Source organism: Capricornis sumatraensis, chromosome 13 (genome assembly GCF_032405125.1).
Source record: "Capricornis sumatraensis isolate serow.1 chromosome 13, serow.2, whole genome shotgun sequence".
NCBI classification, from domain to species: domain Eukaryota; kingdom Metazoa; phylum Chordata; class Mammalia; order Artiodactyla; family Bovidae; genus Capricornis; species Capricornis sumatraensis.
In genome coordinates this window covers 55,862,058-55,972,610 of record NC_091081.1, presented here as the reverse complement: position 1 = coordinate 55,972,610, position 110,553 = coordinate 55,862,058, and the positions used below count along the sequence as shown (strand labels likewise).

Below are 110,553 nucleotides of genomic sequence, written 5' to 3'. Positions count from 1 at the left end.
CGCTGGCACAGGTTTCGATCATCAGTGACCCGTATTCCTCTTCCTCTGCTTCCCTCCCTTGAGATACAGTGATATGGCTGGTTCTTGTCTCCCCACAAGGTTTCTGGTTTTCCCTCGTTTTGACCTCCAGTGTTCTCATGTGCCTTGGTTGCCCCATGCGCTAGTTTGGACCTGTAATAAGAACCTGGTTTTTCACTCCCAGGGCCCCAGCTTACAGTTTCCAAGTTAGGCCCTTCCTAGATCAGCTCTCCAGTCTGTCTCAGGAGCCCTAGTCCTGAGCCTCATCCAGCCCAGAGTCCTACACTGTAATCGAACATTATGGTTTTAAGGTGCCCCTTGCTGTTATCATCACAATCTTGACATTACTTAGTTTTGAAAGAATTGGTTTAAAAGACTGAAGAATTTAAGTGTGCTAATAAGGCATCACAGTGCAATGGACATTTTCTGGGTTATTGCATCTAATTATTTTTTTTTTAATTTAAGAAGGTTCATATTATTGAAGAAATTTTTATAATACATCTCTAGAAATACTGCAAAATACTAGTATTTTTATCTCTGACTGTTCATTAAAATGCTTAAGTCAGTGGGAAAAAAGAAAATTTGAGATCAGCTGCCCACCTCTGCACTGATTATTCACTGCTTATATGAGAATGGACAGGCAAGAACAATTTGGTACATTTCTCCATAACTAGTCCCTATTTTACAGTTTCTATTTCTTCTCTTTCACTACAATGTGCTTTTAGTTCCTTATAAAGTTTCTTTTCCGGAGAAGGCAATGGCAACCCACTCCAGTACTCTTGCCTGGAAAAATCCCATGGACGGAGGAGCCTGGTAGGCTGCTGTCCACGGGGTCACTAAGAGTTGGACACGACTGAGTGACTTCACTTTCACTTTTCACTTTAATCCATTGGAGCAGGAAATGGCAACCCACTCCAGTGTTCTTGCCTGGAGAATTCCAGGGACGGCAGAGCCTGGTGGGCTGCCGTCTATGGGGTCGCACAGAGTCGGACACGACTGAAGCGACTTAGCAGCAGCAGCAGCAAAGTTTCTTTTATTTCTCCCAATTATCCCCTCCCAATAAATTTACGAAGTTCTAAAAGAGTCCTTTCCCTTGGAGATCCACAGTCTCTATGACTGGCCTTTTTTATTTTTTCTTCTTTTACTTTGGATTGGCGTATAGTTGATTAATAATGTATTAGTTTCAGGTGTACAGCCAAGTGATTCAGTTATACATACACATATATCTATTCATTTTCAAATTATTTTCCCACTTAGGTTATTATAGAATATTGAGCAGAGTTCCCTGCACTATACAGTAGGACTTTGTTGGTTAACTTAAAATTTTTTTAATTATTTATTTTAAAATATAAATTTATTTATTTTAATTGGAGGTTAATTACAATACTGTATTGGTTTTGCCATTCATCAACCTGAATCCACCACAGGTATACACGTGTTCCCCATCCAGAACCCCTCTCCCTCCTCCCTCCCCGTACCATCCCTCTGGGTCATCTCAGTGCACTGTGTACACATCAGTCCCGAACTCCCAATTTATCTCTCCCTTCACCTTTCTCCTTTGGTAACCATAAATTTTCTTTCTATGAGTCTTTGTTTTGTAAATATGTTTCATTTGTAGTACCTTTTTATAAATTACTTAATTGGAGGCTAATTACTTTACAATATTGTAGTGGTTTTTGCCATACATTCACATGAATCAGCCATGGGCGTACATGTGTTCCCCATCCTGAACGCCCTCCCACCTCCCTCCCCATCCCATCCCTCTGGGTCATCCCAGTGCACCAGCCCTGAGCACCCTGTCTCATGCATCGAACCTGGACTGGAAATCTGTTTCATATATGGTAATATACATGTTTCAATGCTGTACTCTCAAATCATCCCACTCTCACCTTCTCCCACAGAGTCCAAAAGTCTATTCTTTACATCTGTGTCTCTTTTGCTGTCTCGCATATAGCGTCATCATTACCATCTTTCTAAATTCCATATATATGCATTAATATACTGTATTGGTGTTTTTCTTTCTGATATTTACTTCACTCTGTATTATAGCCTCCAGTTTCATCCACCTCATTAGAACTGATTCAAATGTATTCTTTTTAATGGCTGAGTAATACTCCATTGTGTATATGTACCACAGCTTTCTTATCCATTCATCTGCTGATGGACATCTAGGTTGCTTCCATGTTCTAGCTATTATAAACAGTGCTGCGATGAACACTGGGGTACACGTGTCTGTTTCAATTCTGTGTAATACCTTTTTTTTAAGAGTTAGCCTTGAATGAAAGCCTCTCTTTGCTCCTTTGGGCTGAGGGTGGAGAGAGAGAGGTGGAGCTAGCTGCAGGTAAACTGCAGTGAAGTTTGGCTTTGAACATGACAGACATGAGCTGACCATGAGGGCAGAGTCCCATAAAATTCATGCTTTCAGTGGTGTATCTATTTCCAATGTCCAGCATGGCCATGCCACTTGGCAAATATTCAATATTGCTTGACCAACCTAACTCTATTTTCTTTGGAGGTTGAATCCACTGAACCCAAAAGTTGCAAAACGGCAGCCTGGGATAATACGTTAACCTCCAGGCAGGACTCCTTTGGTTCAGAGAGTATTTGTAAGTTTTTTAAAATGCCTTTTGATTGGAAGGTCCTGTCAAGTTCCACATTTCTCATCTCTCCCTTTAGTCTTACCTCAAACCTGCTTCTCTCACTTCAGGGACCTCCCTGTCACCATGGGCTCCCTATTTCCTCTGTTAAAACTCAGTCCATTCTTAGAGCATATCCCAGGGATAGAATGGTGAAAGCTTTCCACTTCTTTTGGTAGACTGTTCCACCCTAACAGGGATGAATAATATCTTGCCTCAAACACAAACAACATGCTTCTCAGAATGAGTGGACGTTTTCAGTAAGATTTAAAGTCTCTTTTTTTCTTTTCTTTTCTTTTTTTTTTTTTTACAACACATGCTTTAAAAAAGAAGTCTTTAATGTGTGTGAACCCTACTCGACCTAACAATAACATTTAAAAATTTTTTTCTTCCTTTTTGTCACTCTTCACATCATCTGGGACATAGCTTGACAAACTGCCCTGAACCCTACAGCTCCATCACACAGCTATCTAATGCCATATGTTTGATATTACTCCTGCTCTCATTCACCCCTTCTATTTTTAAGAATCATACATATATAAAAAAGGCATCTGCAATTAAGATTTTATTTTATTCATGTCAGGTATAACAAGTGCAACTTGAATGTACAAACTCTGAACAGAACATAAAGAAAATAAAAACTAACAACGAAAAACTTTTTTTAAGCAGACTCATGCAAAGAAATGAAGGGGCCATGGCAGATGTCATCGGCCCTGTTTTACCTTGAATTACAACAAAAGCAAAGGACCACTACAGACTTCCAACAGGGTGAGTGGGGCAGGGCAGATATCAAGGGAACCCTACATGAGAAAAAATGAGAGCAACTACAGAGAAAGGTGAAACTTTCCCCAGAATTCAGACAACATGCTACAAACTTACTTTCTACTTTTAAAACAGTCCTTGGATAAATATCCAATCCTGGAAATAGAAGTTACATACACAGGCTGATAAAATAATTTACCTTTTGCGTTGGAAATGCATTCTTGCAAAAGAAACACTACCAGCTCTCAGTTTATAGGGAATCAAGGGCTTTCAATTAAAGTGCATCTGTACGCTTCTCTACTGAGGCAAACACTTCTATGGAGAAAAGGGTCTCTCCAAAATGGAGCTTTAGGAAGTCACTTCCCTGATCTGTGAGCATTTAGAATGTTTGCCTCATTTGGGGTTGCTCCCTCAAATCTTGCCTTTTCAGTAAAATCTATATACTCTCTCTTTAGCCAACACTGAAGAAAACCTTTGGGTTTGGAGGACACTGCAAGGTCTAAGACAGAGCTCTTTTGGGATTAGTGTTTACATCGACAGAACGATCCCTTCACCTCTGCAAAGGACCACAGTTATTTCAATGACAATTAGAGAAAAGCTCAATATAATCTCATAAATAGTTCAAGATCATACAAACAGCACCCCCTTCAAATATAACTGTATATTCCTTTGATATCACTGGAATCCTGTAAACACACAGGGCACCACAATGTATGAGACTGATGCCATTCAAATACATCACCTTATTTATGTTTATATATTTTATTTTTTAATTCCATTATTTATATACACGTTTTTGGTAATTATAGTCAAGATGCTGGTGAAAGTAATTTGTTTAACATTTCATAATTGCGTGCAAAAGTAAAAACACTGATTTAAAGGAAGGTAATTTTTACAACTATTCAGCCTCAATGAATCAGGACAAGCAGTTAGGCAATATCATGACTTGCAAAGTTATACTTAGCATAATGTTGCAATTCAAAATATGGCACAGAATTAACAATACAGATAACAGTCCCACTGGCTAAACTTAGCCAGGTTTTGACTAATTTGGTTTAAGTTGAAGTTTGATTATATAAAAAAGGTTCCTGAAAGTATTGAAAAAGAAACAGTGTACATGAAAGAGAATTCAACAATGTTTACAAAATGCCAAAAGTTCTTACTCTGCCCCCCACTTTTTCCATAAATAATTAATGAAGTCCCCCTTCCCCCCACCCCCCCAGCCTCAAAAAGATTTACAAAGATAAATTTAGCTCAGTGAACAGAACCGAAAGATGACTGTTGTTAGACAGTACCTGGTTAAAAGCTCAAGCACTTTAGTAAGAATTCATATATATTGTCTCTTGAGGAATATAAATAATCTGATAGCATCGCTCTTTAGATTTTTGGAGACTTCTCACTTAGAAGTTACAACTGTCTTTGTGCTTTGAGTAAAATATGAGCTTTAAAGCAGAAAGCTGATGGTATTCAAAATTCACCACCTTCAAAGTTCATTGTGAGAGTTCTTCTCTGCGGCTTTGAACATCAAGATAGAATTGAAAATTTTGAGTGCTGGGCCCAACTTAATGCTCATAATTTTCACAATGTCTGTTTGGGTCATAAGCAGAAATGCCTCTCCATCAATTTGCTAAAAGAGGAGGAAAAAAGACAAAAGATTGTGAATTGATTGGACACAGGGTCGTGGGACATATTCAAGGTTAAATTATCAGCTGTTTTCTACATGCAACACTGGAACAGCACAGACAGGGAGTTCAGGTGTACAAACATTTCCTGATAAGTAGATCTTTCTTATATGTAATAACACCCCCAAATAGGGACTGTGAGCAAAGTCAAATTTATTCATCTGAAAAAATCAACCCACAGGAAAATGGGTTTCTCACAAGCTGCTTTGATGTGCAGCCATAAGGATAACCTCAGGTGGAAAGAAGTAAATTAAGAAACGACTTTCTAAAAACCGTAATGACTGCGATATATTGCTGGGTTTATTTTTTGTTTATGCTTTCATAATACATATAAACTGGTTTAACTCCAGAGATTAAGTATCTTGCTAAAGGCCCAAAACTCTGAAGGAAAACTTGGAACTTGGGATTCTTGCTTCCTGTTTTATTACTCTTTCCACTGTGCACTTACGGTTCTCTTCCAATGTTTTAACTCCACAAATTACAGCGACCTGCTCTTTGAATGTCTTTCTCAGGGTGTAAAGGGATGAATATATTCATTCAACAAAAATTTATTAAGTACCCATTATATTTTAAATGGGTTTCCCAGGTGGTGCTAGTGGTAAAGAACCTGCTTGCCAATTCAGCAGCCGCAAGAGACCTGGGTTTGACCCCTGGGTTGGGAAGATCCTGGAGGAGGAAATGGCAAACTACTCCAGGATTCTTGCCTCGAGAATCCCCATGGACAGAGGAGCCTGGCGGGCCACAGTCCCTGTGGTCACAAATAGTCGGACACAAGCGAGTACATATTCTAAGTATTATTCTTGGGCCTGGGCATATAGCAGAGACTAAAACAGACAGAAACAAAACTAAGCAAACAAAAACTCCCTGTACAGTTTACATTTTAGGAGTAGTAGGTAGACTATAAGAAAAACCATAACAAGCAAATTAGAATCACTAATTCTAAAAGGTGATTAGTGCCATGAGAAAACTGCTGGTTGAGGATGTAAGTGGGCAGTGGAGTTCGGGGTGGGAGGTGGCAGTCTGAAGGAGGACAGTTAGGATGGGACACTGAGAAGTGGAGTGAGCCGTGTGAACACCCAGAGGAAGAGCATGCCAGACAGACAGGAAAGCCGGAGTGTGTCTGGATAATGCTAGGAATGGCAAGGAGGTCTGTGTGTGGAACAGTGTCAGCAGCGGGCAGAGGCCAAAGAGGTCAGATGGTGAGAGAAGCGATGGAGTGTCAGACTGTAGCCGCGGTGAGGATCTTGGCTTTTACTCTGATTTAACTACCAGAAGGATCTGAACTGAGGAGAGATGTGATCTGACGATGCTCTAGCAGAATCAGCCCAGCTATGCTGGAAATAAATTATAGAAGGGCAGAAGTAGAAGCAAGGCTGCTGGCTAGACGTTACTGCTTTAATCCAACTGGCAGATGACAGTGACTCTGCCCATAGAGGTTATGGTGGAGCGAGAGCTGGAATCCTCACGCTTTTAAAATATACCCAATAGGGTTTTTCAACAGATTATATGTGGAGTGTATAAGAGAAACAGAAGTCAAGGATGGTTTCAGATAAGAGCCCACACCTGCACTTTTTTGCCATTCAGAGATGAATTACAAGATTTTAGATTTGCTTTCTGGTTTTCGTCTAGGACTCAAACCCCATGCCTGCTGACCTGGTGAGACATTTGAGAGCAAGGATCGTGTCCTATTGCTTCTGAATTAACCCTCTCACCAGAGCATCACAGGTAGTAACATACACATGGCAGGCATTTAACAAGAGTTCACAGGATGAATGAAGAGTGGAATGAACACATGACTGACACGTGAACAGAGAACATTCACTGCCTCATTCTTCAAAAGAAGGCTCTGCCTCTGAGGCTGTCGGGTTGGTGCCTGAGGAGTGTCTCCAAAGATAATATGAAGAAAGAAGTTATTCAAAGAAATAACATATCATGTGAATTTGAACCTTAATTTAACTAAATAACAGAGCAATCTATATGGACTGTCTAGACATCAACAGAACCAAAAGTAGTGTTTATAAAATATATGTACTAGAAATTTATTTTTAAAACTGTTGCGTCATTTTCAAAGGTTCTTTCAAAGAAAGAACAATGGCTCCTTGCAGGTATATAAGCCTGCTTAGGGACGGAAAATCGACTGAGAGTAACACAAAGACACTTAGGACTTGGGCCTTAAGAAGCTCAAAATCTGAGTAACTGCAAATTAAAGATCCACTAGAAAGAACATTTCTGAAATAAAAACATAAGTCAGAAAAAGGCTGAGGAAAATCAGATCCTTGTGCATTTTCACAGGCATCCACATACAGCATGCTGCTGCTACTGCTAAGTCGCTTTAGTCGTGTCCGACTCTGTGCGACCCCATAGACAGCAGCCCACCAGGCTTCCCCATCCCTGGGATTCTCCAGGCAAGAACACTGGAGTGGGTTGCCATTTCCTTCTCCAATGCATGAAAGTAAAAAGTGAAAGTGAAGTCGCTCAGTTGTGTCTGACCCTCAGCGACCCCATGGACTGCAGCCTTCCAGGCTCCTCCATCCATGGGATTTTTCAGGCAAGAGTACTGGAGTGGGGTGCCATTGCCTTCTCCGCCATATACAGCATAAATGATAGCTAATAGTACATTGACACTGGCGACTGGTGGCTGAATTCTTGGCAGTCCCGACACTCTTACTCTGTTGCAATGTTCTTAACAGAAACTGTGCCATTTTGAACAGTGGAGGCTAAACACAGGCACAAATAAGATAACTTATGACTGCAGACAGCAGATGTGGGACAAAGACTTCTGAGATGACCTAGTCCTCACTGTACCTTCTGGGAGCCAAGATCATGCAACAGTGGACTGTTCTGCTTGGAGGAGCTGACAGGCAAGTGGCTTATTTTTAGTTCTCTCGTGAAAAGAGTCTCTGGCTTCTAGTGTAGTTAGAGGTCGAAATTCTTCTTGTCCTAATGCTCACTAGAGGTGGTATCATTACTAATCATCCCTTACATTGAAGTTTTGGACAGACAAATGAAAAAAACTAATAAAATAATCTTCCAACGACTGCTGCTACTGCTAAGTCGCTTCAGTCGTGTCCGACTCTGTGCGACCCCATAGATGGAAGCCCACCAGGCTCCCCAGTCCCTGGGATTCTCCAGGCAAGAACACTGGAGTGGGTTGCCATTTCCTTCTCCAACGCATGGAAGTGTAAACTGAAAGTGAAGTCACTCAGTCGTGTCCGACTCAGCGACCCCATGGACGGCACCCTACCAGGCTCCTCCATCCATGGGATTTTCCAGGGAAGAATACTGGAGTGGGTTGCCATTTCCTTCTCCACTTCCAATGGCAGATATTAATAAGTGTAATGCATGTCAGTTAGTATAAACAACATGAGAAATGTGTAAGATCTAAGGGATTGTTTTAGCAATAATGGTAATATTAATTATAAGCATCAAATGACGTTAATCTTGGTGTTAAAATGACACTTGAAAATTAAATAATGAGAGCTAGTTTTACTTTATTAAAAATGAAATGTTGCTTATTTCTTGCTTTGGTTTCTTTCTGTGCTATATACTATATAAATGTATGCTAGTAAGTTTTGTGTTTGTTTTTTTAAATAATGAGTTTAGTGCTACTGCTGTGGGGCATCATAAAATGGTACAAACATTTCCTTTACTCCTCATCTTACGTGTTTTTATACAACTGATTAACACTGCTTGTTAAGACAACTCAGTATCACTTTGTCAATTTCAACATAACCCATCTCTTCCCTCCTCTGCCAATTTAGATTATTTCACTACTCACTGCATTTCAGTGCTGTGTCCCCCATTAAGAAACATACTGCAATACAGTTGAACACTTACTTCATCTTTAAATACCTTCCCATGTTCTTCGCATCCAGGTAAGCTCTGTATGAATTCTGACACCTGTTAAAAAATAAGATCAAAATTCCAGTTCTGAAACAGAAGCCAGAATCTAACTGGTACAGGTTCCAAATATCCAACCTATGTTTTCATTGTTTCTCTCAGAATAATTTCTTCTTAGAAAAAAAGACTAAGCCCCATACGCACTCATATTGCCCACTCCTTAAGCCAGTACTCCTACGTCAGATCCCTAGCAGACAAAGAAAGTAAAACCTACCTCATCTGTACTCCATTTGGAAACTTTACTGGCAGGAATGCCAGCCACCGTGGGGAGAAGCTTGCTCTGCTGCTCCCAGCGCAGGGGCAGACATGGAATTGGGGACTTAAAGGACAGAAAGACAGCTGACCGACGCTGCGCCTGCTGTACGCTGCTTTCTTCCCGGGCACCTGGTTGACAGAAACGATGTGAACTCACTCTCTGAAAAGTAGCCAAAAAAAAGAACAAAATCCCCAAAAGCTATATGTCACCCCCAAACCACAAGTGGCAGGGATACCAGGTAAAAGCATTGGTTCAACATTACATTCACTGAGTAATTACACTCTCTTCATGTTTACCGAAGGTCATCCTAAGAAACCACGTAAAACTCAACTGACACACTTGTCTTATCGTCATTACTGAAGACATGCGCCGTCACGTCATTCAGTGTTGCCTTTTTAATGCTTCAGGGAAGAAATCTGCACCGGAGCTTTAGTGACAAAGAAAATAACTCTCAACCTAGGAAATTTAAGCTGGTTCTCTTTTGCCTCTGGATGTCCTGGAAGTAAGAGGAAAGTATGCTCAAGTCCATCTACTGAGATTACCCTGTAGATACCATACCCGTTCTCTCCTTTTATCTCATCTCTGCTTTGTTCTTCCAATTTCTACTTACCAATTACACTGACTTCTTAAATAGCCACCTTATCTTTTTTGAAAATGGATATGAAATTATTGCAATAAAAATAAAAGAGTAGAAATGCAAATGCCTTTATCCAAACCTAGTTTTCTCCTATTCTAAAACAGCCTTTTTAATAAGTGATTATTTGTCCTTGGGACTCTTGACAGAGTTTAACCATTATCTCCTAAGATCCTTCAGAAAAGACATCTTTCCTGAAACCTACTTAACTCAAAGCCCTTCAGAAAAAAGGCACCTCCCTCACACTTAATTCTCCCCTTACCCACCAGCTCAGCTAGAAACAGAAGCGGCAGCACATAGAATCCCCTGCAATCATACCCCATGCCACAAAGAAACCACTGTCCTAGCTTCTAACACCACTGCTTTTTGCCCTGTTCTGAACGGCAGTTTGATGAAAATTCCATTTGGTAGCTGGCTTTTTTCTCTCAACAGTTTGTGCAATTCATCCACGTCGCTGTACGTAGTTGTAGCTGGCCTGCTCTTTGCTGTATGGGTTTTCATTGTTATGACTATTTCACAATTAATTTGGAACTGATGAACATTTGAGGTGTCTCTAAGTTTTGGCTATGACCAACAGTGCTGCTGTGAACACTCTTGTATGGATCTTTTTTTGAATATATGTATACCTTTCTGTTGCATATATACTGAAGAGTGGGGCTTTGTGGATATAGCATTTGTATACTTTAAGTCTCAGCAAATTCTGCCAGTTTTCCAAAACAGCTGTACAGTACACACCTGCTGATAGTGTAAAAGTGTTCCACATGCTCCGTACTCTCACCGGGATGTGGTACTGTCTTTCTTGTTGTATTCATTTTAGTGAGTGTGTTGTGGTACACTGTGGTTACAACTGTAATTGTCTGATAACAAAGTTGACAATCTTTTTTGAAGTTATTATAAATGAGTTTCTATATTAAAAGTTTTTTACCTATACATGTATCCATTCTCCCCCCAACTCCTCTCCCATCCAAGCTGCCCCATGACATTGAGCAGAGTTCCCTGAGCTACACAGTAGGTTCATTGGCTATCCAATTTAAATACAGCAGTGTGTACATGTTGATTCCAAACTCCGTAACTATCCTTTCCTTTCTTCCTTTCCCGCTGTTTAACATAAGGCTGTTCTCTAAGTCTGTGCATCTGTTTTATTTTTTAAGTAAGTTCATTTGTATCATTTCTTTTTAGATTATGCATACAAGGGATGTCCTATGGTATTTTTCTTTCCCTGGTTTCCTTCACACAGTATCTCTAGGTCCATCTATTTTGCTACAAATGGCATTACTGTGTATGGTAAAGATCATTCTTTCACATGGATTTCTAACTGCCCAACCATGACTGAATGAAAAGAAATCCTTTCCCTCTTGTACTACAGTTCCAACTTTAAAATAAATATAAACATGCTACTAAAGATTTCTGATTCTGATCTACTGGTGTCTTTTTAACAATCCACAGATTTTAATAACCCCCATTTTATAAGCGTACTGATGTCTGTGACCTAGATCTTCTTCAAGATTGCCTTGACTATCCTCACCCCTTTGCATTGCCAATTTTACGATGGGCTTGTTAAAAAAAAAATGGTAGGATTTAGACTAGAATTATCACTGAATATACATCAATTTGGTGAGAGACAACATCTTCACAATATAAGCCTTCCAACCCAAGAACAAAGTATCTCTCTTCATTTCTCTGGATCTTCTTTAATATCCTTCTTCAATGTTCTATCACTGTCATGTAGAGGTCTTGTATCTCTTTTGTTAAATTTATTCTCATGTATCTGAGGCTTTCTGTTGCTATTATAAGTGGTACAATATAAAATTTTATTTTAATTTGTCTATTTTTTTGTCTACGCTGGGTCTTCTTTGCTGCATGGGCTTGTTCTAGCTGTGGTGTACAGGGCTGCTCTGCAATTGCAGTGTGCTCATGGGATTCTCCAGGCAAGAATACTAGAGTGGGTTGCCATTCCCTTCTTCAGGGGATCTTCCCAACCCAGGCATCGAACCAAGGTCTCCTGCATTGCAGGCAGATTCTTTACCATCTGAGCCACTGAACCTGCCTAGAAATTTTATTTTTATTTATCTTTGTTTTTTTAGCTGCACTGGGTTTTCTTTGCTGCATGGGCTTCTAGTTGCAGTGAGCGGGGCTACTCTGTAGGTGCAGTGTGCAGACTTCATTCCAGTGGCTTCTCTTGTTTCAGATTATGGGCTCTACAGCATGCGAGCTTCAGTAGCTGTGGCTCAGGAGATCCAGAGCATAGGCTCAACAGTTGTGGCAAACAGGCTTAGCTGCTCCACAGCATGTGGGATCTTCCTGGATCAGGGATCAAACCCATGTCTCCTGAATTGGCAAGCGGATTCTTTACCACTGACCCACCAGGGAAGCCTAGTGGTACAGTTTTTTTTTTTCATCCTATTTCCTACTGTTCTACTGTTGATCTTGAATAACTTTTCTCTTAAACTAGCCTACTCTAAATTTGAATTGCTCTGAATGTTAGAAAAGTCATTATGCTGAATTTGAAAAAAAAAAAAAATCTGTCTTACTGGAGCTAACATCCACTAGCCCTGGTTCTTCCTGAGTGAGCTCATATAGAAAACTGTTTCCCTGTGAAACATTTCAATTCTTCAAATATTTTATAAAAAACCCTTCATGGTCCCTCTTTCCACATTTCATCCAGCAAATCTCACACAACTGGCTTTAAGGTTTTAGGTCCTCATCCTGTTCTACTGAAAATCTATTATGAGCTAAATCCCTTGAAATGCACAGAAACATGACTCCAGGTTTTCATTTTATATATTTCATTTTATATCATGTGATATACACTCAAATAAACGTGCATAGACTTTGGCTCAAGTAGCTGGCTCAGTGAGAACAGTAGGGAAGAGTAGGTCTGAATGTGTACAATGTGCTTCAGAGATCAAAGCCTTTAATTCTAGAAGACATTTCTGCCACCATCATTTTATAAGGGTCAGATTTCTTATCACTTTCCTCTCAAACTACTTACCTGCATGAAAAATATGACTTTTTAAGGAGTTTTCTGTATTTCTTGACATTTCCCGAGATGAAAATTTACTAAAGGTATATGGTCAAACTTTTTCTCCCCACGCTCTCACCCTAACCCTCCTTCCTTCTGGGGAAGAACACTAATTGAGTAACCAGTCCCCTAGAACACCTCTGACCAAGATAAGACTTTGGGAACAGACATTCTGCAAAGCAGAGCAACAAGATAGGTGGAACCTGATTTCTTGATCCTATTGAGCACCATTAAATCCTGGAGCACCTACCTTTGAACTTCCTCCATGTGAGAGAGAAATAAACTGCTGTGTAAGCCATTTGTATGTATTTTATATCACATACACACATACTCACACACACACCCCTAATCCTAATCACTACTAAGGTTTACTGCAATAGCATTTATAATAGTGAGAGACAGGGAATAACTAGCTTAGATATCCATTAGAGATTGGTTCATTAAATAATGTTGCATCAATCCACAGAGGGAATATTTGATATTGTTTTAAAATTAGTATAAATATTTATGTGAAAATGGTTATAATGTTACATAGTTAAAACACTTCAGGCTACAAAATAGCTAGTACAATATTTCATATATTAAAAAAATCCAAAATGCTGCCCAAAATTTAGAAAATGTTGTGTTAGAAGATAAAATCACAGGTAATTTTGATTTTTTGCTATTTGATTTCCTGTATTTTCTAATTATTCTACAATAAATGTTATCTTGACAATAATTATATAAAACCAGAGGCTGATATTGAATAAGCTATTTATTATTACTAAAAAATTCATACCAAAAAAAAAAAAATGAAAATCTTACTTTCATGACCTGGAAAGCAATTTAATGCATTTTTGGAAATACAGTATTAAAACATCCACTGCTGGGCTTCCTTAATATTAGGAGCAAGAAAATATTAGATGGGAATAGTGTCAGAGAAATAACTTTGTGGATCTTTGTATGGTTTTACCCCTACTTCATCTCTCTAGACAATCAAATGAGGACTATTTTCTTTTGTTGATACTTCATGAATGGATAGTAAAGGCCTGCCTCTATCATTTACAACTACTTACATGGAAATCATTCACAGAGCAATAATTTACTCAGCACTTACAATGCAATTTGGAAGGCTACATTAATACAGCATATCCTTGTAGACTTGCTTGAAATGAAGTTTAATAGATAAATAATGTGGTTATCCAAAGTAGAAATTTGCAAATACAAATGTCTATCAATTCTGGCTGCAAATATAGGTATTAAAATTCTTGATTTGACTTTAGGGTAGGAAAAAGTGAAGTAGAAGATTAACTCTTGTGAGAAGACAGATCTGATAAAGGTGATCCTGAAAGAAATATATCCTCCAATGTTTCACGTAGAATCAAGACCATAAATCTTCAGAATAGAGACCACCATCTAAACCAAACATGAAATCTCCTAGTAGAAAGAGATGTCCTCACTATCTCAGAACCTGAGAACCTGCATCCTACACGACTGTGCCCATTAGGGGCCCGGAGAACCCCAGCAGAACCACAGGCAGCCCAAGTCCCAAAGAGAAGGAAAAGTACTCTTCACGCTCCCTGCTGCTTTCAGACTCAGATTCCATTCTGCTTCCTATTTCCAAGCCTGAATACTGCTAAATCAGCAAGCCAACCATGACTTGCCACTTGTCTTGACTCATTCTCCTCCCTTTAAGCCAGTGACAGAAGTGAGACCAGAATCTTCAAATGCTTTGTTTCATTTTATTTTCAAAACAGCACTAGGAGGTAGCTATCCTGAAGACAAGAAAAACACACTGTCAGGGCAAAGCCCAAAGCCTCACTGTGAGCTAGTGGAAGCATCAGAAAGTGGCCCTGGATCTTCTGGGTCATGGTCAAGGGGGTGAGTTTAAGAGTCTGATAGAACTGGCTTCCCAGGTGGCACCAGTGGTAAAGAACTCACCTGTCAATGCAGGAGACATGAGATACAGGTTTGATCCCTGGGTGGGGAAGATCCCCTGGTGGAGGGCATGGCAACCCGCTCCAGTATTCTTACCTGGAGAATTCCACGGACAGAGGAGCCTAGCGGGTTACAGTCCATGGGGTCGCAAAGAGTTAGACATGACTGAAGCAACTTAGCACGCACCCAAACCAGGATTTAAATCCCTGTTCTATCACTAATCAGCTCTAAATTTGGGCTATCAATGTAACTGAATTGTTGCAAGGATTACATGATATTTTAAAAAATGCTTATTCCACTATCTGACATATAGCAAAGGCTCAGAAAAAGGGAGAAATTATTCCTATCTTGAAAGAAAGGCATATAACCGAGAGTATATTGAATATAAAAAGGCAAAAATGAAAAGGAGTCAATGGCCCTTCTAAGTTAATATTCCATGAGTCTATAACAAAATGCTCTTAATGTGAAAGGGAAAAAGCCAGAAGAAATGGGATACATCTGTCAACCAATCTTTTTAATGGAGTTACACACTGGTGACTAAATATAAGAAGGATGAACAATAACAGTGATTGGGTAGAATAAATGGATCACAACATCGAGGAATGTGGATAAACTTAGCTCCAAGATCCTACACTCAAGCATTAAAAATATTTGAGGATCATTTCAAGGTTAACAACCAAAATAAAAACCGACTGCTATGGAAGCAAAAAGCAAGCCTGATTTTTCAAGTAAGAATCTAGCACATTACAAAATATAATTCAACTCTCTCTGCCCATCAGCATCCATGAGAAAGAACGTTTGCAAAAGGGAAAGAAAATTACACCTTTCCAGGAATACAAGAGTTTAAATTTTAAGGTCAATTTATAGGATCCTTTATTAATGGGCCTTCCTACAGTGGAGAAAAAGAGTTATTTTATCTTTCAGGTAAAGGAAATAGAGGTCAGCAAATAGAGAAAGAAGAAAAAAGTAATGAATTGTATTTAGTAAAGGTCTCCAAAGGTCAAATTCAGTAACACAGTGGGACTCATCAAAAAGTTGAAAAGGTTCATAATCACACATATTGTATGGAATTAAATTGAAATAACAGAAGAAACAAGGTAGGAAGCTTTTTCTTAGGGGAAGTGTTTTTAAAAATCAATTTGCTCTAAGACTGCAAATGAAAGAGCTCTCATGGGCTTACTGAGTCTTAAATCCTACTGGCTATAAGGAATATAGGGTGGCTTGTTTTCAGTCTTGATGTTGTTTAGTCACTAAATTGTATCCAACTCTTTGCGATTCCATGGGCTGCAGCATGCCAGGCTTCCCTGTCCTTCCCTATCTCTGAGAGTTTGCTCAACTCATGTTATTGAGTCAGTAATACCATCCAACCATTTCATCCTTTGTCACCCCCTCCTTCTGCCTTCAATCTTTCCCAGCATCAGAGTCTTTTCCAATGAGTCGGCTCATCACATCAGGGGGACAAAATGTTGGAGCTTCATCTTCAGTATCAGTCCTTCCAAAGAATATTCAGAGTTGATTTCCTTTAGGATTGACTGGTTTGATCTCTTTGTTGTCTAAGGGACTCTCAAAAGTCTTCTCCAGCACCACAAGTCGAAAGCATCAATTCTTCAGCCCTCAGCCTTCTTTACGGTCCAACTCTCACATCCGTACATGACTACTGGAGAAACCATAGCTGTGACTAGACAGATCTTTTCAGTCTCCTCTATACTAAACAGTGAATAAACTGCAAGAGGATTTCTCTCTTGTCTCCTATGCTACCCCCTAACCAGGCTAGATCTGGGAAGGGCTGCTTCCACCCTGGGGAAGTGCATTGTGAATGAACACTAGGAAGCACATACTAAGCTCAGCATACCTACCTGACCCTCAAGCTCAGGTGTGAAAGAGGAATTCTACCATACCCAATGGGAGCACTGAGAGGTAAGTTTCTTCACAGAAAACGTGGGGGAACTACTCTGCACTCAAAAATGATTTTTAAAAAATCACTATGAGGCCTTTGATAAAAAGTTACACAAAACATCAGGAAAGGAGCATTAAATTATCAACCGAAGAGTTTCATGATTTTTAGTAAGGGACAAGGGAACATGACCCCATACAAGACAAAAACAGGCTATGAAAAGAAAAACAACAGCAACAAAAACAAGCTAGTGCAGGAAATTAAAGGAAAATAAAACCACTATTAAAATTCATGTTAAAGGCAGTAAATAGCAGACTTGACAGAGCAAGAGTAAGATATTCCAACTTGAGACATATGTTTAGAATATCAAAAAATGTGTAAGCTGTTGAAATATTATAATGCTTCCATGTGGACGGTAACAGGCCCCTCCACTCTCAGAAGTCAGGCACTAGAGGGACTTCCCTAAGATGCTGCAACTAAGTACACCACGGAGCCTCCAAACTGCTACAGCACTGAAGCTGGTGTTTGTTTTAACTGTCCTGTGCAATGTTGGCTGTCAAACCAACTGTTAAATATTTTGAATATCATCCTTTGGATCTAACCCAAGAATAATAGGTATTACCAGTCAAAAAGCAGAGCCATCACTTTGCCAAACAAGGTCCATTATAGTCAAAGCTATGCTTTCTCAGGTAGTCATGTACGGATATGAGAACTGGACCATAAAGAAGGCTAAGCACCACAGAATTAATGCTTTCAAACGCTGGAAAGACTTTTGAGAGTCCCTCGAACTGCAAGGCAATCAAACCAGTCAATCCTAAAGGAAATCATCCCTGAATATTCATTGGAAGGACTGATGCTAAAGCTGAAGCTCCAATACTTTTGCCACCTGACGCAAAGAGCCGACTCACTGGAAAACACCCTGATGCAGGGAAAGATTGAAGACAAAAGGAGAAGGGGTGGCAAAGCATGAGATGGTTTGAGAGCATCACTGACTCAATGAACATGAATATGAGCAAACTCTGAGAGATAGTGAAGGACAGGGGAGCCTGGCATGCTGCAGTTTGTGAGGTTGCGAAGAGTCTGACATGACTTAGCAACTGAACAGCAACAACGCCAAATAATAAATATGATAATGGAAGGAAGTTTTCTGGATTAAAAAAAAAAAAGCAAGCTCATGACATCTCAGGCAAAATAACGAAAGAAGATTGAATTTAGGAGTCAGATTCATTGTTTAAAACCAAAAGATTAGATTTAATTTCGCTGGCCTAACCCCACATATGTGAAAGGATACTCTGTTTTTCATTTCAGTTTGATTTTTCTTATAGGAAAGTCAGAGACCAAGGGTAGCAGACGTGTAGTATGAGCCAAGTGTAGCAGACGCCGCAGTGTGCCACCCAAATCACCCTTCAGAACCGAGACGTTTCATTTTCCTACCTTCTGACTGCTGATGCCTCACAGCTACCTCCCTCTCCAGAAACTGCCCTAAGCCAAAGGGAGGTTCCTTGCTCAAAGGGAGGTTCCTGCCCTTCTCAGCCAATATCCAAGGAGTAGTCAATGCAAAGATACAAAGGTCAGATTCTCCTGCCTAAATCTGGGATAATTCTGAAGATTCATCCAGAATTCCTTATGGGATCAGCTGAGGCTTCTGCTGTAACTGCATCACAACTCAACTTCTCATTCTGCCCACTGTTGCTTCTCTCCCTGTCCCACCGGTACTGCTCCTGAGTACCCACTAACAAAACTCCTGCACACACCACTCTCAATGTCTGCTAACAGAGTCCCATCTGAGACATTAGGTCATGGCTCTGTATCTGAGAGGCAGAAGGACAGAAAGAACTAAACACATCCACACACTGACTAGGATCTGAGACATCCCCAACATCACCAAGATACAGGAGCTCTCAAATACCGTAAGAGCTCATTTTGTACTGAAGGTTCATGGGGTCCAGGGAAAGACAACCAACAAACTCTTATATGGTAAGGTCAGAAGGTGAAATTCAAATCTTTTCCAAACAGAATGAATCTGGAAAAAATTTCAAAAAAATTATAATCCAAAGCTAAGAAAGCAGTTAAATAAAAGCTAACAATGATAACATGATTTTACTACAGAAAACATTAATTTTATGAAAGTTTTACATAAAATGTTTCAAAAATCTGGAAATGAAGGGAAGTTATCACACTCATTTTAGGAGGCTAAAACTGGATGAGATATTAATAGGCAAATCTTACTTAGGAACATATGTGCAAAAGTTCTCAAAGCAGCTTGTTTTTATGAGGCTCCCTTTCACTAATGAAAAATAAGACAGCATAATATGCATACTAAACTACAGGTTTTGTAGGTGAGAAAAACACTAAAGGGTTATATATGAATCCTAGCAATGTTTGGAAAGAATAATAAAACAGAAAAACTCAGATAATTCAAATCAAGAAAAACAGGATAAAAATACACAAAGTTTGAACAGACAAAACTACCACAAAAAAGAAAGAACACCATGCATAGCACATTAACAAACCTAAAATTCTCCGTTAGACAGACTATTTCAAGGGTAGTGTGGGGGGGAGGATCAAAATCAGCTCAGCAAATCACGTGAAAAGTGAATTACATCACCAAGTTAGGAAGAAACTGAAAAGGCTGAAAATCACTACTCCCTCAAAAAGTTCAGAGCCCAGAAGATTTTACTATGCCTCTGTCTAAACTTCCAGTGATCAGATAATTACACACAATAGACACTTACTTCACAATGCTACCACTCCTGCTATTGCCACTGCTGTTACAGCTAATCCTGCAGCCACTGATGCATTCATTTCTCGTAATAATCCAGTGATGTGAGCACTACTGAGAAGCTGAGACACAGAGATGTTAAATGCTTTCCCCGGAGCCAGCTGCACAGCTGGTACTGGTGGAACTGAGACAAGAATGAAGGCCATGCTCCTAACCACCATTCACTAAGAAAGGATGACACTTTGGATTAAGAACCCAGGTGGCGCTAGTGGTACAGAATTCACCTGCCAATGTAGGAGACATGAATTCGATCCCTAGGTCAGGAAGATCCCCTGGAGTAGGAAATGGCAACTCACTCCAGGCTTCTTGCCCAGAAAATGCCATGGACAGAGAAGCTTGGCAGGCTATAATCCATGGGGTCACAAAAAGTCAGACGCAACTGAGCACAGCAGCACAATACCTTGATGACAAAACCTTCGTAAATTAAGTGTTTTTCTTTTCCCTTCTAAGTGACTGGAAACATTTTAAATAATCAGATACTTGCATAGCACTTATTATGTACCAGGAGCTGTTCTAAGCAACTTACAAATGTTACTGTACTCAATCCCCATAACAACTGTGGGAGGGAGTACCTCCATCAGCCTTTTGGGCAGATAAGGAAACAAGCCCTGAAAAGTATTCAGTGAAATGTTTAAGATTACAGAGTGAACAGGTGGGAGATCACAGATGAAACCCTCGCCATCTGTAGGGGTTTGTATATGGTATAAGATTAGACACTATAAAATATGCTGAGGACAGCAGAGAATACAGCTTTTAAATTAACCATAAATTGCTGCTTTATGAAAATCAGATATGGAAATCAAAGCATCACTTACAGAATAGTTCATTACAGGCATACAGTCCTTAGGTGTCATTCTATAATCTTACAAATAATCTAAACCCAAGAAAGCACATGACAAGCAAAGTCCCCAGAGGCAATCATTAAAATCATAATCCAGCCAACATTTTCTTATAAAAATAAATAGTGATTATAAAGCCATGTGTAAATTATAAATACAGGTTATACTATGAACAACAGTCATTACAACTTCATTGCTCAGTTAAACTACTGTAACATCTATTCACCAAAGATAGAAGACAAGTTACTTTCTCCAGTACAACTTAAAACATTTGCTCAAGTGATTTTCTTTTCATTTTGTGATATTAGATTAAGACCATATTACTTCTATTTTGTATGTCAACATGTTCTGAGATGAGTCTGAAACATATGAAGCAAATGACATCAACAATGTTAAAAAATACACTACATGGAGCAAATGGAAGGCCTTATTCAAACTCTATACACAATATTCTACACATATGTGAAAGAGACTATAAATACAGGTCACAGATGGATCCATATCATTATGAATTGTATACCAAAATTATCCTGAACAATAAATTTTTATTGCTTGCAGTAACAGAACCAACCAAATGAAGTTTGTCTTTAATATAAAAGGGACTGCTACACTCCAATTTTGATTGTTGACTATTAATCATAATACCTATCAATAATATGAGAATATGATGGGTACCTCTGGCTTCATGTGGTGTCCTCAGCTCACTTTCTGTTCTCTCTTCAAAGTCTTCTTTGACATCCTCAGCCCGCTGGTCTCTGAAAAAAATAGAAATATTTAAAGAGATGATTCAACACTGTACCTCGGAAACTGTTATTTAAAATTTAAAAACCAATGATATCATTACAATGTTAGAAAGGATTTTTAGTTTTATTAAGAAGCATTTAATACTAAGAACACCTATAAATGTTCATTTCCTTCATTATCCATTTTCATTCACTGTTCAGAGAGCTAAGAATGTTTTATTAAGGTTAACTATTCTGAAAAATGTGGCTACTGAATAGTTCAGCTTCAAGTTGGGACACATGTTCATAAGGAATATTACTTGCACTGTTTGGTAGGAGTACAATTTTAAGGAAAAAGAGGGTTTTAAAGTCCACATCATTTAATTAAGTCACCATATACTACCCCGCTCTGGGATTTGAGATTGAGATCGTTCAGGAGAATCAAACTCAATTCTAGGAAGCTTTTCCTGGCTTAATTAAGTTAAATTCATGGGCTGAACTGACTCCATCTCTTTCTGACCAGGAATGACCTAACACTAATCGAACCATGCCATGAATGCTCTAAAATGGAATGGACCCATTACAATCCTAATTCAGAGCTTTACCCTGAAGTCAGGGACAAAAACGGCTTTAAAGGAAACCAGGCCCAGGCTATGTACATTTTCTTTAAAACTAAATTTCATGTATACTATCATGTAAGAATTGAATCGCCAGTCTATGTCTGACGCAGGATACAACATGCTTGGGGCTGGTGCATGGGGATGACCCACAGAGATGTTATGGGGAGGGAGGTGGGAGGGGGGTTCATGTTTGGGAACACATGTAAGAATTAAAGATTTTAAAATTAAAAAAAAAAAACAATTTCAGGGATTAAAAATTTTTAACCTAGTCTATTATATACTCAGGGTTCAAAATGAATACTTCATAAAATTTTATAATCCTCTGTACTTATGTTCTGTTGTTTCATATGCTGTTACCTTTACAAATATCCTTAGTTTCTTGAAGACTCAGACCACACTTTTGCTCAGTGTTAAGAAAAGGGAAAATACCCTTGAAGCCAAATATCCCAACAAAATATAGAAGAGTTTTATAATCTTAATTACTGAGGCACTTATTTATTCCCTATTTGTAACAACAGTAATTTAACATAATGACGTCAACACAGGAAGCATGTGATAAATAATATATCCACTACTTCTTTTTTAGAAAGATCACTTCCAGAGATATGTGAAATTTCATTGGAATCTGAGCTCCCTGGCTTAGTTTATACTAAAAACAATCTTTATAACTGTGAAGGATACTTGCTTATTTGAGAATGGAAAGAATCACTTTTATTATGCAATACAATTTTTTTCTAAGAAAAATCAATTAATGACTATGGAGGCTCTTACTCCATGGAAAGTGGGGAGATAGAGGTGCAGTGAAAACAAGTAGGAAAATTAATGACAACTGGAAAAAGGACATTAAGTGACAATAGAAAACTGTCTTCTATGTAAAAAGAATTGACAATTACACATTAAAATCACATTATGCTAAAAATAGCTTATGTGATCTTCTGTATTTGTTTCATATTAAACTGGAAATAATAGTTTTTGAGTCCACAAATTTATCCCAGTTATTGTGGCCACTGAAAAAAGTGGTCTGTGGATAGCTAATCTTAATGCTGTTATAAACAATCACATATTAGAGTGATGTATCTTAAAACTAGCATTTTTCTGAGTCAAAGGAAATAAATTCCCAATTAATTAGTATAATTACCTAAAAGCTTTAATTAATGGTTTTAAAAACCCCAAATAAAACACCCCAAAAAGAAAACAAAAATCAAAGCCCAAACCGAGTCCAAAGGCTAAAATTAAGTCCTAGATTTTTCTGTATATTTCATTTTTTATGATTGAAATTGTCCACTGATAATTAATACTTATTTTTGTGGTTTCAGTAAAGTATATTGTATATTCCTTTAAAGTAAACTTTGTTAAAATAAAGCTATAAGACTGAAGTATGAGGAAAGTTCTTTTGTATTCTTATGCCCAAATACAATATGGATGATTTATGAAATGTAGGAAAAGAATCATTTTCTAGGAGGAAACAGAAATAGAAAAGGAAAATAATACATTTGACCCCAAAAGTTTCTTTGTGCCTGAATCTGCCATAATCTATCCCCAAAGAGAAGCAAAAAAGAAACCTTCTGCTCTTATTCACATTACTTAATTACAAAAGCATGTTCAGTTCTCATTTTCCTTAAACTCATGATATTTCATTAAATTTAACCCATATAAACTTGTGAATATATAAATATGGATATTTATTTGCACCAAAACAGAACACTACAAGAAAGGTTTACTGAATCTTTTACTTCCAATTAATATATTGAGCCTGCTAACTCCTTTAACTTAAAAGTGATTAAGTCCCCTAAGGTTCTGATGTTTCCTTTAGTGAGATGGTTGGTGGTATGGAGTCTATCTGAATAGTCTATTAGAACAGGTATTACGAAATTGATGGGTGAACAGAGCCCCTGAAGGAAACAGACCTCCTGATCAAGCACATACAGAAATGTGGAAATAGTGTTAATGAGAAGTAATAAGAAAAGTTAATATACTTTAGAACATACTAAGAACCAAGATTGGCTGAGTCCTTTACATGTCTGATATTTCATAACAACCACTGTCTGTTGTTACATTTGCTGAAACTTGGAGGTTAATCCCAAATTTTCAGAACTAGTATAGAACCAGGTCTTAACACACCAAAATCTATACTTAGAAATAATTATTACTTGTTTTTTACCTTTGTGTTTTTCCAGAATACAGTACATATCCCTATTATATACACTTAAAGGAAACTTGCCTTCTTGTATCATAATCTTATTAAAATTTTCAACTGTCTTTTATTGATAAAGTTAGGAATGAAGAATCTGACTCATTAATATCCTTTCTTGTTTTATATTTTACTTAAAAATCACTTTCTGGATTGGACAACCAGTATTTCTCTCACCCATAAGTTTAGAAATTTCATTGCTAATTCTGATTGAATAGGTGCTGTTATGAATTTCTTTCTCTATGCAAAAATGAAATGCTTTATTGAGGATATTAACTTTCCAACCAAAAAGTTATTCTAGCTATACCATCTTCCAATTATAAACAAAACATGTTTATATCAGAATATCAAAACTCTGTGATAATATTATTACATACTCTGGAACATAATACAAGATATGCTTATTGAAGATTTTTTTAAAATGACAACCCCAAATATTTTTATGTTGTACTTTAATATTATGATTTTGCTCTACTGTAAAATTCTTATCTTCTCCTCTGGATCACCATTTTTCATTACCAACAATTTATATTAGGAAGGGAGTACAAGCTGATTAGGCCCAGGGTGTGTATTATAATGTGGAGAAAGCAGCCCAGCAGTGGTGACATGTATGGTCTTTGAAGGTGAATAGACCTGGTTCAAGTTTCAGCTCTGCTACTTACTAGCCCTATATGACCTTCAGCAAGTTACTGAACTTTCCTAACCCTCAGTTGCATCTTCTGTAAAACAAGGATAATAAATCCTTTAACTCACAGGCATTTTGGAGGACTCAACAAAATAATGTATAAGAAGTGCTTAATGCACAGCCAGACACATAAGTAGGAGCATGATAAATGTTTCCCTTGGGATTTGAGAATTTTTAAGAACCAGTTTATTTCAACATTTCTTTAGCCTGAATTGAAATATAATCATATTATATTTAGCTATATAATCATATATATTTAGTGTCCGACTCTTAGCGACCCCATGGACTGTAGCCTACCAGGCTCCTCCATCCATGGAACTTTCCAGGCAAGAGTACTAGAGTGGGGTGCCATTGCCTTCTCCGCTATGTGAGGCAGATGCTGTTATTACGTTCCCATTCTAGAGACAAACCCCTCTTGGTTACATGTTTACACAGCTAGTAAGTAGCAGCCCAGGAAGTCTGACTGTATTCTGGTTCATAACCATTTCTCTAAAGGTTGTTTTAAAACCTGAGAAAAACAAGTTACATAAAGAAAACAGATGTCAGTAAACAATTTTATCCTAAACTGTAAGTAATTCTTAAATATTGTTATTATTATCTAATTAAATACTAATTATTAATTAAATATTAAGTAGGACCGTTTATCATGTTCCTACTTATATCTTACTCAAGGGCTTCCCCAGTGGCTCAGTAAAGAATCCACCTGCAATGCAGGAGACCTGGGTTCGATCCCTGGATCGGGAAGATCCCCTGGAAGAGAGCATGGCAACCCACTTCCATAGGCTTGCCAGGAGAATACCCATGGTCAGAGGAGCCTGGCAGGCTCTTGTCTATGGGGGTCGCAGAGTCGGACACGACTGAGCGACTGAACTGAACTGAACTGAGTGACTAAGCACAAAATCTTAGTGAAGAATACTCTGTAGGCTTTTAATTAAGACAGTGGAATCCACTCAAATGGAAAAATGTCTTCTTTCTGAGTCAGCATCCTTTTTTTTTTTCTCTGTAATTATGTGTCATGCTTTATATGTCTTACTATCTTACTCGAATTAGACTTTGTGGTAAATATTAGTGAAACAAACATTAGAAGAGTAAATACACAGCAACAGGATAGTATTTGAATGCAAACAGCTGGATTTCTTCAAGCTTATTTTTCATTTAAAAACAATCCCTAGCCAGTTATGTTTCAATTAGTCATCAGTCTGTTAAAAATAATACTGAAAAAATATGAAACAATTATTCTGTTTCAATTCAGGGATTTCAGCCAGCTCTCTAACTCCAGCATGAATTTGGCTTGGCTCATACCTCAAAACCACTCCATCATTCTCCTTCCAGAATAGCTTACTCTAGCCTCACTGGGGCTTTGTTAGAACTGTAAATTACTTGTACTTCCAGGAACAAGTGGGGACACAGTGAATGTTGTGAGAGCTATAAAAAATGTAGTTTCCTAATTTGAATATTTAAAGGATGTCTCTTTGCATACCCCCAGCACTTTGAAAAAATGTTTCTGGGCTGAGGTCGCTAACAGGTAAAAAAATCAAATGGAAATCTTAATAATAATATGTTAGAGGGACTTTAAAATTAGAGAACCTGAAATTGTCTCCAAAATGCCTCCTACAAATGAAGAGAAGATTGTGCTGATTGTGTCCAAACTAAGGGGTTACCACATTCAAAGGGATTAGAAAAAAATGGCAAATAAAACCAATGGCAAATAAAACTTTCATGTCTACAGTTAACATCTGAATAAAGATATTTAAAAATTAAATTCCTTTTGAGACAATACACGAACAATAGTTTTAACAGCATTTTTCCTAAACACAGCTCAGGAAAGGTCAACACAGTTTACTATTTACCTAATGACTACAAATAAAAAATTTTGATTAATAAAGCTGTGTGCACACTAAGTCACTTCAGTTAGTTGTATCCAACTCTTTGCGACCCTATGGACTGTAGCCTGCCAGGTTCCTCTGTCCACGTAATTCTCCAGGAAAGAATACTGGAATGGGTAGCCATGCCCTCTTCCAAGGGATCTGCTCAACCCAGGGCTTGAACCCATGTTTCTTGCCTCTCCTGCACTGGCAGGCGGGTGCTTACCACTAGTGCCACCTGGGAAGCCCTAATTAGTTAGGCTGCTGCTGCTGCTGCTAATAAGGCTACTAAGTTATAATTATCATAAGGAACATGTTAGTGAAGAAAGGAATATAATGAGTAAGTAAATATAGTGGATGTTATCAAGATACCAAAGAAACTCCCCAGTAAAATGAATTCCTCAATTAATTTATCAGTTCTTGTATAAAATGAAAAGCCATAACCAATAAGGTGAGATTTGGGAAATAAAGATCATGTCATAAGAAGAGCAGGACTGCATTGCTCTCATGCTGCTGTCATAGAAAAGGAGAACAGATGTCATTTTCTAGTGTATATAAAAGCATCTCTGGAGTCAAAAATAAGCGCTATTCGAGGAGATAAAATAAGACCCTGTTATAATATTGTTCTAACAACTTCCCATGTATCAACAATAACATAGTCATCTTTTCCTTACACTCTGAATGGGTGCCTTGGTGTCACAGCAGTTGGCATCTGGATTGCAAGTGTTTTAATAACCCAGCTCCTCCCTAGCATGCATAAACAACTGCATAGATTTAATGCAGATTCCCAAAACTGGAATATTTGAAAAGTTTCACAGTTCCTAATCCATATCTGGCAGCATATCAACTAAAGGAGGGGTGGGGGGCGGAGAGGCTTTACAATAGGCAGGGGATGCCCAAGGATTAAAGGGACTTTCTGAGTCATCAATACCAAGTCCTCATGACCACAGTACCTTAGGAAGCAAAACAAAGCTTCTGAAGATTTCTAATTAACTTTTGCCATCTTTTAGAACTTTTGGCGCTAATTTTACTCTACTTGATTTTACAGTTTTGCAAAGTAAAGAGATGTATATATGCTTACAGTTTCATATTTTATGTCAGTTTGTATTCCCATCTGTTTCATAAAGCCCTTCTTTTGGGTACAGATGGGCCAATCTGATTCATCCTAACTATGTAAATCAGATTGAAGCTGCAACTCCTGCAACTGCTCCACATAATTCTCAGAGTAGAAACACTGGATCCACAACCTGAAAAGCTGTTTTAATGGCCTATATAAGACTGATTTCAATGTTTTCTTTGGATATAGGATAGTAATGGGCATTTGCCTTGCAAGTTAATATAAGCATTTGCAGGTATTTTTAATAGGCTTTATTATGTTTCTGTGGTTATCTCTAAGCAGGCTTAAACAACACGGGACCTTAAAACACTATGTGATTTTAAACAGAGATAGCACCTAATTTAGAAACACAATGACAAGCAGCTATAGAATATATTCAGGAGAATAAGACTACGTCGGACAGATGCTGATGTTCTTTGGTAACACATCATGAATTATTACTCCGGAGAAGGGTCTTTATATTCAGTACTGATTCTCAAGGTCTGGGTTATAGATCACTTGCTTCCATCATCTGGAGATGCCTGTTAAAAATGAACGGGGATGCAGCTTACATTTTCTGAGTCAGTATCTCTGGAGATGGTACCTTAAGGGTTGCATTTTAACAAGCATCTGCTATTTCTGATGCAAAACAAAGTTTAAAACTTTGAAAGGTTTTATTCAGATATATAGAGAAACATGTTCTCTTACTCAGCTGCAGACATACAGAGATGTAAGGTTATTGGTCCCCAGAAACCTCCACTAACTGGCAGAGCCCACCAGTCTTACCATCTGCTGCCAGGAGGGCAGTGAGGGCAGAGATGAACTGCTGATCTTCCAAGGAAAACATCTCACTGAAAGCTCTAGACACAATGCTGAGACTCCTTATGCATGTGATGAATGAATGGATAACTGGGAAAGGATTACAATCTCATATTTCTATCTATACAGACACTGGCAACTCATTCATTAGCTGACCACCCATTTGACAAGTCTCTGTAAAGAAAATAGACCCAAACATTCAGTACACCTATAAAAGTACTCAAGGTAGAGCCCTCTTAATGTGGAGCAGAGCTTCCCAGCAAGGATGCCCTGACGCTCAGGTACAAGTGTTCTGAGATATTGTTGCCGGTGGTCCTGTCAGTAAACAGGGCCCCTGTCTAGTCACCCAGAGACAGTCCCAACCACTTTCTCATTGCGTCATACAAATGTCATTTGTATGGTATGGTTTTCTATGTAGGGAGGAAGGCAAACAACAGTTTGGGAAACATTGCTCTAATTTATAAAAGCACAGGTATGTGTTTGGGGGCTTTATCTCATCATTTAATAATCACCTCTTAGATATCTGGTGTGGGGATTGTACAAAGTTGAAAAAGTAAGTAGTTTTGCTGGAATAAAAAAAAAAAAAAAAGGCTACACAGAGGTGCCCCCTTAGGTGACATGACTGGTAGGTCTCCTCTGAAGGCTAGTGCATGACTCATGGCGGCCTTCCAGCCTCACCAAGTGTCGGGTAGTATACTTGGCACTGAGGGTGTCTAAAAGAATCAGAGAAGATGTGGGCTCTGCCCTTGTAGAGCTTACCAATGAGACAAGCACACAGACTCAGAGGAAGTATCTACAGAGAACCATCAACAGTTTGGGGATGTATAACATGAAAGCAAGTAATGAGGAACCTGACCCAGGGTCTGCAGGAAAGGATGAAGCTTCCCTGGAGAAATGGGAGTTACCCTGAAGCCCATGAGGTGAGACTCACTAGGACAGGTTAGAGATGGGGATTCTAGGCAGAGGGAAAAGGTTTGAGGACCAAGGTGGCATTAAGTTTAAAAACGACCTGATAGGAAAAAAGCTGGAGAGTTCAGCAGATACCAGATAACACTGGTTTTGCAGGCTACATTCAGAATTAGGCCTTTAATTTGAAGAGTAAAGAGATGCCACTGAAAATTTTAAGCAGGGAGATATATTCCCAAATGAACTTTTAAAATGCAGGCTCCTGGGCTCCAGACTGAAAGGTTCTGGCTGGCTGGGCCCCTAATCTGAATATGAGAGATGTCAGGGGATCAGATATAGAGTCAGGCCTGGGAAGCATAGATAAGGAACACCAGTCGTCCATGGGTCTATTCCGAGTAGGTGGCCTATGAACTGGCCCTTAAAATACCTTTTCTGGTATGAAAAAGACATACGTATTCCTCAAACTGTTCATTTATCTGGCCTTATTGTTTCTGCTTCTGGATCAAAAGCAATGCCAGCATACTTCATTCTGGTGCCCAGCTGGCACTTGAAATGGGTGACTAGGCTGGTGCAGCAGACACTGTTAGCTGTGCCTGGACCACGTCCCCTGGCCACCCACTGTGCCCACCTGTCTCACTTGCTCTGCCTTCCCAAGGGTTACCTGGGTTCTGGCAGCTCTGCCTGCTGTGTGGCAGGGGACATGCTGGGGCATTCCCTCATCCTTCCACCCTGGCAGCCTTGCTCTGTGACCGAAGGGAACTCTGGTGTTTGTTTTTTCCACTTTACTCATTTTTTTCATTGAAGGATAATTCCTTTCCAAGTGTTTAAAATAGCTGTGCGCGTTCATCCCTATGGTGGGAAAACCTGAGATGTGTGTTTTACACAGCCTCCCAGAGGGGCCCCAGCAGGACTGTGTCCCTGCTGTTCACAGTGGTAGCTGGTGTGACAGTGAAGCTTTTACCAGCTGTCTTCCCTTCGTGGCCTCACCTCCTTACTCCCCCACTGGCACTTTCCTCACCTCTTAAATAAATCACCTGCAATCAAATCTTTGTCTCAAGGTCTGCTTCTGGGGGTGCTAGCTGTCTCTTGCTGTGCCAAATGCCTTTAAAAAAAATACAGTCTGGTGGACCAATGTTTTGAAAATTATTATGAAGGATGCAAATAAAATGTGTTAAAACCTGACTTGGAACTCCATCCACGTGAGTAACGATTTTGAGAAAAGAGGAGAGAACATTATCTGACATCATGAGAACCATCTTGTTTGAGTGCTCTATTCAAAGTTTAACCTAGGTATATGTATATATGTTAAAAAATGTGCCGGCCTTACTTTCCTTCTCCGGAATAAAAGAAACAAATAAGCAAACTATTCATCTTGCAACAAAACTAATAAAAACTAACATTTATTGAGGACTGACTACTTATTACTCACTGGTCTCAGAGCTTTGTACACCTTACCATTCTTAAGATCAGGTAAAAGAATCAGTGATCAAAAAATTTCACGTTTTCTATACATACTATTATATATAGAACAAATAACTAATGAGGATCTACTGTATAACACGGGGAACTCAGTACTCTGTAATGGCCGATATGGGAAAAGAGTCTAAAAAAGAATGGACATATGTATAACTGGCTCACTTTGCTGTACACCTGAAACTAACACAGCCTTTTTAAATCAACTCTACTCTAATAAAAATCTTTTAAAAATTAAATTTTTTAAAAATATGAAATACGTTCATACAGATTCATTTACAGCAAAGAAGCCAGCTAACTTCAACTCTGTTAATTCTACCTTAAAGCAACCATTCTCAAGCCATAAGATCAGACTTGTTTATTAACAACCTTTCATTTGTTAACATTTTCCTTTCTGCTGTGAGGAAACTGAGCCCAGCTACCCAGCCCAGGGCCCAGAAAGTTAGTGAAAAGCCTGTAAAGGTCAAACCGCCAGCACTTCAGAGTATCCTTTTAAAATTTTACACAATATCTTGGCTTTTGAAATCGAAACTTTAAGGATCCTTACCTCCTTGTGAGTCAATGAACTCTGTTGCTGTAATCACTACTATGTGAATTAGTACTGCCTTTGTCTTAAAGTAAATTTCCTCAAGTGATATGCCCTCATTATAGGGTTCTGAGTTAGGTGAATGAGCTTAGGTTACATTACTCATGGTTTTAAGGATTAAGAATAAATCATCACTGTTGTTTCTAATTAAAGAGGTTACAACTCTCCTTCATCTATAGGGCAAAACTGCTTTTCTATGAGGATACTGATATTTTAAATGCCATTGCTTCAATAACATTGCTGTGAACTGAGAATCAGACTAATTCAAATGTTCACTTGGTACATTCGTGAGAATAGAAGCTACCAAATATTAAAATAATCAAAGAACTACATTGCCTTAGATTTTAAAGACTCTTCATAAAAGAAAAGTCCCCAAACATAAGTGTGAAGGATCATCTTTCTATTACTCTGTTTTCTTTTTGTAGTATTTCAGTCAACGCAAGGACAGAGGCCATTTACTTAAAGATACAGCAAACAAAACCTGGTTCTTTACTGGAATAATCCACAGAGGTTAAAATGTTCCAACTTAACTCTACAAGTAAAATCAAAACCAAATGACTGTGTATATTATACAACAAATACCCTAATAATTAAATGAAACAATGTAGATACAAGCATGTGGCATATAATGAAAACTAAAAAGGTCCATTCCTCACAGGGTATCTATCATCTTCTTTACAGAGTATGATCTTATATAAATATGGATCAGTTCATTGAGAAATATGAATTAGCAGGAAATAAAATGACTGGGATTTCCAAACTTCTAATATCAAGCAAGTTCAGCTAAAAGATGAACAAGAGAAATCTTGCCTGATGTGCATATACTTTTATAAAAGACTTGCCTAAATTTTTTTAAATCCAAGTATTGACCCCCACCATTATTTCACATTAAGTCAGGGGCATTTTCAGTAATGTCCTAGAAGACATCACCATAGAGCACAAAACACCTAAGGAAAAAACTGTCTTTCAACCACAGTACCTCTGAATAACACTAATATTACCACTTTAATTACCTGGTTTCAGGAGACGAAGAGATTTCATTTGTGTCTGCCCTTTTACTTCTTGGAAACGATGGACTAGCTGGAGGCATTTCACCACTTAAACGATCGGGGAAAATTCGGTCTTTATTCAAATTGATTTCTGAATAGGGACAGTTGGCAGCACTAAAATGTTACAAATAGAAAAAAGAAAGAAGAGAAGATTCCTATTAGACCATAATTACTTCTTCCAATTAAGACAACAAGCTACAAAGTGTGAAGTGCAAAAATTTAACTGAATATGTAGTTACATAGATTAGACACATAGCATAAAATATTTCCCCTTTAAACCATAATTTAAGTATATTCTGATAAAAAATATGTCTTTGCCCTAAATTTTTAAATACAATCTCCTGCAATCTCTGGAAGTGAGTAATGGTCAACGAGGTTACCAAGGGCAGGGCCTACGTGTAACTCTGTGAACAGTCAGCCCAGGAGAAAAGTGCTTTAGGAGGGTTGGTGACAGAGGTGAGAGAGAGGCAGATGACTGATAGAGCAGACCTGCTTCCTAAAGTGATTCCAGGGTCATCACAAACTGTTTAATTTCCTTTGTAACAGCTGCTGCCCTCTAAAGGAAGGAGGTTCCCCCGTTTCCTGTCTCCAGGCCCATATGCATTCATGATTGCCCAGAAAAAAACATCATCCTCTAGCTAATCCTGTTCCTGATATGAAAAAGGACAAGAAGGCAACTTGGATAATGACCCACCTATCTCCCTTCCCTTCCACTGGTGACCACTGGGTTGGTCTCTAAGATTCTGTCTGGGGATCATTCCTGTCATCCAAGCAAAGGGAATCTGGGTCACTAACTGTTTATTCAGCATGAAGTCAGGACACTCCTGTGCCCGGGCCTCAGCCTTCCGATTCCAGAACAACTGGCAGCTTCTATATCTTGGTACAGAATCAACCACTCTGACTAACTCTCTATCTTGGCCCTTGGTTTTTAGGAAACCTCCTGAAATCTGGAAATGATGTGGAGTTAGGTAAATTATACTAGTGTCCTGCATATTCTTTTCCTCGGATTAGGTAATATTTGGGGAAAATTCTTAAACACTGCCTTTCTGCCCTCTACCAAGAGAATCTGACACATCCTCCTGGGAGGGGAGAAGAGTGTGCACAGGCTCCCAAAGTAATTCTGCAAATGGTCTATAAAATTCATCACAGATAACTTGTAAGCAAAAGTACATCTTTATTTTCTTTACTTACATGTCACTTTATACTGCTATGTCTTATAATAAACATGGTTAAAACCAAATTCATCTTTAATGAACTCCCTTCCCCTGAGAACAAAAAGGACAAAAAACACAACTCTCTCTTCTTGCTCTTGATTTTTTCTTTCTGATAAAGGAAATACATTAACCAACTCTCAGATCACACTCAAGCTTGATTTTGTTCTTTCTTCCTCATATTGTGTATGTGCCCTATTACAAATTATCTACTTGGTGGCTCAGCCGATAAAGGATTTGCCTGCCATGCAGGAGACCTCGGTCCGATCCCTGGGTTGGGAAGATCCCTGGAGAAGTAAATGGCTGCCCACTCGAGTACTCTCGCCTGGAGAATCCCATGGACAGAGGAGCCTGATGGGCTACAGGCCATGGGTCACAAAGAGTCGAACACAATTGAGTGACTATCACTCAGGAAAAAAGTGGCAGGAAAAAAATATGAATATAATTTTTATTAATTATAAATAAATTATAACATGACACATAACATGTTGTTCTTCCTAGACTATCACAACCATCAAATGTTTGACTCACTGTTAAACACCTGGCTTTACAATTATTGAATAACTGTCTGTATGTTCATTTTTAAATTCATCAGATATGAAGAAAGAAAAGAAAATGAGGGTGCTGATTTTAACCCCAGTCTAACATTGGGCAGATTCCCAGATTTTTAGATGGGCTGGGTTCCCACCTACACACTACAGTGAATAGTTGTAGTTTAGAAGGTTTATAAGCTCCCCAAGGGCAGCCCCTTCCTGTTTGTTGATTAAGTAAAGGAAGAATATGTCTCTCTAGACCACCATATGTAAACATGGGTAGCTCAGGGAGGCAAGGCTGCAGAATGAGACTTGGCACCTAAATATCCCCCTTATCTTGGTTGCTAGGGCCAGAGGTAAATTTCAAACTCTCACTTTGAAGCAGGGAAACAATCACAGCCTTCTGAACAAAGATATACTATTGGGCCAGGATGATCAACCAACACAACCCTGTGCTGATGGGCTATACATATTGTGCTAAGCCTTCTCTTCTTCTGAACCCTGAGAAAAATCAAATGGGTTTAAACATCTCCAGTTCTTACAACTACTCTGGGACAGAAAGGGACACCAGCTGGTTCCCATAGTGGGAGGTGATTTAAAAAATAAAAAGGCACAGAATGCAAATGAAGTGTGAACAGAGGGATGGGCAATGCCCCAGACAGAAATCAAGAACCTGGCTCTAAATGTGCTCTGCAGCTCTGTCCACAATGAGCAAACAAACTTGGAAGACTCTGTTTTACAAGACACTTGTAAAATGAAGAGAATGACAACAAACATTACACAGATGGAGTGTGTTACCCAGGGTATGTTGCTTTACTTGCATGATGTCATCTAACTCCCAAAACCCTGGAAAATCATTCCTATTCTAATGCTCATTTTATAGATGCAGAGACTGAGGCTTTAAAAAAGGGAACTTGCTTAGTATCATCCCATTAGCATATGAACTCCAGTTGTCTCCTACAGGAGCAAAAAGTACCTTGCAATATTGAATTATTTCTTTATCCCTAATCCATGACAATGAAACCTGAGAGTACCACCTCTTAGCAAGACGATGCTGCCAGATAGCTATGAACTGCGTGTGCATGCTCAGTCATGCCAACTCTTTGCAACCCCATAGACTGTAGCCCACCAGACTCCTCTGTCCATGGGATTTCCCAGGCAAGAATACTGGAGTGGGTTGCCATTTCCTCCTCCAGGGGATCTTCCAGACCCAGGGATTGAACCTGAATCTCCTGCAGTGGTACGCAGATTCTTTATTACTGTACCGCCAAGGAAGCTCAGAAAGGTTAAATATGAACTGAGGCAGTACTTAACCTTTCTGGGCCAATTTCCTCATTTTTAAGTTTATAAAATTCATATGCAATTTTAATGATTTTATAAACACAGAAGTGCTGATTAAACTCCTCTGGGAAAAGCGGGTTTCACTAGGCTTATAATCATTTTCATTTTTCTTGTCTATTCAGTTTCTAATAACAAACATAAGTAAGGCTTGGCCCATGGCACAACAACAGGTACACACTTACAAACAGTCATGGGCACATGCAATTATACATGTACACACAACTCTGCTGTTACACAGTTCCCCAGACATCAGGGGAACAGATTCACAAGGGTTACACAGCTCTTTCCTATGAGGACTTTATTAGGGTGAACTCTGTTCTATTAGCAAACCATTCCATACCTGCTATATATATATATAAATTCTTGTCCCACTGGCCCCTGTAAGGAGGCAGTTTTTCCTTGGAATGACTGTCCAGTGTATTAGGAAAGGGGAAAAAACGGCCTTGTTCACCACCTCCCACTGCCACCTTTACAACCTTTTTAGTTGTAAATATATTTATTTAAACAATTGGACGATGTCTTCCATTTCCTAAGTGCTCACATGCTCATTCTCACTCTCTGTCAAGACAGGAATCTATAAAATACAAGTTCTATCCAGCTACTGTGGCTTGCATGAGAGTCTAGCGGTTAAGAGTAGGAGCTTTAGTGCCTTAAGAGCCTAGGCTGAATCCTGGGTCTGCCACTCTCTGATCTTGGGTACTTTTCTCAAGCATTCTAAATCTCTGTTCCCACTTCTGTGAAACAGAGATTAGAGTAGTGCCAGCTTTATAAAGCTGCTGAGAGAATAAAACAAGATAACAGATCTAAGTCCTAAAACAGGGCCTGGCACCTAGAAGTCACACACACACACACACAAAGCCTGCCTAGGATTATTATTTTAAAAGGAGAAGGGGAACACTTAACCCCTACTGGGTAAAAGGCCATCAGCAAAAATAAACAACAGCATTAAAAACTCCATTAACATGCCTTGCTTATGGAGGCTCACTGCTTCCCTCAGGAAAAGGTGATGATTCTGAGTACTACTCATTCATGCGTCTCCAAATCCCTGTTTATAACATGCTGGCCTCCTTAGAAGTGAGGCCTTCTCTGTATGGACCATCACCTAGCCCAGTATCTGCACACAGCAGGCACTCAATAAATGTCTGTTCCATGAGTGGACTGAATCTTGAATTAAAATGATGACTGTGGTTTGCAGGCGTATGTCCAGAGTTATTAATTTTTAAAAACTCTCTATGGACTTTATAAATATCCTTTAGAGGTTGTAGGAAGTACTCTCTATTTTGTTTTTCTTTTCCTGTTTAATTTTACTGAGATAAAATCTTACATAGAGAAGATTTACTTCACTTCTGAAGACATTAGATATGCAAAATATTCAGTTTTACATAACTTTAGTTTTCTTTTAATCTCTCCTCATTATGACCTCTCAGTAAGCCAAATAAGTGAATCAAGAAAGGGATATACCATGACATAGCCAATATTAATACTGCCTTGCTAGAGACAGAACTGTCATCTGGCTTCTGAGCATCTCTAGAAATGGGAACACCGTATCCACATCCAACTTGCTCACTGATCGTTTATATCACATTTAAAAACAGCACATTCTTAAATTTCATTGTTGAGAACACATTTGTATTTCCAACACTTCTTAGATCAAATTCAACTATTGTAATTTTTGGAGACGCTAACAACACATCCTAGTCAAAATATAGCCTTGTGCTTACATATTCACAAAATTGATAATTCTTGCCAAAAGAGCAACTTTCTTTGTTATCTAAGCAAAAATGCATGTTTTGATTTATGCAATTTCTCACATTAATCTGAAGAGAATTTTCTCATTACGTTTTCCTAAACACAGCATTCTTGGCAAGGACAAAAATAAGCGCCAGCGAAATGAACCTGTCAAAGAACGTTCGTTGACGCAGCAGCTCTTCCACAAGTCTAATAAGGAAAAGGTAAACACACTGTGGCTACTGAGGGTTAGTGTCCCGCCAGATAAAGAGCAGTAAGTGTATGACGAGCACAGCATATCCAGGAAGACCAGGAAAAGCCAGTGGGGTGGCCTGAGAAAATGGGAAGCCACGACCCAGGCAGGAGTCGGCTCTGTCTGCTAGGCCTCTGGCTTGCACTCCTGCCCCGGACTATGCACAGATCTGCCGGCTATGTCTGATAGGTGACAAGGAAATGAGCACCTCTGTGTCAGTGCACGTCTTATAAGCTGCGATGCCTACTTCTTCCTCTTTCATCCCCCCAAACAATACGTCATTCTCCACTATGGCTTCAATTATACCGAAAGATTTTTTTTTAACCACATTTCTCCGTAACATCTTATATGATTCTCCTCCCTTCACTTAGCAAATACAACACTGAATCTTTGAAAAAACACTGCAGAGACAATCACTGAAAGTTTGTGAAATGGGGGTAGACCACCTCTGAGGTCCACAACCCATCTGGGGAAAGGTGGTCTTAATGAGTGGCTGGTACCATAAAGCAGGGGACAGGACTGTTGGCACAGACCTTGCTGTGACAGGCAAACCTCTCTGCTCAGACCTACTGCACCCCTAAAGAGATTACAGACATTGCTATAAGGTGGATTTTCTTCCCAGAAGACCAAAAAGGAAAATTCTTTGTAAATTTGATTGTACCACACAACATAATGTCAGTATTCACCCATTTTTAAGATTTCTTTGATCTTTTCCTTCATAATATGAGCAAACAGCCTTTGGTTCAATGAACATCTTAGGGTTGTAAAGCAGAAAGGTACATGTGTCAAAGTTTCAATATTAGTTATTACTTTGTATCTCATATTTCAATTAAATCGAGTTTTTATAGTTGCACTAGTCCCTGAGTTCTTTGAAGGCTAGATCTGTGACTTATTCAGAAAGCCATGCCCTGATTCTCAGTGACAGGGGAGTGGTCAAGAGCACAGTTAGACTGGGTGCTATTCCTGGCTCCCTCCTCACCAGCTGTCAATTAGGCAAGTTAGAGAAACCTCTACGGTGTAATGGTGGCTTCACCAAAAAAATGAAGAAAGTAACAGTCCAATATTATAGGGTCACTTGAAGGTTATCCAATACATGCTATTAGGAAAAAAAAACCTGCTGCTCAAAAATATTTACTGAATGAAAGAATTTATAGATATATAAAGGAGTCTGGCATACTAATGAGTTATTTGGATTTATATACCATAGTCACTCCTTATCCTGGTTTTGCTTTCTATGGTTTCACTTATCTGAGGTCAATCTAAGTATGAAAATGTTAAATAAAAAATTCCAGAAATAAACAATTATAAACTGTGCACCATTCTGAGCAGCATGATGAAATCTCACGTTGTCCCACTCTGGCCCTGTGAGAAGCAAATCATCCCTCAGTCCAGTGCATCCAGCCTGTTAGTGACCTGGAAGCCTCCTCGGTTACCAGATCCACCGGCAAGGTATCACAGTGCTTGTGTTAAGCCATCCTTGGTGTACTTCATAGTAGCCCCAAAGCACAATAGCAGTGATGCTGGCACTTCAGGTACCTATAAAGTGCTTCCTTTAGGTGAACTGGTGACCATTCTCAACTTCATGGGGAAATCATCTCTACAGTAAAAATGAACCTTCTGTCAAATTGTGAGGAAAAAGATCTGCCCTAGTTCTCCTGTCATACCTCAGACTGCAAAAGTGAGGGCCACAGCATGTAATAGCTGCATAGTTAAAACGGAAAAGGCATTCAATGGGTGCAATATGACTTCAGAGAGACAACATTCACACAACTTGTACTACGGTACATTATTTATAACTGTTCTATTTTAATATTATTGTTGCCAATCTCTTACTGTGTGTGATTTATGTCAAACTTTATCATAGGTATGTATGAATAGGAAAAAAAACATAATCTATATAGGGTTCAGTACTATCCCAGGTTTCAGGCATCCACGGGGGATCTTGGAACATATCCACACAGGGTTGGGGAAGGTAGGAGAGATACTACTGTAAGGCCTGAAAGTAATCCAGCTGCCTTCACTGGCCAAAACTGAATCACTCCTAGGATACAGTATTTTTATCTCCCCTTAATCATACTGCTTTTGGCTTGGAGTCATACAAGCCACAAAAAGGATTTTTAAATGGATATTTGCAAGTGGAATCATGATCCTGTCTACATGCAGATTTTTACTCTGAAACACACTGAACCCCATAAAGCAAACTTGGCTGCAGTGCTGCAGAAGGCTTTGAGGTTACAGAAATTTAAGGAAGAAGAAACCTATATGAAGACAGAACAACCAGGTCAATTTTACAATTCCTATTAATTCTTAGAGAAACAGGCAGGGCAATCTTCAGATGTTTTAAGGACTGAGATTCACAACCTGCATAAACTAGATAAACAAGGAATCATTTTTCTTACTGGGCAATCCAATTAACATGCAGTTAGAACACTTTACACTGACAAATTATTTTAATATATACAAGAATAGGTGATGCCTCTGTTCTCTAAAAATCCCAGTTAAAATCACAGAAATTTCTTACTATTCCAGTAATATTTGAATATGTCTAGAAATAACCCAAGTCGCCCAAGTAACACATCAAATTTCAAATGTATAATTTTGGTTTCTCTTTTAAGTTACTTAGAAGTAACAGGAAAATATTGAAAGCCACTTAATTTTGACCAATGTATTCTGAAACATGTCTATTTATATTTGTGCTTTTTGTGATCTTTGCTGCTAATCTACAATAATCTCACCTCTGACTATTCAAATTGTTGAGTCACCCAATCAGAATATTTTACCAAACAAATACTTTAAACAAGGCCCGCGCTCTTCTCACTATTAACGGTCAACCCAAAATGACTTTAAGACGTAAAGTAACTATAAAACTAGTCAGGTTGCCAAGAAGCTACCGTAAATCTATTTTCATTCACGAATGCATTCTCTCCCAGGAATATTTAACTACACATACACTCTTCATTTTTACATGGTCATCATAGCAACCATAGTTCATATGGATCTGAATGCAGAATTAGTTCATATCTATTAAGTATACATAGGAATCATTATTGTCCACCTACAAGGGACAGGCACCCACTATCCGACCACAGAAGGAATCTCCATGTGAGTGGAAGCACCAAATACCTGTGAGGGCCCAGGTGTCTCGCTCTCTTAAAATGGCCAATCCCTTTACATCCTGGGGTTGTGCAGCCACCGTGTTCTGAGGCTTCCATCAGTTCTAAGGGGCCTATTAAAAAGCCAGAAAAAAAAAAAAAAAACAAAAAGTTAAGGCTGTAAGAGGCAAATACCTTGGAGCAAAATAAGAAAACAACAATGACAACAACAATTTTTCAATCAACACTTACACACAGAAAAAGAAGGCGCTACAAAATTAAAACTATGTTTAAAGTCTCTACTTCTAAAGGTTTTCCCTAGTACTTCATTCACACTGTCTTTCTTTAATAGTGAAACGGTAAACTTTGACCCAGCTCTCTTTCAAAATGTCACAAATTCCAGAGATACCTAAATCTGAAATAATGAGATGATTCTAAACAGCTTGATCAAGTAAATAACATAATTAATATATGAACACTCGCACGCTGTGAAAACTTCAAACACACCAGGAAACAGAACAGCTACAGATCCCCTTTAAGTGACTCTCTTCACATTTCATACCCTCCTTAATCCTGACTAAGCATGTTAACATGACCTTCCTAGATGTTCCAAGCATTCCCAAATGTACCTACATTTGCATATGTACATGTATCAAATCTTTGGTTTGCTTCTGCCACATAAATTAGGGACAACATGGGTATATACTATTCTGAAGCAGTCTTCTTTGGTCTTTAGCTTCAACTCAATAGTAATATTTTTATGATTTGCACAGTAGTTGTACTATGAGTTCACCAAAATTCAATTAGGCAATATTTGTTCCCAAGGTTAATTATTTTAAACATACTGTGACCAACATCATGCAGTGCATTCTGGTGGCCTTTTGCAGTTTCTAGGTGACATCCAGGAACAAAGCCACTAGTTGGGAAGGGCATGCTAAATTTTTAAGAAACCCCATAATAGTGTATTGTATTTGCCACATTTTTCTTTCTACAATATATTTATTTTCCTCCACAATTGAAATCCAATGTTAAGCTCAAGGCTTCACCAGTGGCTTAGCGGTAAAGAATCCGCCTGCAGTGCAGAAGCCGAAGGAGACACGGGTTCAATCCCTGGGTGGGGAAGATTCCCTAAAGGGGGACATGGCAACCCACTCTAGTATTCTTACCTAGAGGATCCCATGGACAGAGCAGCCTGGTGGGCTACAGACCATAGGGTCGCAGTCAGACATGACTGAAGTGACGGCACACACATGTTAAGCCCATGGTGTACCTTTTTCAAAAAATTGAATTTAACTAAAACTTTTATTGAGGTGACAGTAGGCTCACATGCAATTGTAAGTAATAACACAGAGGGAGATCCTTTGTACACTTTGCCCAGTTTCTCCTGATAGTACTACTTTGCAAAACTATTGTATCCAGTCACTATTAGGATATTGACAATGATACATTAAATTTTGATAGTCTGACAAATTGTCTTCCAAAATTTAGTACTAGTTTTAAAAGATGACGATACTGCTAAATAAAAGAAAGTCTAGGCACACACTAGTTTTTCAGATATTAAATTTTTTCTTATGTACTTTTGACTATCAGGTTAACTAAAAATGCAGTAAGAGGAAAAACAATCATATAGAGAAAAAATGTACAGGAGAGAAGTGGAATGAGAAGGAAAAGAGAATAATAAGCACACTACGCAATAGTGGAAACATTTCTTTAAGTAATCTTTGTGTATCTTACTCAAAGGAGGTTGAAGAGGATGCCCAGTTTTTGAACACCAACCGACAGGGTGAATGTCAGGAGAATCTGCATCTATCCAGTAATCATAGCAACTATTCCAGCCGTCAAAGTGAACCTGGATAACAAAAAGGGATCAACAGTTTAATTCAGGTCACAAAAATCCCTACAGTAAAAACTCTGCCAATGGTAACCATCTTCATTCTGACCTATAAATAGTACACTGAATATACAAATAAAAACACAATAGACGTCAGATGCATAAAAATTCAAATATTGAAAACAGAACAATGAAAGTTCTAGAAGAAAGCATGAATTAATGTATTAAGATTATCTTAAGAGTTTGGTAGCCTTTGTAAGCAAGATGCCAAACTCAAAAGCCATAAATGAAAGATGGATCAATTCGACTACATCAAAGTTCAGATCTTCACAATGGCAAATACTACTGCTAGCAAGATGAAAAACCCAAAAGAAACCTGAAAAACATATTTGTTAACATGTGAAAATGTATTTTGTTCTTCAATTCGTAAAAAAATCATATATCAGTATAAAAAGATGAAAAATCCAATAGGAAAAGTGGAAAAGCAACAAACAGCTCATAAAACAGAAAAATAAAAATAAATGGTAAACATGTGAAAAGACAATTTCACTTATAACTAAAAAGCTACAAATTAAAATCACAAGATGCAATTATTTTCCTTTCAATCTGCCAGAATGTTCCATTTCGGTGATTCCTAGAGCTGGTGAACATGAGATTAATGGACGCTCTCATAGACCACTGACAGGAGCCTTGACTGGTGAGATATTTCTGGAGAGGTATTTGGCAACAATGATTAACACTTAAAATATATCATCTTTGACTTGATAATCTAAATAACTCAATTGATTATTGTGCCAGAAAAAAACCAGAATGCCTACCATCTACAAGACTGGTTATATAACTTATGGTATATTTATGTAATGGAGAAGTACAGAGTTACTAAAGCACGTATATATGGGTTCAAAATAATGTCCTTTGCAATGGATCTGCTTTCTCAAGCTTAGAAATCAATTAATCCTAGAATTAAATCCCATAGAATTCCACATCTGCAGGAAATCATGGATAAAATTTTTAAATGGAGAAAAAAAATCACAAAGTTAGTCAGGAGGAGTAACCAGTTTAAGATTCACAGATCCAAAATAAACTTGTTCATCGTTCACATACATTGCATATAAAAGCAACACTTAGAGCTGTTTAATTTGAAACAACCCTTTTCTTTCCTCTGATCGAAAGTAATGTTCAAATAACGCTGAAAGTTAAGAATATCAGCTTATGCTGTCAGTACTACCAATAAATAAGAAGTTATACATAATTCATAGCATAAAGTAAGTTTTAAGCATTCTAATTCTCAACTAATCATCATATGATAGGGCTCTATTTTACTAGATACATAAAACTCTGTTTTCTTATATTTCTATTCCCAAATTTCATTTCTTCTACACTGGAAACAATGTTCATGTAACTCATGTGACATTTGTTACATTTTACAAAATTTAGCTATCTTCCTATAGCAAACAAACTCAATCCTAATAAGTAAATGGTTCTTCAACCTGGATACACACTAGAATTACTTGTGATAACTAAAAATAATAAGAAAAAAAATGGCTGAGCCCACCAAGGAGGTTCTAAACTCAGAGGTATAACTTGGGTTCTGTGCACCTAACATGTCATTTACTTAACTTCTAAGTAACTCTACTATATACTGAGAATTTCCAATGATACTAAAAAGGACACCATTCTACTGCAATATAGAGTCCCAAACCCCTTCCTGCTGCTGCTGCTGCTAAGTCGCTTCAGCTGGGCCCAACTCTGTGCAACCCCAAACCCCTTCCTAGTCTCCATTAAAACTGATATCTCAGTTTGGCAATGGAAAGTCATCTATCAAAGATGACAGATCTATTGACAATATATGACAATATGCAACAAAAAGAAGACAATACGTTAGTTACTGTAAATAAGCTGAATCTCTTCTACAAACTAGGCTGGCTGGCAACTGGGAAAATTTTAGCAGTTAAGGTTAAATTTCAGAGTTAAAATTTAATTTAAATATTATGAACAGAGGAACAAAACAATTCTCTGATAAGGAGCAAATACACTTAAAAACTGCTATTTAATCACTTCTATGTGGAATCTAAAAAATCATACAAGTGACTGTATATGCAAAACAGAAAGATTCACAGATATAGAAAGCAAACTAGTGGTTATCAAAGGGGAGAGGGGAGAAAGAACAAATTAGCAGTACAGGATTAATAGATTATAAACTACTGTGTATAAAACAGATCAGCAACAAGTATATACTGTATAGCAAAGGGAATTATAGCCATTATCTTGTAATAACTTTTAATAGAGTATAACCTGCAAAGATACTGAATCACACTGTACATTTGAAACTAGTAAAATATTATAAGTCAAGTATACTTTAATTAAAAATTGCTATCAGAAATATGTGTGTGTTAGTCACTCAGTTGTGTCCAACTCTCGAGACCCCATGGACTGTAGCCTGCCCAGGCTCCTCTGTCCATGGAATTCTCCAGGCAATAATACTGGAGTGGGTTGCCATTCCCTTCTCCAGGGAATCTTCCCAACCCAGGAAATGAACCTGGGTCTTCTGCATTGCAGGCAGATTCTTTACCATCTTAGCCACCAATACTTCAATTAAAGATTGCTATCAGAAATTATGCAAACATAATACATAAAAAAATTAAACCTAATTAATACTCTTACTATGGAAGCCCAGATGAAATAAATTTATCATAGTTTGCACAGTTTCATTTCATCTTTACTATTTGAGTCACTGGCACATTAAGAGGTTTTCATAAACAAAAAAATCACACTTTCTCATAATGCTAAGTGATAGTTGTTCTCTTGCTGGGTCCTATTTTGAAATGAAATAAAATTACCTAACAAAGAGTAAGAGAGAAAGATAAATAAACATACAACATGAAATATTTAAGCACTGTACAAAACACAAGTGAAAGTGAAAGTCATTCAGTCGTATCCAACTCTGCAATCCCAGGGACTACACAGTCCATGGAATTCTCCAGGCCAGAATACTGGAGTGGGTAGCCTTTCCCTTCTCCAGGGGATGTTCCCAACCCAGGGATTGAACCCAGGTATCCCGTATTGCAGGTAGATTCTTTACCAGCTGAGCAATAAGGGAAGCCTAAGAGACATTCAAAAATATTTATAATAGAAATGTTCCACTATAAAGACAATTAACATAAAAGCAACTCAGCAATGAGGCCGAATGAAAATTCTAAAGAAAATAGACTACTAGATATAAAAGCATAGTACAGATAATGTAACATATTTTAAAACATAGTTTAGGAAATTAGATACATTTTTTACCTAAAAGTGCAATTTGGACCCTTTATAAAAACTGAATATTCATTATTGACAATTTCAAGATTAAGACAGATAATAGTTTTTGAGAGCACACTATTTCATTAAAAAAAAAAAAAAAACTAATTTGGTTGGATTTTCTGTTGAGGCGAAAGGCAACTCAATAAATCACATTTTAGACCCAGGTGCTTATTTCCACTCTCTTCTGAAATGAAAGTTATGCTTGAGAATGTATAAACCCAGAAGGACAAATGGAGAAGGGAAGCAGCTGACAGACGTGGCAATGAGGAGTGCGGAGGGCGCAGTGGGCGAGGGAGAGCTGAGCCACTGGAAGGTAGTGGGTAGGCTGCAGCCCAGACTCCGAGAGACGGGGAGCAGGGCCAGGGTGAACGAGCTCACAGTGCAGAATCCAGAGACTCAGTGTGGAGGCAGCAAGTATGTCAGGAGGTCTGGAAAATGACAGGACTGGCTCAAAGTCTGGCAAGATAATGGAAAAAATCCCTCAAACCAAAGTATGTTATCACAAAACATCAAAATATTAGGGACAAAGATAATCTTGAGAGTTTCCAGAGAGAAATTGTCAGAGAGAAGGAACCCAATGGCCTGGGACGTCTCAAAAACCAACATCCCATAAAAAACAACCTAAACTTAATTAAAAAAAAAAAAAATATATATATACTATTGGAAAATGAAGTATTATATCGCCTTCTGAACAGATTACCTTATACACTGTATCTACTTTTTCTTCCAAATACATACTTAAAATATTAAAAGTCAGTCATAAATAAGGAGAAAACTTACATAGATTAAAGTAAGAAAAGTAGAAAAACACAAAGATACGTAATCACTTAATTTGCATATTCCTATGATTTTACTGATGTAATTTTAGGACTTCACAAATTAAACGTCTGCTAAAGTTTTCATCCAAGATGTCTTGTTAAAAAAAAGAAAAACAAAACCACAACAGGGATACTTACTTTTATTCGGTGATCATCTGTGTCTGCAACTGTTGCTACTCTAATAAACATGGGATTTCTTTTGTCTATGACCTCAAGCTTCATTTTTTTCTGGAATCCATGTGGTGGCTTCTGCCGCAATAGAAAATTTTATATAGTGAGATACAGAGGCAGGGAAGGTGAGCTCTATGTCACAAAGATAGAATTTTTTTTTTAATTGAACTATTATAAGAGAACCAGCCTCCCAAACTCAAGTTCCTAGAATAGCTTTGGACTTCATTCTCCTTACCAAAAAAAAAAAAAAATCCCAAATCTCACAGCCAAGCCTGCAGGCGATAGAAAGAGCCTGAGCAACTAGCCGCAAGAGCAAACAGGAAGCCAAAGATCTTAAGCTGAAATTCAGAATACTGCGGTTTTTTTGATTAGTCATAGGGAAGACAATAATTTTTTCACATTACTTGGAGCTGTCTTGGCGAAAGTCAACAAACATGAAAGTTATAAAAGAGAGGAAAGAGCATTCAAGTTGTAGAGAGGAGACACAGAAATTAGCTTGACACAAAAAAAGTAACTGAAGTCTTTCTAAGACGAAAATTAGCAATCAAGACACACAAAGTGGAACTGTTCTACAAAGAACAGGAATAGGGCTACCTATATCTCAAAACTCAGCAGAAGCCCACAGCCCTCTGAAAAATTTATGGGCAGAAGGAAAGGTGATGGCTAACAGATGTAATAGAAGTCTGGCCATGAAAATCAAGTGTGAAAATTATGCAAAGGAACAGAACAACTAGTGCAAGGCGCCCAAAGGCCAAGCTAAAGGAATTCTGATTTTCTCTCCGATATCACTGTGACAGTAGATATGCAGACTGAGCTTGACATGATTTTATCCAGTTCAAAGCAAAACTGCAAAGCAGCTCTTTTCTGCATGAGGCTAAGTTAGAGGGTCAGATAAAAATCCATAAAATGTCATGACTCTAAACATTACTCATGTATAATCCTGAATTTATGGCTTTTCTTCACGTAACAATTTTTCTCTCAAAAATTTTGCTGTTCTTTTCTGATGTATTTGGATCCATACCTACTAATTAATTTTATCATTAAAAATCCTATAAATTTACACACAAAAGGATCTATTAAAAACGTTGCTTATAATACTGTCACTTTTTTTTTAAAAAAATCAAGTATTTAATATATCTTTCTTTTCTTTTAAAATACAAATTATAAAGCAAGTTGTTTGAGATTTAAAAAAATTTTAAATACATTTCATTTTTGTATTCTTCCCTTGCACGCAAATGAGGTTAACTTTGAATCTTAATAGGCAAGAAGCAATTACCTAGGTTAGAAAGACACTATAATCAAAACAGATGATCTTGTATTGCGGTGGTCAATCATGATGATTTATAGCAATAACATTAAACACACACACACACACACACAACATCTCAGCTTGCCATAAAAAAACCCAAAGGAATGAAAAAATTAAGTTTTCGTTATAAAACAATAGATATCTTGTGCTGTTTGGTCTTTCAGAATATCTAGCTGGAAAAACAGAAGTCTGCTGTACAATCAACTCACTGCAAACCAATTCAAACATAATTTTCCAAGGAGACTTTAAAGTCCAAAATGGAAGCATTCTTTAGTTGGCAACAACAAACCCCCTCCCCGCCCCAGTAATCATTTTCCCTTTCAAAATTGTAAAAATTCAAAAACATCTTTGGTCTTCTGCTTCTCTCTCATTTCTGTTTGCCAATACTTTTTCTGTTCTTAAATTTCAATGACTGAACACTATTACCAACACAGATGAATCAAATATTGTAAAGTATAATATCTCACCACTTTGAAAGCTCTTGCAGGAGCAGGTAAAGAATTGGTTTCTTCTAAGTATTTATCCCAAGAAAAATGTTTCACATTTGGATAACCTAAGAATGAAAATAGTAAATCCTATCAGGTTTAACCAAAATGATAGCGACAACCACAAGCAGGCCTATAAAATTATGAGATATTGTTATCATTATAATGAAGAAAGGCATGCTCATATTATGCAAAACTACTTTGAACTGATTACACATTTGGAAACACATGTAATAATGAAGCAGTTTTCATCTAGATCATGATTTCTCTATTAACTTTTAAATGAGAATATATATAATTTGCATTCTCAAGTTAGGACAGTCTTACAACACAAGATATATACAAACACACAAATATAAATACCCTTTAATCTAGAAATTTTACTTCTATTAATCTAGGAAGAATCTCATATGTGTGTACAAAGAAAATGCATCATTTGTAAATGTGAAAATGTAAAAATCAGTTAAATGACCATCAATATAGAAATACACACACACAGAAATATTGTAAATGTAAAACAGAAAGCATTTATCAAAAAGAATTAGGCAGGTTTATATATATACCAATATGTGAAATATTCCAGACAATCATTATTAGGCAAAACAAATAAGATAAAATAAATCATAGAAGAGTATTGATAGAATGTATAAAAACAACATCCTTCCTCCGTCTCACTCTCCTTCTGTTTCCTCCAGAGTCCAAAGCCCCTTAGGTAGACATGAGTAGGAATTAGTGTTGGCCCAGTAGGGGAGGAAACTGGTTACTTTATGTAGTCCTTACTTGCTGAAAAAGTAAGTAAATATACTGGAGAAAACAGAAGCCAGATTTCTGACTATAAATATGAAAAGTGAAAAACTAGAATGAATTCAGTGGTGTTAGATATGAACTGCAGCTAATGGTATACATTCATGGTTTTCAATATCTATAAATGGATAGAGAAATAAACAAATTATTATATATTTACTTAACCATATGTCCCCTGAAAGGCCAACAGCAGCATCAGTTCACTAGCAGTGAGCACATCGAGTGTCCAGATCTTAGTGTCTACAAATCGTGCTCTACAAAAATAAACCACGGAGTCTGGGAGAAATGGCTGACATCAAGGTTGGGTCAGGGAAAGCACAAGATAAGCCAAACAGTGCCAGAAAATAGGAATTGTCTCCAAAAAATAATAAAAAATGTCAAAAGGACACAGAAACCAGCCTGAAGGGTCTCCCACTGGCCAAATGTGAGAAAATCTGAACATGAAAATAAATAATGTTAGTAATGGAATATAAGCCACTGATGATAATAGTAATATTTGGGTCCATGTTGATATAAATAAGTTAACTGAATGCATAAATAGGAAGATGAGAAAGCTATTTTTTGCAGAAGAATGTCATCTAATTATGTACAACGAAAGACTGAATAAGAAAAGTTACCACTTAGCAACTATCAGAATATTAATTCACACTAGAAATATCAACAGATGCTAAAACTAGGAATCGACATGGGACTGAAGTGCAGGATAGTTATACAATTTCAAAGTGTCTTCTCAAAATACTTAATCATTACAGACAAAAAAAAACCCTAAATCCATGAATAAGCCTGGTAACTATCATCTTGATCAATCACTGGTAAAAATCAACCAATAATGAGATAAACGGACATTAAGTGGCACAGAAGATGATCGAATAAGAACACAGCACTGTTTCTGTGATATTCCTGCCAAAAATGCACACCGTGGGTCTAATTACCAGAAAGTACCCATCATGTTCAAATTAAGTAATATTCTACAAAATGACCAATTTGTAATTCTTAAACATATGGAAGTTATAAAAGTCAAGGACAGCATATTGAAGGAGACCAGAGAAACATGACAACTGAGCAATATGCCATTATTTTGCTATAAATGACATCCTTCATACAACTGACAAACTTGGATGGGTCTCTGATTCAAGGTTATCTAAATGAGCTATTTACTGTTCTTACAACTTCTCTATACATTTGAAAATGTTTCAAAATACAAGTTTGAAAGAGTAAATATGCAAACATTTCCAAGTAGTCAATAGTTTACAGCGCATTTTTAAGGCATATACCTTGCAGAATTTAAATAACATTAAAGCTGACTGTGCATGCATGCACGTATGTGTGCGCTCAGTCCCTCAGTCGTGTCCAACTCTTTGTGACCCCATTAACAGTAACCCACCAGGTTCCTTTGTCCACAGGATTTCCCAGGCAAGAATACTGGAGTGGATTGCCATTTCCTCCTCCAGGGGATCTTCCCGACCCAGAGGTCGAACCTGCGTCTCTTGTATTTCCTGCATTGACAGGTGGGTTCTTTACCACTGCGCCACTTGGAAAGCTCTGCATGTATGTGTATACAGAGGCAAAAAACGTTTCTGTGCAAAGATATAATAACCACCTATTAAGCCATTAAGAGAGAGAATAGTGGTTATCTCTAGTTTCACTCTAAACTCTTAAAAATAAGCATATCTAAATGGATAATTTGGTAATTCAAAAATAAAAATCATTTTAAAAGACATGAAGACTTTAATTTTGGAAAAAGAACAGTAGATGTACAAAGGTTAAAAAAGAACATGAATATGAAGTAGCTGGCAGGGCTGCTCATGAGACTGATCTACAAAGGAGAAGGGCAACTGCCTAGGGAGACAGGTGATTAACATCCTTTCTTTTCATAGAGAAGATGTGAGACACAAGCCAGGAATCTGCCCTTAGAGAACAGGGTCCAGAGAAAGGACATCTTGTTTGCCATAGATCCAAAGAGCAGAATAACATCAGCACAGGCCTTGCACACCAGTCTTTTTATTTGGCAGGTTTTTACTTTTGTTTTTTTAACCTTTTTAGTTAGTATGATAAAATATGTATCACATAAAATTTACGAGTTTAACTATCTTCATGTGCTACAGTTAGTGGCATCAATTATATTCACACTGCTGTGTGTTTGGTACTTTTTCACATGCAATTTTGTATTTTTTAATTTCGCCAAAAAGCTATATACTTTCTCTGCTACTGAATTATAAAAGTCCATGAAAAGAGACAGAAGACTTGGTAATCTGCCCCACATCATAAGTCAGTAATGATACCTCACACACCCCTTCCCAGGCTGTGAAGACATAGCCAGGAACCTGCTGTTCACTGGTCCTGTTAATTTAACAGATCCCTGCATGCATGCTAAGTCACTTCAGTCTTGTCTGACTCTTTGCAACCCTATAGACTGTGGCCCACCAGGCTTCTCTGTCCAAGGAATTCTCCAGGCAAGAATATTGGAGTGGGTTGCCAATGATGACCAAAAGGATTGTAAGGAAAAAAATAAAAAGATCAACATCAAATTGTGAAGTCCAAAAGAATCTGTATAATATAATATAATTCAGATGGTGACAGTGGCAGTCACTGTTCACTGGCTCCTAATATTATGTAAATCCCAGAACCTAGGAGGGCTGAGTGGGGTCTTCCAGGCAGCAGCACATTTGAGCTACCAAACCATTTAATATCTTACTTTAACACCACATGGTTTATGCAAATATTCTTTCACCTTCAAAACAGCTCTGTAAATCAGTAAAGAATAGGAGCTTTCATCCCTGAACACAGAAGAAACTGCAGGAGGTAGAAGGGACTTGCCTTGCCCATCATAGGAACGGTTGGTTCCGAGTGACTAAATGGTCAGGCGCTAACTGAGAAACAGTATCAAGGAACTAGGGACAAGGCTAAAAACAACACTAGCTGGCAGAATAGAATGAGACAAGTATCTGAAGCTCCAAGCTGAGTCTTTGTTGCTTACGTGCTGTGGGCAACATCTACACAACAGCTCCTAACAAACCAAGGAGGCATCCTTTCCCTATGACAATGACAGTTTTCATTACTCACAGGAGTATCCACAAGAAGCCACATACGCCACAATGATGCTCTGTGTGAGCTGACCACTCTATCATTTCATACCAGCAGTAGCCAGGGCACATTAAATAGTGACATGCTCAAAAATTCATTGTCTTATGATGAAGTCACAGAATCTGTTCTTTAGCACATGAAAATAAACTCAAATTGACATAAATAACAAACAGCAGACACATAATCAACACAAACCTGGAGGAGTAATGAGCGTTCTTCGATGCTCTTTACACCAACCAACTGGATGAATGTGTGGACTAGAGGCCTCACACCTGTAAGTTACATAAATTTAAAAATGGTAATTAGGAAAAATTCTCAAATACCAGTAAAAGTTAAAAAAAAATAAAAAGGTTAGTGATTGTGAACATTTTACACCGAGTTCTACCTTTTCACAATCTATCTTATTTGGGAAAAAATGGCTAAACCAAAGAATTTTTCACTCTTCCAACATATTAGTACTAAGGAGATGTCTATCAGATACATATAACATACAAAACTGACACCAGGCAAATAGTTTTTGCTCCCACACAAGTGGTGTTATATTCCACAACTGCAAAAATAGCAAATATAAAAATAACGTCACTAAAATTTGGACTTTCCATTTAGGAAAATTATTTGGAAAAATAAACATGTATATAAATAGCATATACACAGGCAAGCTAAAATTATTTCAGTATTTCTAAAGACAAATATACAAAAGCAGGAAGCGCAATCACCCTCAAAAAGCAAACACGCTCTCTCTATTGCCCATTAGAATGGCAGAGACCAGGTATTAAGATGGGGTGTTTCCTTTCCTTACCTCTTCTCTTTGTCATCTTTACTTCAATCACGTATATGCTTTGCCAAGGCCTCTTTACCAGTATGCACATCTGATTCCTTGCTCCTAATCAAACTTGTTCCATATAGTACTCATCCCATCATGCAACACTCTTCATTTATTCATTCACTCACCCATTCATTGAAAGGTTGAGTGTCTATCATGTGCCAGACACTGGGATAGGCACTGAGGATACAGTAGCAAAGAAAATATATACCAACTTTCAGCCTCTTGGAGCTTATAGTATAGTGGGAAAAGAGGAAATTAATTAACAAACAAAATCTATATTCTGGGGGCAAAATGTTATGCAAAGAATTGGAATAAAAAGGTAGAGCGAAACAGTGGCAAGATATTCCTTCGAAACACATAGTCAAGATGACTTCTTAAATAAGACGACATCTGAAAAGAGTGAAGAGAGAACTGAGCCACTCAAATATATACAGGAAAGCCTTCCATGCTAGGGGACAGCAAGTACAGATGATGTTTACTAGAACATTTTGTGAAAGGTTTTATGCAGAAGAGTGGCATAATCTGATTTATGTTTTAAAGAAATTATTCTGACTGCTTTGCAGATAATAAACCACATTTGGGAAGGAGACAAAAGGCTGCTGGAAGGTTTTTGCCAGAGTTGGTGAGGGTAACCTGAACCAGAGTGCTGGTGGTGAAGATAATAGGAAGTGATTGTATATTTAGGTCAATGTTCTAAAGGAAGAATCCACTGGATAAGCTGATAGATTTGACGCAGAGTGGGAGTGAAGGGAAGTCCAGAACATTCCAAGGCTTTGGGCATGGCCACTAGAAGATGGATGTTACCATTTTTTGAGATAGAAGACTGCAAGCACAGCCTGACATTCCAAACAGTGAATGAAGAGATCTGATATTAACATGTTTAACAAGCATGTAAAGTAGTAGATCATAAGCACAAAAATTTAGAATTTAAGGGCAAGATCAAGGCTAAAAACACATTTAGGAGTCATCGGCAAATAGGGTGGTGTTTAAAGCCATGAGCAGAGATGTGACCATCCAGAAAATGAGTACAGAGGACAGAAAAGAGAAAAAGCAAAGAAGTCCAAGAAACAATGACTGGTAAAATAAGAGAGAGAGAAAGACGAAATCAGTTGGGTCAAATGCTGCTGCTTGGTCAAAGAAGAGAAAAAGCAAGAACTGATCACTGGATTTACCAACGTAAAGGTCACTGGTATACTTGATAAGATCTGCTGTGGTAGAGCTGGGTATGGGAAAGGGCAAAAGCCTGAACAGAGTGGGTTTAGGAGAAAATGTTAGGAAATGAGCATAGCTAGCTCAGAAAACACATTTAAGGAGTTCTGTTTTAAAAAGAAGCAGAGAAATGAGACATTAGATAGAAAGCTTTTTTTTTTTAAGCTGGGAAATATTTAGGGGAGCTAGGTGAGGCATATATGGAAATCTCAGTACACTTAATGCCCAGTCCCTTCAGATGCATGGTTTTAAACTGTATAAGCAAAACTATGGATCTTGATTTTCCCATTATGCTATTCTTTCCTGGAAAATCATTTGGCTACGGATTATTAGTAATGATGCAGCCTTTATTTTAGGGAATTTTTTATATTATTCTAGGGAAAACTTAATAGCTCCTTAAAAACGAAAAAAATAACAAATGTAATACTTCTTTAATTTTTTTCAATTTAAGACAACTATCAAGTACTTCTAATTATGTCAGGTTCATGATGATTAAAGTAAAAGTATTAGACACAATTCTGTTTATTGGATTTCTCTATATATTACAAGTAAGGAAAACACTGTAGCATATTTTGGCCACTTGTTCCTGTACAGCCAAAATCTCATATAAGGTTTTAATATTATTTAAATATTGATCAAAGTCACCATTTAAAATAAACGGTAAATAAAATAAAGAAGCTGTCTCAACTATGAAACTAAAAATAGCCTCATTTTTATCTAGTTGACTTACAGCCCCTCTATAAACAAACAATACTTCCTTCAGAAGTGGGAAGGCTGTGAAATTATTTGTTACTATTGAAACACAAGTCATCTCTTAGTCCCATCTAGTGTTCAAAAGCAGAAATGTAACCAAGAAGAAAGACAACGAAGAACAACTAATGGTGAAATGTTTGGCAAACTGCTGCTCCCTGCGCCTTTCCTTTCTTGAGGGTTTTTATGGGTATTGTTAAGAAAGTCCATTTCAAAACAATTTTTAAGTCCATTTCACAAGTAAGTACAAATTATTTATGAAGGCTGCTAAGACCCAAATCAGACCTAGATTGGTCAATAATAATAGAAATAAGAATTCATGAAGGACCCACACTTGTCATATAAAGTGAGCAAACATTAAGACCCTCATTTTATGGAAACACTGAGAGGTTAAGTGATTTCAGGTTGAAAGTAAAGGGCCCTAGTTTCATCAGTCACTGGCAAAAGCTAAACAAAACTGATGCACACACACTGGGCTCCCCAGATCTCGGCAGAGAGTCAGATAAGAACATTTCAAGTTGCTCATTTAAGGAACACATCAAAGTCTTCATTTCAAGCAATAATGGTTTAGATTCTTTGAACAAATACAGCACACTTGGTCTCTGCTGCTGCTGCTGCTGCTAAGTCACTTCAGTCGTGTCCGACTTTGTGAACCCCACAGACAGCAGCCCACCAGGCTCTGTCGTCCCTGGGATTCTCCAGGCAACAGCACTGGAGTGGGCTGCCACTGCCTTCTCCAATGCATGAAAGTGAAAAGTGAAAGTGAAGTCGCTCAGTTGTGTCCGACTCTCAGAGACCCCATGGACTGCAGCCCACCAGGCTCCTCCGTCCATGGGATTTTCCAGGCAAGAGTACTGGAGTGGGGTGCCATTCCAGAGCATGATGACTGCCAATTTCTTTCCCGGCTCCCACTCTGTGCTAACTCTTCAGGGCTTCCATCACTCTGTTTTACTAAGCCCCAGACCTCATCCCGAGTCATCTCGTTCTCCTTTTCATCCTTAATTCATTTCCAAGCCCATTCCCTACTGAGGCTGTTTTCAATATCCATAATTTGCTTCAAGCATAAAACCTGATTTTCTCTAACAAGGTGACTACCAGGAAGAGACAAAGGAGGTGTCATCTCATCACCCTAACATCAATGTTCCTTTCAAGTCTTCATTTTCTCCACACTGAGAGAGAAGAAAGCTCATTTCTCCCCAAGGCTAGCCCTCCTCCTATGGGACTGGGGTCCTCAATTATCCAGTCTCAGATGTCTCCACTCTCGCTCAACAGTGGCTTCTTTCCTCCAGCCTAAAACCAAGCCCAACACCTGAGGGGCTTACTCCCTCTGAGACAATAACCCACTTTCACCTTCAGGGCTAAACTCTGCCCGATGTGCCTTACGGACATCTCTTTCAGTCAGTTCAGTTCAGTCACTCAGTTGTGGCCGACTCTTTTTTTCAACCCCATGGACTGCAACACCCCAGGCTTCCCTGTCCATCATCAGCTCCTGGAGTTTGCTCAAATTCACGTCTGTCAAGTCAGTGATGTCATCCAACCATCTCATCCTCTGTCGTCCCCTTCTCCTCCTGCCTTCAGTCTTTCTCAGCATCAGGGTCTTTTCCAAAGAGTCAGTACTTCGCATAACGGCCACCTCTTTTTAACATTTTGCAAACTGGTTTCTGTTTCTGAAATTCTTACTTTAATCCTCACAACATCTTGTGAGATAGGTACTATTAATCCTTTTTGCAAAGAGGGCACCTAAAGCTTAGAAGGACTAAGTCACTTACTGAATACCCCAAACATATCCCTGTTTGCTCCATGGACTTAAACATAAGTCAGTGCTTTCCTTGGCCAGAACTATTTCATCCCAACTTCTAAGTACTAACTCCTATCATTCTGTATGATCCAGTTCAAATTCCATGTCCCCAGGAAGATCTTTCTGAGAAAGCTTCTATGAGTCAGCCAGTCCTTCCTTCCACATGCCACCACAGACAGCAAGAAGTTGGTTCTAATAATTAAGCGCTAACCACCATGGCCTCTGCAGCCAAGACAGAGGTGTTGTTTCTCTCTGTTCCCAGACACCCACCGAGCCTCTCAAGACTGAAGTGCAGAGGTCCCTAGGTCCCTGTCATCTCTGTAACTCGCCAGCACCATCAAGGGGTGTTTCTCGAATATAATGGTTGATGACACACACACTGCTCTGAAAAACTGACAACACGATGCAAACTTTTCAACATTATTTGGGGAGACACATAAAATTACTATTACTCTTAATGTATACATGTAAAACAGCCTAACTACTAGCAACAAAAGTGTAGAGAAAACCCAGAAATAAACCAATTTTTATTCTAATATATGTATACTATTTGCTCTCATTAAAAACTACTACAACCCTACATAAATTTAAATCCCACATAGCATTTCTCTTTGAAAGAAATGTTTTAGTGCAATTAAACATGCAGTACCACAAATGTGTGTGTGTGTGAGTGCGTGCATGTACACGTGCATTCAAGCACACTTTCAAATTCCCACTAAGGTAAAAAGAAATAAGATCACTTCCCAATTCAAAGGAAAAAAATCTCATTTTCAAACTATTTTAAATTGGGAAAGCAATCCAATTTGTAACCTCAATTACATACCTAAGTAACTAATTTATGCAGATAAAAACCATTCCAAAATTCAAAGATCAAAGAACATAGTATTTAATAAGGTTGGAGAAACTGCAGTGCACTTAAGTTATTTTCAATATGCCTTAATTGTATCGAGGAAGAGAACACACTGTTATTCTTTTTCTGACAATCAACAAAATATAACTTCAATAGTTAGAAGTGTAAGTCTATCCTCAAAGTACATTCCATTCTAAAAGTAATTTTTGGTTGTGCTTGTAAAAGTGCAAAATCATTGCTGAAAGAGATCAATTTTTTCCCCTGCTCTTTCTAATAAGAAACCAGGACGCTTCCTATTCCCTAGGCATTTGGCATCAAAGAAAAATGTGATACATTCTCCTAGACTTTCTCGTTACTTTTTTTTCCCAGAAGAATGAATGCTTTTAAAGGAAATACATATTATGTCAAATAAGGAACCTACACTTTTAAAACCCTATAATATTTATAGGACCACAAAAATAACTGAAACATTCACCCACTGTGTTATATCAGGCAAAAGCTGTTTTTAAAAAGTTCTCCCTGAAACAATCAGAACTTTAAAAGCAAAAGCTCTCATTTCAACAGATTCTAATAAATAAAGTATCATTTATTAATAAAAGGACTGGATCCCAATTGTCATGTTGGTACTGCCATCAACACAGCACATCAAACACAGGATGGAGAGAAATATGTTCCACCCAGGACAGATTCCAGTATTTCTAAATTCATAGTTTTCTCATCTACTCACTCATTCAAGACAGGTATGGATAATTTTAAATGAAAAGCCACCAGTTTGCGGAAAATATGAGAAAGAGAAGAACATGGGAAGCAATACAATGAGGATTCAATCAGCAAATCCAGGCTGTGGCACAGTCAACAGGACAATCTGGTTTCTTAAATAAAAGTTACAGTGGGAAGAAAACGATGAAGGAATAGGAAACTATAAATTAAAAGAGATCAAGAGAAACATCAAAGCAATCATAAAATGCACACCCTATTTGGACCAAAAGCTAATAAACCAAGACAGCTGGGGGATAATGTTTTAGTATGTTAGTGACATGATGCTATTTATAACTTTATATATTTGAAAAAAGAAAAAGAAGTTCTATCTTTAGAAGATACACATTCAGACATGAAATGCTATGGAATCTGGAATCTGCTTCAAAACAGTCCTGGAGTTGGGATTTTAGAGTAGGAAACACCGGAAACAAAACTGGTATATATTGGTAATCGCCAGTAGTAGGTAATGCCTGCAGGAGGTCACTCTACTGTTCTAACTTTTGTATATACCTGAAATGGTTTGTATTTCAGTAACAAATTTGATTGCAAACTGAATAAAAAAGATATCCTATGAGGAAAATTATGCTTTGCAGAAAAAAGCTGGATAAAACTTACTATACTATTCAAAAGTACTTGATTCTATATGATGTGATCATGGAACTACTTTAAAAAATTCTGTGAAAACCATACATAAAATATAATTCAGATTTTTCTAATTCATCTTTATTTATTTATTTACTTTACAATACTGTATTGGTTTTGCCATACATTGACATGAATCCACCACAGGTGTACAGTCTAAACAGCAAATAGCTTTCAATGTCTCTCCTTTTTTAAAACAACGCAAGTAAAACTGATGACTGTGTAAGAATCCAATCCAAGAAGTAATGGAAATTATTAATGGCTCTATTGAATATTTAACCATACACACACTAAAAGGTCAGGAAACAAATTTTCCTAAAGCTGAGCTACATTTACATAAATTAACATCCATTTGCTACTGCAACATTAGCCACATTTTATGAAGATAACTGTCACTTCTCAATGCAAGTATTGTCCAGAAGGAACTAAACCATGCAGAAATGCCTTTCACCAGCAAAGTACAGTTTCATCAGTGAACATGAATTAGGTATGAAAAATCATTATTTCAACTGCCTAATCAAAACCTTATGGCTTTACTATAATCCTTTCATGATTATGTAATTTTATAATTATGTTGCTCCTGCCACTTTATGTAATATAGCCAAAACCCTTAAGGGTTAAAAACAATATTCCTCAATTAATAATTTGTATTGTCATTATAAATAGTAAAATTAGCTACTGGGCATGAAAATATGAAAGGAAGATTAAAAATATTTTCCTAAGAAATGAGAGAAGACACCTCAGATGAGGGGGGAAGTGTGAATCTGTGTGTGCACTCATGTGGGAGTGTGGTACGAACTGTGCTTCCACAGGAGGTAGTCAACTAAATTACAAATCACCAAGTAGAACTAAAGGACGTTATTTAGAAATGTGCCATATGGAACAGGTAAAGTTAAAAATCCGAAATGAGAAAGAGCAGGACAGAATACTGTTATTTGTGTTCTCTGCTTTGCATTATGACTGGTTTTAAATAAGTACTTGAATAAACATCAATTAGAAAATGCACACAGCAATGAAAAATGTCTCACCAATAGTCATAGCTCTCATCCCAGTTGTCAAAATGTACGAGGAAACGATTGTCCACCATATCTGTTACCGTAGCAACACAGATGAATGCAGGGTTCTTTTTGTCTACAGCTTCAAGCTTCATTCCAACTCGAAAGCCTGATGGGATCACTGTCTATGAAATATACAGATTTAATTAGAGATAAGCACACACTTAACAACAAGGACCTGTACCCTCTCTGCACCCCTGCTTGAAAGCCTGGCATCCATCAGCTGTATTCACATAATTTAAAACCATAGACCAGTTTTGCAGCAGAGTTGCTTTTCAAGAAGCAGCAATAAGAAAAATGCCCCGTTGCTACACCCAATTAATTATCTGGACCTTTAAAGCAAACACACCCACAACCTTGAGAAGTTTACTTAATCTTAACATGTGTCTTGGTACTTTAGATGACTATGCTAGTTAGGCAAGTTTTATGTGTGTATAGTTTACTTTCAGTTTCTCTCTTCCTTTACTGACTTAACAATGAAAATTATTTCATATAAAATATGCACATAATCAAGTTAAAAATGTGTGTAAGTCAGTACAAATTCACTCCCACTTCTGAAAAATCTTTCAAAAGGGTACTCTACTAAAAGTAGGCCATCTTCCTATATGAAAGGCTGGAAATTATTACAACTTTGATTCAACAATCCAGATGTTATTCACAATAGCACCCAAAGAGCTGGCTGTTAATACATACAAAATAGCTTGTAATATAAGGATTATCCACAGATTATTGGCCATCTGGGACATGAAACGAAAACAATAAAAATTCAAGTCAGATGCAGTACTTGAAATGCTGTGGATGTAAACATTCCTCAAAATATTTCATGAAGAAAAATATCCTAATCTCAGAGAAGTACTTGGATATCAGTAGTATCAATCACAGCATACTACAAGTCATTTCTGCCCTTCAGAAAAAATCTTTCTGTCCAGACTGAAGCATACAGACACTTTTCTCATTACTTTAAGCAAAATAGATGTTATCTCTTTTTACTATAATTATACAGCTATCATCACAAAAATGCAAACAGGCATGTATCTGAATATGTTAGAGTGAAGTCCTGTCTCAGGCACTAATGCTACACAGATACCGTTACTATATATTTAAGCCCTGGACTTCTGTATCAGACCATAAGTATTTGAGTATTTTGAGGCAGAGAAATCTAGAAATACAAAAATTAATTACATACCAAACAGACATGGCCCAAGATTCAGTTTTGTGCTAGCAATGCACAGAATTTAAGATGATGGTCAGTGGCTCAAATACCTGACTGAACTCATCATCAGAGAACCAGACAAGGATTAGGAAACTTGGAGCCGTGACAGCAAGCCAATTGCTGAGTTTTCCACCTGACTGGCCTCCCTCATCTTGAAGGAGAATGCCGACTGACTATGCAGCATGTACATCTCAGCAATTAAGCTATCTTCTCAATTAAGATATTTAAAAATAATAATCTGGCTCATTATCTCTATTAATTACCTAAATGCATGCACGTGCCCGCACACACACACCAGCTTCCAGTTCTCTAACTCAAGCTGGCCTATGTTCAATTTGATTAGACAATGTTTCAGCCATTAGACTTGTTGCCCTCAAAACACTTGGATAATGTCATTTCCCAAGTGGAGAGTATGTGGAGTAGGTAGGAAGGTTTTTCTCATTCCTGATATCTGGAGGGAATCCCTAGTAAAATATGATGGCCTCTCTCCACACTCACACACTGTCACCTAACTGGTGAATCTGGAATAAAGAAGTGGTCACACCGTTAAGCTGGCCTACAGGGCATATAGTTTCCACTCTGCTCCCCTCTAGGAGCAAGCTCTGTCCTGCAAGATGGTAGTTTGCCCTGGTCCAGTGCTCATGGGCTGGAGTGGTGAGGTTGGCAGGACCAATAAATCTCTAACTCCAGGGCTCAGAATCAAGAGACTCATTTGTCAGCAGATATAGGCCATGCATGTACTCCAACTGAGCTCTCATCAACTATAAAGGTGAGATTCTGGCTTTCCACCTGCTTGTCCTCTATTCTTTCCAATTAGATCAGAACTTGATCAAGGTAGAACACTGTAACGTATCAGGCCTCCTCAGAGATGCCCATAGTTTAAGAAGTAGAAAATACAAACACATCTGGACTTTGCTCCTGTTAACACTGCTAAACAGAGCTAGAAGCTGGAGAAAAGATTTAAATGATAGTCTCTAGCATGCAAATTCAAATAGGGTTACATTCATCTCACTATGGGAATCCTATCTGAACAGTACTCCTAAAGTCAAGTGACCATAACCATAAAATGTCCCAGTCAACTTAATTTGCTTAGGCACCTTAACTGTAAAGTATACCTACGTTTTATACTATGTTGCCTTTTACTATTTAATTTTTTTAAAAGACAGCCATGATATGGTTAAAAACAGATATTTATTCATGGTAATTTTTAGTTAATTTTACAGCTTAAGAGCACCTTATTTACCAAAGCAATAACATTTATTATAGTTTCTTGTTATCACTTGTAATTTATCCAAGGAAACACTCAAAAGCCACTTCCTGTGAAAGAAAAAGTATCTTGGAGGTACTTACTATATTCTGATTTTCAAATAATGACTTGGGAGCAGCCTGAGCTTTGCATGTCTTGAGATAGGTCTGCCAATTAAATTCTTCTTCTTTATATCCTAGGATTCACACATATAGAGACAGTAAAATACCAAAATATTTCATACTTAGCTTTCCATTCTTACTTTAACCTGTAAATCCAACATGCCAAAATCAAGCCATCAAGTGACTTTTTAAATGGATAGTATTTAACTCATAATTAGGATCTAAGGATTTTTACACACAGGGTATTTATTTCCAACAAATTGTATTATTTTTTCAATTCCGAATGAATGGTAATGGATGAAAGGAACAGGTATGAGGTAGCAAATACACACTGTCCTCAGGTGGACTTCTTTTCATTGCCAAACCATTTCTATCAGTATTTAGGTAGAATTCATTAGCAGTGAGCTGCAGTAGTTGAGTTTTCTGTTTTTCCCTCACTCATTCTATTTTGGGAGACTAACTTGTAGGAACAGTGGGACCCTGGAAAAAATAGTATTACAAGAGATAAAATCTTTCTAGCCTGTCACCCCAAGAATGACAATTCAAGATTCATGAAGTGAGCATGTTGGCCAACTACAATAATGGAAATGTGCTTTCCTTAGTTTTCACCATTTCATGTTCAACACTGGTAAAGCCAACATTCCCTTTAAAAAGGAAATTGGGCATTTAATTTTATCGAGTAGATTCTCTTTTCTGCTTCCATCAAAGTCCAGAAGGTGGTGTGAAAAGAAAAACAATTCACCACATATGAGGCCAATTTATGTAAAGGCTTACATATTTTCTTTTTTATCCTTCTTTTCTAGGTGTTTTTGGTCAATCCTTCAGTTATCTGAAAATACCATTCTGCCATTAATTTTTCACTTAAAACCAAAAGATGCCTTGTCCATTAAAATCCAATAACCCACTTCCATGCCCCCCAAAAAACCTCAATAATCCTGATGTAGTGGCCAGTGAAGTTGCTCAGTTGTGTCCAACTCTTTGCGATCCCATGGACTGTACCCTGCCAGGCTACTCTATCTATGGAATTTTCCAGGCAAGAGTACTGGAGTGGGTTGCCATTTCCTTCTCCAGGGGATCTTCCTGACCCAGGGATCAAACCCAGGTCTCCCGTATTGGAGGCAGATGCTTTACCATCTAAGCCACCAGGGAAGCCCCAATAATTGTGTGACAGACCAAAAATATCAGACTGGTAACCTGGTTCTTTCACATCAAGCAGACAATACTGAATGCAACATGAAAAGAAAGGAAGTAAGATATTATTAAATACCCTAGAGATGAACTGAAAAAGATACAATCTGTTATTCTTGGATATTTGGTAAACATGAAATAGGCAAAATCACTGGCAGACTGTAATATAAAAACTTAATAATAAAGAGTAATCACTGTTAGTTCAACCCTCACCCAAATTGCTTTTCAGTGTTATAGTCTCCTTTCCAATCTCTTAAATATTAAGATAAGTTCAATGCATAGTTTCTCAAGGTTTTTACTTACTGAAATGTCAGTAAACACACTTACGTAAACAGGTTAGAAATAATTTTGTAATCAGTTATTTCAAGAAAGTATGCATGTATGTGTTGTGTGTGTGTGTGTGTGTGTGTGTATGTATGAGATAGAAGTTTGTAGCTAAAACCTATAGTCAAAGTATCAAATAAGTGTTATGTGACATGCAAATAAGTGCATGGACATAATTTATTCTCTTAAGTAGGGTTCTATTTTTTTAATTTTTTTCACTTTACAAAACATCTTTCATCATGAACAATAAGCTTAAATTTGGGCCCACCTGATTAATAAACATTTCTCATCATGAACAATAAGCTTAAATTTGGGACTACCTGAATAACCACAAAGTCTGAATTCTCAAAAATCTAAATTACAATATAAGAAATTAAGTGTTTTCAGAATATAAAATATGAAATTAAAAAGTGACAATACCTTTTGGAGGATGGAGTTTGTGGCCAGTTTTCTCACACCACCCAACTGGATGGATATCCAGAGCATCGGCATTTACCCAGAAGTCGTAACAATCAGAGTATCCATCAAAGTGCAGCTTTATCCGGTATCCACAAACCTGTAATAGGTAAAGAATAGAATATTTGTGCACATGTACAAAAATAAATTAACATGATCTCAAGGATGATATGGATTATGTTACAGCACCATTGTTATCAGCCACAAAAACAAGTGAATATATAACAAAATCTAGGGGCAAACGTTATTTCGCTGGGAAGAGCTGAGCTAGGGGGTTCTGGTCTCATCCCTAGTGCCATTAGAAGCACATGGATATGGGTGAAGAATAATTCTCCCATGTAGACAAGTTCCCCTCTTTATCCCCTGCGTTGTACAAGCACAGGGCGCAGAGCTCCTGCAGGGGCCCAGCGTGGGTGTCCTATTGTGCACTGGCTCAGTGCTGGCTGGCTGTCCTTTACAAAGCTCCACACACAGTGAGATCTGGCCAGACCAAGGCTGGTGCAGACATGGGGAGAAGTCAACAGTCTCCTTTCCACTAGTAGCAGAATTGGGAGAAAGAAGAGCCTCCCCAGTTCATACTTAAATGAAACAGGATCCCTGGAATGTGGTGAGAACTCACTTTATGTAACCCCTGCCCAACACTGAGGTCACACATCTGCTTAAATTAGGGTGGCACTTGGGGGAGTTCTAAGTTAAAAAAGTCACGTGGGTTTATGGAACCTCTGCCAGGTCTCGCTTGGCATTAGGCTCGCAAAAGTTCAGCCTCTCAATCTTCTTCCCACTAGCACAGCAGATGGGTTCTATGTTCTGTAGGAGCCAAACTTCTTACAAGACCACTAAGTCACTGAAGGAAAATTATAAGCAAAACTAATACACAAGATCATCTGATTCTTGGAGGTAAATTTTAAAAGATACCTCTCCCAACTCAAGGGAGAGAACGAGTCAAGCACACAAAGGAAAGGGAAAAAAAAGTTCTCAAGAGTTCTCCATTACTCTAAACAGTAATATATTGTACTAAGTGAAAATGAAGTCGCTCAGTCGTGCTGACTCTTTGCGACCCCATGGACAGTAGCCTGCACCAAGCTCCTCCATCCATGGGATTTTCTAGGCAAGAGTACTGGAGTGGCTTGCCATTTCCTTCTCCAGGCAATCTTTTCAACCCAGGGATCAAACCCAGGTCTCCCACACTGTAGACAGACACTTTACCATCTGAGCCACCAGGGAGGTCCATATATTGTACTAAGATACACATAATTGACTTGGACATTTTTTCCTAAAAAACTTCAGAGATACCTTGAAATACTAAAAATAATACAAATATCTGTTGGTCTGTCTCTTATGTCAAGGAACATGGTATGGCAAAGGCTATGGTGTCAAATGGACCAGGGTCAAATTGTGGTTCTACTACTTTGAAGCTGTGTGATCTTGTATACCTCACTTAACCTCTCTGAGCCTCAATTCCTTCATCTATAGAACAGGGATGAAAAAGGTTTCTTGCAAAGATTAAATGAGGTAATGTTTACAAAACACTAAGTACTGTGCCTGGCATAAAGGAAGTGTTCAACAAATGGGATCTTTTCCCATTATTAAAACCCTATAAGCACTATTTTATTTTTAAAATAAAGATGAGGCAAAGCTTACCTCAGCCACAGTCAGGACACAATACACAGACTGATGTTCAGGGTCCACGCCTTCTAGTTTCATGCCAACTTTAAACCCATTTTTGTTATATGGAAAAGACTGATACTAAAATGTAAAATGACAGCAGTTTTAGTGAGTGATAATCATTCTTAAGACTATATAACCAAGTCATAAACAGCTCTTAAAAATGCAGGAAAAAAAAAAGGATCACCGAATCATCTCATGTGAAAATGGACAAAGCAATGAGATGACAGAAAAGGAAATTCAAATGTTTTACATATTCGAAAAGATGATCAACCTCCCCCATAAGAGTCATACAAAGTAAAATTACAATAAAATAGATTCCACCTATCAGACTGATAAAGATCTAAAAGTTTGGTTACAGTACACTAGCAAAGCTCTAGGGAAAGAGATGTATAAATACATTGCTAATAGGGATATAAATTTGTACAACCTCTAGCAATCTCCTGAGATCTATAAAAAAGAACATTCTCTTTGACTCAGCAATTTCAATCCTAGGAAGTTACCCAACAGAGATAGCCACATATGTGCAAAATGAGCAATGTATGAGGCTATTCACTAAAGCATTTACTTAGCAAAAGATTCATGTATATATATTATATATTCCACATAGTGGAGAAGGAAATGACAACCCACTCCAATATTTTTGCCTGGAAAATTCCATGGACAGGAGCCTGGCGGGCTACAGTCTATGGGGTTGCAAAGAGTCGGACATGACTGAGCACACTCACAGTCCATATATACAAATAGTATTTCATCTTATGTCTGTCCCATAATAACTTAAGCTGGTCTCTACTGACTGACACATGTATGTGTGTAACACTCATGTGATATATATATGACATACATACATGACATTTATGTCAGCCACAGTATGGACCAGTTTATATTATTATGGAACAAACATAAGATGGAATACTATGTATGAGTATAAAAGACTGATGAAGTGGGTAAATGACCTGAGACGGAATAATCGCCAAACTCAGACAAAAAAGCAAAGTTCAAAACAGTATGTGACATACGTCATCATGTGATGACATGACAGGAGGAGGAAGATTTGAGGTAGGGGGAAGATTTGCCTATATATTGCTTATATGTACACGTAATTTTCTTATAGCACTTTATATTTTGAATCATATGAATGTTTTGCTGATTCAAATAATTAACTGTATTTAAACTGTTTAAAGTGTAAAAAAGTCTATTATGCAAAGGACCAAAGTTGCAAAAAATAATTATACGGAACAAGTCATATGCAATTGCTATCATATCTGAATTAAATAGTCTTAATGTAAATGTAATCATCCCAACATTTACTATTCACCACTTTTCAAAAAAAATTGCTATTGAATATTCACCACTTCTTAAAAATGGTGTGTTAATATGTATGTAACAAAGTACTGATGGCAGATTTACTATATACCATGTGATATATAATTAAATCATTTAAATCAAAGGTCAGTGAACTACGATCTATGGGACACACCAGCCAACCACTGTTTTTGTGAATTAAATTTTACTGGAATATTAGCCATGTTCATTAATTTATACATTGCCTATGGCTGCTTTCATTACAAGAACAGAGTTAAGCTCTTATAAATAAGACCATATACTCCATAAAGCCTACAAGATTTTCTATTGCCCTTTATGGAAAAAGGTTGCTGATCCCTGGTTTAGCCCAGTGACAGCAGTTCCTACTCAGAGCTACTTTTCTGATCTTAATGCACTTCTGATAAAAGATTTTTACTGTGGTTAATATAACAATGTTTTTTTTATGTTCTGTTATATTATGCAAACCCTAGTAAGTCATTTTTATTCTCTCAAAGCCATGATATTTTAGGCTAGTTTTTCTTTATCTATTAGTTTTTCAGTAGTAATAGAAGCATCCTTCTGCAAATCAATGCACGAAAGCCTAACAATTGTTGACAGAAAACAGCGTCTGTCTGTAGGTCTCTATTTGTATGTGTGTTGTGTGCCCATGCATGTGGCCCTAGGGAAGGTGTGCATATATGATGATAGTTACCCTCTAAGGTCCCCCTCCACATATGAAAAACAATGTTTGAAAAATTATCCCAAGTCACATTTCCTAGACAGACAGTAGAAACGGCAATACTAATCCCAGACCAGCATTCCAGCTCCTTTGCCCTTATGCACAATGCCTTCTAGAAGGGTGGGTACCTCCTTGAACAGCTTTGCCGGCACGGCCACAGCTTTCTCCTCTTCCAGGTAGGACGCCCAGCACCAAGCTTTCTTTCCTTTAGGAGGCAAACCTGAAAGGCAAGTGAGACTAAACTTACCAAATTTCCAAATCTAGGGAATCAGAGCAGGATACTTACTGTGAAATCTTACTTTCTAACTACCCCCAGGCCTGGCTCTTCTCTTATTTCCATGATGGATATTTCTCAATTTCTTTCCCTGACTCCTCTTCTGAAGAAATGAGAGCTAAAAAGTAAACTATGTGTATATCCAGGAATGAGTGAAGAAGAAAGGAACAGAAGAACTTAAAGTACTTTTAAAAACTTAAAGTACTTAAAGTACTAAAGTAAATAAAGGAGACGCAGTAGGAAGCCAAGATAGACCAGAATCATGGAAGCTCAGCAAGCGAAAGTGTCTAGGAGCAGGATGCTCCAAAGTTTTTTCCTAATGAATCAAGGAGCTGAGAACTGAGAAAAGGTCAGTGCACAGAGTAACTTAGGGACTGGCTGCTAACTTGGAGAAAGGGGGGTAAAAAAAAATCAATACATCCAAGGCCAAATTTTAAGTTGCAAAAGAACACACAAATGATAAAGATACGGAGTCTACAGCAATTTTATTTGGGGTTAATTTAACAAAAAATGAAGAAAGAATATACAATGTTAGGCTTGATGGGTTTTAAAATTGAGGGAAAGATATTTGGAGATGAGCTTAGAACAGGCAATGATAAAGCACATGAAGAGGAAGAAAATGGAAGAGCTGAGAGAGGGAAATGACTGAAGTAACAAGGCCACTGAAGGGCCAGAGCCCCGAGGGTAGCAGCAATGAAGGGGAAGGGACAGAAAGGACAAAGAGGCAGAGTGCAGAGCAACTGAGACTTTGCTCCCTTTAATGTCAGTGATGAAATTCAGAGGGCCATCCAAATGTAGAAGTTAGGCTGTGTGCTTAATGCAAGTAGAAACACCTCAAAGTGTTTTTAAGAGTGGAACAAGGGAGGAATGTGGTTAAGCCCTGAAGAGAAGCACTGAGTTCAGGCCCTGATTCACGGGGACAATGTGATTGGCAGGTCAGGATGGGACTGTGCAAAGTACAGTGACCTAACATGGAAGACCAGCCGTGTAGATGTGGCAGGTCCTTCGACACAGCCTAGCGGGGCACACAGAAGCTTCTGGGGAGACAACCCAAGGTCCAGGATGAATAAGGCAGCAAGTTAGCCCACCAAGTACTGAAGGGCAAAGCCTAAGCTCTAGATTCCTCAGAGAAAAAAGTGTTCCTCGAGAAATAAAGAAAGGAAAAAAGGGTACCGTGTCAGGAAGTTATGGTTGAGAGAAAACATTAAAAAAAAAAAAAATCTAAAATTTTATGAAATGAGTAAGACCAGAGGTTTTAGTCAAAGTGCAGAAGTAAAAGAAACCTACCTGGTGGAAAAATAAATAACAGAAAATGATCTCAAGTTTTCCCTGACACTGCTTGAAACTTGCTAATTTCCACTTTCCCTTCGCCTTTTTCTACTTCTTCTAAACTCCAACTTTTATTGATGCAATTTAATCAAAGAAAATCCCCAAACGATCCTTTAACTGCCATAGTGTGCATTACAATTAAGACTAAAATGTCTGCCTGTGTGAAATATTTTCAACTTCAGAAAATTACAAGTAAAACCTTCCTTGCATCAACTCACCCTGCTTTAATACAGCCGAATCACCTCGTCTTTTCCTTCGGGCTCTCTGTGAACCCCTCAGAATTCTCCCATCTTGTTTGTTTTCCTACAATAAGGCAGAAAAGTTTATGATTTTTAAAAGTTCATGAAATTGGCATCAATGAAAAGTTAGAGAGCTGTCAGAAAGCCTTTTTTTGCACTGTTCTTCAGTTTCACTTCATAACTTTGAAAGAAAGTAAGAATATAGGTCACTTGAGAACTCTGTTGCTCTTGGCCTGAGGTCCTTACAAAATAAGAATATTTCCAAGAATTACACTCTGTTATAGCACAGATACTGTTCCCACCTCTTTGAAACGCTTTCTTCTTTCAGCTCCTTGACCTCTCTGGTCTGGGTCCCCTGGTACCTCACCGCCCCTCTTTCTTGGTCCCTTTGCTGACATCTCCTGCCATCTAATCCCCTTCTCTTCTTTATCCAATCACTCTCCTTAGGTTTGAAAGATCATCTGTCTGCTAAATATCCCCTATTTATATCTCGAGCTCTGACTCCATACTCATGTATCCAGATGCCTACCTGGGATTTTCGCTTGGACATCTAGTAAGTATCTCAAATGCATGATGGCCAAAGTACTCTAAGTTCTATACTCTACTCTGGCCTTCCCATTCTCAAGAAATGGTATGATTCCAGTCAACAGTTCAAGCCAAAAAGCTAGGAGTTATCTCTCATTCTTCTCGCTCCCTCATATACCCTGCCAACTGTCTCAAAACCACTGCCCTCTATCTTAAACAGCCCTCTTATTTAGTCTACTACAATAAGCTTCCAGCTGGTTTCCCTGATTCTACTCTGTTCTCACATGTCAAAGCTGGAGTGATCATTTTAAAACATCATATCAAAGTATTCCCCTTGCCCTCTACTTTCCAACGGCTTCCCAGCACACTCAGAGTAAAGTGACAACTCATGACTCTGGTTTACCATAAAGCCCTGGACTGCAGAGAACTCTTCAGTCTCATCTTACTCCACTCTTCTCTAGCCTTCAAGGCTCAGCAACCTTGTCTTATTTCCTTAAACAAAGCGTGCTTACACATGTTTTTACATTATGGTCTTTTCCCCAAACAATTCCATTGCCCTGCAGAGCTCCTTACTCCCAACTTTACATCAGCCTCCTTATTCAGATCATACTGTCCAAGCCACCCTCCCCTGGGAGGCCTCCTGATAACCCAGCTTAAAACAGTCAGATTATCTCAATGCTCTATTGTGCTTCTCATCATAGCGCTTATCACAGGCTGATATTTCCCCCAGTGGTTTACTGTATGTCCCTGAGAAAAACGATCCTGTCCTTCTGCCATCTTATTCATCTCTGCATTCCCAGCTCCTAAAACAGTGACTAACCAATAATCATTGCTCAGTATTGATCGCAAGGAAAATGCTTTGAGACTTCAAAGTTGTCTTTTCATATAGAGTTACTAATAAATACTTGAGAGATGAGATGTTTATGTTTTAATTAGCATATTTTGAATTAGTTTTCCCTAAATATATCTGACATTTATCTGCCATTTTCTACCTACTCGCATAGTATTATAAGATCTGTCTGCAATTTACCAAAATGAGACTGGCATTTTGCTGTCAAGAAGAATTTAAAATTAATTTGTGGAACTGAAGGTTCTGCCAGTGACTCTCTCACTCCAGCAATCAATTTGAGGACTTCCTACTTCTTCACCCTGAGGGAGGGGTACTATACTATTTATTATTCTCATCATGAGATGAGGACAGTGACACACAGGATAGTGGTGGGCACTCTGCTGATGGTAAAACAAGGTCACAGAAGCAGCACTGAAACCCTGGTGCTACCTGCAGAAGGAGCAGCCCTGTGGGTACTGACCATCTCATCCTCCCGCTCGTCTTCCTCCTTGGAGTCGGCTTTCAGAGATAACTTTGGCTTTTTCTTCCTACTACACTTAGAGTCTTCTTCCTCGTTGTCTTCTCCCATGTCCCTTTCTTCCTTCTGATCTCTGCTGAATTCATAAACCCAAAAGAGTGACTAGGAAACAATACCCATCAAATATCTGCATGCTGATTAGCAATCCAAAAACCTTTTGACAATATTTAACCAGGAGGATAAATGTGTATGTATTAGAATATCATAGCTAAGAGACACTTCAGACCAAAATCATGAATGACATGGTCATGGTAGAAAGAGGAAATTAGCTTATATAAGAATTTATATAACTATTTATTATAATTATGTAATTAATGATTCACCTACAGGTGAAACAGGTTCTAACAAGTTTAAAATAATTGGTTTTTCACAGCTACCATCCATACTAATAAAAGAATCGATTATGTGGAGCTATCCTAGTTTTTGGTGGCAATTTTAAAGCAACAATCTAGCAATTATTGAGAATGCCAAGTTCAATCAAAAAAGGCCAAACGTAATTTGGCAAAATACCAGATGGCCAACAAAACCAGACAATTCCCCAGCCTGTGCTGATTAAAATACATGAGAAACTCCACTAGAACATAAATACCAAGTCATTTATTTGCAGTACACAAGTATATGCAGGAAATACACCTTGTTAGTGATAAGCTGACCTCATCAGAGTCTCCCAAGGCAATCACACCACCATCAGTCACAGCTGATGGCCCTGTCTCAGAATCCTCGGTCTGTCCTGAGAACCACAGAGACACAATTACAAGACACTGTGGCCATTCAGTGGATGCTCAGTCAGGGGAAGCTGTATTTCATTCATGGAGTTTTAGCTGAATTACCTAAGAACTCCCAAAATTTAAACCCAAGTACATTTTCACAAGCATCAGTATCACTAAAATGTGTATGTAGCCCAAAGAGATCTAAATACTCTTGGCTGGGGAGCAAATTAATGTAAACAAAAGACTAAAGAAAGAGGCCAAGAGTGTATTGCAGGTAGGACATGAGCAGTGTAACTGAACTCAGACTGAAGCCACCTGGTCCAGTAGTGGGATCAGAGTCCACGTGTCTCCAAAGGGAAAGTCTTGAGGGGTGGGGTGGCGTGGGGGAGAAGGCATTTGGAAGAGACATCAGAGAACACTAAACCTCTCTATTCTCAAGCACCAGGGCCTTGGACTCTAAAACTCATTTTATAAATGGAAAGTGGGCAAAAACCTACTTGTCTTTGATATGTCGAGCACAATTCTGGCTGCAGTAGTTTCCTCCAGAAAGACACTCATCTACGTTGCCATATTGACAACAATTTTCACAGAACTGAAGCCCTTCTACTTTCACTGGGTCCTTCAGCCTGAAAGGCATTCCAGTCTTCTCAGAAAAGACTAGAAGATGAAAAGAAAAAAAAAAAAAAAAAACTTAAAACCATGACAGAAATCGTGGCAAAATACATTTAAACTTTTTCTTCTAATAATTTTGTTAGCAACACAATAAAAAGGATAATGTTTGTTGAATGAATGAATGAACACTGACCAGTCCTTTGGGAGGGAGAGGTGGATGGGCTTAACTGGGATCACTCAAATCACTTACATAACAAAAACATCTGTAGAAAAGACAAGCAAAAGCTTGTCTAATGCTTTTTCTACAGAGTTCAAAGTAAAATGAAGAAAATTTCATTAGTCACTAAATTCAGAAGATGAAATTGTCCATCCATAGAATCCTTTTCAGCTGTTATCTTTTTGACAAAATTTAAAGAGTTATCTATGTTATATAATGTTTTTGATGAATTTTAGTTAATGGGCTGAATCATCTTTCTATTTTCCTTTTAATGTAGCCGATCTCCTGAATCATAATTATCCATATTGTCTAGGAGTCCACATTTCCTTTCGTCTGAATCATTAGGCTAATCATTCATTCAGCAAACACTTATTAGGCACCCATTTATGCTAGATACTGATAATGACAGTACAGACCTTGCCCAAGAGAGCTCACAGTCTAGAAGAGAAGACAGGCAAGAAAACCAATATTTATAATAAAATGTGACACATGCAATAATTGAAGTATGAACAAGTTCCAGAAGCAGTGCAGAGGAAGAAGTGACTCATCCAGCCTGGGGTGGGGGTGGGGGGTGGGGGGGTACAGTGTGGGGCAGTGGGTAGTTCGAGAAAAGATTTTCTGATAGAAAGCCTCAATAGAGTTTTGAAGGCCAAAGAGGAATTTACCAACTGGACAAAGACAGAAACAGCATCCTGGCCAGAAGAAACAGTGTGAGCAAAGGCAAGGAAGCCTGAAACCACATAGTCCTGGGAGAATTCTATGTAATTCAGTGCTGCTGGCCCTGCCAGAACACAGCGTACAAAGAACAGAACAGAGAGCAAAGAGACAAAAGCAAGCAGGTGGGTGTGGGTCACCCAGATCTTTGTATGTTTTGCTAAAGAGACAATAAGAAGTTGCTGAAGTGTCAGATAAGCAATCTACATAAGTTCCTCTGACTTCAGTGTGCTGGATAAATTGGGGGAGATCAGAAGCAGAGGGATTTTTTAAGAGATGTCTGCAGTGGTTCAAGTGAGAGGTGATAAGGGCCTAAAATAAGACAGCGGCAGTGATAATAAGTAGAAAAGGCCAGATCTGAGACAAATTTAGAAAACAAAAACCAAGAGGATTCAGTAATAGGCTATGGGCTGGGAGAGACCAAATTCAGGATGACTCCTAGATTTCTTGCTTGTCCACTGGATGGATGGTGCTACCATCAACTGATATTACGGGCTACAGAAGAAAAAGCAGGTTGGGGGAGGGGAGAAAGAAATAGAAAATGAATCGCATTTTAGACATGTGGAGTTTGAGGTACCTGTGGGACATCCAGGTGGAGATGTCCAGTAGGCAGGTGGAAATACGGGCCTGGAGCTCGGGGGAGAGGTCGGGGCTGGAGATATAGATTTAGGAGTCATCAGCATATAGGTGTTAGTTACAACCATCGGAGCAGATGAGAAAAAAGTGGCAGGCTTTTGGCTAAATCACCTGGGTAAGCTATTACCACATGAATTTACTTGGTAATTTTCAATTAACCTTGTGCTATGACAGATCTGGCTTGAGGAAAGAAGACACTTTACAGTTATTTCAAAAATATTAAAGCTGGTTCCATATCAGTTTCATCATAGAAATTTACCTAAGAATATGTGACATGAAGATCACCCAGGATTTTCTAAGTTCCAGCCTATTATAAAACCTTAGATAGTCTTACATTAAAAACTCTCCAAAAAACAAGAGAAAAGACAATGCAGATGACCCGCGCTTACCTTCTTGAGCAGTTGGTACCATCCAAGTTGTAGTTGCTGTTGCTTTTTTAACATTTTCCATCTCACTCTCATCTGTAATAACTTCCAGGGCTCCAAACTCATTTACACGGAACTAGCAGCAACAGAAGAAAGAGGCAGAATTTATAAAAGTGTTCAGAACTGTCACCATTTAAAGGCTGGCACATAGAGTCTACATTTTAAGAGTTAATTTCAACAATTATATTCAGATAAGCCCCAATTATATCCAGATAAACTCACTACCACTACGAAAACCTTTGCATTTAACAAGTCTGGAATTTTGGGAAGAGGGAACAGAACAAGCGGCAAAGCGCTTCTGAACGACACAAACCACCATCTTTGCACTGTCCCGTGGAGTTGCCAGCTCACTTTTATGGCTCACAATTTCAAATACTGTTTTTTTGGCTCAGGCTTTTTTTTTTTTTTTTCACATTTCATATTACAGTTTATTTAATAATTAAAGTTAGTAAAAGCAAAATTACTGTTTTCCCAGGAATCAACTTGTCTCACCCAAGTTTACCTAGTTCAAAGAGCAGGAAAAATTACCATTTTAGAAATTCTGACTTGTACATCCAATCTCCGTATTCCAAGATGTGAAGAAGGAAGGCTGAAGCGTGAGTCATGGGACCCCCCTCCTCCCTCCGCCCAGGCTCTGTATTTCCTTTCTTTCACTGCTCTTTAGCATTCTCCATTATAGTCATTCACTTCTAGTCCTCCCAAACAACCGGTAATATCTGAGAGATCTGAACAAGTCTACTAGCCCCAGGCCAAGTTTACTTCTAAAAAGTATAACAGCACTTTGATTTCATGGGTATTCTGGACCCCAAATATTGAAAATTTCCTCTCACCTCATCTCATGGCAAGCCTCAAACCAAATATTCTTCTACAATCTCATGGGCATCCTATGTGGAATCATACTGGGCATAATGTGTGGAAGGCTTTGAACCACTACCTGTGTGCAGGTGCCCCATCCTCTTTGAAACAGCGAGGTTGACTCACATTCTTAAGAGTCAAAGTCATCCTGTATTCCTTCTGTTTTCCCATAAAACAGAATGACTTAAGAGATTCACTAATTTTACCAGGGGACAAAGAGCTAGAAAGCTCAAAATTCAAAAGGATCATAAAACATTGGCTTAAAGTTTTTAGATAGCTCCCAGAAATAAATATGAACATGCAAATATGCAGTATTTAAAATGAGGCCTTCTATTTTCCAACCTAAAAATCTATTTGGTCAACATGCCAACAGAATGATTAATTTTATCAAACTAGGTTCAGGCTACAGAAAAATCTTCAGCCAAATTTACAACTAATTATTCCTTCCACCCGGTGAAAACAGCACCTTTAACAATTTTCTGCACATGGTCCACAATTATTAAAAGCTTTCTAGATAGAACAAGTGACATAGTTATGGAAAGTGAAAATGTTTTCTCCCTATTCTATATTTCAGATACAAGTTCCCAGGTAGCATGCATATACTAAACCTGTGGGTTCACCTACAAATGTCAGTTTAAGAGGTGGTAAAAAGTCAATTGGGAAGGACTTGTTGGGAAAAAATAAAGTTTTAAATGATCAACACTGAAACCAGAATATTTGAAAATAAAGCTGATAGTACCATCTACTGGGCAAGAGTAGAAAAGTCAAGCCATCATGATTATTAATTAATGACGTTAAAAATGACGGTGGAAAATCAATTCTGAATGGAATTTTAAAAAAACTGGCATTAGCCCAGGTAAGTAAGTTTACTTTTATTACACGCTGATGTTAATTTAAGCTTTTTGATAAATATTAATACAAAATGTGGGAAAGAGTACAAAACACTTACATTGCACAGAAAGTCTTCTGTGGTTCAAATTTCCAGACTGCTGCTAAACTACACCCTGGCATTTCAAACACTGAGAAAGAGAGCGCAGCTGAATGGAATCTTCAAATCAAAATTCAGACCCGTGACACCTGGGAGTTTTAGGCTCACTTTTACAGTTAAAAGATAATGTTCCCACAGAACAACATTTAATTCCAGTTATCTCTTCCTTCTCCTAATAGTCACTGCCAGTAACTGACCTACGTCTAAGCACAAAGTAAAAATGCAAAGCACTTAGGAACACAGTTAACTCCTGTAAGCCGGGGACCCATGGATGGACTTCAGGGTTGATAAATCATATGAAATAAATGCAAAATTATGGTTAAGGGCAGACATTGATTTATCTGTGGATAGGGTTCATTAAGTTTAAAGGGATCCAATAATGCTGGGGAAAAAAAAAAAACACAGAACTCCTAAAGGAAAACAGGCAGAACACTGTCTGACATAAATTATAGGAATATTTTTTGGGGATCTATCTCCTAACACAGAAGAAATAAAAGCCCAAAGGGGGGCACCTATTTAAGTATAAAAGCTTTGCACAGTACACATTACTTTTGCACATCAACAAAAGGAAAAGATAACCTACTGAATGGGAGAAAATATCTGCAAATAATATGACCAATAGGGGTTAACATCCATGTATCTAAACAGCTCATACAACTCAACACCAAAAAACAAACAGCCCAATTAAAAAATGAGCAGAACATTTTCCCAAAAAAGACATATGAATGGCCAATAGACACATAAAAAGATGCTCAACATCGCTAATCATTAGGGAAATGCAAATCAAAACCAGTCATTGTATGTATCATCACCTCACAACTGTCAGAACGGCCATCATGAAACTGGATACAAATAAATGTTGGCGAGGATGTGGAGAAAAGGAAACCCTCCTATACTTTGGTGGGACCGTAACTTGGTGTACTCATTGCAGAGAACACTATGGAAGTTTCTCAAAGACCTAAATTAAGCAGAACTATCATATGAGCCAACGGTTTCATTCCTAAGAATATAGCAAAAAAACCAAAACACTAATTTTAAAACATAGATGCACCCCAATGATTATAGCAGCATTGTTTACAATGCCAAGATATGGATGCAACCTCAGTGTCCATCAACAGACGAATGGATAAAGAAAATGTCACACACACACACACACACACACACACACACACAATGGAAAACTATGCAGCCACAAAAAGAACGAAATTTTGCCATATGCAGCAACATGGATAGACTTGGAGGACATTATGATAAGTGATACAAGTCAAGACACATGGTATGTGGTATCACTCATATACGGAATCTAAAAACAACAACAAACTAGTGACTATAACACAAAGAAACATACTTACAGATATAGAGAACAAACTATTGGTTACCAGTGGGGAGAAGGAAAGGGGACAAGACAACAGGGGGGTAGGGCACTAAGAGTTATAAACTATTAGGTACAATATAAGCTATAAGGATATATTGTACAACATGGGGAAATATAACCAATATTAATAATTATAAGTAGACTATAACCTTTTAAAATTGCAAATCACTAAATTGTACACCTGTAACTTATAATAAAACATTAACCTCAAAGTGTTTTTAAAGTATCCTATGATATGCTCAAAGTCTGAAATTGGTAACATTTTATGAATGGTGCTGGAACCATAGAAACTTGACAAAATCACTTTTTTTTTCAGATTATTGGTTCTTTTAAACTAGACACCTTAAAAGCAGTATAAAAAAATTAGCAACTGACTCCATTCTACAATCAAGAATGCAAAAATTACAAACTTTATAAAAGGGCTTTATAAAGCAAATCAACCATATCAGTTGAGACTAACTTTTTCTGTTAGTGGATACATAGAGGTCAATCAGAAAACAATTATGCCTGAAATATTTAAGGGGTTGAGAAGGTTTACTTGTTTCTCTTGGCTTAAGCTACCTTTAATTCATTCTCTTCTTTATTTTTGTTTATAGAGACAAAGGATCTTTAGCCTATTTGTGCCTGTCTTTAATAACAGATCATTAAAAGACACTGCTGAGATTCCTGTTTTTATTACTTACGACATTGAAATAAATGTGAGTTCTACTTACCAATCTGTTTTAAGGGCAAAGATATTTAGTAACTAAACTGTTCTGAACGCCAATCAAGACAAGGCAAAACCCTGCACAAAGAGTGCAGTGAATTTTCCAGTTGGGTTTCTGCATCACTGCTGCTGGGTCTTGCTCCCAGTTAAGTGGCAACTATTCTTTTGAGATAAGATGCATATCACTGTTGGGAGTGTACCGACATTTTACTGAGGGAAGCTGGAAGGCTAAATCCTTATGACACAGAGGAATAATTCTCTGTGGATCAATTTTGGAAATCGTATAAGAAGTTTAGGTAGAGAGCTGCTTAGGGACAGCAAGCCCTACCGTGCATCTTTCCACTAGCCTCACCACTTAAGTTGCCTGCCTGCTCTTACAGCTGGCCCTGAGATATTAATCTACAAACACTGATGTGCATTTTAAAATAACAAATTAGACAACAGTAAAGTTTCCAAAGCTTGTTTAAGTGAAAATGTCTTGTTAATGACTCCAAGAGGACCAGTGGACCCTTCCTGGTCTCCCCTATACTGGACTTGCTGATGCTGACCCCCTTTCTGAATGTCCCTCTCTCTCCCTTCTCCCATCCCCGTCCCAAAAAGTCCTCACAGACTCCTACCTCTTTTCAGGCACCTGAAAGCTCACATGACATCTGTTTCCAAAACCCTCCTGATCCCTCCAGCTAACATAATACTGCCTCTAAACTGCTGTTAACATTTGCCTTTCATCTCTTTTGATATGAAAACATTTCTCTTGTTAGACTCAAGAATAACAGTGTAAGAGAATCCATTTTAAAATCAGAAAAGCCTGGTTTTAAGACCCAGTTCTACCAATAACTAACTGTCTGACCTTGAGCAAGTGACATTAACCACCCCAGGCCTCTGTTTAACTCATCTGTAAACTAACATCAGTGACAGAAACTGCCTCGAATGGGTTAAATAAGTGACTTAAAATAAAAGGCGTAGGGCCAATCCCTGATGGCTCAGTGGGTAAAGAATCCACCTGCAATTCAGGAGACACAGGAGACAAAGGTTCACTCTCTGGGCCGGGAAGATCCTCTGGAGAAGGAAAAGGCAACCCACTCCAGTACTCTTGCCTGGAAAATCCCATGGACAGAGGAGCCTAGCAGGCTACACAGCCAGTGGGGTCGCAAGTAGTCGGACACAACTGAGCAACTACGCACAAGAAACAAAGAGCCCACCTGAGAATAAGTTCTCTATTCTTTCCGCTGCTGCACCCGAAAAAGGAGCTTTTGCACGCTGCTTCCTATAAGGGTTGTTTAGCCCAGTGGGAAGCGGGGAATGGGGACTCCAGCAACAGGGACCAGTAAAAAGAGACCAAGGTGTGAACGAGCTGACTGGGCTGGAAAGGAAAAGGGTGGCATGGAGTGTGAAACAAGATGCAGCTGGAGAGAAAAGTAATGGTCAAACCACCAAAAACCTTTTGTGGTGAACTTAAGGGGTTTGAACTTTATCACGAAAGGTACAGGAAACTGCTAAGGATTTTAAGCAGAAGAGTGATGTAACTCGATTGGCCAGCAATCATGAGGCTTTTACAGAGAAAAGTTCTTTCAAAACGGCAATAAACTGAAGCATATAAAAACCTGTTCCCATGAAAAGAAACTGACTTCTATGTATTTCCTGAATTAACTTCAGCTGGTTGTCTTAGTGATTACGCATTAGGAAAGCCACATGCCTTCATCCATTAAAAAAAAGGGAAGCTTCTAGGGTCAAATAGGCAAAGTATGATTCAGGAGAGTAAATTTCATGATTTACTTAAAGTTCTTTCCAATAACTTAATTGTGAAAAAATAAATTTCTCAATCAGATCTTCTAAGCCACTCAAATTTTAATATGAAGAGCAAGTGAGTCCTAAGCAATATAATCAACTGGTGAGTCTTTGACTCTCTTTGGATAAAAGGAGTTCTAAAGTAGAAAATTTTTTTTAAATTATATTTTAAGTGGGGTATCAAACTGTCAACAGCACATAAAGTAAACTGGGTACATGGCAATTACCCAGGTAATTAGATGAGTCTAAAAGTCAAATCAAATAACCTAGTTTACAATACCCACTAAGTGGCTTAATTACCTGATTACCTTTATAAAAGTAATAGGTTAATTCCTAAAATCCATTGCTTAAAAAACCTTCAGGCAATCTGAATTTCTCAGGGATGGAGACGTCACTCTATTATCAAAATCTAACTGAAAAAAAATTATAGATTTCATCATCCACCTGACACACATACAAAAAAAAGCCATTCAGGATAAGGATAAAAATGTACAAGAAAAATAAGACTCTGAAACAATAAAAAAGGTAGTTTACATAATACACCATAAAGCAAGAAAAGATAGAATTTGTTAATTTTTTTTACAGATACTTCTTTTTAATCCTTATAACCAGCTTATGACATAGATCCTATATCCCAAAGATTCTGAAGTTCAATTTAAAGAAAACTCATTTAGCTAATATGTGGTTGACACTATCAGAATCTCAAACAATTGTTCTTTCTCAAAAATTTCAGCACTCTATTTCCATCATATCTAATCCAGATGAACATTTGGAGAATGTTAGAGCAGATAAAATCCTTGGTATTCATTTAATTCCTTATTTTACCAAAGAGGAAATTGGCCCCAAAGAGATTAACTGACTTGTTCAAGGTCACAGAAAACTAACACTAAAAACCAGATCGTCTCCCCAGATTTCACTAAACCTCACTGCAATATTTTTGTTAAGCTAAACTCAGATAGATATGTTGGCACACAGCACCTAATTAAACCAAAACCAACTAAAATCTAAGTATTTTTCCAACAACAAGCAGACTGTCCAAATCTCACCACTGAGGATCAACTAGAAAAGTTTTGGCTCAGGTACTTGTCAAGTAGCCACTAAAAGGGAGCAGATTCCAAGAAGTCAGTATTAGGGTGCATGAATTTGTAGTCAAGACAGGCAAGAAAGACAAGCATTAGCGAGGTAAGCCAAGAGACAGTCAGGGAGATCAGAAGTTCAAACACCTAAGTGACCAAGTACAAACACGAAGTCTAAAGGGCCACAGACAGGTTCAAGGTCCCAGAGATAGGATCAGAGCAAAAGCAAATTAGAAATGACAGGAGGGTGCTTGCACAACCCTGTTCCATGGGGCAGCAGGTATGCTCCTGGAGTGGCTCAGGCGGGGGCGGGGGCTGCTGGGGAAAGGGGGCAGGGTGAGCACCTAGAAAAGAAGCGGACTGAAGCACTGCTCTCGGAAGAGAGTTCTCAGTTTTACAAAAGCAGTCTTATTTACAGAAGCACCAGCTTCCGAACAAGTGATTATACAAAAATCCATATTCACAGTTTACAGTATAAATAATTTAAGGGAGGTGAACAGTCCTGTTTATTCGGTATTTTAGCTTTATCCAGTTTTTACATTAAAAAAACTAGGACACAGGGAGTGTAGCTTTTCAGTTACAAAGCCCGTCTCTACAAAACATATACAAAGCTAGGCCTTCTAAGTCTACCATTCTTAAAATTTATTAGCCATAGAAATCCTGAAACAATCTTCCTTGAAACTATACATTAATTTCTACAAAATGAGTACAGATTGCGGAAGGATTTCTTAGTTCCCCACCCCAAATGACAAAGGCGTCTGTCAACCCACCAGCCGTGTATTGTCTTGAGAGGCAGAGGAACAAGAATCATACAAAACTATAGCCACTGTGCTTCAGTAAAGAATTCGCCTGCAATGCAGGAGACACCAGAGATGCAGATTCAATCCCTGGGTTAGGAAAATCCCCTGGAGGAAGGCATGGCAACGCACTCCAGTAATCTTGCTGGGAAAATCCCAGGGACAGAAGAGTCTAGCAGGCTACAGTCCATAGGGTCGCAAAGAGTCAGGCATGACTGAAGCAACTGAACACACCTACACACACCTATGCTTAATGCTTTTAATCCTTATGTCACATATGTGCTCAAATTCATTTTCATAATAAACACAAACAGATATACACACATATACAGTTGTATGCAATACACACAGCTTACCTTTAAGTCACTTCCTGGTAATGTACCTACTCCGTCCTTCCAATCCATAACACTGAATACATCAAATTCTTGACCACTTGTGCTAGAGGCGGATTCAGTCATGATTTATTTTTTAACCTGGAAAAGGAAAAAAGGGCATAGTACCACATAGTCTACATGCAAATCAATTTTTATTTCAGTGGTCATTCCTTCAGTTTCCCTTAACTACATAATTTTCTTGGTCACAATGTCCCACATCCAGAGATTTAGAAATACCTGCTTCAGAAACATTTTTTTGACTGTAATCTAAGTATATTACGGGAGAAAATAAGTTCTAGTTTAAACAAAAAGTACCATGGTAAACCTTTGCCATTGTTAGAAAAGGCATTCACTGTTTCATAGCATACTCACTTAAAACAAAAAGTCTTGATCACATATGGATAGAATTCTTCACCCTCTAAGTTTTTTCTTTCCCCTCTAAGACTTTGAAAAGAGAGTAGATGTGCATAAAGGAGAGTACCCAATATAACATGTTGAAAAAGAAAAGAAAGGCCATTTAGATTTTTTAAAAAAAGATGAAAAGAACAAGAAAATTCAGTCCATTATTGAATGCCATCTACACTAAATTTGTCAATTAAGTCTGTTCTATCAACACAACAAATACACAGTATGATTGATTCAATAAACTTACTTATTTAACTTAATTGAAACAGGTGCCAAACTGATGTTCTTAGAAACAGGAAAACAGTCTCAAAATGTAAAGCAAACATAATAGGGCTATGTTAAGATAACCAGTTTGGGTAGCTACACTGTGATAATACTTTTAACTTTCTTTCATTTAAAAAAAAAATTCAAAAACAAACTTTTTCATAATCATATACCCACTTGTGGTAGTATTGATACTGTTACTCTGAGGCTGCTGTCTGTGTGGTATGGGATAAAACAAGTAAGTAGTTACATTGGTGTCACTGACAAGTGGTCAGAGATCAATGGGTCCTAAATCTGAATGGAAGTATCATTATGATTCCATGATGCACTTTGCTTTAGAAATATGCATATTTTCTAGCTTTGCCCAGACAAACTCTGGAAAACAACCACCTGTCAAAAGTAATCGCCTAGTGTTCAGACCGGAGAAGGCAATGGCACCCCACTCCAGTATTCTTGCCGGGAAAATCCCATGGACGGAGGAGCCTGGTGGGCTGCAGTCCATGGGGTCGCACAGAGTTGGCCACGACTGAGATGACTTCGCAGCAGCAGCAGTGTTCAGACTGCAGTCTCTAAATGCCGTTTCTCCCAGGTCTTCCCAGAGAACGAGCTAACTGGCAGCAGGAAATGTGCAAGATGAATCAGGAACATCTCATCAAATTAAAAAGCAAGGAAGCTATCAAAGACAGAAGAGTTCATACCAAAAGGACTCAGAGACCAATCTGAAAAGGCTTCTGTTGGCCAAAGTAAGGATATTAGATGCAGTGACTTGAAACATATCAAATAAGTTTAAATTATTATGAGTTCACAAAGATATTCAAAATCAACCAATCAATCTCCTTTTGAGAATACAAGGGAACCACTAATTCATCACTGGGAAAAAGAAATAAGGATTTATCCTGACTATATCACATGAGATCAATAAGAACTATATCTCAGGGAAACCAAATCATTGGTGAAAGGAAGCTTCCTTTCAGAAAAAATTCTTGGTAATAAGAAGGAAAGATAAAACTGAAACATAACCTTTTGCAACTTTTAAAATAATGGCTCTAGACCATGACCATCAATGCCTTCTAAGAATACCTACCAAGCCAACACCATCTATGAAGCAGTCTTGCCAGGAAAAAATTACATCAAATCTGATGTGATCAAGTCTATTCAGAGGAAATACCATAGACAAAAGAACATGTGAAATCACACCAAAAAGATTTAAGAAGCAAGATACGAGTTGTTCTGGGAATTTCAACAGGTCCAAGAAGTCAAAATTATTTTCATAAAAATACCAGCACATTTATGCTGATATTTATGCTGATGGGCCAAAGCAACAGTGGATAAACCTGCTGGAGCAGAAGCACCCAGCTACAGTAGGAGTCATTTCGTTTTTCACCACCACACACTCACAGTCAACAAATGCCAGGTTCACTAAAGACCATCTCTGATGAAGTAAAATAATAAACTGTATTAAGTCTTGATATTTGAATATATATCTTTTTAATATTCTGTCTGATGAAAGCGGAGTGTGCACACAGAGCTCAGGCATGCCAAAGTACCATGGCTGTCTCCAGGCAAGCCGAACAAGCTGTTTGTTTTTTTTTTTTTTTTTTCCTGTGGAATCCCACTTTTACTTTTAAAATGTTTATTCAAGTTTGGATATCTGGAAAATACACTGTCAAAAATAAATGAAAAGAGTTTGTCATGTGAAGGAAAACACTGACAGCATGTTACTAATGATACAACTTGGACATTTTGGAAAACCTGTATGTACCAGGATGAGCCTGACAGCTTCCCAATAGCTACAGACTTTTCCAAGGAGATGGATAGTGATATTCATGAATATGACCTTTAAGGATACTTAATAATGAAATATGTCATAACTCAGTTAGGCAGTATTTTCCAAACAACCAACGCTTAAAGTTACAAAATTATGCATGGTTAAACGGTCCATTCAGAATGTAGGACAGGCCAATGTGATTTTAATGTAACAGAGTACAAAAAACTCATTGATAAGATTTCAAATCACACACTGCAACTAATCTTTAAGAAACTACCACATGTCAAGTTTTGGTATAATATTAAAGAATATCCATCATTAAATGAAAAACTTGAAATATTCCTCCCTTTTCCAACTCCATGCCAGTGTGAACGAGACCGTCTTCACATGCTTCAATCAAAACAATGTATTGCAACGGACTGAATGCAGAAACTGATGGGAGAATTCAGCTGTCTTCTATTAAGCAGACATAACAGAGATTTGCAAAAATCGAATACAGTGCTACTTTTCTCACCTTTTCTTTTAAATTTTGGAAATTATCATATTTCATAAACAGTGTGCTTGTGTACACTTAGGTAATCAATTTACCATTGTTATAAGTAATAAATAACCAATATATTTTAATTTCTAATGCAGTAAATATTGATAAGTGTAACCTAAAAACAATAGGTCTTTGGTTTTTTCATTTTTTAGAGCATAAAGGAGACTTGAAAAGTCTGAAAGTCATTGCTAGACAAGATTAGAAAGTTGTTTTCTGCACATACACACACAAAAAATTTTAAGGAATGATAAATAAGCAAACGAAATAGGAAATTTGAAATATAGATTGAGACATATTAACCAATCATATTCTGCATTTCACAGATCTTGTTTCAACCCTGATTTAAATTATTAAAAAAAAAGATTATTAGATAGGAGGGGAAATATGAATACCAACTATTTGATGATATTAGGGAAACACAGTTGCTTTTTTTAGAGAGATGATGATACATATTTTAAAGAGAGGAGGCCTTCCATGTATTTTTAGAGATACAAATCAAAACTGTGAAATGAAATGCTACAAGGTGAGGAAGTTGCTACAAATTAATTAAGCGGTCAAGTGGTGAAACAAGACTGGCAACATCCTGGAAAACTGTGAAGAGGAGTGAAGGGTCCAGAGTAGTTATTATACTACATTCTATACATCTTAAACACTCAACAGAAAAAAAAAAAAACAACCCTATATTTCTCTGAGTTATAATGTGAGCTATAAAGACTTAGCATTCATGTATGCAAGTTGTAAAGGCCTGAGAAGAATCCATCTAAGAAGCAGTAAAAATAAGAAATAAATTAAGACTCATACTGATGTTCTCTATGACTCCTACCTCACTAAATAAACAAAAGCAACGAACTTGACTTCCCTATTAAATAATGTAGGAGTGGCAACTTTTTCCTGATGGAGTGATAGTATAATTTTCCCCCTGGTGGATAAAGGAGGTAAAACCTGAGTGATCTTTCAAAACGAAACATTTTAAATTTATTAATTCAATCTCACCTTCTTCCAAAAAAGGATTCAAAGCATTAGATAATTTACAAAAATTATTTCATTTCCTTCTTTCTCACAGAAAGATGGGTTCTATTATCCCTCTAGTTGATGTTGGAGAAAGTGAGTTGCAGAGTTCAGTAACTCACCCAGAACCATATTTGGTGACACAGTCAGGACTGAACCCAGATCAGCCTGATTCCGACCCTGGTGTTTTTCTTCAGCCACTGTCTTTTCCTGTTTCAAAGTCTTATCCCCTCTGAGAATCTGGCTAAGGCTATTTTTCCTTATTTTACTTTCCGGAACAAGAAAATCTAGAAACCAGCTTACTAGGTTCAAAGTTCTTGATGTATATAGGATATATGTATCCTTTTAATAAAATACCATCAAATATATGCTTATTAACAAAATGTCACTGAGACACATTTTCAACACATAGATTTCTGGACTTTTCCTGCCTAAAAACCATAAATGTATGAAATATACAGCAGCAAAATGCTGTGATTAGAAGGAGGAATAGAAAAATAAGAGAAATCTAAAAGCTATCACTGTACAAAGGCTGCTGCTGCTGCTGCTGCTAAGTCACTTCAGTTGTGTCCGACTCTGTGCGACCCCATAGACGGCAGCCCACCAGGCTCCCCCGTCCCTGGGATTCTCCAGGCAAGAACACTGGAGTGGGTTGCCATTTCCTTCTCCACAAAGGCTGCAGTAAATGTTTATTATATATTTTAGGAAATAATTAGCATACAAAACACTGGTAATGTTACATACTCTATTCTGCCTGTAAGCACATATCTAACATTTATAAAAATTGTTTTCATCCATTATCTCATTCTAAGGTTTATGGACATTTTGTATAAAATATTATAGCATAAAAATATTCACTACCTTCCTTTCCTTCATCTAATTTTGAAGTCACTGGCTACTTTCATTATCACAAAAATTATGAACAGCTAGTACAGATTAGGCATTTTTTCCACCATCTCCGAATCAGGACCAGAAGCCAATATTATTTTAACAGAAGCTGTTTTTATGACACCTTTTTCCTCTTTTTCTGTCTTCTGTAAGTGTGTGACCTTGTATACAAACATACAGTCTTTTTACACCAACAAATTATGCTTCTAAGAGTTAAGCAAATTTTTTTAGTACTTAGAAATGCTATCCTTTGTATTTTCTTTAATTATCATCTGGCACTATCCCATCATCTCATGTGTAACCTGTACTCCACAGGCCTAAAAACCAGGTAGGTTAAGTCACTCACCATTTAAGTCACAAGCAGTATTTCTCATTGTGCAGAAAAGCACACTCCAAATCTCTTGTTAGGTCTGCTGAGATTTCCTAAGGCAGTACCTTAAATGTGTACCATGATGGGTCCTCTGTGTTATTAGCCAAGATCTACCATTTTTCTCCAGTGCATGCATGTTAAGTCGCTTCAGTCATGTCCTACTCTTTGAGATCCCATGGACTGTAGCCCGCCAGACACCTCTGTCCATAGGATTTCCCAGGCAAGGATACTGGAATGGGTTGCCATGCCCTCCTCCAGGGGATCTTCCCAACCCAGGGATCAAACCCATGTCTCCTGCATTTCCCACATTGGCAGGTGGGTTCTTTACCAGTCCAGCCATTGCTGATATCGAAAAGGACAGCTTTGGAGATCAGATATCCAGGAAATGCACCAATGCAGCTTCTGATTTCCACTCACCTATACTATACCTGACAATGGCTAAAATCAAGGGTACTGACACCCAGTGTGTTCCCTCCAATGCCTACAGTGGATACTGCTGACACCAATGCAAATGTATGATATTCTCAAAGTCCCTCCTATGTGAAACAGTTCACTTTAGTTTTTACTCTTTTTATTATAATTTCCTTGCATAACAATCTACAAAAGGGCTGGCTGACAGACTAAATGACATTTAACACAGAATTACCTCCTCTGAACAGCAATGAAACATGAATATTACCATATGTAAAACAGATGACTAGTGCAAGTTCGATGCATGAAGCAGGGCACTCAAAGCCTCAAAGCCAGGGCTCTGGGACAACCCAGAGGGATAGGGTGGGGAGGGAGGTGGGAGTGGGTTTCAGGAAAGGGGGACACATGTGCACCCGTGGGCAATTCATGTCGACATATGGCAAAAGCCACCACAGTACTGCGAAGAAATTACACTCCAATTAAAACAAATAAATAAAATTTTCTAAAATTACCTCCTCTTTCTCTCCTCCTCCACCACCTGCCTCTAAACCAAAGCTGTGCAACTTGACTCTCCCTTGGAATCATTTATCAAATGGATACACTTCCCCAATCTCTCATGCAAAGAAATTCCTGGGAGCCCTGGCTTACCATGTACCACCAGGAATCTAGAAACATTAGGTGGTAATGAAATTAATTAATATATTATATTTTAAAAAATCCTATAAGAATATGGAGATGTGGGCACTCTCATACACTATGGTGGCATTATTGACTGAAACAACCTCCACTCTATGGAAATGAATTTTCAAGAACATATCCTCCAATTCAGCCCTTCTACCTCTAGAAATTTTATCCCATAGATACTTGCACATGTGTATAAAAAATGTAAAAGATGATTCATGGACTATAGCACTGCTTGTAATGTCAAAAAACTGGAAACAACCCGACTGTCCATCAGTAAAGGAAAACTGTGAGCTGGTGCTGCTGCTAAGTCGCTTCAGTCTTGTCCGACTCTGTGTGACCCCACAGACGGCAGCCCACCAGGCTCCCCCATCCCTGGGATTCTCCAGGCAAGAACACTGGAGTGGGTTGCCATTTCCTTCTCCAATGCATGAAAGTGAAAAGTGAAAGTGAGGTCGCTCAGACGTGTTTGACTCTTAGCGATCCCATGGACTGCAGCCTACCAGGCTCCTCTGTCCATGGGATTTTCCAGGCAAGAGTACTGGAGCGGGGTGCCACTGCCTTCTCCCGTGGTACATCCATACAATAGTATAAAATACCACTATAGAAAACTATGAGGAAACTCTTTACATTCTGATACAGATGAAGCTCCAAGATACAATCAATACTACTAATTTTACATAGGTTATAAAAACAGTGTGATACAATTTGTGTAAAACAAACAGGGCATATATCAGTATGAATATTGCTTATATATACATAGACTATCTTTACAAGGATTTGTCAAAAGCTGGTTAACACTGCCTGCCTCCAGGAAGGGGCAATGGTAGGCTGAAAGACAGCTAAAGGATGGGAACCTACTCTCTGTGGCCACTTTAGCACCTGTTGAATATTTAAATGTGTATTTTTTTAATTAAAAAATACATTAAAATATTTTTTAAAATTCTATTTCATATTTATTTAAAATACGCTAGGTCATGAAAGGTGCTTCTCCTTACAAAAATATTTAGCTTCTTATTGATGTCAACAATTGAAGCCATAGCCTGGAAGGCACGAGTGGAAACGGACATCCCCAAAGCTCTTGTGTAATTTAGCTAGTAGGTATTTAACTACATACGCAAACGTATCAGCCCCACAGACGGACGGAAAGAGAAAGGGTTGATTGAGGGTTCACTTCTCCACAACTCAGGTATCACAAACAAACAGTAGATCCCTGGCATTCACAGACTATCTTGATTTCTGCCATTCCTGAGTGACAGCTGAAGCTCCCACATTTAGTAATTTGCCGTTTTGCAGAGACGAGATTCTGAATCACACACACTATAAACTGAGGGGCCCGGCCAAGGTCCAGGTGTGCTCTGAGTCACAGTGCTGTGTCTGAGTGCTACAGCCACTGTAAATAAAGTGATAACAACTCTGCTTCTGGTGAAGAAATGAAACAAACAAAATGAACTGCTAGTTGATTCTAGTGTTGACAACAGACCAAGGAGAACATGGAAATGTTTATGAAAGTGATAGGTCCCAGCCACAAAACAGAAGTTTCAGATAAATTAAAGGCTGAAATGTCAAATGCAATGATGACTCAGACACATTGTGCGAACAAAACTACCGAACGCTCCAAAAGGAAATAAGTAGAAAAGATGTGTGAATTTGTTTCAATAAGTGCTCTAGACAGTACAAAAATTGCTCATCAAGTAAGATAAGTAGTTAAGGTCTAGAGAGATCATTTACATTACTCTTATACTTTAGCAATCTGAAGGGAGGAATTATGTGCTACAGCGATTTTTTTTCAGGTTGTGGACTGGCAATGGTCATGGGCTATATCCATCATAAATGTCAAGAATCTACTGTATCTTATTTTGGCCAGAGATAAACAGAGTCCTTCATAATCCTCTCTTTATATGACTCCTTTGCTCACATCTGCCAGGAGAGGATAAAATGGCCGCTCAGAGTTGGGGGCAGAGACGCCCCAGGCGTGCACTTGGATAGCACATTCAAGGTGAAGAGGCTGCCTGGGGCTGAGATGAAGGGAAGATAACAGTCCCTTGGAAGATAAGCAACCCAATCTGGTAGCTTCAACACAAACTGAGACAGTGGGCCTTGCCTAGAAACCAAAAGTCTGGATCTACAGATAAGGTCAGTATTAAAGATTACTAAGAAAGGGTACTAACTGCAGCCTGGCCAGTCCTGCTCAAACCATTGTTTTCAAAACAGTAGAGTATTTACAAGAACAGCTAATGTTCACTAACGCCAGTTACACAGTTTTAATGTTTTAAAATTAAGTTTTTTTTTAGAATTCCATTTTATAGCTTTATCATTAACAGGTACAGTTTTCAAAAGTAAGTTACAGAGATAACAAGGCCAAGAGCTGGGAGTAGTTGTAAAATGGGGATAGGCATTACCCCAGAAGCAGCATCTGAGAATCAGATTTAATTCTATCACTCAGAGAGATGATGGGACTGAGTGAGATCTCAGTGCCTGGTGTCAATGGACTAAACACATCAGTTTTTGGTTCAAGAGGGCAATGTATCTTTTGTGAAGAGTAAGTCAGGAATGCTAACCCTTAAATCATAACCATGAAAGAAACAAAAATGACAGCTCTGCAGAAGAGTGAGACAATAATAAGAAAAGTCAACATCCACAGTGGGGAGTCAGTGCTCTGCTGCTATGATGCCCACATGAATACCATCAACTGAAGCTGGCTTTTGGTTCACTTTGTAGAAATCATCAATCACTCACCAAAAGCTGTCTTTGGCATATTGTGACATTCTCAAAAAATAAGTCTTAAGCATCACCTTCAGTAATATCACCGAAAGGGCCTCTGCCCACTGCTAAACCCATATTAAAATGATGTATAAAGTTGCTGAGCCTCCTTCTCCCGCCCACCCTGCTCCTTGTCATCCTTTCACAGATGCAAATCAAACACTTCATGCATCATCCTCAAAACTTGCCACACTCTCTCCAGTTCCTCTCTCCATCCCCTGCCCTTTCCTAAAGGAGCCATGACCTTCCTTCCCTCCTCTTCAATTCACTTTCCAAGGCTTAGCAATGCCCTGTTCTGTGACTTCAGACCAACTAACACCTTGAAGCCTCAAGTTCCTCACCTATAAAATGTAGATAATAACAGAACTTTTCTTTATTGCACATGGTGAGGACTGAATGAGATGATGAGTCAGGGAACAGTTCAACACAGTGTCTATTCCAAAGTTAAGCAGTCAATAAAATCTTAACTGTCTGTTATAGTTACCTGGTTTAACAATTATTTGAGTTCATGAGAATTGCTCAGTGACCTTAAAAAATCAGTCACTGGCATTTCTTTTCTCCCCTTTCCCTTCATTTTATTTCAGTGGTGTCTCTTATGATAAGCCACCTGTGTTCAAAGCTCCATTAGAAGATGTCAGCATTACAACATAGAAGTAGATGTTGTGTTGTTAATAACAATAATCCTTCATATTTACAGGGCTCTAGAAATGACTAGCTTTCTTCAAGGAACAATTCCTCTGAAGTAATGGACAAGGATTTGCCACGTAGGGAGGGAGTTGGACCCGAGGGCAGGGCTCTCTTCACCATCACGCTGGGCTGGCAGCACACTGGGGACCAGGCTAAAGCAGGTTAACAAGACTAAGATGAAAGGCTAGGGCAAACTGTCCCAAAGTCTGCTCCTCAGAACTTATAGGAGACCATTTCTGTGTGTCCTGTGACATCAGTTTTGTGGTGATGGAGAAACGTAACCTCTGGGTCTTCGGGAGATGGATGGCACACATCAGCAGCAATGCAGCTATCTGTGAAGCGCTGAATCCAAGTTTCCCACAGTCAGTTAGCCCTATAGCTCTGTTATCACAGTCTAGCAAGTCCCATGGAACCCCTTTTCAGAAAATGCTGAGCTATGGAAAACAAATTCAAGAAATAACATGAGAACAGGCAGTATTTTACAGGATAGAATTCATTCATCTCCGGGTTAGGAAATCAACTACAGAGATGCTACGTTCTGGCTGAGCTCCCAGTCTGCATCCGTGTGTTGAAATCTGTAGTATCTAACACTGGGGGAAAGTCCTGGAGACCTCGAGTCCAGGCCCAAGAAAGTGATCCTGAGAAAGACACGGCCCCGCCTCTTAAGGTCTATCTACGGTCTTCTGATTTATTATCTAATGCCTTCCTATTCACTTCCATGACACCTGAGAGGTACACAGGCTGTAATGGGGAGCTCACATATTTACAAATACACGGCCACGTAAGGGGAGTCAGACAAAGTCAGTAAGTCTAACCCACTCCAGAGATACAGACACAGTGGAGCTGGAGGGTTTCTTCTACACTTTGTCATTTTAAAGGATCTTACCAATACTAGCCTATTTGACCCTAACAGCTACCTTTTAAGTTGGCCAAAAATTGTTGGCCTCATTTTACAGATTAAAAAAAGATCACCAAACCAATAAACAAACTTTCACCTCCCAAAACAGTGACCCTCAGACTATACCACAGTGCCCAACACAATGTATTTTAGTCAACAAAGAAGCCGAATGATTGTAAAGGTGAAAAGCACAAACAGCCAGAGTGCCTGGGTTGAATCCTGGCTTCACAACTTACTAGTTGAATAATCTTGGGCATGGTACCCAACCTCTCTTGAGCCTTAGCCCCTTTATCTAAAAAATGAATAGGAATATCTAATTCACAGGGATTTAAACATTTTTAAATTACGCATGTTAAAGTGCTTAGTACTTTGTGGACACTCAGTCCACAACAGCTACAGTCATTTTGAAGAAAAGAAACAAGTTGCTCTCCAGTGTCCACACTCCCTTCAAGCATGAGTTTACCAGATGTCTGAGTATCTCAGGGCAGAGAAATGATAACTGTACAAAAGCTAATACCTTTGCACCACAAAGTCCTATCAGATTTCTCCAGAGTCCAGAGGTGAAGGTGGGGAAAAGTGGGAGTTAAGAACTATGGTAGGACTCTGGGATTTCACAAACAAGTAAAACTTCAAAATGAATTTAGGAAACTGATGAAAAGTCAGTCAGTATTGGTTTTTCCAAGCTCTTATAAAGAAAACAACGTTCTAACAATGAGAAAAGTATGAAGGACATAATCTCTGAACAACGACCTAAGACTAAGCCATTGGCAACCTTCCTGTGACATTTTTGCTGAGGAAGCATAAAAGCATCCTCGCGTATCAACTCTGGTTCCAGGACCTGCTTTCAAGAAAGCTAACACAGAGGCAGACAGAAAGCACCATTGAGAAATCACAGTAAGAGGCCTACAGAGAAAGGAGAGATGAAAGCTATGGATCCTCTCCAAAGGGGACTCAAATGAACACAGTGAGTCTTTCTCTGTACAAGTACTAGAACATGGGTATGTAAGATGCCAGGAGAACAGGGGCTGAAGGGAGACTCTGCACCCCAGGAACAGTACTTACTACATCATGTCATGATCCTTTCTTACAGGAGGTTTTGGAGGAAAGAGACTTTGACTTATTCATTTCATTACCCTCATGTGAATATCCACAGTAGGCATCAATAAAAATTTATCACATGAATGAACAAAAGAGAAGGGGAAAACGTAACAGACTAATTGTGGGCAAGGACTGGGGAGAGGGAAAATCAGAAACAGATCTTCATGTGTCCATCTATCTCATATTCTCCAGTGAAAATTCTAACAAGGAGGCTGCTAAGTATTTATTTACCTCTTTGGCAAGAGGATAACTCTCCAGCTCCAAGAAACCCTCCTTATTTAAGTGTCAGTGAAGAACACATCAAAAGAAGTTAAATTCAAGCCTCTTGAACAGGCTTATTCAATAGGGATAAGAGAAAAATCTAAACTCACTCTTGAAGCATCTCTCAACAAATATTTTGCTACAAAGAAAAATTTTCCTTTCAAATCAAGCATGACAGATACCAGCTTTGATATTCCAGTAACCCTGACTGATAAGAACTCTGAATCGTACACATACTGGAATTGAGATCTGTTGTGGAGAGATGTGAATTCTGCCCTGAGGGCCCAAGTTCATAGATTTTTTTTTAAGGCAGGTAGAACTGTAGATGACTTCAGTGTGAAAACTGAAATCTCAATAGCATCAAGAACAAATTTTTGAGAATCTGGGTTTTCTGTCCCTATCTATGTTCATGTAGCAGATGTCTGAGTGGCAGCTAACCTAGGTTTCCTTTACATATGAAATCGATTATTAGGACGGTTCCTGATTGTTGATATTTTTTCAAGAAACACCTCCCGCTCCTGTATCTACTACTAGTCATGTTTTAATGAAAATGACTCTATTTATAACACATCGATGGCTTATCTGATTTCCTACCTTTTCTGCTATGAAGATTACATGCAAAGGGGTAGTCACCAAAGGCAACCTTTACAAAATCTCAACTTCCTGCCCTTCCGTTTGTTACTGTAAGAAGGATGAATTGTTTGAGAGTCTGTGGCCTTAACCTACTTACTTCCTCTGAAGGAGGAACAGAAAATGAAAAATGCCTTTCAAGAAAAAAAAAATGTATATAGAAAATGAAATCACAAACTGACATTAACAGTCTTATGGCATATTTAACACACTCTCTTCGAATGCTTTTATTTGAAGTTCATTTTCAATGTACAGACTATGAGATACTCAATTTGAGGCAGAAATATCCTGAAAAGTGCTATAATGTCATCCATACACTATACTAGTAGGGTAATAATAGAAATTTTACACCCATTAGAGGGATTCAAGGGCATAAAAAGAGCAAGAACCTGTCTCACAGAGATATTTCCATGCTTATGCAAAATATGCACAGTTTAAATTTTAAAAGAAAACTAAAAGTAGTATCTTGTTCTTTTTTCTTACTTCGCTTCATAATTTTTAAATGCTAAAAGTAGTACATTCTTTTTTCTTATTCTGCTTCATATTTTTATAGAACACAGAGCTAAAATTAAAAGATTTACACTTGATTTCTTTTGCCTATAATAAATTAGATTTGTCCAGATTTTATTTCTGTCACAGAAGTCATGTCTATAGGCTTATCTTGATAACCCTTTGCAGCTAAACTCCTTATCAACAAATTGAACAGCTAGGCCTCAAATCTTCCAAATAAGACCACAAAGCAATGGGGTGAAATTATTTAGATCATTTAACAACCAGACCAGGGACTTCGATTCACAGTTCAGTGCTCAGTCCGTTTAACAGATGGGGGAAAAGTAATCAACTGATTTTGGTGCCTCAACCATCCTCCTCAAAGTGTTCCAGTAACTGAACTAGTTTAATTCTGTAAAAGCGCACGTAACATAAAGCCATGGTCCAATCGTGAAAGGCTCCAACATACAGCAGATGCTTAAAAAATTTTGTTGGATGATACAGCTTCAACAAAGGAGAAACAGTCCATCACCCTATAACCAAAGCCTGCAACAGCATCCTTTGAAGCTAAGACTAAAGCTCTGCTTGATGGACCATGACTCAAATAACAGAAATGTCACATGATTCCCATTATAAACCAGAACCACCTAATGAATCAAAGACTCTTCACTTTATTTTGTAAATAGGCCTACTCTTCTGGATAGAGCATAATATCAGTAATTATCACATTTTGGTGAATATACTCTTAGTCATATTTCCTGGTATCTTTTTTTAAACTTTGATTCTCTCACTCTACATTCTTCCCTGTCTCCAGCTTCTCACCATTATTATCTCTATCCCTCATTTTAACTTTCTTTTTTTATAATCAATAAATTCCATCATGTTTTGAGTTCACAAAATGGTTAACTTAGGTCCCATTCTTTTGATTGATGATTAATTGATTTAAACTTAATTTATCAATTAATTGAAATTAATTGAAAACAAACCCTACTGCCTTATCAGGTCTCTTTCTACAAAGAACAGATGAAACCTTTTAATAAATAAGCCCAGTAATTACCAAACCTAATCTCAGTAATGTTTTGTTAGCAGCTAATGATCATTTCAAGGCCATGAACTAGACCAAGGTGTTCTTTTCAGTACAACTAAGTCTTTTCCCAACTTTTAAAAAGGGAAGAAGAAAGAGGAAAGTGAAGAAATAGTGTTTTCTTCCCATCATTTTTTTCTTACACCTGTATGCTATTGCTGATCTTAGTGAACCAATGTATAAACACAAATATATTCCTCAAAATCTGGAAATGTGTTTTCTTGGAAATATTGTTAAGAATTACTATCTTGAAAATTAGAAAGTGAAAGACATAACAAAACAAAAGCCAGTGTCATTTTCCCATGTCCCGGCCTTTCCAAACTGCATGATATGAACTTACACAAGTTACTAAGTATCTCTGAGCACCAGTTTCCTCTAAAAGAGAATTAATAATACCAAACACTCAAGGTTACTGAAAGTATTAGGGATAATACTGTTAAAACAGTACCTGGGCATACAGAATGCACTCAGTAAGTTTCTGTTAGATGAATGAGTGAATGAATGAATGTGAAATATCCAGCTTAATGCTTGACATTCAGCAGGCACTCAACACACAATTACATTGACTATATTAACACTTCACAGTATTTTTCAAAGGGCGCCCCATGTTCCAGGTCCCTACGTTAGGGACACACTTACCGCCACAGCCAGCAGTACCACCACAGTACCCACCGCACTTGCCTCTACCTTTCACTACTAGCACTGAGCCACAGCTTTGTTTTGGTAATTATCATTGTATGTGTACGGATTATCTCCTCAATAGACTATAAACACACTGAGGCCAAAGATTGTTGCTTTCTCCGTAGCTCCAACAAAGTCATTTATTTCATCCTATTCTATGCATTAATTATGTAAAGCACTTTCCATCAGAGTTACAAAGATACCCAATAAATATCTATTGACTGACATAAAACACTGACTTGCAGAAAGAATAGTAAATAGTAATAATAATAAAGCTTTATTATTGCGTTGGCCAAAATGTTCATTCAGATTTATCTGTAAGATGGTACAGAAAAACCCAAATGAACTTTTTGGCCAACTCAATCTAATATACATGTAATTCTTTCAATCATTACCCAAGTCATTAACTATAAGTTCACTTCCGAGGAAGAAACTGGAGGTGCATCCAGAATGGGTCAACTTTACACAAGTGCCTCTCAAAAGTCCTTATTTTTTCCTGCAAACCACCCTGTCTCCTAAGGACTTAAAGGCTTTTCAGTTTGACTTCATAAATCAAACTCCCAGGGTAAGGGTGTAGGGAACTCCTCAAGAGCAAAGACCCGGTCTTTCAGTGTTCAGCACTGTAAGAATTCAATAAAAATCAGTTAACGAGTAGATATATCACTAGAGGAATTACTCAGGTTACCCAACTTTGGGACACCAAGGGTACCCTTGTCCACACTATCTGAAGTATTGGGTTAGCCAAAAAGTTCATTCGGCTTTTCTGTACCATCCTATGGAAAAATCTGAATGAACTTTTTGGCCAACTCAATGATTTCTTTTGTAAATTTCCTGTCTTAACTGCATCTATTATAAATAGCCTTGGTTGACATATGTATTTCTTAGAAATAAACTATCAAACAAAACAAAACAGCGGAATTATTCAAGAACCAACCTTCAATTACACAGGGACTAATTAAAAAGGAACTGTATTTCTTCTTTCCTCCACTACTGGGTTTCTAGGTTCTTAGAATATTGATTGGATAATGTACAAGATAAGAGAGATAGGCTAAAACTTCTCAAGAGTTTGGCAAATTCAGTATTATCAAACTGAAAGCAATGACTTGTGATTTTCTTTTTTCTATCTAGATAATACATAGTTGATTAGGATTAGAATAACGCAGCCAAGAGTTCTAGAAAAAGCCCTACAGGGAGCACCCCTGAAATTCACAGTCATTTGCAGGACCCAGTTTCTGGTCCCTATAGTTTAAATTCTTAGTACTCCAATTACCTATTTTGTCATCTTCATTTCCCAAAAGACCTATGCTAACTAAAATATTAATTACAGTACATAAATTCCCCTCACACCAACCCCTCCACTTTCACCACCCTACCATTTCCACAATTTGATATTATTTTATATTTAAGCATTTATTTCACCAAATTAAATGACTACCTTGAGATAAAACACAATTTGTATTCAGCACCATTTTAAAACATGGTCTCTTTCCTCAAGAAAGCCATAAAAGAGAAACTACTATTTTCCTAAAGAAATGAAATATCCCCTGAAAGCATTGTGGCAAGTCCATATAATATGTACACCAAAAACTAAACCAATTATTTTAGCCAAGAATTAAATCACTCTGTTCAGCTTTTAAAAACCTACCTTTTGTTCTGCCCTTTTCACAAAACCTGGCTAAGGTAAAATAATAATATGACTACCAAACATTTGAATAATTGTTCATAGTTCTCAAAACCTTATTTGATCCCTTTGACAAAGAGACCAAGGCAAGCACTGTCGCTCCCATTTTCCAGAAGGAGACATCTAGGCTAAAAGAGTTACAGTGATTTACACAAAGTGGTATATTTAGTGGCTAAACTGTCCTCTGACTCCTATTCTAGCACTCTACCTACAATCACAATGATTCCCCAGATGAAGAAAAATAACCACTGTCTTCCACTCAGAGTATCTAAACATGAAACTAACCATCCTAGGAAGCGCACTTCACTCTGTCTGAACTCTACTTCCATCTGCGATCTTCTTGTCAGCCGTTCTTGCCCCCTTGTTTCGGCCGGATCACCTACGTGGACATCTATGTATTTTGCTACTTATACTTCTCAAGGTGATCCACGAGCAGAAGATGACAATAAATTCCTTTTTGACAATCATTTTTATAGTGGTATTTATTCAGTTTTGACATCTAGACCACACCTACCATGGTTATAACGTGGCTCAATAAGGACTGTTAGTCCTCACGACTTGAGAGAACAAACTTATGTTACCAGTGGGGAAGAGTGGTGGGAATGATAGTTAAGGAGTTTGGGATGGACATGTACACAACGCTATACTTAAAACGGATAACCAACAAGGACCTACTATATAGCACAGGGAACTCTGCTCGATATTACATGGCAGCCTGGATGGGAGGGGACCCTGGGAGAGAATGGATACATGGATATGTTTGGCTGAGTCGCTTTACTGTGAAACTGAAACTATTCACAACATTTTTAATTGACTACCCTCCCATATAAAATTCAAAATGTTTTAAAAAGGGATTATTAGTCCTGCTAATTTTTGTTTTCTTTTGTTTTGCCAAACAAGAATTAGCAACTCCTTTAACACCTGAGACAGAGAAGGAAAATGAAATGAAGCAGAAAAAGAAAGGGAATGATTAAAAAAAACAGTTATAAAAAGTAGAAGAGGCTTCCTTCCCTAGTGGCTCAGTGGTAAAGAATTCACCTGCCAAAGCAGGTGACTCGGGTTCTATCCCTGGGTTGGGAACATCCCCTGGAGAAGGAAATGGCAACCCATTTCAATATTCTTGCCTGGGAAATCCCAGGGACAGAGGAGCCTGATGGGCTACAGTCCATGAGGTCACAAGGGAGTCAGACATGACTTATCAACTAAACATCATCATTATCAATAGCAGAAAAGCACTATAGTCGCACAAATGTACTTTCATGTTCTACCCAGACAGGGTTCCCTTTTGCCTGAGAATGACCTTTGTTCTGAGAATAGGCCCTGGATTACTGGAGACTAACCAGCACCCTCCAAAATTACCAAAGAGATCTTTATTGGGCAGCAGCTGTACTGCTTGTGGTGATACGCTTAAAAGTTGACAAGTTTATGCTAAACACTGGAAATTCACTATAATACTACCACATGATATTTGGGGCAAACATCAGCCCACCATAGGATTTGAGCCATAGAAGATAAGTTACCTAAACGTGCCCCAAACATCTTATTGGCAATATCACCTACAAAATTCTACCAAGTTCCAGAACTTTTCACATCACAGCATACTATATTAATTCATAATTGCTTTGTTCTAGATTTCCCACTTCCTCAATTCCAAAGAATAAAACTATTTACTTTCAGTAAAGAACAGGTACAATTGAAGTGTGAATTAAGAATCCAGTAAAAAGCCAGTCCAAAGATTATCCAAACAACCTCTTAATTTTTCATAATGCTTTAATTGGAGCTTCAGTCACAATCAGGGTCAAGACTTTCATGAATTCAAAGCACCCCTTTCAAAATGATGTTTTTCTGCCAACCCTGTTCCACACTCTCCTTCCTTACCCTCAAATGCAGCTTTTAATATTTGCAAGTATATCAAGCAATTTGTTTCAACACACAACTCACCTAGTGGCAGTGAAGAAATAATTATCTGATGGTCTTTAAGACTGTGGTTCACCCTCAAGACTTCTGGAGGTCTATCATCAATTTAAAGAGAAGAGAAATAAAATCAAAGTATTGTCATTAAAAAAAAAGAAGCCCTGAAACTCATAGATAATAAGTTCAAATTATGAATTACTGACATTGCATAATTTTGTACACTACCACTTAATATGTTACAACACACACACACAAATAAACTAGCTTTGGATGAGGTGAAATTGATTTTACATTTATATCACTGCCCTACCCTAAGTTCCCCTGTTAAAGTCTCTTCCATTGCATGACAAGCAAATGAAAGTTCCCAGGATCATTTGATTCAATTTTAACTTCTCTCACTGCTTCTCTTATTTAAAGTTACCCTGCAGAACACACACAGGCAGAAGAATAGATACTATGTAAGCAATTTTTGTCCATATATTTAAGTGTTTAAATCCCAAATTATACAAAGTATTCAGAAATAAGTCTTAACCAGTGAAACAAAATTACACTCTTAGAGCTAAATGGGGTCATTTATTTTATAACTATATATGACTGTTTAAAAAATGAAATAAGGCCTTAAATTATATTTACTAGAGAATAAAATGATTAGCTCATATAAAATGACATATAAAATCATTTTTCAAACACAAATGTCTTTCATTTTTTCAAAGTTTTAAACATGTATTGCATTTCGTATTTTAATTAACATTCAAATGAAATTATCCACTGTCACTCCTGATTACAGGTTGATCAAATGTATAGACAATGACAAATATTAAAAAAAAAATCAAACAACTGCGTCTAATCCATAGTGACCGATCTCAAATCCCAGAATAAAAGCAAAGTGTTCATAGAAGTCGTGAAGTTCAGAAGGTTCTACTTTCCTATAGAAGTACCCCAACTGGAAGGCTGGGTCCTTAGATTTCATTTGCTCTCCGATTTACCAAACTTTCTATTTCTGATCAGCATCCTTTCATTCAACATCTGGCCCCTGGCTCAGGTCGTCTAATCACTTCCACGTCTGAACGGACTACGTAGCTAAAAAGTAAAGGCCAAAGTTTGCTCTCGGCCTTCCGAACTTAAAGACGCGTCTAACCACTAGAGGTCTCCCCTTGGCCAGTTTTGCACGTTCGCTATTTTGCTGCACTTGAAACTTTCCGGAGAAATGCTCTACTCGAGTCAGTGTTTTTCTAAAAACTTGCGCAAAAATCCACGCGACCGAGTTAGCCAGTACGGAGACTCTCGGGCTCCCCACAGCAATAAAGCTATCACAAACAACATTCTAGGAAAATTAAAATTCGACGCACTCGCTCCAGCCGCTCCCCCCCTCCTTCTTATTTCTCATCTCAGTTTCCCTTAACTTAAACTTAGAACAATCAAAAATCTATTTTTGTTTCGGTGCACTGTGAATGATCTCTAACGCATTTTTTTTCTAGCGGTAGACCCGAGGTGGTCAAGGAGCCAGCCGAGGGATGCAGGGAGGGGGGAAGGGCCGTGCTCGCAGCGTCCGAGGAAGTTGCATAAGGAAAGAGACTCCGTTTTTTGGGTCCCCTCAAAAAATCGGCAGGGAGGGGGAGGAAAAGGAAGCGGGGGGGCGGGGGGGAGGAGGTAGGAGGGAAACTGAAGCGACGTTTACCTTCGTCTCCCCGTGGAAGGGTGGGGTGAGAGCCGCGATCTTCGCGACCCCGGAGGGCGGCTCGTTACCCCCACGTCTCTCCGAGCGCAGACGGACAAACAGATACCCCTACCCCTCCGCGGGGAAGACGGGGAGCAAAGTGCCCGCTTTTAAACTTTCTCTCACGGTCGCGCTGGGGCCGGGCTTCGCCCAGAGAGGGTGGGGGAGACCGGAGGGCCTTTTTCTTTCAAGGTAATTAAAGTTTTACCACCAGCACGAAAGTTGCGCCCTCCCCTCGCCCGTGCCACCGTGCCCCCCTCCCCCGCCTCCAGGGCTCCCAAGTTTTCCTCCCTCTCCCCCCACCCCGCCCCCGCCACCAGCTCGCGGGGCGCGCGGCGGATGCCTCGGCTCCTGCGCTTCCCCGATCTCCACCCCCGCCGGCCTCTACTTCCCCCCGCCGGGCCGCCGCGGCGCGAGGACGGCCGGCCGGGCCCAGGACGCTAGTGTGCAAAACCCATTATTCCGGAATGGCACACGCACGCCGCGCCAGGCGGGCGGCGGCCCCGCCTCGGACCCCTCTCTGCCTCCCCAATATAAGGACGGCGTAAACAAGTTGCAGGAAAAGCAGCCCCGCGCCTCCCCCCCTCAACCCCCCCCACCCGCGCCCGCCGCCCCGGCGCGGCCGCGGCCGCCGCCGCCTCCCGACACACGCCCGCGCCCGCACCCGGCCCGGCGCGGCGCGGCGCGGCACGGCGCGGGGCGAACGCCGCGACGGCGCGGGCTCCCGGCCCGGCCCGCGCCCTGCGCCCTCCCCCGCGCGGACGGCCGCCGCGGGCCCGCGCCGCCTCGCTTCCCGAAGCACTTTCCTGCCTCGGGCAGAAATAAACCGGAGGGTTTATTTTTGTGCAACTTTCCCAAAATGGCGGAAATTGGAGCTGATCTATATGAAATTCTCACACAGTCGGTCGGGAAGTGGGAGGCGGCGAGGAAGAAAACGCAAACTCTCGGCCGCCGAGCCCGCCGCGGGTCCGTGAGTGTGTGCGTGCGTGTGAGTGTGCGTGTGCGCGGTGGGAGTCGGGGAGGCCTTTCCGCCGCGCACACACACACAGCACACGCCGGGGAGACGCGCCTGCACATTCAACCAGTCCATTCTCCGCAGCCCGAGCGGGGAGAAAGTGGCCCGGCCTCTTTTCCCACTGCCTCGGTCTCCCGTACTTGTACTTCTCGCGCTCGCTCGCTCGCTCTCCGGTGCGCGCCCGGCACAAAGGCCACACGGGCGGAGGGGGCCGCAGGGGCGGCGCGCGGGGCTTGCGCCTCCCGCCGCACCGATACGCGGCCCCGGCCACCCCCGCGCGCCCCCCCCCCCAACCCCCGCCGCCGGCGCCCCCCGCCTCGGCCGCCGCGCTCGCCGCCCGGGCTGCGGCTCCGCGGCGCCCACTCGGGCACGCACCCCGGCGGAGCCCGGCGCCGCCGCGCTCCCCACCCCGCGCCCGGTGTCATGAAAGCGACCAAAGTGACAAGCTCGGGGGGCGCGGGGGAGGGGGCCCACACGCATCCCGCCGCCTGCGCGCGGGCGAGAGCCCGACGCGGCCGCCTCGCCCCGGCTCCCTTCCGCACGGCCCCCCACACCCTTCCCCGTGTGCGCGCAAAGAAAAAAATACAAGTCTCTCCTCCCCCCATTTTTTCCTTTCTCTTTTCTCTCTCTTTTGTTCCTCTTTCACACTCGCACTCACTACTTCAGAGTGAGATGCCCAGAGACTCCCCCTCCAGCCGTTTCCGAGTCACTTGCCCACTTTTTTCCCCAGGATTAAGTTTTCTTCTCTTTCCCAGAGGCGCAGAGAAGTGGGGGAGAAACCCCTTCTGTCCTTTCCCCTCCCCTGATCTGTTTCACAAGACGAGGGTGCGCTTCCTTCTCTCTAGAGGTCTCTTTAACTTTCATCCTCACCTAGGAAAATAAATGAATGGGCTTTGGCACGGACAAATCTTCAGATTAATTAGAGATTAGATCCGATCAACCGCTTCTTACCCCCAAATTTTCTCTTTTTTTTTTCTCCGTCTCACGAGTAGTCCTGACAAATGGTCCAGGGCTGCGGGCGCAGTGCGCATGTGCGCGTAGAGTCAGGGCTGGGGAGAGGGGAAACTGCGCTGGTGCCGGTGCCGCCGTGCCGCCGCCGCTGCCGGGGAGGCTCGCGCTGGCTTCCCTGTTAATGCTGCTGCGCCTTCGCCGCTGGAAAGCAGCATTAAAGCCGGTTGGCAAATGCAGCAGCCCGCAGATCCTGTTTCAGGTGCATCTTTTCAATACCCTTGTCACCAGCTCAGAGCTGGTTCCAGAACAATCAAAACAAATATGAAAGACTTGCTAAGGTGATAGATTTCTTTGTCTATTTTCCACTTTACTTTTTTTAAAAAGGCATTTCTCAGAGCAGCTGATCCACCATGTACTGTTAAACGTATGCTTTCAGCCATTAAAGAGTGGGCCTTGGTCTTACAAAAACACAACCTAAAGGCTAAACACATGCTACAGGTCGGGAGAAATGAGAAATAAAGTTTTAAGCTCCCCCCACCACCGTCCTCCCCCCCCCCTACTCCCCCCCCCCCCAAACACACACAACCTCTCTCTCTGGAGGAATGCATTATAAAGTGTGCATGTAAAGTGTCCGCGTGCCTTGCGTTTCTTAGTGTTGGTCTTTATTGACAGCTTAAATGCGTTAGGCCTCTGTTGTGAAATCTGTTGGGATACATATGTCAACTTAGAAATCAGTGTTAAAGTCCTCTGGCAGTAAGCAGGTCGAGGACAACCTTCTGAATGTATTCAGTCAAGATGGCTGAGCGGTCCTAAACAGCAAAACCCCTCTTTGTTAGGGCATCAAAACCAGATCAAGCAAGAGTATTGTTTTTCGGTATTGACAGCTTTCCACTGATTGACTGTAGGCCTCTTTTCAGGCCCCTTACCATTCTCTTTTTCTGCTAGGTACAAGTACTTAGAAAATAATTCAAGAAATTGAAGTTGTGATCAACACTTTTAGGTCAATAACAGAGTTCATCATGCAAGGAAAATAAAAGGAGCGGTGGTAATTTCAGGAATAGTGGAAGCAAATCTTCACATTTTGCTGGGGTGGGAAGATAAAGTAAGGCCCCCTACCCCTCAGAGTGGACTAGTTTGCATCTAATAAACCGTAAAGGAGGCCCTTTTCCAAAATTGCTGCCTGAGGCCTAGAATTTAAATATATCACAGATGGAAATTCTGTATTAAAAATCTTTCTCCAAAATGTAAGTAATAATATTCTCGATTGAATTTTTTCACTTCGGGAATGTTCCTTGAACCAGTTTCAGAAAAATAAACTGCTGAATTCTTTCCTTAGGACCATGAAATTACCCTAGAGAGACAGACTACTCCACAGTGTCTTCTGCTGGAGTGGTGACTGAATTCTCCAAACCAAAACCCAGGACAGACAGCTTGACATGTACTCAAGACAAGGGAACAAATCCTGTGAAGCTGAAAAGAGTTTCTAAAATATGCTTCCTGTGTCAGGCAGCCATTGGTTCAGGAGTGTGAAATGAGGAAGGCTGGGTTAGAGAGGGCTATAGATAATATTGATTTCACCCACAATATCCAGCCTTTTTCTGAGCTGTTCCCAAACAGCCTAATTAACTGATCTGAATTTCAGCTTCTCTCCTTTTCTCCCTAGCCCTTGAATAACAAGCAGTGAAATGGCCAAAGGCAGACTACAAGAGAAGAAGGGAAGCAAGGCCAGGAGCTATGTGCAAAACTAAGGCCTTAAGCCCAAGGAAACTAATAAAATTAATTTTAGATTCCTCTTTCTAAAAATCCATTCTAGACTCGTTCTCTCTAGATAATTTCTAGACTATATTTCTATTTCACAAGCTTTTTCAGAGATTTCCATAGTCTTTAAACTTATATTAAAGATCTACCTTGTGCTAATCACATTACAAGGTATTGGGGATAAACAAATGATCAAAACTGGGCCCCAAGGAATTCAGACTGGTAAAGACAGTCTAGTGCACTGGGCAATGCTTTACAGTGTGAAAGACGGTGTGAAAGGGGTATGCAGAGCAGTTATAATTGAGGAGCTACTGTGGCAATAAGGAAAGGATGATAGATGATAGAATGATAGATGATAGAAAAGATGATAACTGTTTCTTGAAGGACAATTGCCCAGGGTATGTAGGAAGATGATCCAATCAGAGAAAGTCTGAGTAAAGGTCCAGAGTCTGGAAAGCATGGCTTGCCTGGGACCTGTGCACATACTGAGGTATAGTAAGAAAAATAAGGATGAGTTGAGGCTGTCTCCAATACATGGCCAATCTCCTTCAGAGGTCATCAGTAAAAGCTCAAAGATTTAATGTAAGTTGTTCCCAAGATGTAGTTCCAGATGGGAAATATTTTGAAGGTACTCACGTCTAAAGACATTGCTACAAAGAATCCACTGGTGTGACCACCTGAGACAGGCAGTATATGATATCAGAATCTAAATAACACTGGACCTTTATATAAATTGGTAGTATTTACAGAACCTTTCTCCATCTGTTCCCTAAATGATAATATACTAGTAGAAGCTTTTTGTTGCTCCTTCATGCTTCCACTGTTCAGTCACTGGTTAATAATCCATGATGAATCCCTTCTTTCCAGCATCCCTTCATGGCATCAGTCTCCACCACTCTATCCCCCGTTCCCATTCCACCCCACTCTACCCTATCACACCTACATGCCTAACCCATCCTCAGACCCAGATCTGTAACTTCCCTGACCTCCCAAGTGAAATTATTAGCCACTACTTTACTTTTCTTTATATTTATTCATTTATACCCAAATTTGTGCCCCCAGCCCCATGACTTCAGGTTACTCCATTCCTAAATATCCTGAGGTGTATGTGTGCCTGCTCAGTTGTGTCTGACTCTTTGCAACCCCATGGACTGAAGCTAAAGCCATTTTACATGGAAAATGTTTTCCATCACCGTACTCACTCTCTGGAGACTTTCTGAGGCTTCTCATCCCCTCCCAGATGAAGGTCATTCAAAACCTTTCTCACTATATTCCTTCCTGTAACCTCCATTCAGTATGAATTCAATTTAGAAACCTACACTCCCTTTTCCTAGCACTAAGTTTGTTCTGCGTTGAAAGGGCATACTCCCCCTTCATTGAACAATTCAAGGACAACCTGCTCCACCAGCCAGCCCCTCACAAATTGAAAGTGGCCAGGAGTGAAGTCCAAGAGATTTTTATTGTAATACAGTTCTGCCACCACCCACTGGGAACCCATTAGGCAGGTCACCTCATCTTCAGGGTTTGAATTCTCTCACTAGTTACACAAAGAAAGAGTAATAATTGATTTCTGAGATCTCGTTGAAAGCCACGTCCCTTTCCATCCTTCCACGTAACAGCAGCATTGTCACATTTTAGTACAAATAATATGGAACCAAGAAATGAATTTTAAGAGTAGAAAATCCATCCATCTGCTAGGTATCAGAATGTTACCAGTTTATAGCTCATTCAGTTGGTTTAAGCCTGTTACTAATGAGATGAAGGTCATGGGTTCTATTCCCTAATGGCTAGTTAGTTTTGATCTGTTTCATAGCCACAAACTGCTTTCCTAAACTATTTCCCATATTGTAATGTGTGCTATTGGTTGTAAGTCTTCAGGTAAAATTGAATCTTTCCATAGAAATTTTCTAAAGTGAACAATACTTGAAATCATTCTTTCAATGTATTATCTTACTTTTAAGTGTGAGTCAAGTTATTGATTTTTTTAGTCTATATAATTGTGTCCTCCATGTTTGTCCAAGTATAAAAATGACATTAACATTGATTTGGCCAAGATTCTTATTATTGATAATTATTTATACAAGCTGAGTTTGATTTTCTTGTTAATGTCTAGGTAACACTGAAATGTTCATGTGGTACTCTAATTTGAGTCCTTCTTATTTTTCTTGTCACACATCTGTATACATTCTTAGCACAGAGCTTGTGATGGTGAAATGTAATTGACATGCTAAGGATGAGAAAAAAAGTATCTGTTAGTATTACTCATTAGGTAAGGAAAGGATTATGATGTAAATCTTAAATTCTCAACATCTTAAGGAAATTAATATAAAAGAACATCTTATTTATTATAATCTTATTTAGATGCAAAAGTAAAGATAGAAATATGACAGACATATTTAAAACAATGGACTAATATAGAACTATAAAGTGACTTATAAATTCAAAAAGTCAATAATTTTCCAGAACACATTTACTTGCTTAAAGCGTAAATCCAAACAGTAAACAGTATTAGAGGAATAAGCCAGACTTCATAACATATCTGTGATTGTAGCCCCTGATAACTTTAGAGCCTGGTTCTAGAATGTTCTTTCCATATTACATGGCCTCCTGGCCACAGCTGATTGGTCCAGGAGTGGGCATTTAATCCAAGGACTAAATCAAGTAAGGGATAGCCTATGAGTCAGGAGGGAGTGCTTCCCCATATGAATAAAAGTGATGAAATGGACTCATCTATACTTATGCTTCGCCATATGAACTGGAAGTACTGGAGATAAAATTAGTTGATAGGCATTACAAAAGCTAAATGATTCACAGAGAGAAGCCTGTAGAGTGTAGTTTCCTTAGTTGTTAGGCATTAGAAACTATGCGTAAGTATTAATGGAAGTCATAAGGTACAGCAGAGCAGAAGTTAACCAGCCAAATACAGGCCAGAGCTGCCCAGGGTGCCGCCTGGCTCCCCAAATGTCATTCTAGTCTCAGAGAGGCCTGGCCACTCTGGGACCTCATGAAAACCACCTGCATGGCTAGAATTTCTGTCTTCACTAGTATTACCATGAGGGCTCCCAATCCCTTATGGAAAATTGAGTCATTTTTTGAATTGAGTAGATAAGCAAAAGACCCCT

At 38.7% G+C, this 110,553-nt stretch overlaps 1 protein-coding gene across 1 annotated transcript; it reads right to left on the bottom strand.

Annotated features, from left to right (window-relative positions):
• Positions 1 to 4,690: 4,690 nt before the first annotated feature.
• On the bottom strand, positions 4,691 to 103,753 carry L3MBTL3 (L3MBTL histone methyl-lysine binding protein 3). Its single transcript, XM_068984897.1, has 23 exons — positions 103,669 to 103,753; positions 102,018 to 102,088; positions 83,451 to 83,567; positions 75,477 to 75,588; positions 75,029 to 75,103; positions 73,406 to 73,565; positions 72,142 to 72,271; positions 70,286 to 70,370; positions 68,593 to 68,684; positions 66,397 to 66,501; positions 64,720 to 64,855; positions 62,770 to 62,861; positions 60,180 to 60,331; positions 52,513 to 52,589; positions 48,412 to 48,497; positions 46,603 to 46,713; positions 42,247 to 42,361; positions 40,544 to 40,646; positions 32,319 to 32,468; positions 21,018 to 21,097; positions 9,213 to 9,382; positions 8,936 to 8,998; positions 4,691 to 5,043 (listed from the first exon to the last, which is right to left on the bottom strand). The coding sequence occupies exons 3-23, from the start codon at positions 83,550 to 83,552 to the stop codon at positions 4,900 to 4,902; spliced, it is 2,340 nt and encodes a 779-aa protein (XP_068840998.1). The 5' UTR covers positions 83,553 to 83,567; positions 102,018 to 102,088; positions 103,669 to 103,753; the 3' UTR covers positions 4,691 to 4,899.
• Positions 103,754 to 110,553: the final 6,800 nt, after the last annotated feature.

Bases quoted from the DNA above. Each gene is read 5' to 3' on its own strand.
- L3MBTL3 (XM_068984897.1), bottom strand. From the start codon at position 83,552: ATGACTGAATCCGCCTCTAGCACAAGTGGTCAAGAATTTGATGTATTC. The intron at 75,104-75,476 runs GTAAGCGCGGGT...CTATATCTCCAG, and splicing joins GGTACCAACTGCTCAAGAAG to CCCCGACCTCTCCCCCGAGC. The intron at 66,502-68,592 runs GTACCCACCCTT...TTTACATTTTAG, and splicing joins CGGCAAAGCTGTTCAAGGAG to TATCAGTCTTTTCCATATAA.